The sequence below is a fragment of the Lynx canadensis genome, chromosome X, assembly GCF_007474595.2.
Source record: "Lynx canadensis isolate LIC74 chromosome X, mLynCan4.pri.v2, whole genome shotgun sequence".
In the NCBI taxonomy this organism is placed as follows: Eukaryota; Metazoa; Chordata; class Mammalia; order Carnivora; family Felidae; genus Lynx; species Lynx canadensis.
In genome coordinates, this window is record NC_044321.2 from 51,385,333 (window position 1) to 51,516,282 (window position 130,950).

At 39.8% G+C, this 130,950-nt stretch overlaps 1 pseudogene; it reads left to right on the forward strand.

The window, feature by feature from the left end:
• The first annotated feature begins 59,819 nt into the window (after positions 1-59,819).
• LOC115506784 lies at positions 59,820-111,913 on the forward strand (annotated as a pseudogene).
• Positions 111,914-130,950: the final 19,037 nt, after the last annotated feature.

Here is a 130,950-nt window from a genome sequence, read left to right on the forward strand (position 1 = left end):
AAGAGAATGAATTTGGTTAGATATCCATAATCAAAATCGGAATATCACTGAATGGTTGGAAAAAGGGGGGACTTCCAAAGGGAACATGACACCTTTAAGCATTTGGTTGCAGCTAGGGGTTGACGAAAAATGTGTGGCCTATACTTTGAGCTGGTCAAGCCTGTCTCAGTGACAATGCTGGTTTCTCTCACTTGTTTGTAGCATGTGGCCAGTTATAAGCCATTCTCCAATCTATCATTTTATTTGTCCTTCACAACAATGTTTTTAAATAGTGCATATAGACATTCTACCCACTTCACAAGGAGGGTATAGTGACTCAAAGACATAAAGTGACTTGCCCAAGACTGTATAATTAGTAGGTGGCAGAACAGGAATTTTAATCCAAGCCTTCTGACTTGGCTTTCTGTGTTCGAGGTGGGTTCCTCTTCAGCATTTCCCTTTTCCGTCCCCCAGATGACCTGAGGAGAAGCATATGAAAGTATAGGGAATGGTGGTAGGAAGATATGAAGGCTACAAGAATAGGAACCAGGTTTGGGAGCACTCATTATGGGGAATGGAGGTCTAGATCTAGACAATACTCCAAAGAATCTTCCCAGTTGTTGTTGTTGTTGTTGTTGTTGTTGTTTTTAAGCTGAGTGTTGCCTCCCCTGCTGGGCCCCCACTAATGCTTCCTGTCATGATGACATGACTCCTCATCCCTTTCCCACATCACTCCTCTTCATCTGGTGGCTCTAGGATGAATGTCTGAAGAAAGGTCTTTTTTACATTTAATCTGATGCTACTCATAGCCATTAATAGCAATGAGGAAGCTGAGAGCTACTGGTTACTCCAGTACCACAGCTCACCCAGTGTTTCAAGGTGAAGAACAATGATGACCTTGGCATTCAAGGTCCCCTTAACCTATATTTATTAATAACTCTTTCTCTGTCATACCTGCTCAGCCACTTTAATTAATTAATTAATTAATTAATTTTTAATTTTATTTTCGTAGGGGGCACCCGGATAGAATGAGCTACTTTTAATTTAATTTAATTTTTTCTTTTCAAATTTTTATTTAAAGTTTAGTTAGCATGCAATACAATATTGGTTTCGGATTAAAATTCAGTGATGCATCACTGAATTTTATGTACTGTTGGTATATACAACACCCAATGCTCATCACAACAAATGCCATCCTTACTATCCATTACCCATCTAGTCCATCCCCTACCCACCTCCCTCCATCAGCCCTCAGTTTGCTCCCTATCTTTAAGAATCTCTTGTGGTTTGTTTCCCTCTCTTTTTCTCCCTCCCATGTATTCATCTGTTTCGTTTCTTAAATTCCACATTATGATTCTCAGGCCCTTTATAGCCTGCAGTGTTTTTATAATGTAGTAACTTAGATCATCTAAACAACTCTTAAGGGTTGAGAGAGAAAGTTTTATTTTTGTCAGTATTTCATACTTGAGATACCATGTGATAAACCAATTTGTCTGAGGCTACACAACAAATAAATAGTAGACTTGGAACTGACTGGCAATAGTCTGATTGTCCATCAGAGAGCTCTTTCCAGAGCAACATATCCCCTGTGGCTCCACCTTACTCCATCCTGATGCTGGTGGGACAGTGTGAGAAGGATTAATGCTTCTGAATGGTCAATCTTTTATGACCCAAGACTCCATTGTTTATTATATATTTCCCTTAAGGACTAAGGGAAGGGGAAAGGGGGCATTTAGACCCTAGGACAGAAGGCTGGAGAGTGGAGACTTCCTTTTCACCTTCCTGCTTTTATCTGAGTCCAGAACTGGACATATGGACATCTCTTCTGTATTTAAAAACTCTTGAGAATTTCTGTCTGTCTGACACTTCTTCCAGGATCTAGAGCCAGACAAAGAAATTCTCTTCTGAATTTGAACTTCAGTTCTAGCTATTTGCTAGTTCTGCTTTCCTAATATCTAAACTAGGGATAATTGTAATGTATAATATTTTGCAGGCCTATCATGGGGATTTAATGTTCATAAAATGTTTTTAGCTACAGACAGATAAGTGGGGAATATCAATTCATTCAGTCATTTCACAAATATTTATCAAGTTCTAAGTGACAGGCACCATGTTTGGCCCTGGGAACACACAGTATGGAACAAGCAGACAAAGTATGAGAGTTTGAAGGGTTCTTTTGTGGCAAGCCCTAGGTTCCTTAACACATCTTGTTTTAGCTTAAAGATTAATAAAACTTCTTCTACTCTAAAATATACTGTTTAAGATTAAAATAATGTTTTCATTACTTACCAGGGAAGAAAATAAATCTTCCAGGAAGATGTACCATGTGTATTGTTCGATTTCATAGAATGCTATTTGACACACGATATGTGAAAATAACAACTATTCTTTACTAGGTGATTATTGTGTGCCAGGCACTTTTCTAAATTTTGAATACATGTTAACTTATTTAAGTTTTACAACACCTTTTGAGGTATAGGTTATTGCCATCACTTTACAGATGAAGGGAGTAAGGAACTGAAAGGGCAAGTCAGTTGCCAAAAGTCACTCAACTATCAATTGACAGAGCTTAGATTTGAACCCAGTCAGTTTGACTCCAAGGGATACCCTTTAACCCTCTAATCACATGCTTGGTTTTGCTAGGAACCAGCCCCATTCTTAAGGACTTTCCAAAAATCATCTCATTAACATAAACTCAGGTATAGTTGAAAGGGGTTTGTTACAAATATTAAAGTACATTTATCACTCTTAACACATAGGAAATTCCAAACGCTTTAGGAGCTCTGTGCCAGAAATGGGGAGGAAGACCAAATATATTTTTTGTTGTTTTGTAAAAAATTGTATTAGTATTTTTTAGAGAAAGCATGAGCAGGAGAGAGACAGAGGGAGAGAGAGAATCTTAAACAGGCTCCACGCTTAGCATGGAGTCTGTTGTGGGGCTCAATCCCATGACCCTGGGATCATGATATGAACTGAAATCAAGATTCAGATGCTCAACCAACTGAGCCACCCTGTGGCCCCTATACATTTCTTATTATAAATCACAGAATCATGCTGCCCAATACACATAAAAGCAATCACAGCTATTCAAACAGTTGGCTCATTGAATAGTGACTCATAATCTCAGTGACTCACAACTCAATTTACTTATTTGAAGAACCCTTTGGATTGACCCTCTGAATGATGAACCCCTCATCCTGATGGCCTGATTGAATAAATAACATTAACAAATTTAACTGACCATTATTGACTGGCTAACTTGGACTAATTTGGACTGCTTATTGGTGACTGGGAATTGAGCAATTAACTAACTTTAACCAAATGATAGAATATACAGGAAATATAGGGGAGGTAAAAGTTTCCCATTTCTTTTAAGTTTTGTGGTTGGTCTAATAATTAAATTTATATTGATTAACGGGAGAAAAACAAAAAAAAAATTACATATGCACAGGGCACATGCAACACACACAAGTCACTCCCTGAAATGCCCATTTCTGGGTAACAGGGTATACTTCACTGCTGGGCTTTTTAGGACCCCTTTTTCATAAGGCCATTATCTTCAAGAGCAGGAGACATAGTTGACTTTTCTGACACACAGACACAGAGAGTTAGATAAAATGAGGAGACAGAGACATATGTCCCAAATGAAAGAACAGGACCAAATGATAGCAAGACACCTGAGTGAAATGGATATAAGTAATATGCCTGATAGAGAATTTAAAGTAATGATCATAAAGATATTCAGTGCACTTGAGAAGAGTAGAGGACATCAGTGAGATCCTTAAAAAAGAGATAAAAAAGAACCAATCAGAGATTAAGAACATAATAAATGAAATTAAAATTCCATATGCTTGATGGAATAAAGATCATGATGGATGAAGCAGATGAATGAATTAATTACCTGAAAGATAGAGTAATGGAGAATAATGAAGCTCAACAAATGAGAGGGAAAAAGTATGCAAATTGAGAATTGTTTTAGAAACCTTATGACTTCATCAAGTGTAATATTCACATTATATGGATCCCAGAAGAAGAGAAAGAAAATGGGGCAGAAAATGTACTTGAAGAAGTAATAGCTGAAAACTTCCCTAATTTGGGAAGTAAACAGAGGTCCAGGAGGCACAGAGATTTCCCCCAACAAAATCAACTCAGGGAAGTACACACCAAGAAACACAGTAATTAAAATGGCAAAAAGTAGTGCTAAAGATACAAATTTTAAAGCAGCAAGATAAAGAAGACAGCTTAAAAAAGGGAAATCCATAAGGCTAATAGTGGACTTTTCAGCAGAAACATTGCCAGCCGGAACGGAGTGGCATAATATATTCAAAGTGCTGAAAGGGAAAAATCTGCAGCCAAGAAAACTCTATCTAGCAAGGCTATCATTCAGAATAGAAGAATAGATAAAGAGTTTCTGAGATAAACAAAAACTAAAGGAGTTCATGACTACTAAACCAGTCCTATAAGAAATATTAAAGGTGATCTTTTAAGTGGAAAGTTAAGATCATAAATAAGAGTATGATAAATAAGTACACCTATAAAAATTGGACAAGGGATTCACAAAATAAAAAGATGTAAAATATAACACAATAACCTAAAATGTATGTGTGGGGTGGAGGGATAGTAAATAATGGTTCAAACCTAAGAGACCATCAGCTTAATATAAATTGCTATATGCAGATGTTATATACAAACCCAATGTAACCACAAATCAAAAACCAGTAAAATATAGGAAAAGCATAAAGAGAAAGGAATCCAAGTATATCACTAAAGAAAACCAGCAAACCATGAAAGAGAACAAGAGAAGGATCACAGAAAAACTATAGAAACAACCACAAAACAAGTAATAAATACAAGCATATATCTATCAATAATTATAAATGAATTAAATGCCCCAGTAAAAAGACATAGGATAACAGAGTGCATTAAAAAATTAGATCCATCTGTATGCTGCCTACAAGAGACTCATTTCAGACCCAAAGTCACCTACAGATTGAAAGTAAGAGGATAGAGACACATTTGTTATGCAAATGGATGTCAAAAGAAAGCCAGGGTAACAATACTTAAATCAGACAAAATAGACTTAAAAAAAAAAAAAAGCTGTGGATATGGAGTTAGGATGGTGGAGTAGTATGGGGACCCAGAGCTTGTCCCGTCCCTGAAACACAGCTAGATCAGCATGAAACCATTTTGATAGGGTTTTTTATCTGAGGAAATTGATCTGAGGCTTAACACAACAATCTGTATAATTTGAGCCAGAGAACTTGGTAGATGGAGGAATTCACCCCAGAAGAAAAAACAGGAAGAAAGAATGCCCAGGGATTTAATCAACACAGATATAAGTAAGATGTCTGAACTAGAATTTTAAAACCATGATTATAAGAATACTAGCTGGAGTTGAAAAAAAAATCATAGAAGACACCAGAGAATACCTTCTGCAGAGGTAAAGGAACTAAAATCAAGTCAGGCTGAAATTAAAAATGCTGTAACTGAGATGCAATTTCGAATAGATGTCATGACGACAAGGATGGATGAAGCAGAGCAGTGAATCAGTGATACAGAAGATAAAGTTATGGAAAATAATAAACTGGAAATAAGAGGGAAACAAACACACAGATCATGATACAAGACTTAGAGAATGCAACGACTTATTAAAGAGAAATAACATTCATTTCACAGGAGTCCCAGAAGATGAAGAGAGAGAAAAGGGGGCGAAGGTATATGTGAGCAAATTATAGATGAAAACTTTCCTAATCTGGGAAAAGACAAGACATCAAAATCAAAGAAGTGCAGATAACTTCCACTAGACTCAACAAAACCAATCATCACCAAGGCATATCATAGTCAAATTCACAAAGTACACAGACAAGGAAAGAATCATGAAAGCAACAAGGGGGGGAAAAGCCCTTAACCTACAAGGGAAGGCAGGTCAGATTTGCAGCAAATCTGCCTAGAGAAATTTGGCAGGCCAGAAAGGCAGGGAAGGATCTCAACGTGCTGAATTGGGAAAATATGCAGCCAACAATTCTTTATCCAGCAAGGCTGTCATTCTGAATAGAAGGAGCAAGAAAGAGGTACCCAGACAAAAACAAAAAAAAAAAAAACAAAAAAAAAAACAAAAAAAAAAAAACAAAAAAAAACTAAAGGAGTTTGTGACCACTGAACCAGGCCTGCAAGAAGTTTTAAGGTGGATTCTTGAGTGGAGAAAAAACAAAATAAAACAAAAAAGACCAAAAGCAGCAAAGACTAGAAAGGACCAGAGAACATCATCAGAAACACCATCTCTACAGGCAACGCAATGGCACTAAATTTATATCTTTCAATAATCACTCTAAATGTAAATGGACTAAATGCTCCAAAAGATACATAGTGTATCAGAATTGATAAAAAAAAAAGACAAGACCCATTTGTATGTTGCCTACAAGAGACTAATTTTAGATCCAAAGACACCTGCACATCGAAAGTAAGGGGATGGAGAACAATCTATCATGCTAATGGACATCAAAAGAAAGCCAGAGGAGCCATACTTATATCAGACAAGATAGATTTTAAAACAAAGACTGTAACAAGAAATGAAGAAGGGCATTATATCATAATTAAGGGGTCTATCCACCATGTAGAAATAACAATTGTGAATATTTATGCCCTCAAAGTGGAAAACCCAAATTTATAAATCAATTTCTCACTGATAATAATACAATAATAGTAGGGGACTTTCAAAACCTCCACATATAGCAATGGACAGATCATCTAAACAGAAAAACAACAAGGAAATGATGTCTTTGAATGACACATGGGACCAGATGGACTTAACAGACATACTCAGAACATCACATCCTAAAGCAGTAGAATACACATTCTTCTCGAGTACACTTGGAAGAATCTCCAGAGTAGATCAAATACTGGGTCACAAATCAGCCCTCAACAGGTACAAAAAAGATTGATATCATACCATCCATATTTTCAGAACACAATGCTATGAAACTTGAAATCAACAACAACAAAAATTTTGGAAAGACCACCAATACTAGGAGATCAAAGAACATCCTACTAAAGAATGAATGGGTAACCAAGAAATTAAAAAGTATGTGGAAGCCAATGAAAATGAAAACATGACATTCCAAAACCTCTGGGATGCTGCAAAGGCAGTCATAAGAGGGAAGTGTATAGCAATCCAGGCCTTCCTAAAGAAGGAAGAAAGGTCTCAAATGTACCAACTAACTGCACAACTAAAGGAGCTGGAATAAGAACAACAAATAAAACCCAAAGCCAGCAGAAGAAGGGAAATAAAAAAGATCAGCACAGAAATCAATGATATTGAAATCAAAAACAGGTCAAACAGATCAAAGAAACTAAGAGTTGGTTCTTTGAATGAATTAATAACATTGATAACCCCTTAGCCAGATTTATCAAAAAGATAAAGGAAAGGACCAAAATAAATAAAATCATGAATGAAAGAGGAGAGATCACAACCAAGACTGCAGAGATACAAGAAATAAGAAAAGAATATTATGAGCAATTATATGCCAAAAAAGTGGACAATATGGAAGGAATGGATAAATTCTTAGAAACACATAAACTACCAAAAGTGAAACAGAAAGAAATAGAAAATTTGAACAGACCCATAACCAGTAAAGAAATTAAATTAGTAATCAAAAATATCCCAACAAGTGGGAGTCCAGGACTGGATGGCTTCCCAGGAGAATACTACCAACATTTAAAGAGTTAATACCTATTCTTTTGAAGCTGTTCCAAAAATTAAAAAAAAAAAGAAATGGAAGGAAAATATCCAAACTCATTCTATGACACCAGTATTACATTGATTCCCAAGCAAGATAAAGACCTTACTAAAAAGGAGAATTGTAGACCAGTTTCCCTGATGAACATGGATTCAAAAATTCTCAGTGAGATACTAGCAAATCAAATTAAACAATACATTAAAAAGAATTACCATGATCAAGTGGGATTTATTCCTGGGCTGTAGGACTCGTTCAATATACACAAATCAATTAATGTGACATATCACATTAATAAAAGATAGGATAAGAACTAAATGATCCTCTTAATAAATGTAAAAAATCATTTGACAAAAAACAGCATCCTTTCTTGATAAAAGCCCTCAAGAAAATAGGGATAGAAGGAATATACCTCAACATCATAAAGGTCGTACATGAAATACCCAGAGCTAATCAATTCTCAATAGGGACAAACTGACAGCTTTCCCCTTAAAGTCAGGACCATGACAGGGATGTCCATTCTCACCAATGTTGTTCAACAGAGTACTGGAAGTCCTAGCTTCAGCAATCATACAACAAAAAGAAATAAAAGGCATCCAAATTGGCAAGGAAGAAGTCAAACTTTCACTCTTCATAGAAGACATGATATTCTATGTGGAAAATGGAAAAGGATCAACCAAACACCTGTTAGAACTGATACATGAATTCAGCAAAGTCACAGGATATAAAATCAATGTACAGAAATAAGTTGCATTTGTATACACCAATAATGGAGCAGCTGAAAAGAAATCAAGGAATCTATCCCATTTACAACTGCACTGAAACACATAAAATACCTAGGAATAAACCTAACCAAAAAGGTAAAATATCTCTATGCTGAAAACCTTAGAAATCTTATGAAAGAAATTGAAGAAGACACAAAGAAATTGAAAAAAAAAAACATTTCATGCTCATGGATTGGAAGAAAAAAAGTTGTTAAAATGTCTAGATGACCCAAAGCAATGTACGCATTTAATGCAATGCCTATCAAAATAACACCAGCATTATTTACAGAGCTAGAACAATCCTAAAATGTTTATGGAAACAGAAAAAACCCTGAATAGCCAAAGTAATGTTGAAAAAGAAAACCAAAGTTGGCGGCATCACAATTCCAGACTTCCAGCTGTATCACAAAGCTGTGATCATCAAGATAGTATGGTACTGACACAAAAACAGACACATAGATCAATGGAACAAAATAGAGAACACAGAAATGAACCCAGAAATGTATGGCCAACTAATCTTCATAAAAACAGGAAAGAATATCCAATGGAGAAAATACAGTCTCTTCAGCAAATGGTGTAGGGAAAACTGGACAGCAACATGTATAATAATGACCACTTTCTTACACCATACACAAAAATAAATTCAAAATAGATGAAAGACCTAAATATAAGACAGGAACCCATCAAAATCCTAGAGGAAAACACAGGAAACAACCTCTTTGACCTTGGCCACAGCAACTTATTAGACAGGAAGCCAGAAGCAAGGGAAATAAAAGTGAAAATGAACTAGTGGGACTTAATCAAGATAAAAATTTTCTGCACAGTGAAGGAAAAAAATCAACAAAACTAAAAGGAAACCAATGGAATGGGAGAAGATATTTGCAAATGGCATATCAGATACAGGATTAGTATCCAAAACCTATAAAGAACTTATCAAACTCAACCCTCCCCCAAATAATCTATTGAAGAAATGGGTAAGAAGACATGAGCAGATGCTTTTTCAAAGAAGACACCCAGATGGCTAACAGACACATGGGAAGGTACTCAACATCACTCATCATCAGAGAAATACAAATCAAAACCAAAATGAAATACCACATCACACCTGTCAGAATGGCTAAAATTAACAACTCAGGAAACAACAGATTTTGGCGAGGATGCAGAGAAAGGAGAATACTTTTGTACTGTTGGTGGGAATGCAAAGTGGTGCAGCCACTCCAGAAAAAAGTATGGAGTTTCCTCAAAAAATTAAAAATAGAACTTCTCTATGACCTAGCAATTGCATGACTAGGCATTTATCCAAATGATACAAAAAATGCTGATTTGAAGGAACACATTAACCCCAATGTTTATAATAGCACTATCAACAATAGCCAAATTATGGAAATAGCCCAAATGCCCATCAACTAATGAGTGGATAAAGAAGATGTGGTTTATATACACATTGGCATATTACTAGACAATCAAAACGAATGAAATCTTGCCATTTTGCAACAAGTTGGATGGAACTAGAGTGTATTATGCTAAGCAAAATAAGTCAGTCAGAGAAAGACAAATATTATATCATTTCACACATATGGGGAGTTTAACAAACAAAACAGATGAACACAGGGAAAGGGAAGGAAAAATCAGATAAAAACAGAGAGGGAGGCAAACCATAAGAGACTTTTAAAGACAGAGAAATAACTTAGGGCTACTGGAGGGGTGTTGGGGGTGGGGGTGGGCTAAATGAGTGATGGGCATTAAGGAGGGCACTTGTTCTGATGAGTGCTGGAAGTGATGTATCACTAAATTCTACCCCTGAAACCATTATTACACTATATGTTAACTAATTTAGATTTGAAAGGAAGAAAGAAAGAAAGAACCCAAATTGTAACAGAGGCAATGAAAGACATTATATTAAATAAGGGAACAATCCAACAAGAGCATATAACAATTGTAAACATTTATGTTCCCAATATGGAAGTACCCAAATACATAAAATGGTTATAACAACCATAAAGTGGCTTTTTGATGGTAGTACAATAACATAGGTGATTTTAACTCCCCACTGACATCATTGGACAAATTATCCAAGCAGAATATCAACAAGGAAACAGTGGTTTGAATGACACACTGGAAAAGATAGACTTAACACATATTCAGAACATTTCATCCTAAAACAACAGAATATATATTCTTTTCAAGTACATATGGAACATTCTCTATAATAGATCACATATTATGCTACACATCAAGCCCCAACAAATTCAACAACACTGAAGTCATACCATGCATCTTTTCTGACCACAAAATTATGACACCAGAAAGCTATCACAGGAAAAAATATTGAAAGACCACAAATACATGGAGGTTAAATAACATGCTACTAAACAATGAATTTGTCATCCAATAAATTAAAGAAGAAATAAAAAATTACATGACACAAATGAAAACGAAAACACAAAGCTCCAAAATCTTGGCATGCAGCAAAAGCAGTTCTAAGGGAACTAAGTGTTCTAAGGGAAGTATAGAGAAATACAGGCCTACTGCAAGAAGCAAGAAAAATCTCAAATAAACAACCTGACCTTACACCTAAAGGAGCTAGAAAAGAAAATAAATAAAACTCAAAACCAGCAGAAGGAAGGAAATAATGAAGATTAGAACACAAACAATGATATAGAAACAAAACAAAACAAAACAAAACAAAACAAAAACAATAGAACAGATCAGTGAAACCAGGATCTGGTTTCCTGAAAAGTTTAACAAAATTCATAAACCTCTAGCCAGACACATAAAAAAGGGAAATCAAATAAACAAAATCACAAATGAAAGAGGAGAAATATCATGAAAACAGAAATACAAACAATGGTAAGAGAATATTATTAAAAAATGTATACCAACAAATTACACAACCTGTAAAAATAGATAATTTATAGATTCATGTAACACACTAAGACTGAAGCAGAAAGAAATAGAAAATTCATACTGACCAATTACTAGTAAGGAGATTAAATCATTAATCAAAATCTCCCAACACAAAAGTCCAGGAGCAGACAGTTTCAAAGGCTATTTCTACCAAACATTTAAAGAAATTGATACTTAGTTTACTCAAACTATTCCAAAAAATAGAAGAGGAAGGAAAATTTCCAAATTTATTTAATGAGGGCAGCATTACCATGATACCAAAACAAGATAAAGACACCACAAGAAAAGAGAACTACAGGCCAATAACTTTGATGAACATTGACACATCAATCCTCAATAAATTACCAAACAGAATCCAACAATACATTAAAAAATCATTCACCACAATCAGGTTGGATTTATTCCCTGGATGCAAGGATGCTTCAATATTCACAAATCAATCAACATGATACATCACATCCATAAGAGAAAGGATAAAAACCATATGATCATTTCAATACTTGCAGAAAAAGCATTTGACAAAGTACATCTATTTATGATTTAAAAAAAACACTCAATGAAGTAGGTTTAGAGAGTACATATCTCAACATAATAAAGGCCATATATGAAAAACATACAATGAACATCTTACTCGATGGGGGAACACTGAAAACTTTTCACTGAAGGTCAGGAACAAGATAAAGATGTCCACTCTCACTACTTTATTCAACATAGTCCTGGAAGGCCTAGCCACAGCAATCAGACAACAACCAGAAATAAAAGGCATACAAATTGGTAAGGAAGAAGTAAAATTTTCACTACTTGCAGATGATATGCTAGTCTATATAGAAAACCCTATAGACCACCAAAGAATGTAATAAAACTGATAAATGAATTTAGTAAAGTTTTAGGAAACAAAATTAACCTACAGAAGTCTGTTGCATATCTATATACTAATAATGAAGCAGCAAAAAGAGAAATTAAGGAATCAATCCCATTTACAATTCTACCAAAAATAATAAAATACTTAGGAATTCAACCAAAGACTTGAAAGACCTGTTATCTGAAACTATAAAACACTTATGAAACAAATTGAAGAAGTCGCACTGTGGGAAATGTAGTAGAAAAATATCAAAGGAAAAGACTTCAAAAGGGAAAGGCTGGAGCAAGTGCAAGGCCTTAGGACATGTTTTCACAGCTGAATGCAGCTGCTGCTCTTAAGGAATGCCTTGAGCCATTAGCATTGTCAGGGCCGGATCTTCCTTCCTGCCTGCCCCCTCCTGGCATCATAAAGAACAATTATCTAGAAATTCAACCTTGAAAAACAAAACCATTAAGTTGATTAATACACTTGCTTAGCTGACTTTATGCACGTAGTCTTTAGCAATTTTCCTAATAAAAGGGGGCTTCATTCTGGAGTCAGGGCCTCATTCCGACTTGAGTATGAGGATCTTCACTTAACTGCATTTTGTTTCCAGACTCACCTTTTGCGACTCTGGCCATACTCCCTTCAACATCTGGCCCAGCGAGCAGGGTGCGGTGCGGCAAACAGTCTTGGAGACTGCTTTCGGTTTACAGTCATAAAGGACCAAAGCTGATTGGTAGGACAGGTAAGTCCTGGCTTTGGGATAGTGAAGTTATGGAAATTCCAAGTCTCATGATTATGAGGCTTACTCTAAATTACTTCGTACTTTATTACAAAGTTCCGGAGTAAAAGTAAAAAGGGGAACTTTTGATGAGCTCTGGTACTTGGTTAAAAAACATTGCTTATTGGTTCACCCCTTCTGGAAAAAAAATCTTTTAAATCTTAAACAATGGAGATTGATTAGGAAAATGCTTAGGCACGCTCATCAAAATGGAGATATCATTTCCTTAAAAGTCTGGTCTTTATGCTCCTTAACTGAGATGGCTTTATAGCCTCTAGAGTCTGACTCAGAACAAGATATAGGTTCACCTAAAATTTTTTTTAACGTTTATTTATTTTTGAGACAGAGAGAGACAGAGCATGAACGGGGGAGGGGCAGAGAGAGAGGGAGACACAGAATTGGAAGCAGGCTCCAGGCTCTGAGCCATCAGCCCAGAGCCCGATGCGGGGCTCGAACTCATGGACCGCGAGATGGTGACCTGAGCTGAAGTCGGACGCCCAACCGACTGAGCCACCCAGGCGCCCCATACGTTCACCTAAATTAAAAACTCATCAAGAAGAAGGAGACAAGTCAGATTTTACAACTGATAGTTTTGAGGACGAGCCTCCTTCTGAGGGAATCAAGCCTATAGCACCTGAGGAAAATACTTTACCAAAATGGCCTCCACCGCCATCCACAAATAATTTGGAGGCTACTGCCCCCCCTTATAATAAAGTGTACCCTCCCCCAAAAGGGTGGGACAATATCGAGCCTCTGAAAACCTCACCGACTGGCTCTGATAAAGTCCTCACCTCAATGCAAAAGTAAATTTAAAAATCCCATAAGGCCAGTAAACTCCAGCTGTTTCCTGTTGTCAGGCAAAATGGGCAATGTGGCCATGAAGGCCTGCTCTTTCCAAAAGTAAAAGAATTGCAAAAATCAGTTCGGCTGTATGTCCATCACAGCCCTTTTACAATCTATATTTTAGGAAATATTTGTGGCACTCATTCTATGTGTGCCTGGGACTGGGGCTCTCTTAAGAACATCATTTGGACCCCAGCCCAATATGCTGTCTGTGTCCAAGAGTTTCATGATGCTTGTGTGACTAGTGCTATGCAGAACTTTGCTGCTGCTATCCTAGTGTCTTTTAAACAACTGTCTGACACAGGGCAATATTCCCAACCAAGGCAGCGAGCTCAAATTCCAATCACTGTCAGTAAAACAATGCACTGAAATAGTGTAGTGTATTTTACACAGGCTATCCCTAATATAGAGAACTCTCTCTCTCTCACTGTTTCTCCCTATACACTCTGGCTACTCTATATGTGAGGGCTTCTCCCTCATTCATTGGCCATCTTTGGCATACTTTATTCACTTCTCCAACATAAGGATATTTAGAACTGTTAAAAAACATGCTTCATGCTTAATGGATTCATAAGTCTAACACCTAAAAGAATTTCTAATGTAACAGACAATTCACAATTGGCCACTACCTAGTTTTCACTTGGAGACTAAGGTTTCTAACAGTTAAAATTCTACTAAATTTAGTTAAAACTGATACAAATAACAAAAGCAACTCTATATGTAGAAAAAATAAAATATACAAAAAAGATATAAAAAATGTAAATATGTTTTTGTTAAAGGTAAAAGAAAATTAATTTTGTCCAAAATAAGACTTGTTATTTAGAGAGAAATGGCTTGGGACAAAATCTAAACACAAAGAAAAGTTATGAAAGGTTCATGAGGAAAAATATTTAAAAAGAAATTTTATGTGTAGTCAAGACAAACTGAAGTGAAAATAAATGGACTTTAAAACTATACAAGGTTAAGATTAAAATTCCTCCTCCCTTAATCCAAAAACTGGGAAAATTATGACAATACCCTTGGTGCCAGCCTCCAAATCCTCCACATTTGTGTTATTCCTGTTTAACAGAGAAATGGATACCTATGCCATATGAGGGATGGATAATATATAAAGGGCTTTCACTAAGATACATTGGAGCCATTTTACTAAACTTAGCCCATTGCATGCCTCAAATGGATATCCACATAGCTAAAACATATTTATGTGGACATTACTGAAAAAGACAGGGGAATAGACCTTAACTTTAGCGCTTTAGCCTCCTTCCTCAAATGCCAATGATCAATATGTAAGTTACTGCTGAGCAAAAATAAAATTAGTGCATCCTACAATAACCACAGAAAAAATACATTTTTTATTAATGATAATAAATAAATAAGTAAAGTAAATAAATAAATATAAGTTTAACATAAAGGGTAAAACAACAAAACAACACGCCCTTTTAAGTTGTTTTACTTAAGCCTTGGTTGGAATTACCCATTCCTTAAAATCCACAAGGCCAAACAATTGTAAAATGAGCATATATTACACTCAAAAACATATTAAAAAACAAAAAAGGGGGAGATACCACTGGCTGTCTGCATTACAACCTCAGCTCCTTCTTGATCTTGCTATGATTACTCTTAACTTTTTAAATCTCAATCCTCAAGGACTAACTGCAGCTGAGTAACATTCTTCAAAATAAGATAAACCCTCTCACCCTATGGTGCTATGCAAAACCCCTGAAGGGGGGGGGCACACGGCCTGGGCCCATGAAACTTCTCACCTGGGGTCGAGGATATGCTTGTGTTCTTTCAGATTCAGGACTTCTGTGGATTCCCTCATTTTGGTAAATCCTTACCATGGCATCATAGAGACCCCCAGAATATCTTCCAGTAAACCAGAACATCCGGAGAATGACTCTGAGTGAGTGGCCACTGGCTCCCTTCTTCAAGATGGAAGAAGCCTCTTCATGGACTCCTCATCCTGAAGCCACTCTACAAATGCAAGTCCTTGCCCCTGATATAACATGGGGAAGCCTTAAACACCTGTCTAACCAGGCCAGCATCCTCTTACAACACAATGATATTGCATATACCCTTAATTAGCATCTGATGGCCATGATTTCTGCCATTAACAAAAATTCAATATGTGTAAGCCTGATTATACTCCTTGCCCTCATTTGTCCAGGCCAAGCTCAATATTCATATTGGGCTCATCTCCTTAAACCACCTATATTTGATAGCTTAACACTCCTAGCCTGGGATATTCCTATTAGCAATAATGATAGAGTTCATGGAAGGAGCCAGTCTTAACCCACCCTTCCAAACTGAACAAGAGCAGGAAAGGTAATCCATGAATATTCTGTAGGTACAGATGGGCCACCTATATTCTTGGGAGAAGTGACCACTCTGTTACATTTCATTCACAGGCATGGATAGCAAAAATACCTAATGGGACTAATGTCCCTATATTGTATTTACTACAAGGGGTCTCCATGAGAAGTCAAAAAACTACATATGATTACCCTCCTAAATTGCCTCAATGTCAGTTAAGAAAAACCATAAATCCTGAGGAATGGGTTAATTGGGAGCTCTGTAGGGGAGAAGCTGGCAGAGTTCTTAATACTTCCAAAGAAAGTGTCATTGATTGGGCCCCTGTAGGCTCTGCTCAGACCAAATACTCCAAAAAAGAGCTCCGACGGTGTCGATATCACGACGACATCATTTCAGATATAACATCTGAACCCATTGTATGGTGTGAAGGAGGGATGACCTCCCCCCAACCCATGTTTACCTGATAGGCCAGTTCATTCCAAACTTTAGAAAATTGGTACTGGATTATTAGGAATGGCCACTTGAAAAGGCTACTTAATGAATGTTTCAAATAAATTCTCCCTCTCTTTTAGATTAAATGAGACACATAAAATTCGAGCATGTGTCAGACTTCCTTTTCTGTTTATGCTAGGTATGCCTCATTAGGTATGCCTCATTAGGATAACAATCTTCTTGTCATGATTGTTCCTTTTGTACTTGTCTTAATTATACTATCCCTTTTAACCAGGAAAAGCAAACTTATATATCCTTAAGGCACGAAATGGGGTTTGGATGCCTTTAATCATGGATTGGTCTTGGCAACACTCCCCTGAAATGTTTCTCATAGATGAAATATTGAAATGTGTATTACATTGCACCCGATGGTTTGTAACTTTACTGGTAACTGCTATACTTGGGATTATAGCTATCACAGCTACAGCAGCCACAGCTGGTTTTGCACTGCACCAGACTATACAAACTACTCACTTTGTACAAAACTGGTATCAAAATTCAGAAAGATTATGGAACAGCCAGTGGCTGATTAATAGCCAACTAGAGAGCCAATTATCTGACTTACAACAAGCCGTTCTTTATCTAGGAGATCAATTTATTAGTTTACAACAACAGGTAAAGCTTCAATGTGATTGGAACATAACCACCTTTTCTGTCACTCCCCATGTATATAATCAATCTAAGATATCATGGGACCTTGTGTGTCGACAGCTTCTTAATCAAGATAATATCTTCGCTGATATAGCCCAATTGCAAAGGACATTTATGATATGTTCAAAAATAAACTTGAGATGCTTTCTGGTGTTCCTTCCCTATTTGAGATAACTAATTGAATCTCGGAATTGAATCCAATGAATTATATAAAATCATTAAGATTTTCTGTGATTGGTATTTTTATATTAATCTTTGTCTTACTTTGCATATACCTGTCTGGAGAAGAGGACAATGACGAAGCCAAGAATATGCCTCCATCTCTGCAGTTCAGCTTTGCCAAATGAAAGAAAAAGGAGGAAATGTGGGAGATGTAGGAGAAAAACATTAAGGGAAAATACTTCAAAAGGGAAAGTCTGGAGCAGGTGCAAGGCCTTAAGACATATTTTCACAGCTGAACGCAGCTGCTGCTCTTAAGGAATGCCTTGAGCCATTAGCATTGTCCAGGGCCGGATCCTCCTTCACTCCTGACCCTTCCTGGCATCATAAAGAACAACTATCTAGAAATTCAACCTTGAAAAACAAAACCATTAAGTTGATTAATACACTTGCTTAGTTTACTTTATGCACGTAGTCTTTAGCAACTTCCCTAATAAAAGGGGGCTTCATTCTGGAGTCAGGGCCTCATTCCTACATGAGTATGAGGACCTTCAGTTAATTGCATTTTGTTTCCAGACTCATCTTTTGGGACTCCATCCATACTCCCTGCAACAATAGACAAAAAAATGTGAACACATTCCACGCACATGGATTGGAATAACAATATTGTTAAAATATTTATATTACCCAAGGCAACTTACATATTTAATACAATCCCTATCAAAATATCAACAACATTTTTCACATAACTGAAACCAACAATCCTAACATTTGTAAGGAACTACAAGAGTCCCCAATATCCAAAGCATTCTTGAAGAAGAAAATCAAAGCTGGAAGTATTACAATTCAAGACTTCCAGTTATACTACAAAGCTGTGGTAATCAAAAGTATGGTGGTGGCACAAAATCAAACATATAGATCAATGGAACAGAATAGACAACCTAGAAATAAACACACATTTGTATGGTCAATTAATCTTCAGAAAGGAAGAAGAATATGCAATTGGAAAAAGTGTCTTCAACAAATGATGTTGGGAAAGTTGGACACCTACATGGACCAGTTTCTTTCACCTTACACAAAAATAAACTCAAAATGGATTAAAGACTTAAGTGTAAACCCTTTTTTATGGTTTCATAAAAATCCTAGAAGAGAACAGAGGCAGCAATTTCTCTGATATTGTCCATACCAACATTTCTTCTAGATATATCTCCTGAAACAAGGGAAATAAAAGGAAAAATAAACTTTGGAACTGCATCAAAATAAAGAAGCTTCTGTACAGCAAATGAAGCAATCAACAAAAATAAAATGTAACATACTGAATGAGAGAAGATATTTGCAAATGTCATATCTGGTAAAGGGTTAGTATCCAAAATCTATAAAGAAATGATACAACTCAACACCCAAAAAACAAATAATCTGATTAAAAAATGGGCAGAAAAAATGGATAGAAATTTCTCCAGTGAAGATATCCAGATGGTCAACAAACAAATGAAAAGATGCTCAACATCACTTATCATTAGGGTAATGCAAATAGAAACCCAATGAGATATCATCACATACATATCAGAATGGCTAAAAAAAAAAATATGAGAAAGGTGGTGAGGATGTGGAGATAAAGGAACTCTGTTGTATTGTTGGAGGGAATGCAAACTGGTGCAGCCACTGTGGAAAACAGTGTGGAGTTTCCTTAAGATAAAAATTGAACTACTCTATAATCCATTGATTGCACTACTGGGTGATTACCCCAAAAAAGAAAAAATACAAAAAGACTAATTCAAAGGAATACATGTACCCCTATGTTTATAGCAGCATTATTTACAATAGCCAAATTATGGAAACAGCCCAAGTTTTCATTGACTGATGAATAGATAAAGAAGATGTGGTGAGTATATATATATATTTTTTTTTCACATCATTTCTTGAAGACACTTTTTCCTATTGTATATTATTGCCTCCTTTCTGAAGATTAATTGACCATATAAATGTGTGTTTATTTCTAGGTTGTCTATTCTGTTCCATTGATCTATATGTTTGATTTTTGTGCCATCACCATACTGTTTTGATTATCACAGCTTTGTAGTATAACTGGAAGTCTCAAATTGTAATATCTCCAGCTTTGCTTTTCTTCTTCAAGAATGCTTTGGATATTGGGGACTCTATATAATATGGTGTATATATATATGTGTATATATATATATATATATATATATATATATAGCAAGATTACATCATTGTAATATATATACACAATGAGAGGAATATTATTCAACCATAAGAAAGAATGAAAACTTGCCACTTGCAAAGACATGGATGGAACTACAGAGTATAATGCTAATTGAAATAAGTCAGTCAGAGAAAGACTGATGATGTATGGGGTTGTTGAGTCACTATATTGTACACCTAAAATTAATATTATACTATATGTTAAATACACTGTAATTAATATTAAAACAATAAATGGAGGTTAGGTCTTGGTTTTCTGTGAATCAGGAATTTACAAGAAATCTCTTTCAGTTCTTTTTTTTATTTCAACTTTTTATTTAAATTCTAGATAGATAACATATACAGTAAAATTGGTTTCAGGTGTAGAATTTATTGATGTATCACTTACAAATAGCACGCAGTGCTCATCATAACAATTACCATCCTTACGCATTATTCATTTAGCCCATCACCCTGCCCAACTCTTTCCATCAACCCTCAGTTTGTTTTCTATAGTTAAGAGTCTTATGGTTTGCTTCATTCTCTCTCTTTTGTTACCCCTCCCCCAATGTTCATCTGCTTTGTTTCTTAAATCCCACATATGGGAAATAATAAAGATTAGAACAGAAATAAATAATATAGAAACAACCACAAAAAACAGTAGAACTTACCAACAGAAGTAAGAGCTGGTTCTTTGAAAGAATACGCAAAATTAATAACCCCCTTGCCAGATTTCTCAAAACGAGAGGACCCAAATAGATAAGATCATGAATGAAAGAGATCACAAACAACACCAAAGAAACACAAACAATTATAAGAGAATACTATGAAAAACTAAATGCCCATTGGGCAATCTGGAAGAAATGGACACATTCCTAGACTCTCACACACTACCAAAACTCAGTAGGAGAAAGCAGAAAATTTAAACAGGCCCATAACCAGCAAAGAATTTGAACCAGTAATCAAAAATCTTCAAACAAACATGAGTCCTGGGTCAGATGGCTTCCCAGGGGATTTCTACCAAACATTTTTTTTTATATATATATATGAAATTTATTGACAAATTGGTTTCCATACAACACCCAGTGCTCATCCCAAAAGGTGCCCTCCTCAATACCCATCACCCACCCTCCCCTCCCTCCCACCCCCCATCAACCCTCAGTTTGTTCTCAGTTTTTAACAGTCTCTTATGCTTTGGCTCTCTCCCACTCTAACCTCTTTTTTTTTTTTCCTTCCCCTCCCCCATGGGTTCCTGTTAAGTTTCTCAGGATCCACATATTTAAAGAAGAGTTAATATATATTCTCAAGCTGTTCCATAAAATAGAAATGGAAGGAAAGTTTCCAGTCTTATTCTATAAGTCAGTATTACCTTCATTGCAAAACCAGACAAAGACACCACAAAAAAGAAGAATTACAGGCCAATATCCCTGATGAACCTAAATGCAAAAATTCTCAACAAGGTACTAATCAAATTTAACAGTACAGTAAAATAATTATTCACCATGATCAAGTGAGATTTATTCTTGGGGTATGGGGCTGGTTCGATATTTACAAATCAATCAGTGTAATACACCACATTAATAAAGGATAAGAACCATTTGATTCTCTCAATAGATGCTGAAAAAGTATTTGATCAAAAACATCATCCTTTCTTGATAAAAAAAAAAAACTCAAGAAAGTAGCGATGGAAGAAACACACCTCAACATTATAAAATTTATGTACGAAAGGCCCACAGCTAATACCATCCTCAATGGGGAAAAATTGATACCTTTCCCCCTAAGGTCAAGGACACGACAGGGGTGTCCACTCTCACCACTGTTGTTCAACAGAGTACTGGAAGTCCTAGCCTCAGCATTTATTTTTTATTATTTTTTTCAATATATGAAATTTATTGTCAAATTGGTTTCCATACAACGCCCAGTGCTCGTCCCAAAAGGTGCCCTCCCCAATACCTATCACCCACCCTCCCCTCCCTCCCACCCGCCATCAACCCTCAGTTTGTTCTCAGTTTTTAAGAGTCTCTTATGCTTTGGATCTCTCCCACTCTAACCTCTTTTTTTTTTCCTTCCCCTCCCCCATGGGTTTCTGTTAAGTTTCTCAGGATCCACATAAGAGTGAAACCATATGGTATCTGTCTTTCTCTGTATGGCTTATTTCACTTAGCATCACACTCTCCAGTTCCATCCACGTGGCTACAAAGGGCCATAGTTCGTTCTTTCTCATTGCCACATACTACTCCATTGTGTATATAAACCACAATTTCTTTATCCATTCATCAGTTGATGGACATTGAGGCTCTTTCCATACTTTGGCTATTGTTGAGAGAGCTACTATAAACATTGGGGTACAAGTGCCCCTATGCATCAGTACTCCTGTATCCCTTGGGTAAATTCCTAGCAGTGCCATTGCTGGGTCATAGGGTAGGTCTATTTTTAATTTTCTGAGGAACCTCCACACTGTTTTCCAGAGTGGCTGCACCAATTTGCATTCCCACCAACAGTGCAAGAGGGTTCCCATTTCTCCACATCCTCTCCAGCATCTATAGTCTCCTGATTTGTTCATTTTGGCCACTCTGACTGGCGTGAGGTGATATCTGAGTGTGGTTTTGATTTGTATTTCCCTGATAAGGAGCGATGTTGAGCATCTTTTCATGTGCCTGTTGGCCATCCGGATGTCTTCTTTAGAGAAGTGTCTATTCATGTTTTCTGCCCATTTCTTCACTGGGTTATTTGTTTTTCGGGTGTGGAGTTTGGTGAGCTCTTTATAGATTTTGGATACTAGCCCATTGTCATATTGACTAGCCGATATGTCATTTGCAAATATCTTTTCCCATTCCGTTGGTTGCCTTTTAGTTTTGTTGGTTGTTTCCTTTGCTGTGCAGAAGCTTTTTGTCTTCATAAGGTCCCAGTAATTCACTTTTGCTTTTAATTCCCTTGCCTTTGGGGATGTGTCGAGTAAGAGATTGCTACGGCTGAGGTCAGAGAGGTCTTTTCCTGCTGTCTCCTCTAGGGTTTTGATGGTTTCCTGTCTCACATTCAGGTCCTTTATCTATTTTGAGTTTATTTTTGTGAATGGTGTGAGAAAGTGGTCTAGTTTCAACCTTCTGCATGTTGCTGTCCAGTTCTCCCAGCACCATTTGTTAAAGAGACTGTCTTTTTTCCATTGGATGTTCTTTCCTGCTTTGTCAAAGATGAGTTGGCCATACATTTGTGGGTCTAGTACTGGGATTTCTATTCTATTCTATTGATCTATGCGTCTGTTTTTGTGCCAATCCCATGCTGTCTTGATGATGACAGCTTTGTAGTAGAGGCTAACGTCTGGGATTGTGATGCCTCCTGCTTTGGTCTTCTTCTTCAAAATTCCTTTGGCTATTCGGGGCCTTTTGTGGTTCCATATGAATTTTAGAATTGCTTGTTCTAGTTTCGAGAAGAATGCTGGTGCAATTTTGATTGGGATTGCATTGAATGTGTAGATAGCTTTGGGTAGTATTGACATTTTAACAATATTTATTCTTCCAATCCATGAACAGGGAATGTCTTTCCATTTCTTTATATCTTCTTCAATTTCCTTCATAAGCTTTCTATAGTTTTCAGCATACAGATCTTTGACATCTTTGGTTAGATTTATTCATAAGTATTTTATGCTTCTTGGTGCAATTGTGAATGGGATCAGTTTTTTTATTTGTCTTTCTGTTGCTTCATTGTTAGTGTATAAGAATGCAACTGATTTCTGTACATTGATTTTGTATCCTGCAACTTTGCTGAATTCATGTATCAGTTCTAGCAGACTTTTGGTGGAGTGTATCGGATTTTCCATGTATAATATCATGTCATCTGCAAAAAGTGAAAACTTGACTTCTTCTTTGCCAATTTTGATGCCTTTGATTTCCTTTTGTTGTCTGATTGCTGATGCTAGAACTTCCAACACTATGTTAAACAACAGCGGTGAGAGTGGGCATCCCTGTCGTGTTCCTGATCTCAGGGAAAAAGCTCTCAGTTTTTCCCCATTGAGGATGATGTTAGCTGTGGGCTTTTCATAACTGGCTTTTATGATGTTTAAGTATGTTCCTTCTATCCCGACTTTCTCAAGGGTTTTTATTAAGAAACGGTGCTGGATTTTGTCAAAGGCCTTTTCTGCATCGATTGACAGGATCATATGGTTCTTCTCTTTTCTTTTATTAATGTGAAGTATCACATTGATTGTTTTGCGAATGTTGAACCAGCCCTGCATCCCAGGAATGAATCCCACTTGGTCATGGTGAATCATTCTTTTTATATGCTGTTGAATTCGATTTGCTAGTATCTTATTGAGAATGTTTGCATCCATATTCATCAGGGATATTGGCCTGTAGTTCGCTTTTTTTAGTGGGTCTCTGTCTCGTTTAGGAATCAAAGGAATACTGGCTTCATAGAATGAGTCTGGAAGTTTTCCTTCCCTTTCTATTTCTTGGAATAGCTTGAGAAGGATAGGTATTATCTCTGCTTTACACGTCTGGTAGAACTCCCCTGGGAAGCCATCTGGTCCTGGACTCTTATTTGTTGGGAGATTTTTGATAACCGATTCAATTTCTTCGCTGGTTATGGGTCTGTTCAAGCTTTCTATTTCCTCCTGATTGAGTTTTGGAAGAGTGTGGGTGTTTAGGAATTTGTCCATTTCTTCCAGGTTGTCCAATTTGTTGGCATATAATTTTTCATAGTATTCCCTGATAATTGTTTGTATCTCTGAGGGATTGGTTGTAATAATTCCATTTTCATTCATGATTTTATCTATTTGAGTCATCTCCCTTTTCTTTTTGAGAAGCCTGGCTAGAGGTTTGTCAATTTTGTTTATTTTTTCAAAAAACCAACTCTTGGTTTCTTTGATCTGCTCTACAGTTTTTTTAGATTCTATATTGTTTATTTCTGCTCTGATCTTTATATTTCTCTTCTTCTGCTGGGTTTAGGCTGCCTTTGCTGTTCTGCTTCTCTTTCCTTTAGGTGTGCTGTTAGATTTTGTATTTGGGATTTTTCTTGTTTCTTGAGATAGGCCTGGATTGCGATGTATTTTCCTCTCAGGACTGCCTTCGCTGCGTCCCAAAGCGTTTGGATTGTTGTATTTTCATTTTCATTTGTTTCCATATATTTTTTAATTTCTTCTCTAATTGCCTGGTTGACCCACTCATTCTTTAGTAGGGTGTTCTTTAACCTCCATGCTTTTGGAGGTTTTCCAGACTTTTTCCTGTGGTTGATTTCAAGCTTCATCGCATTGTGGTCTGAAAGTATGCATGGTATAATTTCAATTCTTGTATACTTATGAAAGGCTGTTTTGTGACCCAGTATATGATCTATCTTGGAGAATGTTCCATGTGCACTCGAGAAGAAAGTATATTCTGTTGCTTTGGGATGCAGAGTTCTAAATAGATCTGTCAAGTCCATCTGATCCAATGTCTCATTCAGGGCCCTTGTTTCTTTATTGACCATGTGTCTAGATGATCTATCCATTTCTTTAACTGAAGTGTTAAAGTCTCCTGCAATTACCACATTCTTATCAATAAGGTTGCTTATGTTTATGAGTAATTGTTTTATATATTTGGGGGCTCCTGTATGTGGTGCATAGACATTTATAATTGTTAGCTCTTCCTGATGGATAGATCCTGTAATTATTATATAATGTCCTTCTTCATCTCTTGTTACAGCCTTTATTTTAAGTCTAGTTTGTCTGATATAAGTATGGCTACTCCAGCTTTCTTTTTGCTTCCAGTAGCATGATAAATAGTTCTCCATCCCCTCACTCTCAATCTAAAGGTGTCCTCAGGTCTAAAATGAGTCTCTTGTAGACAGCAAATAGATGGGTCTTGTTTTTTTATCCATTCTGATACCCTATGTCTTTTGGTTGGCGCATTTAATCCGTTTACATTCAGTGTTATTATAGAAAGATACGGGTTTAGAGTCATTGTGATGTCTGTATATTTTATGCTTGTAGTGATGTCTCTGGTACTTTGTCTCACAGGGTCCCCCTTAGAATCTCTTGTAGGGCTGGTTTAGTGGTGACAAATTCCTTCAGTTTTTGTTTGTTTGGGAAGACCTTTATCTCTCCTTCTATTCTAAATGACAGACTTGCTGGATAAAGGATTCTCGGCTGCATATTTTTTCTGTTTAACACATTAAAGATCTCGTGCCAATCCTTTCTGGCCTGCCAAGTTTCAAAAGAGAGATCAGTCACGAGTCTTATAGTTCTCCCTTTGTATGGTAGGGCACGTTTACCCCTTGCTGCTCTCAGAATTTTCTCTTTATCCTTGTATTTTGCCAGTTTCACTATGATATGTCGTGCAGAAGATCGATTCAAGTTACGTCTGAAGGGAGTTCTCTGTGCCTTTTGGATTTCAATGCCTTTTTCCTTCCCCAGTTCAGGGAAGTTCTCAGCTATAATTTCTTCAAGTACCCCTTCAGCACCTTTCCCTCTCTCTTCCTCCTCTGGGATACCAATTATGCATATATTATTTCTTTTTAGTGTATCATTTAGTTCTCTAATTTTCTCCTCATACTCCTGGATTTTTTTATTTCTCTTTTTCTCAGCCTCCTCTTTTTCGATAACTTTATCTTCTAGTTCACCTATTCTCTCCTCTGCCTCTTCAATCTGAGCCATCGTCGTTTCCATTTTGTTTTGCATTTCGTTTAAAGCGTTTTTCAGCTCCTCGTGACTGTTCCTGAGTCCCTTGATCTCTGTACCAAGAGATTCTCTGCTGTCCTCTATACTGTTTTCAAGCCCAGCAATTAATTTTATGACTATTTTTCTAAATTCACTTTCTGTTATATTATTTGAATCCTTTTTGATCACTTCATTAGCTGTTGTTATTTCCTGGAGATTTTTCTGAGGGGAATTCTTCTGCTTGGTCATTTTGGATAGTCCCTGGAGTGGTGTGGACCTGCAGGGCACTTCCCCTGTGCTGTGGTGTATAACTGGAGTTGGTGGGTGGAGCCACAGTCAGACCTGATGTCTGCCCCCAGCCCACCGATGGGGCCACAGTCAGAGACTTGTGTGTGCCTTCTCTTCCCCTCTCCCAGTGGCGGGATTCACTGTGGGGTGGTGTGGCCTGTCTGGGCTACTTGTACACTGCCAGGCTTGTGGTGCTGGGGATCTGGCGTATTAGCTGGGGTGGGTAGGCAAGGTGCACTGGGGAGGAGGGGCAGGCTTAGCTGCTTCTCCTTAGGTGATCCACTTCAGGAGGTGTCCTGTGTCAGCCAGAGGGAGTCAGACCCTCTGCAGGAGGGGTGGCTCCGCAGAAGCACAGCGCTGGGTGTTTGCGTGGAGCAAGCAATTTCCCTGGCAGGAACTGGTTCCCTTTGGGATTTTGGCTGGGGGATGGGCGAGGGAGATGGCACTGGCGAGCGCCTTTGTTCCCCACCAAACTGAGCTCTGTCGTCCCGGGGCTCAGCAAGTCTCCCTCCCTTTGTCCTCCAGCCTTCCCGCTTTCCGAGCAGAGCTGTTAACTTATGACCTCCCAGATGCTAAGTCGTGCTTGCTGTCGGAACACACTCCGGCCGGCCGCTCCGCTTTTGCAAGCCAGATTCGGGGGCTCTGCTTGGCCGGCGGGCCGCCCCTCCGCCCCGGCTCCCTCTGGCCAGTCAGTGCAGCGCGCACCGCCTCTCTGCCCTTCCTACCCTCTTCCGTGGGCGTCTCGTCCGCGCTTGGCTCCGGAGACTCCGTTCTACCAGTCTTCTGGTGGTTTTCTGGGTTATTTAGGCAGGTGTAGGTGGAATCTAAGTGATCAGCAGGACGCGCGGTGAGCCCAGCGTCCTCCTAAGCCACCATCTTCCCGTCTCCCCCCTCACCTCAGCAAGTAGACAACAAAAAGAAATAAATGACATCCAAATCTGCAAGGAAGAAATCAAACTTTCTCTCTTTGCAGAAGACATAATACTCTGTGTGGAAAACCCGAAAGCCCCTACCAAAAAAACCTCCTAGAACTGATATATGAATTCAGCAAAGTAGCACAATATAAAATCAACACGCATAAATCAGTTGCACTTGCATACATCAATAATGAAGCAGCAGAAAGAGATATCAGGCAATTGTTCACATTTACAATTGCATGAAAAATCTTAAGATACCTAGGGATAAACCTAACCAAAGAGGCAAAAGATCAGTATGCTGAAAGCTATAGGAATCTTATGAAATAAATTGAAGACACAAAGAAATGGAAAAACATTCCATGCTCAAAATTGGAAGAACGAATATTGTTAAAATGTCAATACTACCCAAAGCCATCTACATAGTCAAAGCAATCCCTATCAAAATAACAACAGCATTCTTCAGAGAGCTAGAACAAACAATTCTAAAAATTGTACGGTATGAGAAAAGACCCCAAATAGCCAAAGTAATGTTGAAAAAGAAAACCAAAGCTGGAAGCATCACAATTCTGGCCTTTAAGCTATATTCCAAAGCTGTAATCATCAAGACAGTATGATGCTGGCACAAGTACAGACACAATCTATGTGTTCTGTTCAATGGAACAGAATAGAGAACCTAGACATGGACCCACAAATGTATGGGCAAGTAATCTTTGACAAGCAGAAAAGAGTATCTAATGGAATAAAGACAGTCTCTTCAGCAAATGGTGTTAGGAAATCTGGACAGTGACATGCAGCAGAATGGAACTGGACCACTTTCTTACACCATAAACATAAATTCAGAATGAATGGAAGACCTAAACGTACTACAGGAAACCATTAAAATCCTAGAAGAGAAAAAAGGCAGCAACCTCTTTGACCTTGACTACAGCAACTTCATAATAAACATGTGTCTTAAAGCAAAGAAGATAAAAGCCAAAATGAACTATAGGGACCTAATCAACATAAAAAGCTTTTGCATAGTGAAGGAAACAACAAAACTAAAGGGCGACTGACAGAATGGGTGAAGAAATTTGTAAATGATACATCAGATAGAGGGTTGGTATCCAAAATCTTGAAGAACTTAACAAGCTCAACACCCAAAAAGCAATAATCCAGTGAAGAAATGGGCAGAAGACATGAATAGACACTTTTCCAAAGAAGACATCTAGATGGATAACAGACACATGAAAAGATGCTCAATGTCACTCATCATCAGAGAAATACAAATCAAACCACAATGAGATACCAGTTCACACCTGTCAGAATAGCTAAAATTAACAACTCAGGAAACCACAGATATTTGTGAGGATGCAGAGAAGAGGAATCTTTCTTCATTGTTGGTGGGAATGCAAACTGGTGCAGCCACTCTGACAAACAGTATGGAAGTTCCTCAAAAAATTAACAATATAACTACCCTACTACTCAGCAATTGCACTCCTAGGTACTTATCCAAAGGGTAGAAAAATGTGAGTCAAAGGGGAACATGCACCCCTATGTTTATAGCTATGCTATCAACCATTGCCAAATTATGGAAAAACCCCAAATGTCCATCGACTGATGAATGGATAAAGAAGATGTGCCAAAGCATAAGAGACTGTAAAAAACTGAGAACAAACTGAGGGTTGATGGGGGGTGGGAGGGAGGGGAGGGTGGGTGATGGGTATTGAGGAGGGCACCTTTTGGGATGAGCACTGGGTGTTGTATGGAAACCAATTTGTCAATAAATTTCATATATATATAAAAAAAAAGACAGGAAAAAAAAATAAAGCAAAGCTAGTTAAGATCTTAAAAAAAAAAAGAAGATGTGATATACATATGCAATGGAATATTACTTGGCTATTGAAAAGTATTAAATCTTGCCATTTGCAACAACATGGATGGAAATAGAGTGTATCATGCTAAGCAAAATAATTCAGCCAAAGAAAAATATGATTTCACTCATATATGGAAGTTAGAAATGAAACAGATGAGGGGGATGAATGAATGAAACATAGGGGAAGGGAAGGAAAATAAGATAAAAACAGAGAGGGAAGCAAGCCATAAGTGACTCTTGACTATAAAGAACAACCTGAGAGTTGCTGGAGAAGAGGTGAGTTGAGGAGGGGGGTGGTTAAATGGTTGATAGGCATTAAGGAGGGCACTTGTTAGGATGAGTACTAGTTTTGTTTTGTTTTGTTTTTTTTTTTTTTTTTTTTTTTTTTTTTTTTTTTTTTGGAGTACTAGTTGTTTTATATAAGTGATGAATCACTAGGTCTGATGCCTGAAATCAACACTGCACTGTATGTTAAACAAACTTGAATTTAAGTAAATAAATTAAGAAAAAGAAGTGTTCTTAAACACTTCCTTATAAACATTTCAGAGTGGACACTGTGCTGAATGCTTCTTATGTCTAACTTGTTAAATACCACTTGTAAGCAGTGTTGTTAAACAGTACCTTTTAAGCATTGTACAATATATATGTTTTCCACTCAGTAAAAAAACACTACAGAACTGGAATTGTAAGACAATTACTAGACTCATCTTGTAAGAAATGTTCTTAAACCCTTCTGTATAAGCATTATGTGTTACTGCACACTGAAATAACATTGCGCTAAATGCATCTTCCAAGTGGCTTGTTACACTCATCTGGTAAGAAGTGTATTTTTTAATGTGAGGTATCACATGGATTGATTTGTAAATATTGGACCAGCCCTGCAGCCCAGGAATGAATCCCACTTGAATCATAGTGAATAATTCTTTTTATATGCGATTGAATTTTATTTGCTAGTATCTTGTTGAGGATTTTTGCATCCATATTCATCAGGGATATTGGCCTGTAGTTCTTGTTGTGCTGGGTCTCTGTCTGGTTTGGGAAAGTAATGCTGGCTTCATAGAGTGAGTCTGGAAGTTTTCCTTCAATCAATGTGATACATCACATTTAATAAAAGAAAAGATAAGAACCATATGATCCTGTCAATCGATGCAGAAAAACATTTGACAAAATACAGCATCCTTTCTTAATAAAAACCCTCAAGAAAGTCGGGATAGAAGGAACATACTTAAACATCATAAAAGCCAGTTATGAAAAGCTCACAGCTAATATCATCCTCAATGGGGAAAAACTGAGAGCTTTCCCCCTGAGATCAGGAACATGACAGGGATGTCCACTTTCACTGCTGTTGTCTAACATAGTGTTGGAAGTCCTAGCATCAGCAATCAGACAACAAAAGGAAATCAAAGGCATCAAAATTGGCAAAGATGAAGTCAAACTTTCATTTTTGCAGACGACATGATACTCTATATGGAAAATCCTACAGACTCCAGCAAAAGTCTGCCAGAACTAATACATGAATTCAGCAAAGTTGCAGGGTACACGTCCATGTACAGAAATTGGATGCATTTTTATACACCAACAATGAGGCAACAGAAAGAGAAATTAGGAAACTGATCCCATTCACACTTGCACCAAGAATCATAAAATACCTGGGAATAAACCTAACCAAAGGTGTAAAAGATCTGTATGCTAAAAACTATAGAAAGCTTATGAAACAAATTGAAGAAGACACAAAGAAATGGAAAAACATTCCATGCTTATGGATTGGAAGAACAAATACTGCTAAAATTTCAATACTACCCAAATCAATCTACGCATTCAATGCAATACCAATCAAAACGGCACCAGCATTCTTCTCAAAGCTAGAACAAGCAATCCTAAAATTTGCATGGAACCACAAAAGACCCTTGAATAGCCAATGTAATATTGAAGAAGAAAACCAAAGCAGCAGGCATCACAATCCCAGACTTTAGCCTCTACTACAAAGCTGTAGTAATCAAGACAGTATAGTATTGGCACAAAAACAGACACATAGACCAATGGAATAGGATAGAGACTCCAGAATTGGACCCACAAATGTATGGCCAATTAAACTTTGACAAAGCAGTAAAGAATATCCAATGGAAAAAAGACAGTCTCTTTAACAAATGGTGCTGGGAGAACTGGACAGCAACATGCAGAAGAATGAAACTAGACAATTTTCTTACACCATTCACAAAAATAATGGATGAAGGACCTGAATGTGAGACAGGAAACCATCAAAACCCTAGATGAGAAAGCAGGAAACAGCCTTTTTGACCTCAGCTGCAGCAGTATCTTACTCAAAATATCTCCAAAGGCAAGAGAATTAAAAGAAAAAAATTAACTATTAGGACCTCATCAAGATAAAAAGCTTCTGGACTGCAAAAGAAGCAGTCAAGAAAACTAAAAGGCAACCGACAGGTTGGGAAAGTTATTTGCAAATGACATGTCGGAAAAAGGGCTAGTATCCAAAATCTATAAAGAACTCACCAAACTCCACACCCAAAAAACAAATAATCCAGTGAATAAATGGGCAGAAGGCATGAATAGACACTTTTCTAAAGACATCCAGATGGCCAACAGACACATGAAAAGATGCTCAATGTCACTCCTCATCAGGGAAATACAAATCAAAACCACACTGAGATACCACCTTATGCCAGTCAGAGTGGCTAAAATGAACAAATCAGGAGACTATAGATGCTGGCGAGGATGTGGAGAAATGGGAACCCTCTTGCACTATTGGTGGGAATGCAAACTGATGCAGCTGCTCTGGAAAACAGTGTGGAGGTTCCTCAAGAATTTAAAATAGATCTACCCTATGACCCAGCAATAGCACTGCTAGGAATTTACCCAAGGGATACAGGAGTGCTGATGCATCGGGACACTTGTACCACAATGTTTACAGCAGCATTTTCAACAACAGCCAAATTATGGAAGGAGCCTCAATGTCCATCAACTAATGAATGGATAAAGAATATATGGTTTATATATACAATGGAATACTACTTGGCAATGAGAAAGAATGAAATCTGGCTATTTGTAGCAATGTGGATGGAACTGGAGGGTATTAGGCTAAGTGAAATAAGTCAGTCAGAGAAAGACAGACATCATATGTTTTCACTCATATGTGGACCCTGAGAAAGTTAACAGAAGACCATGGTGGGGGGGAAGGGGGGAAATGTTACAGAGAGGGGAGGAGGCAAACCATAAGAGACTCAAATACTGAGAACAAACTGAGGGTTGATGGGGGTCAGGGAGAGGGAAAAGTGGGTGGTGGGTATTGAGGAGGGCACCTGTTGGGATGAGCACTGGGTATTGTATGGAAACCAATTTGACAATAAATTATATTTAATATAAAAAATAAAAAATGTAATTTTTAAAAGTTTATATATTTATTTTGAGAAAATTCGTGGGAAGGAGGGAGAGAGAGAGAGAGAGAGAGAGAGAGAGAGAAAGGGAATACCAAGCAAGTTCTGTGCTGTCAGCTCAGAGACCATCATAGGGCTTGAACTCACGAACAGTGAGATCATGACCTGAGACAAAATCAAAAGTCAGACACTTAACTAACTGAGCCACCCAGGAGCCCTATATGAAGTGTTCTTAAATATTTCTGTATAAGAATTACAGATTTGGTATATCTTCAATTCACTGAGGTTACACTGTGCTGAATGCGACCTTCATATCCCTTGCAGATACCTCCTATAAGTGTTGTAAAACAGTTCCAAATAAGCATTCCAGAATGTGAATAGATAACACACATTATACAAAAAAAACCCTTAGTTGATGATCTATCTTAATTTAATAATTTGTTTAAATTATATTTAAATAGTTTTTTAGAATGAAAGTATAGTTGACATGCAATGTTACATTAGTTTCAGGTGTAAAACATAGTGATCTCGCAGCTTTATATGTTATGCTATGCTCACCACAAGTATAGCTACCATCTGTCATGATTCTATTATAATATTATAATACCACATAGATCTATGTGTCTTTTCTTGGGCAGTAAAACTGGACTTTCTTACCTACATTTACATTGATAGATGAATGTATAAAGAAGAGGTAGTATATATATAAATCAAAATATTAGTCATAAAAAAGAATGAGATCTTGCCCTTTGTGACAACATAAATGGATATAGAGGGTATTATAGTGAGTGAAATAAATCAGAGAAAGACAAATATCATATGATTTCATTTATATATGGATTCTAAAAAATGAAACGAATGAGCAAACAGAAAAGCAGAAACAGTCCCATAAATACAGGGAACAGACTGATGGTTGCCAGAGGTAAGAAGGTAAGGGAATGGGAAAAATAAGTAAAGGGGAGTGGAAAGTACAGGCTTCCTATTAGGAAACGAGTAAGTCACAGAGATAAAAGGTTCAACATATGGAATATAGTCAATGGTATAATAGTATAGTATGGTGACAGATGGTGGCTACATTTGTGATGCACATAACATAGCATATAGAGATGTTGAATCACTATATTGTACAGCTGCAACAAATGTAACATTGTGTCAATTATACTCCAATAAAAAGGTGGTCCAGCTTCATTCTTTTGAATGTAGCTGTTCAGTTTTCCCAGCACCAGTTATTGAAGAGGTTATCTTTTCCCTACTATGTATTCTTGCCTGCTTTGTCATAGATTAATTGACCGTCTTAGTGTGGGTTTATTTCTGAGCTCTCTATTCTGTTACATTCATTTATGTATATATTTTTTTCCAGTATCATACAGTTTTTATTATAGCTTCATAGCATATCTTGAAATTGGGGATTGTGATTCCTCCAGCTTTTCTCTTCTTCCTTGATATTTCTTTGGCTATCTGGGGACTTTTGTGGTTCCATATAGATTTCAGGATTATTCTTTGTAGTTCTGGAAAGAATACTATTGGTATTTTGATAAGAATTTTATTGAATCTGTAGATTGCATTTTTTCTATGTCTTTCTATTTGTTTATGTAATCTTCAGTTTCTTTCATGAATATTTTATAGTTTTCTGAGTATAGGTTTTTACCTCCTGGTTAAGTTTATTCCTAGGTTTTGTAGTCTTTTTGGAACAATTGTAAACAGGATTGTTTTCTTAATTTGTCTTTCTGCTAATTTGTTATTAGTGTATAGAAACAGATTTCTGCATGTTAATTTTGTATCCCATATATACACTGAAAGTTATTACCTCTAATAGTTTTTTGGTGGAGTCTTTGGGATTTTCTATGTATAGTATCATATCATCTGCAAATAGTGACAGTTTTACTTCTTCCTTACTAATTTGAATGCCATTTGTTTGTTTATTTATAAATGTCTGATTGATGTGGCTAGGACTTTCAGTACTATGTTAAATAAGAGTGGTGAGAGTGGACATTCTTTTCTTGTTCCGTATCTTCGAGGAAAAGCTCTTAAATTTTTACCACTATAGTGTTAGTTGTGGGTTTGATATACATGGATTTTATTATGTTGAGGCATGTTCTCTCTAAATCCACTTACTTGACAGTTTTTATCATGAACAAATGTTGTACTCAGATGCTTTTATTGAACCCACTGAGATTATCATATGATTCTTATCCTTTATTTTGTTAATATGTTGTATCAAGTTGATTTATTTGTGGATATTGAACCATCCTTACATCCCCAGAATAAATCCCACTTGATCATGGCGAAAGATGCTTTTAATTTATTGTTGAAATGGTTTGCTAATATTTTGTTAAGGAATTTGCATTTATGTTCATCAGGGATATTAGCCTGCAGTTTTCTTTTTTTGTAATGTTTTTGTCTGACTTCCATATCAGGGTAATGCCACCCTTGTAAAATATATTTGAAAGTTTTTTTTCATAATCCATTTTTTTTTCTATTTCCTTTTATTTTATTTTATTTTATTTTATTTTATTTTATTTTATTTCCAGTATGGTTAACATGCAGTGTTATATTAGTTTCAAGTGTACAATATAGTGATTTAACAATTCCATACATTACCCAATGCTCATCATGACAAGTACACTCCTTAATCCCCATCAATATTTAACCCATTCTTCCACCCACCTCCCTTCTAGTAACCATCAGTTTGCCCTCTATTGTTAGGAGTCTACTTGTTGGTTTGTCTCTCCCTCTTTTTTTCCTTTGTTCCTTTATTCTCTTTCTTAAATTCCACATATGAGGGAAATCACATGGTATGTGTCTTTCTCTGACTGACTTATTTCAGTGATCATTATACTCTTTAGCTCCATCCATGCCATTGCAAATGGCCAGATTTCATTCTTTTTATGGATAAATAATATCCATTGTGTGTGTGTGTGTGTGTGTGTGTGTGTATATATACCACTTCTTTACCTATTCATCAGTCAATGGACACTTGGACACTTGTATAGAAATGCAGGAATTTTCTGCATGTTGATTGTATCCTGTGACTTTCCTGAATTAATTTAACAGTTCTAGTAGTTTGATGGTGGATTCTTTAGGGTTTTCTACATAGAATATCATGTTATCTGCAAATAGTGGAAGTTTTACTTCTTCTTTACCAATTTGTATGCATTTACCAAAACCAGATAAAGACACCACAAAAAAGAGCTGTAGACCAATATCTTTGATAAACATAGATTCAAAAGTCTAGCCCTAGCCACATGGATTATACAACAAAAAGAAATAGAAAAACATCTTTTTTTTTTTTGGAATAGTTTAAGAAGAATAGGTATTGACTCTTTTTTTTCTCCTTTGGATTATTAACTCTTTTTTAAAATGTTTGGTAGAATTAACCTGTGAATTCATCTGGTCTTGGACTGTTGTTTATTGGGAGTTTTTTGATTACCAATTTGACTAATAGTATTTGGTCTGTTCAATTGTAAGTAGAGTTTTTTTAATGTTTGTTTATTCATTCATTCATTCATTCATTTATTCATTCATTCATTCATTCATTTATTTAGAGAATCCCAAGCAGAGCTGTCAGTGCAGAGCCTGACATGGGGCTCAATCCCATGAACTGTGAGGTCACAACCTGAGCCAAAAACAAGAGTCAGATGCTTAACCAACTGAGTCACCTAGGCATCCCATAAGTACAGTTTTTAAACACTTTTGTATAATCATTTCAGAATGAGTATGCATTATAGTCATTTAATGAACAGTGTGATGAATGTTTCTTTTAAGAAGCTTGTTAGAATTACCTTGTAAGAATATATTTTAAACACTTCAGTATAGGCATATAGAATTGGGGTATCTTTCACTCAATGAAATAACACTGTCCTGAAATAATTTTTATTCTAGTTTGTCAGATACTTCTTTTAAGCTGTGTTGTTACCAGTTCTTATAAGAAATACATAATGGTTATGTGTTCCATTTACTTAAATAAAACTGTGCTGAAATGACCTTAGAGAATAAATTGAATATTGCTGGAGGGGAGGTGGGCGAGAGATGGGCTAAATGGTGATGGGTATTAAGGAGGAAACTTGCTGTGATGAGCACTAGGTGTTATATGTAAGTGACGAATAACTAAATTCTACTGCTGAAACCAATATTACACTATATGTTAACTAGAATTTAGATGAAAAATTTGAAACAACAACAACAACAACAACAAAAAGCTTACTAAAACCAAAACAACAACATCTGCCATCCTAAGGCTGAAGAGCTCTTCTTTCTTCTTTAGTACTGTATGGAGTTTAAAAAGATTAGGTAATTGGTGGCTCTTTGGGGAATTCTCTCTGGGGATCCTGCAGAATAAACTCATCTATATGCCCTGGAAAGTGTTTTATGTCTTAGCCATCACAATGGAGCAGAAGGATAAGCTTCCAGTGTGAGCTTAGTTACCTGTTCACCAATCCCTCCCCTTGGTGGACTTCACTTCTCCTTTTGTCATACAACAGGTTGGACTGTCCAATGTTTTGTGAAAGCTTTTGCTTGGAAACAGAAAGGAACGTGAACAGTAGTTATTAAGTTAGGGGAGTCATCCCTCTCCTTCATAGGAGACTCTCTCTTGATCTTGGGATCTGTTCTATTGCACTTTCATAAAGGTGAGAAACGAAGTCACCTTTGGGGAAGGAAGCTAGGATAGGCTGCCTCTAGTCACTTGACTGAGGGATCCACCCCATAGCTTTTTATCTCTTGACCTTTGTTATACCCCATCTCTGACTGGATAGTGTGGTGTAGGGGAAGTGGGGGCAGTGGCTTTCCTTGGGATGGGGGCTTCTTAATGGGAACTAAGTCCAATAAAACATAATATGAGATTTAAGAAGGCTGTTGATCTCGTTTAGCAGGACATGGGTAGAGGATGAAGTCAGATTTAGTACCTTAGCACTCCTAGGGCTATTTATTAAGACTCTTATGAAAAGCTGAGAGAGAGAGAGAGAGAGAGAGAGAGAGAGAGAGAGAGAGAGTTAGAGCCAGTTAAAAGTGGCTTTGGAGATAGAGCAGGGGCAGGAGATCCTAGAACATTCTAGAAAGTTATTTAGAAACAGTTTCCAGATCATTAAGATAGTGGTTATGAGCAAGTGAGGGTTTGGAAAGACCGGAGTGACCCAGTCTCATCTCTCTTTGGTGGAACCATTAAATTTCAGCCATACTTCCTTACGAACGAGTGGGACACTTTCTCTGTCTTCCCTTGAGTTTCTAGGACATCCTGATATTATGAAATGAGCACTGGAATTGGGATCAGAAGTTCTAGGCTCTACCTCCAGCTCTTGCCACTGACTTGCTCTGTGACATGGGCAAGTTACTTCTCTTCTCTGATCTATGTAACATGAAGGAGTGGACTCCATGGTCTCTGAAAGACCCTTGCCCCGTGAACACTCCTGAGTCTCTGAATCAGTGGGGTGAGGTAGAGTAGGGAAATAAAACAGTCTTTGCCTTCCAGCCTTCATTGTGCAGTCTTACTCTTCAGTTGGAACCAATAAGTCTGAAACGGGTCATTATTCCCTTCACCTCTTCCTCCTAAGTTAAGTCTCACTGACCTTCATTCTTACTAAAGCTCAGCTACACAACTTCCTCACACACGACCAAAAATCCTATCTGTCCCAGGCTTTTAGGGAACACTCCATCTGGCTCTAATTGGGGGCTTTATGACAGTCTTGCTTGATAACCTAACAGCTTTCAAGCTCACACAGCTGCTGAGATGTGAACCAGTATTTTTAAGGTATTTGGGGCCCTTGATATTTTCTTCATAGACCCCCTCAGTATAAAAGGTGAAGTCACATAGGGCAAGGTGTTCAGGAGCAACTCTGAATTTGTACCACTATGGGTAAGAGTCCAGAAAAACAGTACTTTCTTGCCTTTTAGAATGCATACATAAAGGATACTAGGTACACAGCTCTGCATCTAGTCTCTGCCAAATTACACCTGTTAGCCTTGGCAAGAAAATTTCCTGTTTGGGTTTGACCAAGGTACATTCACACTTAGATTTCAGCCCTGTCTATATCTGAGTGGAAGTGCCAAAAAATAATCACTGAAACACTATGGTATAACTGTATTATTTAAAATTTTTGCAGTAGATAAAAGCTATTTTAAAATCAACTAGTTTTATTTTTACTTTAAAAGCAATACATGTACATAGTAAAACATTTAACCAGTGTAAACAGCCAGCCTACCAGGTTCACTCCCTAGGGGGTTCCCACTAGTAATAGTTTCTTGTATATTCCTTGTAGAAAATGTTGATGGTTTATACAGAACAACATATTTGTTTATTAGTATTTTTTACACAAAAGTACAGATACACTGTTCTGTACCTTGCTTTGTTTATTTAACTGTATTTGGAAGGATTTTCATAATTTTACAAATGTGTTTACTTCATTCTTTATAATGGAGGTTAGTTGGAGGTAGAATTTATACCTTAGTTTGATTGACCATTCCCCAGATGATGAACATTTAGGGATTTCCCTCTTTAGTCTTTTGCTACTAGAAACAACACTATAGTGACTATCCTTATACACGTGTACATGAACAAGTGTGATCCATCTGTAGGCTAAATCCCTAGGAGTATAACTGTTGAATCAAAGAGTATGCATATCATAATTTTTGAATTTATTGGTGAATATTCCCACCCCCCAAAATATTGCCCAGTTTATACTCCAACTAGCTATGTATGTATGTATGTGTGTATGTATGTAACTGTTTTCCCCACTGTCACCCACACTGGATATTATCAAATCTACTTCTTTGACAGTATGATAGATAAAAAATGGCATCTCACTTTAAATTTCTTTCATTACGATTGAAGATGAGAATTTTTATTAGCCATTGATAGTTTTTATTCTGTTCTCTCCCTGCTCATACCCTTTCCCATTTTGTGTTGCATCCAACTTATTCTTACTGATTTGTAGAATCTCTGTTATTGAAAAAAAAGTAGTCCCTTCCATCTCTGTTTTATGCAAATATATGTTATTAGATTGTGTTTTCATTTCATGTTGTATAAATTATTGTGACTAAGTTTTTTTTTTATTTAAATTCAAGTAAGTTAGCATACAGTGTAGTCTTGGCTTCAGGAGTAGAACCAAGTGATTCAAATCTTACATATGACACTCACTTATAACCAAAAAAAGGGCTCTCCTTAATGCCATCATCCATTTAACCCATCCCCCCCCCCAACAACCCTCAGTTTCTTCTCTTTATTTAAGAGTCTCTTATGGTTTGGCTCCCTCTCAGTTTTCTTTCTTGTCTTTCCCTTCCCATATATTCATCTGTTTTGTTTCTTAAATTATACATATGAGTGCAATCATATATTTGTCTTTCTCTAACTTACTTATTTCACTTAGCATAATATCCTCTAGTTCCATCCACAATGTTGCAAATGACAAGATTTCATTCTTTTTCATTGCTGAATAGTATTCCACTGTATATGTATACCGCATCTTCTTTAACCATTCATCAGTTGATGGAAACTTAGTCTCTTTCCATTATTTGGCTATTGTTGACAGTGCTGATATAAACATTGAGGTGTCTGTGCTCCTTCATATCAGCATTTTTATATCCTTTGGATAAATACATAGTAGTGGATTTGCTGGGTCATAGGGTAGTTCTATTTTTCATTTTTTGAGGAACTTCCATACTGTTTTCCAGAGTGGCTGCATCAGTTTGCATTCCCACCAACAAGGCAAAAGGGTTCCCCTTTCTCCACACCTTCACCAATATCTGTGGTTTCCTGAATTGTTAATTTTAACCATTCTGACAGATGAAATGTGGTATCTAATTGTTGTTTTGATTTGTATTTCCTTGACAATGAGCGATGTTGAGCATTTTTTCATGTGTCTATTAGCCATCTGGATGTCTTCTTTGGAAAAGTGTCTATTCATGTCTCCTACCCAGTTTTTCACTGGATTATTTGCTTTTGGGGTATTGAGTTTGGTAAGTTCTTTATAGATTCTGGATACTAGTCCTTTATCAGATATGTCATTTGCAAATATCTTTTCCCATTCCATCAGTTGCATTTTAGTTTTGTTGATTGTTTTCTTGGCTGTGCAGAAGCTTGTTATCTTGATGAGGTCCCAGTATTCATTTTTGCTTTTGTTTCCCTTGCCTCTGGATACATGTCAAGTAAGAAGTTGCTGTGGCTGAGGTCAAAGAGGTTGCTGCCTGTTTTCTTCAGTAGGATTTTGATGGTTTTCTGTCTCATATTTATGTCTTTCACCCATTTTGAATTTATTTTGTGTATGGTTTAAGAAAGTGGTTCAGGTTCATTCTTCTGCATGTCCTGTCCAGTTTATATCCTTTCCTTCCACTTCTATTTTTTGGAACAGTCTGAGAACAGGTGTTAACTCTGTTTTAAATGTCTGATGGAGCATTCTTTCATGTGCCTGTAGGCCATCTGGATGTCTTCTTTAGAGAAGTGTCTATTCATGTTTTCTGCCCATTTCTTCACTGGATTGTTTGTTTTTTGGGTGTGGAGTTTAGTGAGCTCTTTATAGATTTTGGATACTAGCCCTTTGTCTGATATGTCATTTGCAAATATATTTTCCCATTCCGTTGGTTGCCTTTTAGTTTTGTTGATTGTTTCCTTTGCAGTGTAGAAGCTTTTGATCTTCATGATGTCCCAATAGTTTATTTTTGCTTTGAATTCCCTTGCCTTTGGGATGTGTCAAATAAGAAATTGCTGCGGCTGGGGTCAGAGAGGTTTTTTTTCCTGCTTTCTCCTCTAGGGTTTTGATGGTTTCCTGTCTCACATTCAGGTCCTTTATCCATTTTGAGTTTGCTTTTGTGAGTGGTGTAAGAAAGTGGTCCAGTTTCATGCTTCTGCATGTTGCTGTCTAGTTCTCCCAGCACCATTTGTTAATAGACAGTCTTTTTTCCATTGGATATTCTTTCCTGCTTTGTCAAAGATTAGTTGGCCATACTTTTATGCGTCTAGTCCTGGGGTTTCTGTTCTATTCCATTGGTGTATATGTCTGTTTTTGTGCCAATACCATGCTGTCTTGATGATTACAGCTTTGTAGTAGAGGCTAAAGTCTAGGATTGTGATGCCTCCCATTGTAGTCTTCTTCAAAATTACTTTGGCTATTCGGGGTCTTTTGTGGTTCCATACAAATTTTAAGATTACTTATTCTAGCTTCAAGAAGAATGCTGGTGCAATTTTGATTGGGATTGCATTGAATGTGTAGATAGCTTTGGGTAGTATTGACATTTTAACAATATTTATTCTTCCAATCCATGAGCACAGATTCCACCTCACACCAGTCAATATGGCTAAAATGAACAAATCAGGAGACTATAGATGCTGGCGAGGATGTGGAGAAACGGGAACCCTCTTGCACTTTTGCAGCAAACTGGTGCAGCCGCTCTGGAAAACAGTGTGGAGGTTCCTCAAAAAATGAAAATAGATCTACCCTATGACCCAGCAATAGCACTGTTAGGAATTTACCCAAAGGATACAGGAGTGCTGATGCATAAGGGCACTTGTACCCCAGTGTTTATAACAGCACTTTCAACAATAGCCAAATTATGTAAAGAGCCTAAATGTCTGTCCATCAACTGACGAATGGATAAAGAAATTGTGGTTTATATACACAATGGAATACTACGTGGCAATGAGAAAGAATGAAATATGGCCTTTTGTAGCAACGTGGATGGAACTGGAGAGTGTAATGCTAAGTGAAATAAGCCATACAGAGAAAGACAGATACCATATGGTTTCACTCTTATGTGGATCCTGAGAAACTTAACAGGAACCCATGGGGGAGGGGAAGGAAAAAAAAAAAGAGGTTAGAGTGGGAGAGAGCCAAAGCATAAGAGACTGTTAAAAACTGAGAACAAACTGAGGGTTGATGGGGGGTGGGAGGGAGGGGAGGGTGGGTGATGGGTATTGAGGAGGGCACCTTTTGGGATGAGCACTGGGTGTTGTATGGAAACCAATTTGTCAATAAATTTCATATATATAAAAAAAAAAGAGTAGGAGACTTCAACACCCGACTCACAGCAATGGACAGATCATCTAATCAAAAAATCAACAAGGAAACAATGGCTTTGAATGACACACTGAACCAGATGGACTTAACAGATATATTGAGAACCTTTCTTCCTAAAGCAGCAAAATATACATTCTTCTCCAGTGCACATGGAACGTTCTCCAGAATAGGCCATATACTGGGACACAAATCAGCCCTAAATAAGTACAAAAAGCTTGAGATCATACCGTGCATATTTTCAGATCACAATGCTATGAAACTCAAAATCAACCTCGAGGAAACTTTTGGAAAGGTAACAAATACTTGGAGACTGAAGAACATCTTACTAAAGAATGAATGGGCTAACCAAGAAGTTAAAGAGAAAATTAAAAAGTATATGTAAGCCAATGAAAATGATAACACCACAACCCAAAACCTCTGGGGTGCAACAAAGGCAGTCATAAGAGGAAAGTATATAGCAATCCAGGCCTTCCTGAAGAAGGAAGAAAGATCTCAGGTACACAACCTAATCTTATGCCTTAAGGAGCTGGAAAAAGAACAGCAAATATAACCCCAAAACAGCAGAAGACAGGAAATAACAAAGATTAGAGCAGAAATTAATGGTATCGAAGCAAACAAAAAAACTAAACCCAGTAGAACAGATCAATGAAACCAGATGCTGGTTCTTTGGAAGAATTAACAAAATTGAGAAACCATTAGCCAGTTTGATCAAAAAGAAAAAGGAAAGGACCCAAATAAATAAAATAAAGAATGAAAGAGGAGTGATCACAACCAACACAGCAGAAATAAAAACAATAATAAGAGAATATTATGAGCAGTTATATGCCAATAAAATGGGTAACCTGGAAGAAATGGACAAATGCCTAGAAACATATACACTACCAAAACTGAAAAAGGAAGAAATATAAAATTTGAACAGACTCATAACCAGTAAGGAATTTGAATTAATAATCAAAAATCTTCACCCTCCCCCCCCCCAAAAAAAACAGAGTCCAGGGCCAGATGGCTTTCCAGGGGAATTCTACCAAAATTTAAGGAAGAGTTCACACTTATTGTCTTGAAGCTGTTCCAAAAAAATAGAAATGGAACGAAAACTTCCAAACTGTTTCTATGAGGCCAGCATTACCTTGATTCCAAAACCAGACAGAGACCCCACTAAAAAGGAGAACTATAGACCAATTTTCCTGATGAACATGGATGCAAAATCCTCAACAAGATATTAGCCAACTGGCTCCAACAATACATTAAAAAAATTAATCACCACGACCAAGTGGGATTTATACCTGGGATGCAGGGCTAGTTCAATATCTGCAAAACAATTAATGTGATTCATCACATCAATAAAACAAAGGACAAGAACCATATGATCCTCTCAATAGATGCAGAGAAAGCATGTGACAGAATGCAGCATCTTTTCTTGATAAAAACCCTCAAGAAAGTAGGGATGGAAGGAGCATACCTCGAGATCATAAAAGCCATATATGAACAACCCAATGTTAATATCATCCTCAATGGGGAAAAACTGGGAGCTTTTCCCCTAAGGTCAGGAAAAAGACAGGGATATCCACTCTCACCACTGTTATTCAACATAGTATTGGAAGTCTTAGCCTCTGCAATCAGGCAACACAAAGAAATAAAAGGCATCAATATTGGTCAGGAGGAGGTCAAACTTTCACTCTTCACAGATGACATGATACTCTACATGGAAAACACAAATGATTCCACCAAAAAACTGCTGGAACTGATTCATGAATTCACCAAAGTTGCAGGATATAAAAATCAATGCACAGAAATCTGTCGCATTCATATACACCAACAATTAAGCTACAGAAAGAGAAATCAAGGAATTGATGCCATTTACATTTGCACCAAAACCCATAAAATATCTAGGAAGAAATCTAAGCAAAGAGGTGAAAAATCTATACACTGAAAACTATAGAAAGCTTCTGAAAGAAATTGAAGAAGACGCAAAAAATGGAAAAAGATTTCATGCTCCTGGATAGGAAGAACAAATATTGTTAAAATGTTGATACTACCCAAAGCAATCTACATATTCAATGCAATCCCTATCAAAATAACGCCAGCATTCTTCACAGAGCTAGAACAAATCATCCTAAAATTTCTTTGGAAACAGAAAGACCCCGAATAGCCAAAGCAATCTTGAAAAAGAAAATCAAAGCAGGAGGACTCACAATCCCAGGCTTCAAGATATACTACAAAGCTGTACTCATCAAGACAGTATGGTACTGGCACAAGAACAGACACTCAGATCAATGGGACAGAATAGAGAACCCAGAAATGGACCCACAAACGTATGACCAACTAATCTTTGATAAAGCAGGAAAGAATATCCAATGGAATAAAGACAGTCTCTTCAGCAAGTGTTGCTGGGAAAACGGGACAGCGACATGCAGAAGAATGAACCTGGATCACTTTCTTACACCATACACAAAAATATAGTCAAAATGGATAAAAGATCTAAATGTAAGACAGGAAGCCATCAAAATCCTTGAGCAGAAAGCAGGCAAAAACCTCTTTGGTCTTGGCCACGGCAACTTCTTAACATGTCTCCGGAGGCAAGAAAACAAAAACAAAAATGGACTACTGGGACCTCATCAAAATAAAAAGCTTCTGCATAGCAAAGGAAACAATCAGCAAAACTAAAAGGCAACCGACAGAATGCGAGAAGATATTTGCAAACGACATATCAGATAAAGGGTTAGCATCCAAAATCCATAAAGAACTTATCAAACTCAACACCCAAAAAGCACCTAATCCAGTGAAGAAATGGGCAAAAGACATGAATAGACACTTGTCCATAAAAGACATCCAGATGGCCCACAGACACATGAAAAAATGCTCAACTTCACTCATCATCAGGGAAATACAAATCAAAACTGCAATGAGATACCACCTCACACCTGTCAGAATGGCTAACATTAACAACTCAGGCAACAACAGATGTTGGCGAGGATGCAGAGAAAGAGGATCTCTTTTGCATTGTTGGTGGGAATGCAAGCTGGTGCAGCCACTCTGGAAAACAGTATGGAGGTTACTCAAAAAACTAAAAATTGAACTACGCTATGACCCAGCAATTGGACTACTAGGTATTTATCTAAGGGATACAGTTGTGCTGTTTCGAAGGGACACATGCACCCTAATGTTTTTGGCAGCACTATCAACAATAGCCAAAGTATGGAAACAGCCCAAATATCCATCAATGGATGAATGGATGATGTGGATGTGGTATACACACACACACACACACACACACACACACACACAATGGAGTATTACTCGGCAATCAAAAATGAATGAAAACGTGCCATTTGCAACTACGTGGATGGAACTGGAGGGTATTGTGCTAAGTGAAATTAGTCAGAGAAAGACAAAAATCATATAACTTCACTCATATGAGGACTCTAAGAGACAAAACAGATGAACATAAGGGAAGGGAAACAAAAATATAAAAACAAGGAGGGGGGCAAAATATAAGAGACTCATAAATATGGAGAACAAACAGAGGGGTACTGGAGGGGTTGTGGGAGAGTGGATCAGCTAAATGGGTAAGGAGCACTAAAGAATCTACTCCTGAAATCATTGTTGCACTATATACTAATTTGGATGTAAATTTAAAAAAATATTTTTGTGCCAATACCATGCTGTCTTGATGATGACAGCTTTGTAGTAGAGGCTAAAGTCTGGGATTGTGATGCCTCCTGCTTTGGTCTTCTTGTTCAAAATTCCTTTGGCTATTCGGGGCCTTTTGTGGTTCCATATGAATTTTAGGATTGCTTGTTCTAGTTTCGAGAAGAATGCTGGTGCAATTTTGATTGGGATTGCATTGAATGTGTAGATAGCTTTGGGTAGTATTGACATTTGACAATATTTATTTTTCCAATCCATGAGCAGGGAATGTCTTTCCATTTCTTTAAATCTTCTTCAATTGCCTTCATAAGCTTTCTATAGTTTTCAGCATACAGATCCTTTACATCTTTGGTTAGATTTATTCCTAGGTATTTTATGCTTCTTGGTGCAATTGTAAATGGGATCAGTTTCTTTATTTGTCTTTCTGTTGCTTCATTGTTAGTGTATAAGAATGCAACTGATTTCTGGACATTGATTTTGTATCCTGCAACTTTGCTGACAGACACACAGACCAATGGAATAGAATAGAAACCCCAGAACTAGACCCACAAACATATGGCCAACTCATCTTTGACAAAGCAGGAAAGAACATCCAATGGAAAAAAGACAGCCTCTTTAACAAATGGTGCTGGGAGAACTGGACAGCAACATGCAGAAGGTTGAAACTAGACCACTTTCTCACACCATTTACAAAAATAAACTCAAAATGGATAAAGGACCTAAATGTGAGACAGGAAACCATCAGAACCTTAGAGGAGAAAGCAGGAAAAGACCTCTCTGACCTCAGCCGTAGCAATCTCTTACTCGACACATCCCCAAAGGCAAGGGAATTAAAAGCAAAAGTGAATTACTGGGACCTTATGAAGATAAAAAGCTTCTGCACAGCAAAGGAAACAACCAACAAAACTAAAAGGCAACCAACGGAATGGGAAAAGATATTTGCAAATGACATATCGGACAAAGGGCTAGTATCTAAAATCTATAAAGAGCTCACCAAACTCCACACCCGAAAAACAAATAACCCAGTGAAGAAATGGGCAGAAAACATGAATAGACACTTCTCTAAAGAAGACATCCAGATGGCCAACAGGCACATGAAAAGATGTTCAGCGTCGCTCCTTATCAGGGAAATACAAATCAAAACCACACTCAGGTATCACCTCACGCCAGTCAGAGTGGCCAAAATGAACAAATCAGGAGACTATAGATGCTGGAGAGGATGTGGAGAAACGGGAACCCTCTTGCACTGTTGGTGGGAATGCAAATTGGTGCAGCCGCTCTGGAAAGCAGTGTGGAGGTTCCTCAGAAAATTAAAAATAGACCTACCCTATGACCCAGCAATAGCACTGCTAGGAATCTACCCAAGGGATACAGGAGTACTGATGCATAGGGGCACTTGTACCCCAATGTTCATAGCAGCACTCTCAACAATAGCCAAATTATGGAAAGAGCCTAAATGTCCATCAACTGATGAATGGATAAAGAAATTGTGGTTTATATACACAATGGAATACTACGTGGCAATGAGAAAAAATGAAATATGGCCTTTTGTAGCAACGTGGATGGAACTGGAGAGTGTGATGCTAAGTGAAATAAGCCATACAGAGAAAGACAGATACCATATGGTTTCACTCTTATGTGGATCCTGAAAAACTTAACAGGAACCCATGGGGGAGGGGAAGGAAAAAAAAAAAAAAAAAAAAAAAGGACGTTAGAGTGGGAGAGAGCCAAAGCATAAGAGACTGTTAAAAACTGAGAACAAACTGAGGGTTGATGGGGGGTGGGAGGGAGGGGCGGGTGGGTGATGGGTATTGAGGAGGGCACCTTTTGGGATGAGCACTGGGTGTTGTATGGAAACCAATTTGTCAATAAACTTCATATAAAAAAAAAATAAAAAAAAAAATAAAAAAATTAAAAATAAATAAAATTAAAAATACGTAAAGAAATAAAAGTTGCTTCTGACAACACGCATAGAATTCTACTAATCTGTTTATATTGGAAGGTTTTCTAAAAGAATTTCCCTTCTGGGGAAAAGAATACCTTTTTCACAGAAAGCACTTTAAAGAAAATTTTTTTAATGTTTGTTTTTGAGACAGAGAGAGACAGAATATGAGCGGAGAAGAGGGTCAGAGAGAGTGGGAGAAATAGAATCTGAAGCAGGCTCCAGGCTCCAACCTCTCAGCACAGAGCCTGACATGGGTCTCAAACCCATGAACCGTGAAATCATGACCTGAGGTGAAGTCGGATGCTCAACCGACTAAGCCATCCAGGTCCCCCCACAGAAAGCACTTTTTAAAAGACTATTTTTAGAGCAGCTTTACATTCAAAGCAAAATTGAGACAAAGGAACAGAGATTTCCCGTATACCTCATCCTCACACATGAATAGCCTCTGCCATATCAATATCACTCATCAACATAATACCTTTTTCCCCAAGGATGATCCAACATTGACATATCATAATCATCCAAAGCCCACAGTTTGCCTTAGGGTTCACTCTTGGTGTTGTACATTTCATGGGTTTGGACGAATGTATAATGATCTATATCTATCATTACAGTGGTTATCATACAAAGCAATTTCACTGTCCTATAAGTCCTCTGTACTCTGCCTATTTATCCTCTCCCCCTCCCCACAAAGAACTTAAAAAAAACCCAATTCATGTGTTTTTTTCTCAGGTGACTGTAAGGCTGAGAGTGGATGCTGATGAGCATCTCCCTTAAGCCCAACCCATTCCCAGTCCATGTTCCCCCTTCCAGGTTACTGGAATTGGCAAGTAGTTTTACCAACAGTTATCCCTCATCCACATCACCAAAGTTAAGGATACTGTGCTGAAGGCCATCTCCCACCTGGCTTGGTACCATGTGCAGGAACTTTTCCTACCTTTCTGGAATTTTCTGCCACCATGACCATGTAATGATCTTGGGACATGACTGGTCAGAGCTTGTAGGGTAGGTTTCCCAGAAAGAGTTAAGTCAGAGATGACTGGGAATGAAAGAGATGGTCCTCTAAGGATTTGGTTTAGAATTCCTCGTATCTTAGAGCATAGGTTTCTAGGGTTATGGTTTTCAAGCTTTTTGGCTGAGGCTCACAATAATAAATACATTTTAAATACCATATACTTCTCATAGCCACACACACACACACACACACACACACACCTTAAACATACGTTTCATGAAATAGTACCTACCCTCACCATGTGTGATGTACTCTGAACTTGTCCTTTTCTATTTCATAAAAAAATGATGTTATAAAAGTGTATTACAAAAATTACTATAGTTTGAGATAAATCACTCTAAAGAGGGATTAAGAATTCAGTCCTGATTAAAGACCCTGGAACCCCTTTGCTTAAGGATTTTTTGCTTTAAAAAATAAACTAAAAAAAAAATCAGTGGATTCTTTGTTATCATCAGAAAAACATCTCAAATTTAACACAGCATCAAAGGACCTTCACAATTAAGCCTTTACCAACCTTTCAACCTTAGCCCTTACTTCTTATCTCTCTACTCTCCTCATATTTTAGCTCCATAGATTCCTTCATGGAAATCAGCTTTCATGCCCCTCTGCTTGATCTTGTGCATGGCATTTACTCCACTTGGATTTCTTTTCATTCCATTTTCCTGTAAAAATGCTCTAATTTAAGATCCAGTTCAAATGTTCCCTTGTCTCAGATCTTATCTGCTTTCCTTCTTCTGAAGTCCACTAGCACTTTGAACTCCTATAACATATAGTATGTATTAAACACTGCCACATTCCCAAAAGCATGTGTGACAATGATATAGTGGGTACTGTGATTATTTGCTCATGTGCTACAGTGTTTTTAAGGTGGGGGCTCGGTCTTAGTTCCCACCGTGTTTCTGATGCTGAGAACAGTGTCTGGTTCAGACACAATAGATGAATGAGTTTGGATATTATGGATAAATGGATAAGTGAGAGACTAAACTTTTGTTCTATAGCCTGTGTGTTCCTACGTGCTCACTGGAGTTCACTGGAGGGTGCTGTTGACCCCTGTGACTACTGTAGGCACAGCCAGGAAAGGCTGTGTGTAACAATTCTTGGATCTTCTCCAAAATCGTCCAACAACTGCTGGAGAAACTGTAGAGGAGGGTACCCATGGAGGAGATCTAGGAGACCAACAATCACTACACAGAGTCTCTGGCTATGGGTTGCTACAACTGGTCTCTTCTCCAAGTTAATGAGGGACTTGGGCAAAAATGGTTAAGTCCTGGGGAATAAAAATTGATGCAGAAGAAATATATTTGAGCTCTGACAGAAGCCATGGAGTCTCTGGTGGAGATGTCATTTCACTACTCACAAAAATCTGGAGAGCTAAGGCAGGATAGGCAGCAATTACCCTTCTTGATCACAGAGAAGACCAGAAAGATTAGGTGTCTTGCCCAAAGTCACACAGTCCACAGAGATACCACCTATCCTTTTGTTTCCAAGCCCAGGAAGTCCTCATTCCACCTGGTCAGGGGGACTACCTTACCCTTCTTATCATTTGTTTCTTATAGGCCATGAACAACAATTTTGAGGTGCTTTTTGTCCAAAGAAGAAACTATGAAGGCTGTGTACACCCACAATATCTTTACTCTGATTATCCAAATCCATTGAATCTTTGAACTTAGCATGCTGGATAACTTCCTACCTCTGAAGAACTTCATTGATTTCCCAGAACTGTGTGCCTGGCTTGACAGATAAGATGACAGACTTAATGTCCAACTGACAAGTCAGTGGATACCACAAGAAGGATGAAGATGGAGAGGGAGAGAGATGTGTCTTGCAAGTCAGGATTAAGCCCTACAGAGATAAAGCGGCTTCCACAGATCACTGAGGGACTGGTCGGCAGATTCTGGACAAGAACTCACATTCCCTGACTCCAAGACTAGTTCTTTTTATTTGTTTCCAAGGCCCTCTACTCAGAAGAGAACTTCACTGCATACTTGTATATTCCCACGCTGCATTACTACATTTTTTTCCAGTCTAATTAGCAGCTCATGTCTCCTGGTCATAAATTTAAAAAAAAAGAGGCAGGAGCAAAGGTCCATGTGAGGGGAACCAGCAGGAGTGGCACTGGGGCCAAGGACCTCAGAGACTAAGTCTTAGAGCTTTTTGGAACCTCTCTGGTGTCCAAACTGTTGCCTTGAGACTTGGAATTGAACTACCTGTATAAAAGCATCTCTAACAGGAGTATGATGGTGAGAGTGATGGGCTTGATGAAGATGAGCTTCAGCAACATCTTCCACACACTTGAGAAGATTAGTGCATAGGGCCAAAATGTGGAGTGGGGAACAAAGCATAGAGAAGGGGGGGAATGCTCTAGCACCATTACCACAGATCCCCCTTGACATATGCCATCCTATGGGAATAGGGAGGCTGAGAGAGGCAGATTTATTATCACTTCCCTCCCCTTGATAAGGAGTTTTGCTTTATGGAAAGACCTATGGCTTTTCCATTAAGACTTGGGGGGATCTTAGGCCTCTTTCTGAGCACTTGGCTTAGATGCTTAATACAGTTTTGAAAGAACCATGGTCTGAAATTCAGCCACCCTGGACTCTTGTCCCAGATATGTCCTTAGCATGCAGTATGATTGACCAAACTTCCCATCCCTGGAACTTAATTTCCCCTTCTGTAAAGGGTTTGCACTAGACATCTAGAACTTTGCTTCAAGAGTCAGGACACCTGAATTCTGGTCCCAGTTAGTCACTGATTTTTTGTGAAACTTTGGGAAAATATCTACCTCTCATTTGGCCTCACTTTTCCAATATGTAAATGAGAGGTATGCATTTGGATCCAGGGAACACTCTGAGGGGCCTTCTTGATCTGGGTCTGTGCTATGTGACCTAGAGTAATCTCTTTCAAGTCCAAGTGCTAGCCTTCCTGAATGCATTATTTGAAGTCATTGATAAGGTAAGGGTCAACATGAATGCCCTGTCTCTACTGGTTGGATAAGTATGGCAAGGGCACCTGGTCCTTGACATCCCTCTCTGTGTCATATCCTTTTTATGCAAAAACATGTGGGAAAGTAATGACTGTACATTTATTTAGGGGTTCAGGGAGCTCTGTGAATGTGTTCTGTGGAGGTTGTAGATGGGTGAGCCAGTTCCTGCCCAAAAGACCAAGTGTGCAGAGCATGGGCATAGTGTAGAGATGGTGACTCACATTCTGCCTCTTAGAACCAGGCCCTCGTGCCACTCTGGGCAGCTTAATCTGATTCCCTCTACTACCACCTCTCCTCCAAATCAGAACAAAATTAGCTCCCAGAGTCTTTTACCCAGCCCTCTAGTAGAAGGGTTGTCTAAAATTTTCTGGAAAAAGTACAGATAGTAAATATTTTAGTCTTTGTGGGCTATATTGTCTTCACCACAACTACTCATCTTTGCTGTTTTGGCCCCCAAACAGCCACAGACAATAAGTGAATAAACATGCATAGTTCTGTGCCAATAAAACTTTATTCCCAAAAACAGGTGATCAGCTAGACTTGGGCCCTGTCTTGTAGTTTGCCAACCCCTGTTCTAACGTAAAGTTGAACCCTACAAATTATGAGCATTTTGTGTTCATGTTTGTCTTTTCTACCAACCCAAGGGCAGAGACAATGACTTATTCATCTTTTTTTAACCCAAAGAGGAAGGTCAAGACCAGGAAATTTTAACTAAAAAATATTTATTAAACACATACTATGCCTTTGGCCCCCTACTATGTCTCAATAGTATACACATGCAGAGTACTGGCACATGGTAAATATCTGTTATTGTTCAACTTAAATATATATAAATAATTATTGAAGCTAGGCAATAGATTCATAGGGCTCATTTTTCTATTTTCACTATTTTCTTATACTTTTGAAAATTTCCATGTAGAAAATTTTTAAAAAGAACAAGAAAGAGCAGGAAGCAGGAAAATAGATGTCACACAAAAGACCTAGGAGTCCTTAGAAAACAATATTAGGCATTAGCACCTGCAAAACAATATGCTGGGTATGTGTGAAGGTAGTATTGAGATATGTGTTGGCAGCACAGAGGGTAGGAACATGTGTGAATGAGCATGGTTGTGTGTCTTTCTATCTATATATCATCCTGTATGTAGAGCGATATGATTGTGTGTGCACACAAAGGAATGCATGTGTGCAAAGGAGTATATGAGTGTGACAGATTTTAGACAGATTTTATGCCTAAGTGGATGAATGTAAACATTGTTAATATGTCTAATGTGCACGTGCAGGTTTAGTTGAGTGTATGCATATGTAGTTGTAGGAAAATTTGTATGTCCAGGAGTGTGTAATTGTGGATATTTTGTGATTGTGTGTGTATACACATAGTACACACACACACACAAATCTGCGATGCATGTTTGTAATCAAGGAATTGAGTATGTAATGGTGTGAATATGTAATAGTAAATTTGGATGATTTAATATGTGTGCATTCCAAGAGAGTGGTGACTCACTCAGGGCTGTGAGTGTAAGGGTATGTTCTGTTCCTTTGGACTAGTGAGCAGAAAGCATGCAGCAAAGCAGCACTGAATGTCTGTGTTGGGGCTGAGGAACACAAATCTACTGGACATATAACTGCCACCTCCCTCAGGAGTGAGACTGTGTCTGTACAAGAGCCATTACTGTGTTTAGAAACTTGGCAGCTAGTTTTGAGGACAAGAAGGACATTACCTTCTTTCACAGTCAGGTTTGCTGCAGCCTCATTCCCTTGCTCTTCTACTTCATGAACAAATAGAGGAGGCAATGAAGGTGAGCTCACAGTCCTCAACTAGCTTCCCCTATGCTCCCCTCTACATGCCCCTTTCTCCTCCTAGCAGCACCCCTAGTGTTTATTAACAGCAAGTTCCAAGTTGGTCTCTAGAATAATTGGATGCTTTGTTCCCTGCGGTGGCCTGAGGCCTGTTTCTCCAAGCAAGGAAGGCTAGTGGAGTGCAGGGAGGAGGCCTGGGAAGATCCTGCCCCTCCTCTTGAGACAGCCTGTTAGATCAACTTCTCAATGAAAAGCTGTCATCTGAGGCCTACCTAATTGCCTCATCATTCCTCTCCTCCAGTACCCAAAGTTCTTCTGTCCTATCCTATCCTATCCCTCTCTCTTCTTTTCACTTCCCCTAGTTAAGCCTGGACCAGAGGTCTACTTTACCACTTCTCCCAGAAAATGGGGGAGGATGTCAATGTGTGTCTAGGGAGAAACAGATTGTTGGGGGAGTCGCATAGCCTGGAGCCAAGATAGCTGTCTGGCTCCTTTACTTTGGCCACCTTTTCTTGCTCTACAGAATGCCAAAGTCACCTTCCACTGTGCCAATTTCTTCTAGTTGTCAGAGCTCCAGAAGCTCTTTCACCAAATGGCTTAGGATGCCGGCCTATGGGCTCTGCAAAATGTCTGGAAGTTCTTTGTAAGGATTCATTTAATGGTTGATATTAGACAAAGCTTTGGGTAAGCTCTTGGGCTTTGGATTTCTTTACATCTTTCGGGTTCCCTTGGGCCCTTGCCAGGGTTCATGGCATAGCTGATGACACCCTGGTTTGGCTCAAGGTAGCTGAGCTTTAGTTCTGGGTCCAGCTTATCTTGTCTCCTTTCTGTATAGTGAGAACATGTTCTTCAAAGTGAATGTCTTCCTCTCTCATCAAATACATCCATTACAAATGGCTAAATTTACATATATCTGCAACCTTGTATATTAGTACACAGGCCCAACCAAAACCCTCCTCCTATTTCTTGAGTTGGGCCCAAGTTCTGGGTGGTCTCATATTCCCCAGCCTGTACACTAGGAGTGAAAGTATAGGGGATAGAGCACTGATCTGGGAGTTTGGAAAATTTAGGTTTGGTCCTTCTCAATTCTGCCACCTTGACAAGTCTCTTTACCCCTCTGGCCTCAGTTTTCTGCACCTATAAAATCGATTTATTGTAACTTTCCCTGTCCTCTTCCCAAGGCAGTTGGAAAGAGAGGGTCTTTGAAGGTTGCATATAGGCATGTCTACATGCAAAATAAACTAGATGATGCATAGGCCTGATCAGAGCCCTAAGCAATGTATTTGGATGGTGGATATTCTTGCAGAACAATATGCAAATGATTTCTTTTGTCTTTAACTGACAACATAATTGATTTTTGAAACATCCCATAGAACACACTGCCTCTTTAGAGAAATTGCCAGTTCTAACCCTAAGCGCCTAAAATAGTTACTATATTCTTTTGGGCTTTTATGGCTGGCTCTGGATGCTCAAGCAACATCTAGGAACCTCTGGATTGGAGTAAAATGACTAACCAAGATTCTCCCTAAATGTTTTCCTTCCCTTTTTGTTTGTTGTTTTTCTTCCTTTCCAGAACATATTGTCAACTTACTGTCCTATGCTGTTTCCAGGGTTCTGGATTAAAAGGGGTGGCCCTTCTCTTTGGATTAAAGCCCAAGAAGTAGTTGATTTGGATTTCTGGGATGGGAACAAGGAGGCTTGATTTTTCAGGGCCACTTTGAAAATACTGGGACTCTGTGCCCTAAAGCTTTCTAGTCCATCATCTTCTGATGTGGCTAAGGGGACACTAGAGGTGCTTTTATCCCCAATCTTCCCTAGTAGCCTATCAGAGTGCTTGAAAATCTACTCTTAGGAAGTGTTCTTTTGTGTTAAGGATTCATGCTTATAGAAAGCTCCTGGTAGCTTTTTTTCTCCCTTCCTCCTCCAAGTCAGGGGAATATAGCATTGGCTAACTTGCTGATGTAACTTCCCTTTATATTTCTTCATCTCCATGATGATGGTGGTAAAGAGAAGAGAGAGGTGGTGACTTAGAAGGGCTGTTCGAGCTATAAGAGTCTACTTCACTAATTCATATTTTAGCAGTGCCATATTTATTAGGTACCATCTTGGTAGAACATTTTCATGGAAATTTGAAAAAAAGTCTTCACATGTTGGCTTTCTACTCACTGAGGAGGCAGGCACTATCTAATTGCTGAGATGCCATACTCTAGTTAGACAAGATGGCAGCCCACAAGGGAAGGGGATGCCCAGCTATGGGTTTAGTTCCATGCTTTTCTTTAAGCTTTCTCTGCACAAACTCTTTTTCTTTCTTTCTTTCCCTTAACTTCTTTTGCCCCTATATTGTTATTCACTCCTCTTGTCCCAACAGTCCTCCCTACCATTCTTTCATTGTTTAGCTTCCGCTTGTTACTCCCTGACCACAAGCATACAAAATGAGTGCTCACAAATGCATTCAGTTACATTAACTGTATAAAAGATGCCTCTCTAACTCCTGTGGGAAAACCAAGCAAAATGGAGAAGAGGCAGATGTTGTAGAGCAATCCAGTGTTCCCAGGGCCTCCAGAACTCAGCTGAGATTCCAGTGAGACTCTAAGGATTAAGTTAGCCAACCTCATTTGAGAAAGACCCTGACCCCTTTCTTTTATGTACTCTTCCCTCCCCTTCCTTTCATTTCTCTGTCTTTGCTCCTTAGAAAATATCTTGCTTTCCTTTAAATTCAAAAAATACCCTTCACTGGGGGTGCCTTTCAAGAGGAGGGAAGTGTAAGGAATTAGAGAACTACTTTCCTCTGTATGCAAATGGCTCTTCTCTCCCTCAATCATCCTTTAAGTCAAAATAAGGAAAGGAAAAAAGTCCATTCTCACTGTTTCATTGGGTCTCCTTAGAGACAGATGGTTACTGCCAAAACCTATATGGGCATTATAAAAGAGTAGGCTGGATAAAATGGAACCCTCACTAGCAGAGGGGAAGCAGTGCATAGAGGACTGAGCCCTGGGTTAGTGGTCCAGAGACCTTTATGGGCCCATGGGAGAGAGGTAAGGAGGAGGGAAAAGGGAAGGATGGAATGAGAGTCAGATGGAGGAATTGAGAGAGAGAAAAAGTGGGCTCCAATCTATTTTCCACAGGCTCCTGTTCTCATTTGGAGATGGGATTCAGGCCTACCAAGGGTAAAATTGACAGCTAACAACTGTGGGCATGGAATGGGCACAGGAGTGCCTCTGCACTCTGTGCTCTGATCATCCTGATAAGGTGAGGTCACAAGGAATCCAAGTTAGGCTCATACATAGTGTCTACATGAATAAAAAATAAGGGGTGGGAAAGAAAAACTTCAGTCAGAGAAACTTTATTTGGTGAGTTTCATGACTAGAAGCTCTACTGGATGATTTTTTTTCCCACTGAATCAATCAAGTGAATCAACCTTACCAAAACTGACAAAATGGTATGCTTAGTTTTAATGTCATGTAGACAATAACTCTTTACTGGTCCTCAGTTTTCCTATTAATAGTAGTTTTATGTGTGGAGACTATTACTTATATAATAACAACACGGACACAATTATTTCTAAGGCTAGCTTCTCTGGTTATGAATGCCCACCTCTAACTCCAAAAGTAGCTCAGAGCCAGAAGAGAGCTGGATTCCTTTTTTATTTCAGTTTTTGGCATACTTTCAAAGGATGAGGAGATATTTATCTGCAACATGGAAGCTGATGACACAGATGACCTTTATAAATTTCCCCAAATTGGAATCAGATACCCATGCTGCCACCTCTGATCAACACCCAAACTCTGCATCCCAGGCTGACTGAATATCTTTCAAGTTTTCTGGGCTCCATGGAGTTGGCTAGACTTCCCATTTTCCTCCCATGATAGCTTCACTCCACCCCGCTTTTTAAATTATTTTAATGTTTATTTATTTTTGAAAGAGAGATAGAGAGACACAGTGCAAGCACGGGAGGGGCCCAGAGAGAGGGAGACACAAAATCCAAAGTACAGGGCCTGACATGGGGCTTGAACCCATGAATGGTGAGAAAATGACCTGAGCGGAAGTCGGCCACTTAATCAACTGAGCCACCCAGGCGCTCCTCATCTTGGCCCTGATGCTTTTCTAGAATAAAAACTTATTTTCAGCACTCCATGGATTGTTCTTTCTTCTGTCTGCTCAGGTGGTTTTGACCCTCTCCCTCCTTGAATCTTGATTTTGCTACAACATAAGAACATGTCTGGTACAAACCAGGCCCCCAGCTTGGGAAACAGCACACATCTCACAATCACCTCTCGTGTAAATTAAATCAGAACCCTGGGTTCCTACTTCAGGCCCCATATATAATAGGCTGTGGGATTTGGACAAAGCCTGTCTCAGATTATAGTGATTTCCAAGTTTCTGGAGGTGTTCAAGTACTGTTACCCAGCCATGGACATAGGCATTACAGAGTGGACATAATTGGAATTTGAGTACCAAAGGGTGATTTTGAGTAGAGATCTTAGACCCCTTCAGCACTGAGATTCTGAGTCAATTAACTTCACATCTCTCAGCGTCAATTATCTGTAAAATGGAGTTAAATTTTCCTGTCCTGCAACTCAAAGAACTATGGCATGCTAATTATATGGCTATCTGCATGGTAACCTGTCATGGTCAGACTGCCCCTGTGATTCAATTGAGTGTTAAGATGTTTAAAAGTAGGTGAAGTATATGTACTACTGCATAGTTGTAAAGGGCTTAGACAATGAGTGTTAGAATCATCCAAACTCCAGAATCAGCACTCCTTTAGGGTGGAGAGACAACTCCAGAGGAAAATGACATCATGTATTCTGGGCTTGAGGGAGAAAGAAGAAATTGTGGTGTGAGACCTTGGCTTGGGAAAGGTGTCTTGTTCTGTTCTTAGGAGTTCTAAACCAACTAAGAAATTGATTTTCAGGATTATTTCATTTAAACATAATTTGGCTGCATAATTTCCATCCCAGCCCACAAAATATGCTTCAGCCCTATGCCTAAACCCCTGTAACCCCCAAGTGCTCTCAATATTCCATCCCATGATTATCTTTTCTTCCCCTCACAGGGTTTTCTAAATACCCCTTTCCTCCCCAGCCTACTGGCAACCAACTCAGGGCTCCATCCTTTGGACAGATTCCTGGAACTTAAAACCCAAATTAGAGAGAAATGAAGAAATATTAATTTATCCTAGAACCTCTGCTGATTTATTTATGGGCCTCTGCCTGATTTACAGTCATCTGCCTCTATTTTTATTCCAGAACTGGCTAGGGCCAACCTCATTTTCTTAGCAGCCCAACTCCTCTCCACCTTTTCTTCTACCCAGGCATCCAGCCATGGGATAGCTGGGGGTCAAAAGTGATGGTTCATTGGAGGGGCCAAGCAGGTGATCTTGGCCTAGCTTCAGACGTAGAGAGCTTCTTGTTTTCTAAACTTCTATGAATCTCCATTCCCAGATGAGGCATGTTGTCAGTTCTTGGCAGTTTCTTGGACAAAGTCTATCCCCATTTCCCTATTCTTCCTAGATATAAATCTTCCTTTCCTTGGACTAACAACATAGAAATTTCCTACTAGCAGCTAAACCAAGAAGGTTTAGGGAGGTCAACTAGAGTCCATCATTTGTTCAAATGGGGAAAGGCCCAGCTTTTTAACCTCCAAATAGCTTAAAACCCCTATTGGAAGAATATGGAAATGAATATCCACCTCTCTAGCCCTGAGTCCAGGGTCTTCATATCTGGTGCAGAAAGGCCTGTGCCAGGATGTGAAGCCAGTTCTTCGCAGTCCAGATGTGACAATCAAACATTTGGTAAACAGCCATCCCAGCTGCACAGGTCCAAGGAACAGCTTTTCAGAAGTGGTTCAGGGAATGAAGGTATGAATCAACCTCTTCCAAATCCCTTTAAGAAGCCTGACTCTTTGGCTTCCAAGCTGTCTGCTGTCTTCACTCCCCAACATTTCCTCATGAAGGTAAGGGAAAACACATAGTTTGGTTATGTTTCCTTCGAGCAGCAGGTAGTCTATGTGGACATCTTGTGGATTATTCCTAGAGATGACCTTCCTGTCCCTTCATTCTTCATGGGAAAAAGTGAGAGCAAGGTATGACTGGGAATTCCAGTTTCCAAGCACAAGACCAGTAAGTAAAGCTAAGACTCTCAGTCACTATGTGGCACCATTTACCCACTTTTATGTGCAAGGTTAATGGGTGGTGGCTGTATGAAAGCAAACTGAACTTAAAAATCTGAAAACATTTTAGGGATTTAGTTCTTACCTGGTTGCTAATATGATGAGGGATGCTGGGAAAATCCCTTGCCCTCTGTTTCTCAGTTTTTAATTTTGTGAACTGGGAAGCAGATGGGTTTCCCTAAAATCTCTTCCAGCATCGTTATTCTGCAAATATATGAGTGTACTCTCTAGCCATCTGAGTGATAGAATTTTGGGCCCTGGGGCCATACAGAGGATAAGTATAGAAAAAATCACAAGGGCCAAGTTATGTGTATGAACTTGGGAGTAAGGAGGACATGGGTCATGGAAGAAGCAGGACTTTCCAACACATGGACCATGTTTTTTTGTGAGTCTTCCATGTTATCAGGGAAAAGATGAGGGAGCCATTCATCTGCTGAGCAAACACTGACTGACCACAAAATTGGGGCCTGGTATGTGGGAGTAGAGTGGGTGTTGTGTGGGACACCAAGATGAATAAACCCAAAAGGTATTTACCAGCCAGTGGGGAAGTAAATAAGTAAACAAACAACAAGGGTGAGGGGAATCCTTGCTAATTAGAACTACAAACTGCTGGCAGGGTGCCTGGGTGGCTCAGTCAGTTAAGCCTCTGACTTTTGGTTTCAGCTCGGGGTCATGATCTCATGGTTCATGGGTTCAAGCCCCGCTGACAGTGCAGAACGTGCTTGGGATTTTCTCTCTCTCCCTTTCTCCATGCCCCTCCCTCTTGCTTGCTCTCTCTCAAAATAAATAAATAAACTTAAAAAAAAAGAACTACAAACTGCTGGGGTGGGGAAGAAGGAAGGATAAATTCTGGCAGGATGGTAAGGAAGGTCTCACAGAGAAGGAATCATTTTAGCTGGGCTTTAAAAGATGAACAGATGTGGTGTGGTGTGGGGTGTGTGTGTGTGTGTGTGTGTGGTTTGTAGAAAGAGAGAACAGGAGGAGGAAGAAAAGGCTGGCATTCTAGGCATAAGGAATAGCTTAAAGAAAGGGGGATAGGTTCATTTATGCTGTTTGGGGGAAATAAGAAGTTGTTTCAGATGGCAGGAGAAATGGAGTAGAAGAGTTTTCAAAAATGGTTTGGGGCCAGATTATGGGTTTAGGGAGCCCTTTTCACATGTCCAGTTCTGTACAGCATATAGGGAATGCTCTTCAGATATGGATAGGGTTCTAGTTCTCCAGGTTGGGGAGGCAAAACCCACTCCCTCACACATATAGAAGGCTAACAAAGAACAGTTAAGGTGAATGGGGCAAGCATTCCTGACTAGATCAAAGGAAGAGGATTTTGGAGGGCACCCTGAGGGAGGGTGGTCTTCCTGCAAGGGATATTCACTCTTCTACTTTCTCCAGCAATCCAGGTGGTAAAGGCCTTAAAAATATGACCTATGAAGAGCAGGAAGAAGCCCTGTCTCAAGAATGGGACAACCATCCTAGGAAAATTGGCTAACTGCCCTGCTATGGCTATATTGCCAGGGCTGATTTTCAGTTTGTTTCCAGTTAGACCTCACTAGACGGAGGCAAATAACAAAAGGGTTGAGGCACCATAGTACTTGGTAATAAAGCAGGTGAGATTTAGGTTAGCTTTACAGAAAGAAGTATGTTATCTGAGAATTGAAAGACCTGGTAACTATGAGAGGTAATAACATGTATTTGTTCAATCACTGATGAGTGACCACTTAGTGCCAGATACATGGCTGGAGGGGAGAAGTGCAGGGTGGGAGGTTGGAAAGATAAATTAGACATGCCTTGGCCTTTGGGGAATTCACATTTGAGATAGGCACTGTAGGTAGAATAATGCCATCACCAAAGATTTTCATATCCTAAACTCCAGGATCTACAAATATGTTATATCACATGGAAAAGGGAAATAAATGTTTCTAATCAGATGATCCTAAAATAGGAAGGTTTTCCTCGATTATCCAGATGGGCCCAATTCATCATAAGAGTTTTTATAAGTGGAAGAGGAAGATAGAAGAGGAGGTTGGAGTGATGAGGTATGAAAAGGACTCAACTCACTGTCACTAGCCTTGAAGATGAGGAACAGAGCTAAGAACCAAAGAATATAATTGGCCTTTAGAAGGTGAAAAACTCAAGGAAACAGAATCTCCCTTAGAACCTCCAGAAAAGAATGGAGTCCTGCCAACACTTTGAGTTTAGCCCAGTGAGACCCATGTCAAACTTCCGACCTACAGAACTAAAAGATAATACATTTATATTGTTTTAAGCCACTAAGTGTGTGACAATTTGTTACAGAAACTCATACAATGGATCAATGAAAACAAACACAATAATGTTCTGGCATGAAGAGTACTCTAGAAAAAATCCCAAAACATATTGTGAAAATTCAGATGGCAGGACTTTGTCTTGGAGAGAAGGATTCAGGGATGTCTCCCCAAAAACGGTGTGGCATTGGATATGGATGTGGAAGGGTTGATAGGTTGCTGAAGGGGATAGGACAGTCATAAAAGAGACTGGCTTGTTTAGGCAATAATGAAACAAATGGGATATTGTGGATGAGAGGTTGGACATGTGAGGGAATGAGGAGTGAGAGAAGCTGCTACCTCTATCCTTCTCACTGGGAAAATGCTGAAGTGCCCAAGTTATTGTCTGCCCAACTTGGCTGAGGCAAGAATATGGCTTTGTAGAGCTACAGCCTGCTACATCTGTGTTTGTCACTATGCCTCCTCCCCCCATTCTCACCATGAAGTCTACTGAGGGGACCATCCCTAGCACCAGCCCTATAGCAAGGCAGTAATGAAGAGTAAAGAGAGGAGCCAGGAGCGAGATTGCATGCCTTGGGACTCTTAATTCAACTTGGCCCTGGATGTGAGGGTTGGGCTAAAAAGAAAGAGCTGGGGAGGGTGTTGAATTGTGGTAGTAATCTTTGTTCCTCCTATAAATTTGTGGCCTGGTAATGGGAGAGAGGCATTGGGCCTGGACCAAGGGATGAGGGTGGGGGCTATTTTGGAATTTAGGACCATCTGGGTGCTCCACTGGCAAACTCTCATCAGTAACAGAATAGAAGACTAGCTCAATACCCAGGAGGAGTACTAGGGGCAGAGGTTTTGGAAAAAAGGGAAAGAAGGGATGTGGCTCGTCTCAATGGGCTAGGGTCTCTGCCAATCCTGGCACAGGCCACAAGGAAGAAGGCTTCTCCCTGAGGTGGCTTGTTCCCCTGCTCCTCCCCTTTCCCATTCCTACCCCTATCCTTGGCACCAGGGACTCTGGAAAAAAGGAAAGAAAAAAAGTGGGGAGAAAGCAGCTGGATACAGTCAGGAGCACATCTGGCTTCTTAGGCTGTCTTATGTTTCTCATTTCCACCTCCCTGTACATCCCTTACTCTTTTTCAGTCTTCTGATAGGAGGACTGTAATGGAACGGGGGGGAGGGTGGGGAATCAGAGTTGAGGCTGGTTGGGGTAGGGTGCAGGAAGAAAGTTGTTCAAAATACTAACTGGTCTTGTGAGGTGGCCTCTTGGCTGGAACTTGACCACTTAACTTCTTGTTTTTCCTCCAACTGCCTCTTCCCCTCCCTCTGCTCTGGACTGGAACTGAGCCCGGGGAAGGAAAGAGGAGCAGCAAAGTTGGCCAGGGACTTTGGTCTGGTTCCCTGTAGGCTTGGGGCCAGGACAGCCTTCCTAGGGGGAATGCATATAGTTTTGAGTCAAAGTGTTGCCTCTCAGCACTTCCTCCTCTGGCCACAGCTGGAATAAGACACTCTTAGAAAACCCAAGCTTCTTGCCAGCTGTTCCATGAGCACACCTTGGTCCTGGGGCCTGAGATCTCTCTATGCAGGAGCAATCATGAACTCTGTAGGTGGTGGCAATGCTGGATGCACCACCTGCCCTGCTGCCCAGCCATCTGTTGCTCCCTTCACTGCCAATGTTTGTGGACCATGCAAAACAATCAAGTGAGTGAGCAAAAGCTGACCAAAAAGTGGGGGTTTTGGGGGGTAGAGGATGTGAGTTTTCCAGATTGGAGCTGGCTGGTTGTGCCCTCATCCTTTTCTGCCCTCAAAGACAAACATGGAAGGTACCTCCAGCAAGCTGTCAGGGAGTAGAGGACATTGAAATGTTGATCTGGATAGGTATTTTGACCCACGAATTTGCCTTTCTGTGTTCCTCCCACCTTCTCTCTCCTCTGTATACCTACTCTGTTCTTGCCCCTTTCTGTTCCCAGGCAAGGAACTAATTAAACCCAAAGCGATTTTAGGACACTAAATAGAGACACCCACAGAGGCAGCACCAATAGCTGCTCATGCTGCAGCTGGTGATCTTGGTACTGCTGATGAGTGCCCGGGACCTAATGTCAGGGGAGTTGGAGTAAAAAACCGTCACCATCAGGTCTGCCAACCCTCCAGTTGGTTTCTCAAGTTAGGCACCTTCTACTCCCTATGGAGGCCTAGGGATCTATAAAGTCCTACAGCTTCTCCTGTCACCACCATATTCACTTGTCGTCCCCTGAACTTAGCTTCTTTTGGTGGCTCTTCTTTTACCCCATTCCCCAGCCTATTCCACTTCTGCCTCAAGTTTTCTACGTGATAACAGAAAATTAATAAATGTCCCCATCTTGACCATTTAGTCTTCAGTTGCCTATCTGTGACTTCCCCTGCTGTATAATGTGGCACAGTTGTTCTCTCAGAGTCTCCAAGCATCTCCCAAGAGCCCCTGAAAGATACCTGTTTCCAAGCTAGGCTGTTTTTTTTTTGTCCTGCAATTTCTGCCCCCAGAGAGACTCTGGCTAGTCATTGTGACCACATCGGAGATCTGGCTGTTGTCCTGATTCACAAAGATCCGGGGTGGGGGAATATATTCAGTTTCTTTCCTGGGGTATTGTCCTTTTGGTGTGCCTGGGCTTCCACATCACTTTTGTGGTCCTCAGCCCCCTCCCTGACCTGGCCAAGCCTGGGAGGGGAGAAGAAGGCAAGAGGACCCAATCCTAGGCCCTGTCATCCCTCTTCTTGCCAGTGGGTCAAAGCCAGCTGAGAAGCAGGCTCACTGTTTTCCATGGAGGGCCTAGATGATAAACTTATCCTGAATCTGGGGGACGTGTGTCATGAGACCTACATCAGCACCATGCACGCCTCTCCAGGAACCTGCCTCTACAAGCTGATGAAACCATCCCAACCAGGCATCACAGTTTTTCAGTGTCCACCAGCTGAAGAGTTTTTCTTTGACTTTAATCCCAAATAATTTGGCTATATGCTGCTACTGCACTTGGAAGCTACATTGCCCTGACAATATTTGTCAGGATGTCCTAGAAGAGGAATTGACTTTTGGGACCTGGAGGAAGCACAGTGACACCTTGTTAATGGCTCAAACTGAGTGGCAAGGAGACCGAAACTCAGAGCTTTCTGTCTTAGGAGACCTGTAAGAATGCCCACATGGATGAGCACCTTATGCTGAACCCCATCAAGGACCAGGGACTGCTGAATGCTTGGAAACCAAGGACCTGGGTGCTTCTTGACCAACCCTGATCTTCTGTAGGGGCCAAGGGAATAGTGTGTGGCACCATGCTAGACATTCTTATTTCCAAAGGGCCCTGCCAAGTTGTCACAGTAACCACATATTTGGTATGGTGCTTGGTTCCTAAATCTATACACATCCAGGACAATTTGAGTGGATCCCCCCAAAAAGGAGGCAAGAATGGTGGGATTCTAGTTTAGACAGTTTGGGATGGCTGGTAAATGGGGATACTTCTGACATGCCTCTTTGCCCCCTCACCCCCACCCCATTGTCCTTCCCTGATCTCCACACTTTTTGTTGTGTGTGCTATGGTCATATTCTTCCAGGAGATGAAGGTCAAACTAGATTACTTGTTTGCCAACCTCACTCCTATGGGACATGAGGGTTTGGGGGGGAAGCCAGTAGCAGCAGCAGCAGCAGCAGCCAAACAGTAGTCTCATTTACCACAGTGCTTCCCACCTGTTCTACCTGGAATGCTCTGTGCCCTTTGGTTTAGAACTGAGCTCTTGGGGCTCCTTGGAGGCTAAGTCAGTTGAGCATGCAACTTTGGCTCAGATCATGGTCTCATGGTCTGTGGGTTTGAGCCCCGCATCAGGCTCTGTGCTGACAGCTCAGAGCCTGAAGCTTGCTTCAGATTCTGTGCCTCCCTCTCTCTCTCTCTCTGCCCTTCCCTTGCTCACTCTCTGTCTCTGTCTCTGTCTCTCTCAAAAATAAATAAACATTAAAAAAATAAAGAATAGAACTCTTTGGGCCATTTCCTGCTCTAATTAGCTGTACTTCCTGTGTAGCCTTCTCAACCTAGTCAGTATGTATTTATTCCCTGCGCTGGTGGAATTGGTTGTGGGTGATTCGTTGAATGACAACCTTGTCCCAGCCTAATGCTTTGGACCATTTGTTCCCTTTATATCCTCAAGCTGGTTCATATCCTAGGCTTCCTTGAAAAGTCCTGACCATAAGAATCCTGGTTCATACCTTCCATTCCTCCTGGAAGGAAGTATGTCCCTTTCTCATGATTTGGGTGGCTGAGATCTTATTCTTTGGCTTGCCCTTCATCTATGGGGAACTATTGGGTATGTCCATCCCAGGTCAGGATGAGTCTCACTTTGGAGACATCTTTACATATCTCTGGTAGACTGTCATAACTCACTACTGTTGGCTATGAAGATTACTACCCCATCTCTGCTCTGGGCCATCTTACTGCTGTTGTCACAGCCACTGTGGGCATAGGCACCAGTGTCTTTTTGGTGCCCGTTCTCCTGGTCCACTTCCAGCACTATTATGCTATAGCCCTGGCTTGCCAGAAACTAAGGCCCAGTGGGATCTTTTAGTGAGTCAAGAAGGTAAGAATGTAGACTCTAGCCTTGTTTCTTTCCTTTTGTCAGTTTTTGGTTACAGATAAGGATTTCTGGGTTTGGATTTCACAAATATTCTTCCAAGAGTAGTCCCAGGTGATGGCAATCCCTGCTAGTCAGGATCAGCTAACCATGGTCTGAAGGTTAGACTCTTCCCCATCATTGAGGGGACACCTGAAGAAGGGGCTTAGTGGGAAGGCTAGCTAAACCTCAGATTCCCCTTGCCATATTATAGGCCCTTCTCTTAATCCTCTAGTGACCAAAAAGGATAGAGGGTAGTTCTTCCTGGATGGTGTTATATCTCCCTCTCAACAAGTTCTCCCTTCTCATTCTCTCATTCCTGTTTCCTAATAAGACCGTGGCCTAGGGGGAGGACTTTAGAGTGATGGTAGCAACAGGGTACCAATATCAATCACCTATAGATATCAATAGTGATTGGCTGTGGATATCAATAGCAATTATTTGTGTATGTATGACAGAAATTTTTTATGGGTATTGGTGACATTTGGTACCAGCAGTGCCCAGGGATAACCAGATTTATCTGGTTATCAGCATTGCTCTTCATACTGCTTCTGGGACAAATGCTTCTTAGAGCCATAAGGAGGTCTTTGAAGATGCTATGATAATCCAAACAGGGGCTGGTCAGCCAGTTCTGAACCCAGAGAAGCATTTCTAACTCCATGACCTCCTCCTCATCCCATTTTTTTTCATTCACTTCTCCCCCTTACTTCCCATCTCTGATTTTTCTCTAATATTTTAGATGTAGTACTAACCATCATCACAATATATTAGTCAATATTAGCCACACCATCCAGCTACAATAAGAATACATAGTCACTAATAGTCATGAAATGTTATCATCACACATTGCATAGACAGGAATGAGGAAATTGTATTTGTTGGCAAGAATAAGCAAGTGACTTCCTCTTCTAGAATTTTTAAAACATATATTTTTTAAATTTTACTCATTTATAATTATTATTTTTTTAATTTGCCCAACATTTTTCAGTACCTACAATGGGTCTACTGCTTACCCTTGTTGCTGTTGAATATTCCCACCTTCTCACATCCTTTTCTTCTTTTTCTCCTCTTCTTCCTCCTTCTCCTTCTACTAGTTCCATGCTCTTCCATCCTGGCTTTTTCTGTGATGCCCACCACCATGCACCTCTCTTGGAACTGGCTCCTTGGAAGGAAAAAAGGTGTGACTTCAAGTCAAGCCACTGAGGTATTTGAAGAAGTGCCCTGAAACCAATACTACACTGTATATTAACCAACCTGAATTTAAATAAACAAATTGAAAATGAAAAAGGGCAGAATTTTCAAAAATACATTGTTTTAAAAGAAGACATCCAGATGGCCAATAGACACATTAAAAAATGCTCAAAATCATCACCAAGTAAATATAAATCAAAGCTACAATGAGATATCACCTCACACTTGTCAGAATGGCTAAAATTAACAACATATGCAACCACAGGTGTTTGTAAGATTGTGGAGAAAGGGGAACAGTCTTGCATTGAAAGGGGAATCCAAACTGGTGCAGCTACTTTAGAAAAAACTATGGACATTCCTCAAAAAGTTAAAAATAGAATTTCCTATGATCCAGCATTTCAACTACTAGGTATTTACCCAAAGGTTAAAAAATATTGATTCAAATGAATACATGCACCCCTATGTTTATAGAAGCATTACCAAAAATAGCCAAAGTATGTAAAGAGCCCAAATGTCAATCAACTGATGAATGGATAAAGAAGAGTTGGTATATACATACAGTGGAATATTACTCATCCATAAAAAGAATGAAATCTTGTCATTTGCAATGACGTGGATGTAACTAGAGAATGTTATGGTAAGCCACACGAGTCACTCAGAGAAAGACAAATACCATGATTTCACTCATACATGGAATTTAAGAAACAAAACAAATGAACTTAGGGGGAAAAAAGAGAAAAGCCAAGAAACAAACTTTTAACTACAGAGAACAGATGGTTACCAGAGGGGAGGTAGGAGGGGGGATCTGTTTAACAGGTAATGGAGATTAAAGAGTGCATTGGTAATAAGCACTGGGTGTTGTAAAAAAGTGTTGGATCACTATCATGTCCATCTGAAACTAAGATTATGGTGTATGTTAACTAACTGGAATTTAAATAAAAGCTTTTAAGAAAGGGGTGCCTGGGTGGCTCAGTCGGTTAAGTGTCCGACTTCAGTTCAGGTCATGATCTCACGGTCTGTGAGTTTGAGCCCCGCGTCAGGCTCTAACAGCTCAGAGCCTGGAGCCTGCTTCAAATTCTGTGTCTCCCTCTCTCTATGCACTGCCTGCCCCCATTCTCTGTCTCTCAAAAATGAACAAATGTTAAAAAAAAACTTTTAAGAAAGACAAAAAAAAAAAAGAGGAAGAAGTGCCTGGGACACTGAGACTGCGCTGGGAAGTTGAACTGAACTGTGAGCATAATTCTGTTTACAAAACTTTTAAATAAAATAAACTTTGAAGTCCATTCTAGGGTCTGTGTTTTTTTCCGGGAGAGGTTAATGGGCATAAGCAAGGATGGGGTGATATATTAAACTAATGGCAAGATGTGTGGGCAAATAATTTGATAAAGTAAAAAGTAATTTGATATATTTATTGTATATGCTCATCACAATAAACTATTATCATTCACAAACACCTTGACTAGTAAAGAACTTTTGTTTGTGGTGGGGATATGGTGGTGAGGGGAAGGAGACAAGTCCAAGAGTTGAAGAGGAATTGAAGGTTGGCTCTCCTGTTTAGGGCATAGTGATGGAACTCCTGGACCCTTCTCAGGGATGGCAGGTTGAAGGGAAAGAGGTTTCCATTTAAATGGAAGCACTGAAAGAAGATCAAGATTATGGCAAAACACCAAAGACAATCTCTACCTTCTCATGCCTAGAAGATACTGGAACAATTTAGTGCTTTCAGAGACTGATCTAGTCCACTACTTTTATGTTAAAAATGGGAAAAATAAGTTGTAGCAAATGGAGGGGATTTTCCTAAGGTCATGCTGAAGTAGTGGAAGAGCTGGGAGTTCTGTGACTTCAGAGGAATACTGTATAAATCTTTGTTAACTCAGCAGCATCAGAAATAGATTATTAGAATTTCCAACCAAAATTCAAGAAGACCGTCCCTCATTGCAAGCAACAGTGGTGGTGGCAGTGGAATGAAGGGATGGTTGGTGGGGCTGTGACACTTTAGAGAGTCTTGGAAGCTTGAATGACTAGGGTAGGACCTTAGAGTTGAAAGAACCTTAGGGAATGGCTGGGCTCTATTTGTGTAAGTGAAGAATGTCACAGAACATTATAAAAAGAATAATGTAGAATGTTAGGGCTAGGATAAGCCTGGGAACTCACTAAGTCCAACACCCTTCCATTTCAGGTGGGAAAACTGAGGCCCAGAGAGAGGCTGGGACTTGACCTGAGTTATATAGTAAGTCAGGAGCAGGAGTAGAGCTACAACCATGTGTATCACACAAGAAGAAACACTACCTTCCTATGTCTCACTCCTTGTATCTTGGGTTGGATGGGCAAACCTTTTAACCGAAAATAAGAGAAGGGGGAGGAGAGTATAGAGTTTCATGACCTGCCTAGTATTTAATAATAGTATTTAATGATAAAACATTATAGAATGACAGTGATGAAATGGTTAGTATGTGTCCTTTTTTTGTAGCAGAGCCCTATATCTGAATCTGTCCTCATCCTCCAGCACAGGATGCCCTGCAAGAATGAGTCCACAGAGGGGCGCCTGGGTGGCTCAGTTGGTTAAGTGCCCACTTCAGCTCAGGTCATGATCTGGCAGTTTGTGGGTTCGCGTCCAGCTCTGTGCTGACAGCTCAGAGCCTGGAGCCTGCTTCTGATTCTGTGTCTCCTCTTTCTTCCCCTCCCCTTCACAGGCCCGGTCTCTCAAAAATAAATAAATGTTTAAAAAATAATTTAGAAAAAGAATGAGTCCACGGACAGTCCCAAATTTAGTGATACCACAAGACTGAGCCTACAAATTCTCTAGACATTCAGGGTCTTTCCTGAATAGAGAGCACTCCCCAGTACTTATTATCCTTTTCTTGATTTGGGTTCTTCCACACTAAGGTCATACTGGGTCATCTACCCAGGCATGAATTTCTCTACTCTGAGGAGGTCAGGGGGTACACATGGACGCCGGAAAACACTTTAATTTGAGAAGTTCTTTCCATATTTAAGAACAATTCTTTTCCTCACATGTGAAAATTCTCAGCCATGGAACTAACTCATTCTCACACGCACCCTCACAGCACAGCCATACTGTACTCTCAAAACTTCATCCACATCTCCCCAAGTATACCTACTTTACCCATGACAGATACCCCACTGACCATGCTCTCTGTGCAGACCTGGAAATCCTCTTGTTATTAGTGGCTGGTAAGGAAGGTGTACTCTCCCAGAACATACTTCTCTCTGTATCCCTCTTATTAAGAAGTGGCCAGGAGGTTTGTAGGCCAACCTTAGTTTATGTATTTGACCATATCTCGTGAAGCACCCAGTTGTCTTCTGCTTTCCACTCCTGCCTCAGCAAATCAAGCCTAGTTGGTCCTGCAGTTTCAGGTCAGATCTATAGAGGGCAGCCACTGCTAATTTATGAGAAATTCTGGACATGGCCTCCTACCCTCTTCACTTAATTTTCAGTGCTTGTAACACGTTAGAACTACAGGCTATTAGAATCAGAGGATGTGTGTAAATATTTGAACTCCCTCATGATACAAATGGGGAAATTGAAGCCCAGAGAATTTACAAGACCAGTCTAAACTGAGAAAATGATTCACTCTATGCCAATTAGAGCTAGAACTCAGATTTCCTGAATCTCAGAATTCTTGAAATCCAAATACTTCATTTTATGGTTGCCAAAACTGAGGCCCAGTGAAGAACTTGTCTGAGGTCATGCAGTTATTGTGACAAAGCTAGGATTTGAATCCAGATAGTCTAAATCCTAGTCCAGGACTCTTGAAAGATAATTTTATACATCTAAATCATTCTGTATATTACAAACAGGAAAGGCTCATAGAGGGAATGCAATTTGACTGAAATCACAGAGTAAATTAGTTACAGTCAAAGCTAGAGCCCATATCTGGCTATAAAACTGAGACTGAACAGAAATTGGGGATTCTGACTTCTAGTCCCTCAGAAATCTCAGTGGCTTGAGGACTTGGTATCTCAGAATTAAATACGAGAGTAGGGGAATGCTGTCCTTGCTTAAGCTGACCAGTGTCTAGGAAGCTAGAATCTAGACACAGTGTATATTTGGGGTTTCTGTTCACCCCTGTTCTGGTGCCCCTTCACAGAAAAATCACATAACAAAAGGTTCAACTCATTTCTCCCCTTTCAAGGTCCCCAGTTTGGAGAGTGAGAATATGACTCATAGTTGCTGCTGAGAACATAATTGCTAGCTGGAACATCACTATAACAACCCACCATCACATTTGCAGAGCACTGTCTTGTTTTGTCAAAGCTCTTTCTTATCTTTTCTTTTTTAAAAAATTACTACTGCTCCAAGCCCCAGGGAGCCAGATGAGAAAGATACTGTTACTTACTCCTTTTATAAAGAAGAAACTTATTTATGGGAGTTGGTAAAGGGGGAGTTTTGACTGGGCAATCAGTGTCTTGACCCATTTATTTTCAAGTTTCTAGAGTGTTCTACATATATATCCAGAGCCCCAGAGGAGTCAGCAGTGACCCTTAAGTACCCTGATGTCAGCTCCCTCCCTCATTTATTTTTCACTGACTTTGGGACAGACACTGTATTAGGCTTTCATTGGAGACAAAAGAGACCTGGACCCTCTCCTCAAATGTTCACAATCTGGATATCTATTGAGTTTCCACCCACCTATTACTATACTCAACATTCTTTCTCTCAGAAAAATACTCTGAAAAGTGTCTTTAAACTGATAGTGTTGAATCACTCTTATAATTTTCTTTTCAGAGCACTTGATTAGGAATCAGGACACCTGAGTGTGGTTTTGATTTGTATTTCCCTGATAAGGAGCGACGCTGAACATCTTTCATGTGCCTGTTGGCCATCTGGATGTCTTCTTTAGAGAAGTGTCTATTCATGTTTCTGCCCATTTCTTCACTGGGTTATTTGTTTTTCGGGTGTGGAGTTTGGTGAGCTCTTTATAGATTTTAGATACTAGCCCTTTGTCCGATATGTCATTTGCAAATATCTTTTCCATTCCGTTGGTTGCCTTTAGTTTTGTTGGTTGTTTCCTTTGCTGTGCAGAAGCTTTTTATCTTCATAAGGTCCCGTAATTCACTTTTGCTTTTAATTCCCTTGCCTGTGGGATGTGTCGAGTAAGAGATTGCTACGGCTGAGGTCAGAGAGGTCTTTTCCTGCTTTCTCCTCTAAGGTTCTGATGGTTTCCTGTCTCACATTTAGGTCCTTTATCCATTTTGAGTTTATTTTTGTAAATGGTGTGAGAAAGTGGTCTAGTTTCAACCTTCTGCATGTTGCTGTCCAGTTCTCCCAGCACCATTTGTTAAAGAGGCTGTCTTTTTTCCATTGGATGTTCTTTCCTGCTTTGTCAAAGATGAGTTGGCCATACGTTTGTGGGTCTAGTTCTGGGGTTTCTATTCTATTCCATTGGTCTGTGTGTCTGTTTTTGTGCCAATACCATGCTGTCTTGATGATGACAGCTTTGTAGTAGAGGCTAAAGTCTGGGATTGTGATGCCTCCTGCTTTGGTCTTCTTCTTCAAAATTCCTTTGGCTATTCGGGGCCTTTTGTGATTCCATATGAATTTTAGGATTGCTTGTTCTAGTTTCGAGAAGAATGCTGGTGCAATTTTGATTGGGATTGCATTGAATGTGTAGATAGCTTTGGTAGTATTGACATTTTGAAAATATTTATTTTTCCAATCCATGAGCAGGGAATGTCTTTCCATTTCTTTAAATCTTCTTCAATTACCTTCATAAGCTTTCTATAGTTTTCAGCATACAGATCCTTTACATCTTTGGTTAGATTTATTCCTAGGTATTTTATGCTTCTTGGTGCAATTGTGAATGGGATCAGTTTCTTTATTTGTCTTTCTGTTGCTTCATTCTTAGTGTATAAGAAGCAACTGATGTCTGTACATTGATTTTGTATCCTTCAACTTGCTGAATTCATGTGTCAGTTCTAGCAGACTTTTGGTGGAGTCTATCGGATTTTCCATGTAAAATATCATGTCATCTGCAAAAAGCGAAAGCTTGACTTCATCTTTTCCAATTTTGATGCCTTTGATTTCCTTTTGTTGTCTGATTGCTGATGCTAGAACTTCCAGCCTATGTAAACAACAGCGGTGAGAGTGGGCATCCCTGTCGTGTTCCTGATCTCAGGGAAAAAGCTCTCAGTTTTTCCCCCGTTGAGGATGATGTTAGCTGTGGGCTTTTCATAAATGGCTTTTATGATCTTTAAGTATGTTCCTTCTATCCCGACTTTCTCAAGGGTTTTTATTAAGAAAGGGTGCTGGATTTTGTCAAAGGCCTTTTCTGCATCGATTGACAGGATCATATGGTTCTTCTCTTTTTTGTTAATGTGATGTATCACGTTGATTGATTTGCGAATGTTGAACCAGCCCTGCATCCCAGGAATGAATCCCACTTGATCATGGTGAATAATTCTTTTTATATGCTGTTGAATTCGATTTGCTAGTATCTTATTGAGAATTTTGCATCCATATTCATCAGGGATATTGGCCTGTAGTTCTCTTTTTTACTGGGTCTCTGTCTGGTTTAGGAATCAAAGGAATGCTGGCTTCATAGAATGAGTCTGGAAGTTTTCCTTCCCTTTCTATTTCTTGGAATAGCTTGAGAAGGATAGGTATTATCTCTGCTTTAAACGTCTGGTAGAACTCCCCTGGGAAGCCATCTGGTCCTGGACTCTCTTATTTGTTGGGAGATTTTTGATAACCGATTCAATTTCTTCGCTGGTTATGGGTCTGTTCAAGCTTTCTCTTCCTCCTGATTGAGTTTTGGAAGAGTGTGGGTGTTCAGGATTTGTCCATTTCTTCCAGGTTGTCCAATTTGTTGGCATATAATTTTTCATAGTATTCCCTGATAATTGTTGTATCTCTGAGGGATTGGTTGTAATAATTCCATTTTCATTCATGATTTTATCTATTGGGTCATCTCCCTTTTCTTTTTGAGAAGCCTGGCTAGAGGTTTGTCAATTTTGTTTATTTTTTCAAAAACCAACTCTTGGTTAGTTGATCTGCTCTATAGTTTTTTTAGATTCTATATTGTTTATTTCTGATCTGATCTTTATTATTTCTCTTCTTCTGCTGGGTTTAGGCTGCCTTTGCTGTTCTGCCTTCTCTTTCCTTTAGGTGTGCTGTTAGATTTGTATTTGGGATTTTTCTTGTTTCTTGAGATAGGCCTGGATTGCAATGTATTGTTCCTCTCAGGACTGCCTTCGCTGCGTCCCAAAGCGTTGGAATTGTTGTATTTTTCATTTTCGTTTGTTTCCATATATTTTTTGTATTTCTTCTCTAATTGCCCTGGTTGACCCACTCATTCTTTAGTAGGGTGTTCTTTAACCTCCATGCTTTTGGAGGTTTTCCAGTCTTTTTCCCGTGGTTGATTTCAAGCTTCATAGCATTGTGGTCTGAAAGTATGCATGGTATAATTTCAATTCTTGTAAACTTATGAAGGGCTGTTTTGTGACCCAGTATATGATCTATCTTGGAGAATGTTCCATGTGCACGCGAGAAGAAAGTATATTCTGTTGCTTTGGGATGCAGAGTTCTAAATATATGTGTCAAGTCCATCTGATCCAATGTCTCATTCAGGGCCCTTGTTTCTTTATTGACCGTGTGTCTCGATGATCTATCCATTTCTGTAAGAGGGGTGTTAAAGTCCCCTGCAATTACCACATTCTTATCAATAAGGTTTGCTTCTGTTTTATGAGTAATTGTTTTATATATTTGGGGGCTCCGGTATTCGGGCGCCTAGACATTTATAATTGTTAGCTCTTCCTGATGGATAGACCCTGTACTATTATATAATGTCCTTCTTCATCTCTTGGTTACAGCCTTTAATTTAAAGTCTAGTTTGGGGCGCCTGGGTGGCGCAGTCGGTTAAGCGTCCGACTTCAGCCAGGTCACTATCTCGCGGTCTGTGAGTTCGAGCCCCGCGTCAGGCTCTGGGCTGATGGCTCAGAGCCTGGAGCCTGTTTCCGATTCTGTGTCTCCTTCTCTCTCTGCCCCTCCCCCGTTCATGCTCTGCTCTCTCTCTCTGTCCCAAAAATAAATAACGTTGAAAAAAAATTTTTTTTTAAAAAAAATAAAAATTAAAAAAAATAAAGGTCTAGTTTGTCTGATATAAGTATGGCTACTCCAGCTTTCTTTTGGCTTCCAGTAGCATGATAAATAGTTCTCCATCCCCCACTCTCAATCTAGAGGTGTCCTCAGGTCTAAAATGAGTCTCTTGTAGACAGCAATAGATGGGTCTTGTTTTTTTATCCATTCTGATACCCTATTTCTTTTGGTTGGCGCATTTATCCGTTTACATTCAGTGTTATTAATAGAAAGATAACGGGTTTAGAGTCATTGTGATGTCTGTATGTTTTATGCTTGTAGTGATGTCTCTGGTACTTTGTCTCACAGGGTCCCCCTTAGATCTCTTGTAGGCTGGTTAGTGGTGGACAAATTCCTTCAGTTTTTGTTTTGTTGGGAAGACCTTTATCTCTCCTTCTATTCTAAATGACAGACTTGCTGGATAAAGGATTCTCGGCTGCATATTTTTTCTGTCTAGCACACTGAAAATCTCGTGCCAATTCTTTCTGGCCTGCCAAGTTTCAAAAGAGAGATCAGTCACGAGTCTTATAGGTCTCCCTTTATATGTGAGGGCACGTTTACCCCATGCTGCTTTCAGAATTTTCTCTTTATCCTTGTATTTTGCCAGTTTCACTATGATATGTCGTGCAGAAGATCGATTCAAGTTACGTCTGAAGGGAGTTCTCTGTGCCTCTTGGATTTCAATGCCTTTTTCCTTCCCCAGTTCAGGGAAGTTCTCAGCTATAATTTCTTCAAGTACCCCTTCAGCACCTTTCCCTCTCTCTTCCTCCTCTGGGATACCAATATGCGTATATTATTCTTTTTAGTGTATCACTTAGTTCTCTAATTTTCCCCTCATACTCCTGGATTTTTTTCTCTCTTTTTCTCAGCTTCCTCTTTTTCCATAACTTTATCTTCTAGTTCACCTATTCTCTCCTCTGCCTCTTCCATCCGAGCCGTGGTGGTTTCCATTTTGTTTTGCATTTCGTTTAAAGCGTTTTTCAGCTCCTCGTGACTGTTCCTTAGTCCCTTGATCTCTGTAGCAAGAGATTCTCTGCTGTCCTGTATACTGTTTTCAAGGCCAGCGATTAATTTTGACTATTATTCTAAATTCACTTTCTGTTATATTATTTAAATCCTTTTTGATCAGCTCATTAGCTGTTGTTATTTCCTGGAGATTCTTCTGAGGGGAATTCTTCTGCTTGGTCATTTTGGATAGTCCCTGGTGTGGTGAGGACCTGCAGGGCACTTCCCCTGTGCTGTGGTGCATAACTGGAGTTGGTGGGCGGGGCTGCAGTCCGACCTGATGTCTGCCCCCAGCCCACCGATGGGGCCACAGTCAGAGACTTGTGTGTGCCTTCTCTTCCCCTCTCCTAGGGGCGGGATTCACTGTGGAGTGGCGTGGCCCATCTGGGCTACTTGCACACTGCCAGGCTTGTGATGCTGGGGATCTGGCGTATTAGCTGGGGTGGGTAGGCAAGGTGCACGGGGGCAGGAGGGGCAGCCTTAGCTCGCTTCTCCTTAGGTGATCCACTTCAGGAGGGGCCCTGTGGCCGTGGGAGGGAGTCAGATCCGCTGCAGGAGGTTTGGCTCCGCAGAAGCACAGAGTTGGGTGTTTGCGCGGAGCGAGCAATTTCCCTGGCAGGAACCGGTTCCCTTTGGGATTTTGGCTGGGTTATGCAGGGGAGATGGCTCTGGCGAGCGCCTTTGTTCCCCACCAAACTGAGCTCTGTCGTCCAGGGGCTCCACAGCTCTCCCTCCCTTTGTCCTCCAGCCTTCCCGCTTTCCGAGCAGAGCTGTTAACTTATGACCTCCCAGACGCTAAGTCGCGCTTGCTGTCGGAACACAGTCCGTCAGGCCCCTCCGCTTTTGCAAGCCAGACTCAGGGACACTGATTGGCCGGCGAGCTGCCCCTCCGCCCCGGCTCCCTCCCCCAGTCTGTGGACGCACGCACCGCCTCGCCGCCCTTCCTACCCTCTTCTGTCGGCCTCTCGTCTGCGCTTGGCTCCGGAGACTCCATTCTGCTAACCCTCTGGCGGTTTTCTGGGTTATTTAGGCCGGTGTAGGTGGAATCTAAGTGATCAGCAGGACGCGCGGTGAGCCCAGCTTCCTCCTACGCCGCCATCTTCCCTCCTCTAAACCACAATTTCTTTATCCATTTGTCAGTTGATGGACATTTAGTGTCTTTCAATAATTTAGCTATTGTTGAGAGTGCTGCTATAAACATTGGAGTAAAAGTTCCCCTATGTATCAGCACTCCTGTATCCCTTGGGTAAGCTCCTAGCAGTGCTACTGTTGGGTCATAGGGTAGGTATATTTTTAATTTTTTGAGGAACCACCACACTGTTTTCCAGAGCGGCTGCACCAGTTTGCATTCCCACCAATAGTACAAGAGGGTTCCTATTGCTCCACATCCTCTCCAGCATCTATAGTCTCCTGATTTGTTCATTTTGGCCACTCTGACTGGCATGAGGTGGTATCTGAGTGTGGTTTTGATTTGTATTTAGCTGATGAGGAGGGATATTGAGCATCTTTTCCTGTGCCTATTGGCCATCTGGATGTCTTCTGTAGAGAAGTGTCTATTCATGTCTTCTGCCCATGTCTTCACTGGATTATTTGTTTTTTGGGTGTGGAGATCGGTGAGCTCTTTATAGATTTTGGATACTAGCCCTTTGTCCAATATGTCATTTGCAAATATCTTTTCCCATTCCGTTGGTTGCCTTTTAGTTTTGTTGATTGTTTCCTTTGCAGTGCAGAAGCTATTTATCTTTATGAGGTCCTAATATTTCATTTTTGCTTTTAATTCCCTTGCCTTTGGGGATATGTCAAGTAAGAAATTGCTGCTGCTGAGGTCAGAGAGGTTTTTGCCTGCTTTCTCCTCTAGGGTTTTGATGGCTTCCTGTCTCACATTCAGGTCCTTTATCCATTTTGAGTTTATTTTTGTGAATGGTGTAAGAAAGTGGCCTAGTTTCATGCTTCTGCATGTTGCTGCCCAGTTCTCCCAGCACCATTTGTTAAAGTGACTTTTTCCATTGGATATTCTTTCCTGCTTTGTCAAAGATTAGTTGGCCATACTTTTGTGGGTCCAGTTCTGGATGCTGTATTCTACCCATTGGTGTATGTGTCTGTTTGTGCCAATACCATGCTGTATTTATGATTACAGATTTGTAGTAGAGGCTAACGTATGGGATTGTGGCCTCCCGCTGTGGTCTTTGTCTTCAAAATTACTTTGGCTATTTGGGGTCTTTTGTGGTTCCATACTAAATTTAGGATTGCTTCTTCTAGCTTTGAGAAGAATGCTGATGCCATTTTGATTGGGATTGCATTGAATGTGTAGATAGCTATGGGTAATATTGAAATTTGAACAATATTTATTTCCAATCCATGAGCATGGAATGTTTTTCCATTTCTTTATGTCTTCTTCAATTTCCTTCATAAGCTTTCTATAGTTTTTAGCATACAGATCTTTTACATCTTTGATTTGGTTTATTCCTAGGTATTTTATGCTTCTTGGTGCAATTGTAAATGTCATCAGTTTCTTTATTTGTCTTTCTGTTACTTCATTATTGTTGTGTAAGAATGCAACTGATTTCTGTACATTGATTTTTTGTCCTTTGCTGAATTCATGTATCAGTTCTAGTAAACATTTGGTGGAGTCTATCGGGTTTTTCATGTATAAATCATATCATCTGCAAAAAATGAAAGCTTGACTTCATCTTTGCCAATTATGATGCCTTGGATTTCCTTTTGTTGTCTGATTGCTGATGCTAGAACTTCCAACACTATGTTAAAAAACAGCTGTGAGAATGGACATCCCTGTCGTGTTCTGGATCTCAGGGGGAAAGCTCTCAGTTTTTCCCCATTGAGGATGATGTTAGCTGTGGGCTTTTTGTAAATGGCTTTTACAATATTTAAGTATGTTCCTTCTATCCTGACTTTCTCAAGAGTGTTTATTAAGAAAGGATGCTGAATTTTTTTCAAATGCTTTTTCTGAATCGATTGGCAGGATCATATGGTTCTTATCTTTTCTTTTATTAATGTGATGTATCACATTGATTGATTTGTGAATGTTGAACCAGCCCTGCATCCCAGGAATGAATCCCACTTGATCATGGTGAATAATTCTTTTTATATGCTGTTGAATTAGATTTGCTAGTATCTTATTGAAAAATTTTGCATCCATATTCATCAGGATATTGGTCTCTAGTTGTCTTTTTTGCTGGGTCTCTGTCTTGTTTAGGAATCAAAGAATTTTTAGCAATCAATATTCTATGCTCGCTTCATCGAATGGTCTGGAAGTTTTCCTTTCATTTCTATTTTTTGGAACAGCTTGGGAAGGATAGCTATTATCTCTGCTTTACATGTCTGGTAGAATTCCCCCAGGAAGCCATCTGGTCCTGGACTCTTACCTGTGGCGAGATTTTTGATAACTGATTCAATTTCTTTGCTGGTTATGGGTCTGTTCAAGCTTTCTATTTCTACCTGTTTGAGTTTTACAAGTGTGTGGGTGCTTAGGAATTTGTCCATTTCTTCCAGGTTTTCCAGTTTGTTGGCATATAATTATTTATTCCCTGATAATTGCTTGTATTTCTGAGGGATTGGTTGTCATAATTCCATTTTCAATCATGATTTTATCTATTTGAATCCTTTCCCTTTTCTTTTTGGAAGCGTAGCTAGAGTTTTTCAATTTTGTTTATTTTTCCAAAAAAAAAAAAAAAAACTCTTGGTTTCATTGATATGCTCTACAGATTTTTTTTTAGATTCTATATTGTTTATTTCTGCTCTGGTCTTTATTATTTCTCTTCTTCTGATGGGTTTGGGATGTCTTTGCTGTTCTGCTTCTATTTCCTTTAGGTGTGCTGTTGGATTTTGTACTTGGGATTATTCCTGTTTCTTGAGATAGTCCTGGATTGCAATGTATTTTCCTCTCAGGACTGCCTTCGCTGCGTCCCAAAGCGTTTGGATTGTTGTATTTTCATTTTAATTTGTTTCCTTATATTTTTTAATTTCTTCTCTAATTGCCTGGTTGACGCATTCATTCTTTAGTAGGGTTTTCTTTAACCTCCATGCTTTTGGAGGTTTTCCAGACTTTTTCCTGTGGGTTGATTTCAGATTCACACCATTGTGGTCTGGAAGTGTGCATCGTATGATCTCATTTCTTGTATATTTATGAAGGGCTGTTTTGTGACCCAGTATGTGATCTATCTTGGAGAACATTCCATGTGCACTCGAGAAGAAAGTATAGTCTGTTTGTGGGATGCAGAGTTCTAAATAGATCTGTCAAGTCCATCTGATCCAATGTATCATTCGGGGCCCTTGTTTCTTTACTTATCCTGTGTCTAGATGATCTATCCATTGTTGTAAGTGGGGTATTAATGTCTCCTGCAAATACCGTATTCTTATCAATAAGGTTGCTTATATTTGTGATTGTTTCATGTATTTGGGGGCTCCCGTATTTGGCACATAGACATATATAACTGTTAGCTCTTCCTGATGGATAGACCCTGTGATTATTATATAATGCCCTTCTTCATCTCTTGTTACAGCCTTTAATTTAAAGTCTAGTTTGTCTGATATAAGTAAGGCTACTCCAGCTTTCTTTTGACTTCCAGTACCAAGATAGATACTTCTCCATCCCCTCACTTTCAATCTGAAGGTGTCCTCAGGTGTAAAATGAGTCTCATGTAGACAGCAAATAGATGGGTCTTGTTTGTTTGTTTTTATCCATTATCATACCCTATGTCTTTTTGTTGGAGCATTTAGTCTATTTACATTCAGTGTTATTATTGAAAGATGGGTTTAGAGTCATTGTGATGTCTGTAGTTTTCATGCTTGTAGTGATGTCTCTGGTACTTTGTGGTCCCTGCAACATTTCACTCACAGAGTCCCCCTTAGGATCTCTTGTAGGGCTGGTTTAGTGGTGATAAATTCCTTCAGGTTTTGTTTGTTTGGGAAAACCTTTATATCTCCTTCTATTCTGAATGACAGACTTGCTGTATAAAGGATTCTCGGCTGCATATTTTTTCTGTTCATCACATTGAAGATTTCCTGCCATTCCTTTCTGGCCTGCCAAGTTTCGGTAGATAGGTCTGCTACTACCCTTATGTGTTTACCTTTGTATGTTAGGGCCCGTTTATCCCTAGCTGCTTTCAGAATTTTCTCTTTATCCTTGTCTTTTGCCAGTCTCACTATGATATGTCATGCAGAATATTGATTCAAGTTACGTCTGAAGGGAGTTCTCTGTGCCTCTTTCATTCCAATGCCTTTTTCCTTCCCCTGATCAGGGAATTTCTCAGCTATGATTTCTTCAAGTACACCTTCAGCCCCTTCTCTCTTTCTCTTCCTCCTCTGGAACCCCAATTATGCATATATTACTACGTTTCATAACATCACTTAGTTCTCTAATTCTCCCCTCACACTCCTGGATTTTTTTACCTGTCTTTTCCTCAGCTTCCTCTTTTTCCATAATTTTATCTTCTAATTCACCTATTCTCTCCTATGTGTCTTCAATCCATGCTATGGCCATGTCCGTTTTATTTTGCACATCATTTATAGCATTTTTTACCTCCTCCTGACTGTTTCTTAGTCCCTTGATCTTTGTAGCAGTAGATTCTCTGCTGTCCTCTATGCTGTTTTCAAGCCCAGCAATTAATTTTTGACTATTATTATAAATTCTTGTTCCATTATATTGCTTAAATCGTTTTTGATCAGTTTGTTAGCTGTCGCTACTTCCTGGAGTTTCTTTTGGGGAGAATTCTTCTGTTTCATCATTTTGGGTAGTCCCTGCGGTGGCTCCTAACTGCAGGGCACTTCCCCTGTGCTGTCCAGAGTAACTTGTGTTGGTGGGCAGAGCCACAGTCAGACCAGATGTCTTCCCCAGCCCACCGCTGGGGCCACAGTCAGATTGGTGTGTACCTTATCTTCCCCTCTCCCAGGCACAGGGCTCACTGTGGAGTGGTGTGGCCCTGTCTGGGCTACTTGCACACTACCAGGTTTGTGGTGCTGCTTCACTGGGATCTGGCATATTAGGTGGGGTGGATCCACAAGGTGCACAGGGGAGGATGGTGCAGGCTTAGCTTGCTTTGTCATTGGTGGTCCCCTGTGGGAGGGGCCCTGCAGCACTGGGAGGGAGGCCGACCCATGGAGGGATGGATCCAAAGAAGCACAGCATTGGGTGTTTGCAGGGTGTAAGCAAGTTCGGTGACAGGAAGTGGTTCCCTTTCGGATTTTTCTGGGGGATGGGAGAGAGATATGGCGCTTGCCAGCACCTTTGTTCCCCACTGAGCTGAGCTCTGTGTTCTGGGGCTCAACAACTCTCCCTCCTGGTGCCCTCTCACCCTCCCCGCTCTCTGAGAGCAGAGCTGTTGACTTATAACTTTCTAGATGTTAAGTCCCCCTGGCTGTCAGAACTCATGCAGTCCGGCCCCTCTGCTTTTGACAGCCAGACTCCAGGGCTCTGCCTTACCTGGCAGGCTGCCCCTCCACCACCGTGGCTCCCTCCTGCAAGTCCATGTAGCATGCACCGCCTCTCTGCCCTTCCTACTTTCTTCTGTGGGCCTCTTGTCTACGCTTGGCTCTGGAGAGTCCGTTCTGCTAGTCTTCTGGTGGTTTTCTGGGTTATTTAGGCAGATGTGGGTGGAATCTAAGTTATCAGCAGGACAAGGTGAGCCCAGCATCCTCCTATGCTGCCATTTCTTAAAGTTCAAACTCCATCAACTGTTCTCTTTAGGTCTTCTAAGTACCACATCCTTCTCTCTCTCTCTCTTCCATAATCCCCAGGCTCCATGTCCACTCATTTGCTCTTCTCTAGACTCTAGTCAGTTCACCAATACATATAGTGCAAGCTTACCCACCATAAGAAAATCACCAAGACACTCTTTTCCTGTGCTGGAGGAATCTGAGCACTGCCTGAGGTCACAGGTAGAGCACCTCGTTTTCTATATTTTGGAATAGTTTGAAAAGAATAGGTATAAACTGTTCTTTAAATGTTTGGTAGATTTCACCTGTGAAGCCATCTGGTTTTTACTTCTGTCTGTGGGAGTTTTCTGATTACTGCTTCAATTTTGTTGCTGGTAATTGGTCTGTTAAATTTTTCTTTCTTCCTGATTCGATTTTGGGAGGTTATATGTTTCCAGGAATTTATTCACTTCTTTGAGTTTGTCCAATTTTTTGGCATGTAATTTTTTTATAATATTCTCTTACAATCCTCTGTTTTTCTGTGGTGTGGTTGTTTTTTCTCTTTAAATTCTGATTTGTTTACTTGAGTCCTCTCTGTCTTTTTTTTTTTTTGATAAGCCTGGCTAAGGATTTATCAATTTGTTGGTCATTTCAAAGAAACAGCTCTTGGTTTCAATGATGTGGTGTATTTTTTTATTTCCTATTTTATTTATTTCTTTTCTAATCTTATTACTTACTTCCTTTTTCTGGTTTTGTGTTTTGTTTGTTCATCTTTTTCTAGCTCATTTAGGTGTAAGGTTAGGTTGTTTATTTGTTGTTTCTTGCAGAGTTAAGTCTCTGTTGTTATAAACCTCCTTCTTAGAACAGCTTTTGCTGCATCTGAAAGATCTTGGATTACTGTGTTTTCATTTTCATTTGTCTCCATGTATTTTTTTTGTTTCCTTTTGATGTCTTTGTTTACCCATTCATTGTTTAGTTACATGTTACTTAACCTCCATGCATTTGTGCTCTTTTCAGATTTTTTCTTGTGGTTGATTTCTAGTTTCAAAGCATTCTGGTCAGAAAAGCTTCATAGTATGACTTCAATATTTTTGAATTTGCTGAGACCTGTTTTGTGACCTAATATGTGATCTCTTCTGGAGAATGCTCCATTTGCACTTTTAAAAACTGTGCTGTTTAGGGTGGAATGTTCTGAATAATCTGTCACATCCATCTGGCTAATGTGTGTAGGATTTTGATAGGTGAAGAAGGGGGCAGTTCTAGCTCAAAGTAATATCACAGAAGAGTTTAAAATAGGTGTATATAGGGAGCTGGGAAGTTGCCTTGTGCTTTCTGAAGGGCAGATGGTATGAACATGGGCAAGGAGCCCCAGGTTTTCATCAATCCATGAATGTCAGGCATCTGAGTTGGCTTGTACTGATGGTGGAAAGGAAAAGAATAATTTTTAGCAGAAATAAGGCAAAAACAGGGCTTCATTCTACAAAGATTCTCAGAGACAGACAGCCTCATGGAAAATGGGTTAGTGGAAATATGACATTAGGGAACCGTAATAGATCTTTGCTGTAGTCCAGGAGACAAACAGGTAGTAAAAGCCTGATGTGGTTGTGGGAGTGGGTATGGATGTGGTAGGGTAGGGGTGACTTTCTAATGCTTTTCTAATGTAGAAAAAAGTACAATATTTATTTGAGTTAGAATGGTTGTAGAGGGAGAAAAGAGAGAAAGATAAGCAGTTGGTCACAAAATGGGCACCCAGTACTCTCAGACAGCTAGTTATCTTTTCCTAATTTCTGGTTGAATTGTGTGTGTCTTTGTGTGTGTGTCTTTGTGTGTGTCTTTGTGTGTGTGTGTGTGCTGCTCTGAGAATGTGTGTATGTGCATTACCTTGTGTCTATGTGTGTTACTTTGTGTCTCCCAATGTGCCTCTGCAGCCTCCTACATCTGTGTAGGCTTTTGCATCCTCTATGTTTCATCTAATCCATGCTGCAGTTAAATTGATCGACTAATGGAATGACTTGGCATTGCCTTGTTAATCTTTGGGTTAAGGAATAGGCATTCTTTCCCTAAAGGTGCCTCTGAATTCCACTTGAAATCTAGGCTGTGATGAATTTGATTGGTTAAAAAGCTGTTTCAATTGTTTGTGCTCCATGGCATAGCTAGGGATTGAAATCCAGTTACTGCTGGATATAGGATTTACCATAAGTCATTTGGCTTCATTTTGGAGACAGTAATTTAGGACTTTGTCACATCTCTATGCAAATCTATCCAGCTGAATTGGACTAGAACTGGTAAACTTTTTTGGAAACAATACTCTGGCCCAGTGAGAGTTCTCTGCTGCCTTATGAAGTGAGGGGAGGGAAATGCAGCCCTAAAAGACACTAGACCCCTGATTATGGTTTGATTCTGCCTAGAAACAGGGCTGTGGAGTCCACATAAGCTTTAGATCTCTTATAAAATTCAGACCGGGGCGCCTGGGTGGCGCAGTCGGTTAAGCGTCCGACTTCGGCCAGGTCACGATCTCGCGGTCCGTGAGTTCGAGCCCCGTGTCAGGCTCTGGGCTGATGGCTCGGAGCCTGGAGCCTGTTTCCGATTCTGTGTCTCCCTCTCTCTCTGCCCCTCCCCCGTTCATGGTCTGTCTCTCGCTGTCCCAAACATAAATAAATGTTGAAAAAAAAATTAAAAAAAAAAATTCAGACCATCTCTTTCATTCTCTTTTCATTCCAACCTTTGAAATGGCAAGTGTTCTCATCTTGTTTTTTTTCTCATTTCCAGGAACTACCAGCTCTACCAAACACAGTAGATTCTCAATAAATATTGTTACCTTGAACTGAATTATAGCTAAGCCAAGGCCCCCCCCCAAAAAAGAGGAATTTATCCAAGCTCCCAAAGAGGAATTAGACCTTCTATCCTGGTTTCTGAATTTCCTGTCAAGAGCTCTTGCAGTTATATAGTCCTGTCTAAAGATAGCTTAGGTTCAGACATCTGGCAGTGGATGGCTTATGCTGCACCGACAAACTTGTGACTGGGACCAGTTTTTTTTTTCCTTTCTTTGGGTCTCAGTGTTTTCATCTGCATTATGGGAAGATTAGACTACAAGGTTTGAAAGAGTCTGTATAGTTTTGTTCCTAGGAATTTGTGACCAACGTTGAGAGAATAAGCCTGTATGCCCTTGGGTAAGATAGAAAGAGGAGGAAGCAGTTATGGCCTATTTTAGAGTCTGTGTGTCACACCCTCATCCCTCTCTTCTGAATCCAAATCTCCACTAAAGAAGGAAAATAACTTTTATGGCTTGGGAAATCTTGCTCTGACCCATAAGCCACTGGGTCTCTGGGAAGTGGGAACGCATGTCCAGCCCAGAGCCTCCAATGCCTTATAGGGCTAGAAAGGCCTATGTGACCAACTGGGAAGGTGGTGAATGGTTGGCTCAGAGAAGTTTTCTAGTTCCAGAGGATCTAACCCTGGTGAGAAAGAGGGGTGACTGCCACTCAGCCTTGGACAGGTAAGCAGGCTTAGCCAAGCCAGTGTATTCTGGAAAGGCCAGGAATGATGTCATGGGACACTTTGGGCTGCAACAACAGGAAACCACCAAGTGTTTACATTGGCTTACAGAGCACATGCAGCCTGTTTTTCTTCACTTCCTCAGTCTATCTGTTTCCTCTAATTCAAATACTATGAAGAAGGACTCACTGCCCAGGGCAGAGAAAGCGGAAGGGAGGCCCCCAAGAGAAACAACCCCCTCCTCAGCCCAAAAGGCTTTACTCTAGCTGGGGCCCTGCCAATAACTGACTTTAGGGTAGGGAAAGCAAGGTAGTTGGGACATACTCTGAGTGTTATACAACTCTATGGAAAGAAATTTCATAATTCTCCCTAAGATTCAATTCAGGTTCTAAACCATCTTGGACTTCTCCTAAGATCAAATCAGTCACCTAGTCTTGTAAACTCAATTTAATCAAATCCATATAATCAATAGTAATTTGTATGTGAAGTGTTGTATTATGCTGTATTTGTGTGTCTGTGTCAGTGTGCCTCACAGGCAGTGGTGGAATACAAAGATAAAACAACAACAACAACAGTTCATACCCTCAATGAATTGACAATAGACTTAATGGCAGTGGGATGTCTTTCATCTATTCCATTCTCTTCATCTCCAAGGTTGCTGCCCCAGTTCATGATCCCCATCATTTCCAACCTACATGTAACAGTCTCTTAATGGGTCTCCCTGGTTACAGTGATTTAAGATCTTGTGATTTAAGCAAAATGAGAGTCTACACCATAATAGTCACAGTCAAGAGGGACAGAAGTACATATTTGAGAGACCATTATCATCACCATTATCATAGATAGTTAACAGGTATTAAGTACTATGTGCTAGGCAACTGATTTAAGTACTCTAGCTAGATTAATTCATTTGATCCTCACAATAATCTTATGAAATTTATCACACATTTTTCAGGTGAGGGCTCTGAGGCACAGAAAGTATAAGTGACTAGTAAGTTGCAGAGCCAGGATACAAACCAGGGAAAGCTGACTTTAGAATCCAATCTTAACCACTACTATATACTTTACAGAAGGTAGCATTTCTGGGACTCAATGTTGGGTTAGATATGGGGACTTGGAGCAGTCAAAGATGACTTATGAGTTTCCTAGTCAGGGAACTCTGGTTATACATTAGGACATTCATGCAAGCAGGGAAAACTGGGGCAGAGGAACAGATGTACAGGGAGCAATATGAAGATTTCAGTTTGGTTTATGGCAGGGTGTTGTTCCTGTGGGATATCCAGAAGATATCAGCTAGATGGTTGGCCATGTGGATTTGAAGTTCTCTTGCCACCTGATCCTTTTTTAGGCTCAGGCATCACTGGCTCTGGGAGACTCCCTTTTACCTCTGAGAATAGCAAATTATTTTTATGTTTCACTCTTACAGCACCCTCCTTTCTTCTTTCACAGCATTCACCCCAGGTTCAATTATTGGTGTAATTATTAGTTTAATGAATAGATTGTTAGCTACGTGTGGACAGGTGTTGTCTATATTAGAATTCTATCCCACATGTCTAACACCATTTCTGGAATATATTATTCACTTAGCTGCTCATTAATTCATTCATTAAAGAATATTTATCATGCACTTAATATTTTCCAGACACTGTTCTAGAAGCTTGTTTCAAAATTTACATAAAGCCCTTGACCTTGTGGAGCTTACATTCCATTGAGACACACAGTGAATGGCAGTGATTTATTTGATATTTTTTGTGTCTGTGATCCTGAGTAGAGCTATATTAGTTTATTTATTGAATAAACACCTATTAAGTATTTTATATGTACCAGTCACTTTTTAATCCTCCCATTTAATCCTCGAAACAATCCTGTAAAAGAGATACCATCATTAACCCCATTTATAGAATAGACCACCTGATGTCAGAGAGATTTAGCAACTCACCTTAGATCACACAACTAGTAAGGAGTCAAGTGCAAGTAGTTTACTCACAATACCTGCCAGCTTACTCATTAGAATACAACACACTGCTTTTGATATGTCCATTCTGTGCTTAAAATGATACATGGGAACCCCTGTAGGGCACCTGATCCAGAAGGAGACCTTGAAAATACAGTCATGCAGAAAACTCCCAGCCTAGACCAGGTCTCATAGGCATCTTCTTGCACTCTCCATTTCTCATAGTGATAGGATAGGCCTATCCTATGTTTAACTCCAGGAATTGGTAGAGCAGCAGTAGCTATAGAACAAATACTTAAAGCCTGGATTCCTGAGGAAGACCCTACCCCCATGCCATTATAGGAAACCTAACCCCCAACTCCTCCTTGGGCCAAGCATCTGGAAGACAAGAGGCAGTGGATATAGTTCCATGGTTTACCCTCTCCAACCATAAGGTAGACATATGGAAAGGTTCGAAAACCAAAAGTGAGGCAAGGTTCAAGGACAGGTGGAAGGGGAAATAGACCCACCAGACTGTCCTTTCCTGAGGTTCAGGGCAGAGCTCTGTCTGCATAGCCACCTTCTGCTAAGTGACTCCAAATGCCACAGTGTGAGGAGAGCCAGGCAAGGAAAGGGTGGGTGAGGAGTTGGCAGTTCCTAGATGTGGCCTGGGCTGGGCCTGTATATTACTATGAAACTATGTATGGGGTCTATATGTGAGTGAAATGAAGATAGCATGGCATGAAGCCTGGGCAGGTCTAGGAGGGGAGGAGGTACTGAAAGGAATGTCGCAGAGTGAGTAAAGAGTCTTTGTCTGGTTTTGTTGCCAAAACATAGTGTGACTGCATATTTCTGAAATAAGTATTTATACTTGCGTGGGAGACATGGCTTATCATATGCATGGCTTGTGCAGGCATATGTGTATGTGTGTAAAGTGTTGGGGAAGAATAGTTGTGACAGTGTCTTTGTAATGTCTGTATGTCTGGTTGTGCATGCCAGTTTCTGTGTGGTATTCAAGAACACTAGATATAGGAAGTATGTCTAAGGAAGATGTTGTATGTGAGGTGTGCAAGTGAAACATGGGCGAAGTGTGTGGTGTATGCTATGGACTGTGGGGAATACAATGAAGTGAGTGTTGGCAGAGGGCATGGTGCTCTGGCTATGTGGTGAATACATGAGCTGTGGAATGGTCAGGTGCATTGGGTCCCCACTAACATTAACCACATCTCTCTGAACCTCAGCTTTTCTGCTGAAAAATGTGGATACACTCTACCTCTACACAAGATTGTATGAAAATTCAGTGAGTTAATCCATGGGAAGTGTCCTACACACAATAGGTGCTCAAGGTATTATTTCTACCATTATTATGACTGTGAAGTAAAGTGGCTGATATCTGGGTCAGAGCAGCGGCTCATTAAAATGTTTGCCAAATTGAAGAATGAATGACTTGCTTGGTTTGTTTTTACCTGTTTGATACTCAGTTGATAACTAAACTGGGTCTTGAATTGGCCCATTATTTTGTCTATGTTGAAAATCCATTCATGATCTCGCGGTCCGTGAGTTCGAGCCCCGTGTCAGGCTCTGTGCTGACAGCTCAGAGCCTGGAGCCTGTTTCAGATTCTGTGTCTCCCTCTCTCTCTGACCCTCCCCCATTCATGCTTTGTCTCTCTCTGTCTCAAAAAAATAAACGTTAAAAAAATTAAAAAAAAGAAAATCCTGAAGTGGGAGCCCTGAAATTTCATATTCCATAGGAGGTAAGGTGGGATGGGAGGGGATGGTGTAAAAGCCAACCAGCCAAGCCTGGACAAAAAGCAGGGGAAGGATAGTACCAGGAGCTCTCTAGGCACTCAAGGAACTGAGTCAAAGAGAGGTGAGGGCAGTGAGGTGCCAGAACCCAAGGAAATATTGTGAAGGATAAGAAACATCTCAATTCTCCATGCCTGGACTGAGCTCTATTCCAAGGCAGTTCTACAACCTAGGTCTCCAGGGCCTGGCACAGGAAGGGACTCATCAAATGGTCATGAATAATAGAAGTCACAGAGTTCCAGGGCCACAAAATCTTGAGTATAAATTAGGTTTCCTGATTATTACTCATTTTTGTATATTGTCTGTCTACTCTGACTAGAGTGTTCTTTACAACCATTTCCCCAGTACCTAAAATAGTACCTGGCACAAAGTAGGTACTTCACAAATGGTTATACTAGAACACAGCAGTAAGAGTAGTATGTATAGCTGTTATTATCACGTTTTCTCTTTTTTATATTTTATTGCGATAAAATGTATGTGACACGAAATTTGACATTTCAACCATTTTTAAGTGTAGAACTCAGTGGCATTATTTACATTCATTGTGTGTGAAATCACCTATTTCTTAAACAATTCTGTCATCCCAAACAGAAAATATGCAGCCATTAAGCAATAACTCTGAATTCTTCCACTCCCCCAACAACTGGTAACCCCTAATCTACTTTCTGTGTCAATGAATTTGCCTATTCTGGATATTTAATCTAAGTGGAAGCATACCATATTTGACCTTTAGTTTCTGGCTTATTTCACCGAGTATAATGTTTTCAAGGTTCATCCATGTTATGCCCATATGAGAATGTCATTTCTTTATTTTTTATGTATTTAAATTCATGTTAGTTAACATACAGTGTAGTCTTGGCAAGTAATTCATCTTTACATATGACACCCAGTGATCATCCCAAAAAGTGTTCTCCTTAGTGCCCATCACCCATTAACCCATTCCTAACCACCCCCCCGTAACCCTCAGTTATTCTTTGTATTTTAAGAATCTCTTATGATTTGCCTCCATCTCTGTTTTTATCTTATTTTCCTTCCCTTAACATATTTCATTGTTGAATTTCTCAAATTCCACATATGAGTGAAATAATGATATCTGTCATTCTCTGACTTATTTCGCTTAGCATAATAACCTCTAGTTCCATCCACATTGTTGCAAATGGCAAGATTTCATTCTTTTTCATCAATGAATAGTATTCCATTACATATATATACCACATCTACTTTATCCACTCATCAGTCAATGGGATTTGTGCTCTGTCCATAATTTGGCAATTGTGGATAGCACCACTATAAACATTAGGAGGCACGTGCCCTTTTGAATTGGCATTTTTGTATCCTTTGGATAAATTCCTAGTAGTGCAATTGCTGGGTTGTAGGGTAGTTCTACTGTTCTTTTAATGAATCTCCATACTGTTTTCTAGAGTGACTACACTAGTTTGCATTCCCACCAAAAGTGAAAACTGGTTCCCCTTTCTCTGCATCATTGCCAACATTTGTTGTTTCCTGAGTTGTTTATTTTAGTCATTCTGACAGATGTGAGGTGGTATCTCATTGTGGTTTTGATTTGTATTTCTCTGATGTTGAGTAATGTTGAGCATCTTTTCATGTATCTGTTAGCCATCTAGATGTCTTCTATGGAAAATTGTCTATTCATGTCTTCTGCCCATTTCTCCACTGAAACCTTTGTTTATTGGGTGTTGAGTTTGATAAGTTCTTTTTTTTCAATATATGAAATTTATTGTCAAATTGGTTTCCATACAACATCCAGTGCTCATCCGAAAAGGTGCTCTCCTCAATACCCATCACCCACCCTCCCCTCCCTCCCCCATCAACCCTCAGTTTGTTCTCAGTTGTTAACAGTCTCTTAAGCTTTGGCTCTCTCCCACTCTAACCTCTTTTTTTTTCCTTCCCCTCCTCCATGGGTTTCTGTTAAGTTACTCAGGATCCACATAAGAGTGAAACCATATGGTATCTGTCTTTCTCTGTATGGCTTATTTCACTTAGCATCACACTCTCCAGTTCCATCCACGTTGCTACAAAAGGCCATATTTCGTTCTTTCTCATTGCCATGTAGTACCCATTGTGTATATAAACCACAATTTCTTTAACCATTCATCAGTTGATGGACATTTACGCTCTTTCCATAATTTGGCTATTGTTGAGAGTGCTGCTATAAACATTGGGGTACAAGTGGCCCTATGCATCAGTACTCCTGTATCCCTTGGATAAATTCCTAGCAGTGCAATTGCTGGGTCAAAGGGGAGGTCTATTTAATTTTCTGAGGAACCTCCACACTGTTTTCCAGAGCGGCTGCACCAATTTGCATTCCCACCAACAGTGCATGAGGGTTCCGTTTCCACATCCACTCCAGCATCTATAGTCTCCTCATTTGTTCATTTTGGCCACTCTGACTGGCGTGAGGTGATATCTGAGTGTGGTTTTGATTTGTATTTCCCTGATACGGAGCGACGTTGAGCATCTTTTCATGTGCCTGTTGGCCATCTGGATGTCTTCTTTAGAGAAGTGTCTATTCATGTTTTCTGCCATTTCTTCACTGGGTTATTTGTTTTTCGGGTGTGGAGTTTGGTGAGCTCTTGTAGATTTTGGATACTAGCCCTTAGTCCAATATGTCATTTGCAAATATCTTTCCCATTCCGTTGGTTGCCTTTTAGTTTTGTTGGTTGTTTCCTTTGCTGTGCAGAAGCTTTTTATCTTCATAAGGTCCCAGTAATTCACTTTTGCTTTTAATTCCCTTGCCTTTGGGGATGTGTCGAGTAAGAGATTGCTACGGCTGAGGTCAGAGAGGTCTTTTCCTGCTTTCTCCTCTAAGGTTTTGATGGTTTCCTGTCTCACATTCAGGTCCTTTATCCATTTTGAGTTTATTTTTGTGAATGGTGTGAGAAAGTGGTCTAGTTTCAACCTTCTGCATGTTGCTGTCCAATTCTCCCAGCACCATTTGTTAAAGAGACTGTCTTTTTCCATTGGAAGTTCTTTCCTGCTTTGTCAAAGATGAGTTGGCCATACGTTTGTGGGTCTAGTTCTGGGGTTTCTATTCTATTCCATTGGTCTATGTGTCTGTTTCTGTGCCAATCCATGCTGTCTTGAGGATTACACCTTTGTAGTAGAGGCTAAAGTCTGGGATTCTGATGCCTCCAGCTTTGGTCTCTTCTTCAAAATTACTTTGGCTTTTGTGGTTCCATATGAATTTTAGAATTGCTTGTATAGTTTCGAGAAGAATGCTGTTGCAATTTTGATTGGGATTGCATTGAAGGTGTAGATAGCTTTGGGTAGTATTGACATTTTGACAATATTATTCTTCCAATCCATGAGCAGGGAATGTCTTTCCATTTCTTTATATCTTCTTCAATTTCCTTCATAAGCTTTCTTTGGTTTTCAGCATACAGATCTTTGACATCTTTGGTTAGATTTATTCCTAGGTATTTTATGCTTCTTGGTGCAATTGTGAATGGGATCAGTTTCTTTATTTGTCTTTCTGTTGCTTCATTGTTAGGTATAAGAATGCAACTGATGTCTGTACATTGATTTTGTATCCTTCAACTTTGCTGAATTCATGTGTCAGTTCTAGCAGACTTTTGGTGGAGTCTATCGGATTTTCCATGTATAGTATCATGTCATCTGCAAAAAGTGAAAGATTTTGTCATTGGCAAAATCTTTGCCAATTTTGATGCCTTTGATATCCTTTTGTTGTCTGATTGCTGATGCTAGAACTTCCAACACTATGTTAAACAACAGTGGTGAGAGTGGACATCCCTGTCGTGTTCCTGATCTCAGGGAAAAGCTCTCGGTTTTTCCTCATTGAGGATGATGTTAGCTGTGGGCTTTTCATAATGGCTTTTATGATGTTTAAGTATGCCTTCTATCCCGACTTTGTCAAGGGTTTTTATTAAGAAAAGGTGCTGGATTTTGTCAAAGGCCTTTTCTGCATTGATTGACAGGATCATATGGTTCTTATCTCTTCTTTATTAATGTGAAGTATCACATTGATTGATTTGCGAATGTTGAACCAGCCCTGCATCCCAGGAATGAATCCCACTTGATCATGGTGAATCATTCTTTTTATATGCTGTTGAATTCGATTTGCTAGTATCTTATTGAGATTTTTTGCATCCATATTCAACAGGGATATTGGCCTGTAGTTCTCTTTTTTTACTGGGTCTCTGTCTGGTTTAGGAAACAAAGGAATATGGCTTCATAGAAAGAGTCTGGACATTTTCCTTCCCTCTCTATTTTGGAATAGCTTGAGAAGGATAGGTATTATCTCTGCTTTAAACGTCTGGTGGAACTCCCCTAGGAAGCCATCTGGTCCTGGACTCTTATTTGTTGGGAGATTTTTGATAACCGATTCAATTTCTTCGCTGGTTATGGGTCTGTTCAAGCTTTCTATTTCCTCCTGATTGAGTTTGGGAGAGTGTGGGCGTTTAGGAATTTGTCCATTTCTTCCAGGTTGTCCAGTTTGTTGGCATATAATCTTTCATAGTATTCCCTGATAATTGTTTGTATCTTGAGGGATTGGTTGTAATAATTCCATTTTCATTCATGATTTTATCTATTTGGATCATCTCCCTTTTCTTTTTGAGAAGCCTGGCTAGAGGTTTGTCAATTTTGTTAATTTTTTCAAAAAACCAACTCTTGGTTTCGTTGATCTGCTCTACAGTTTTTATAGATTTTATATTGTTTATTTCTGCTCTGATCTTTATTATTTCTCTTCTTCTGCTGGGTTTAGGCTGCCTTTGCTGTTCTGCTTCTATTTCCTTTAGGTGTGCTGTTAGATTTTGTATTTGGGATTTTTTTTTGTTTCTTGAGATAAACCTGGGTTGCAATGTATTTTCCTCTCAGGACTGCCTTCGCTGCGTCCCAAAGCATTTGGATTGTTGTATTTTCATTTTCATTTGTTTCCATATATTTTTTAATTTCTTCTCTAATTGCCTGGTTGACCCATTCATTCTTTAGTAGGGTGTTCTTTAACCTCCATGCTTTTGGAGGTTTTCCAGACTTTTCTGTGGTTGATTTCAAGCTTCATCGCATTGTGGTCTGAAAGTATGCATGGTATGGTTTCAATTCTTGTATACTTATGAAAGGCTGTTTTGTGACCCAGTATGCGATCTATCTTGGAGAATGTTCCATGTGCACTAGAGAAGAAAGTATATTCTGTTGCTTTGGGATGCAGAGTTCTAAATAGATCTGTCAAGTCCATCTGATCCAATGTCTCATTCAGGGCCCTTGTTTCTTTATTGACCGTGTGTCTAGATGATCTATCCATTTCTGTAAGTGGAGTGTTAAAGTCCCCTGCAATTACCACGTTCTTATCAATAAGGTTGCTTGTTTATGAGTAATTGTTTTATATTTGGGGGCTCTGGTATTCAGCGCATAGACATTTATAATTGTTAGCTCTTCCTGATGGAGAGACCCTGAAATTAATGTAGAAAGCCCTTCGTCATCTCTTGTTACAGCCTTGCATTTAAAGTCTAGTTTGTCTGATATAAGTATGGCTACTCCAGCTTTCTTTTGGCTTCCAGTAGCATGATAAATAGTTCTCCATCCCCTCACTCTCAATCTAAAGGTGTCCTCAGGTCTAAAATGAGTCTTGTAGACAGCAAATAGATGTGTCTTGTTTTTTATCCATTCTGATACCCTATGTCTTTTGGTTGGCGCATTTAATCCATTTACATTCAGTGTTATTATAGAAAGATACGGGTTTAGAGTCATTGTGATGTCTGTATGTTTATGCTTGTAGTGATGTCTCTGGTACTTTGTCTCACAGGATCCCCTTAGGATCTTTGTAGGGCTGGGTTAGTGGTGACGAATTCCTTCAGTTTTTGTTTGCTTGGGAAGACCTTTATCTCTCCTTCTATTCTAAATGACAGACTAGCTGGATAAAGAATTCTCGGCTGCATATTTTTTTCTGTTCAACATATTGAAGATCTCCTGCCAATCCTTTCTGGCCTGCCAAGTTTCAAAACAGAGATCAGTCATGAGTCTTATAGGTCTCCCTTTATTTGTTAGGGCATGTTTATCCCTTGCTGCTTTCAGAATTTTCTCTTTATCCTTGTATTTTGCCAGTTTGACTATGATATGTCGTGCAGAAGATCGATTCAAGTTACGTCTGAAGGGAGTTCTCTGTGCCTCTTGGATTTCAATGCCTTTTCCTTCCCCAGTTCAGGGAAGTTCTCAGCTATAATTTCTTCAAGTACACCTTCAGCACCTTTCTCTCTCTCTTCCTCCTCTGGGATACCAATTATGCATATATTTTTCTTTTAGTGTATCACTTAGTTCTCTAATTTCCCCTCATACTCCTGGATTTTTTTATCTCTCTTTTCTCAGCTTCCTCTTTTTCCATAATTTTATCTTCTAGTTCACCTATCTCTCCTCTGCCTCTTCAATCCGAGCCGTGGTCATTTCCATTTTATTTTGCATCTCGTTTTAAAGCGGTTTCAGCTCCTCCGGACTGTTCCTTAGTCCCTTGATATCTGTAGCAATAGATTCTCTGCTGTCCTCTATACTGTTTTCAAGTCCAGCGATTAATTTTATGACTATTATTTTTTTTAATTTTTTAAATGTTTATTTATTTTTGAGACAGAGAGAGAGCATGAACAGGGGAGGGTCAGAGAGAGAGGGAGACACAGAATCTGAAGCAGGCTCCAGGCTCTGAGCTGTCAGCACAGAGCCCGATTCAGGGCTCGATCTCACGGACCTTGAGATCATGACCTGAGCCCAAGTCGGATGCTTAACCGACTGAGCCACCCAGGTACCCCTATGACTATTATCCTAAGTTCACTTTCTGTTATATTATTTAAATCCTTTTTGATTATTTCATTAGCTGTTGTTATTTCCTGGGGATTCTTTTGAGTGGAATTTCTGTTTGGTCATTTTGGATAGTCCCTGAAGTGGTGGGGACCTGCAGGGCACTTCCCCTGTGCTGTGGTGTATAACTGGAGTTGGTGGGTGGGGCCGCAGTCAGACCTGATGTCTGCCCACCCCACCGCTGGGGCCACAGTCAGAGACTGGTGTGTGCCTTCTCTTCCCCCTCCTAGGAGCGGGATTCACTGTGGGGTGGCATGGCCCATCAGGGCTACTTGCACACTGCCAGGCTTGTGGTGCTGGGGATCTGGCGTATTAGCTGGGGTAGGTAGGCAAGGTGCACGGGGGCAGGAGGGACAGGCTTCTCCTTAGGTGATCCACTTCAGGAGGGGCCCTGTGGCAGGGGAGGGAGTCAGACCCGCTGCCAGAGGGATGGATCCGCAGAAGCACAGCGTTGGGTGTTTGCAAGGAGGAAGCAAGTTCCCTGGCAGGAACTGGTTCCCTTTGAGATTTTGGCTGGGGGATGGGCGAGGGAGATGGCACTGGTGAGCGTCTTTGTTCCCTGGCAAACTGAGCTCTGTCATCCCGGGGCTCAGCACCTCCCTCCCTTTGTCCTCCAGCCTTCCTGCTTTCTGAGCAGAGCTGTTAACTTAAAACCTCCAGATGCTAAGTCACACTTGCTGTGGGAACACACTCCGTCTGGCCCCTCCGCTTTTGCAAGCCAGACTTGGGGGCTCTGCTTGGCGCAGGCTGCCCCTCTGCCCTGGCTCCCTCCCACCAGTCCGTGCAGGGCGCATTGCCTCTCCGCCCTTCCTACCCTCTTCCGTAAGTGTCTCATCTGCGCTTGGCTCTGGAGACACCGTTCTGCTAGTCTTCTGGTGGTTTTCTGGGTTATTCAGGCAGGTGTACGTGGAATCTAAGTGATCAGCAGGACGCGCGGTGAGCCCTGTGTCCTCCTATGCCACCATCTTTCCAAAAATCCATGGATTCTTTATAGATTGTGGATACTAACCCTTTATCTGATGTCATTTGCAAATATCTTCTCGCATTCTGTCAGTTGCTCTTTAGTCTTATTGATGGTTTCCTTTGCTGTGCAGAAGCTTTTTTTATCTTGATGAGGTCCCAATAGTTCATTTTTGCTTATATTTACCTTGCCTCTGAAGTCGCGTCAAGAAAGAAGTTGCTGTGAACACAACAGTGATGTCCACTCTCACCACTGGTGTTCAATGGAGTGCTGGATGTCCTAGCCTCAGCAATCAGAAACAAAAAGAAATAAAAAGCATCCATATCAGTGAGGAAGCATCCATATCAAGCATCCATTACTTTGCAGATGACATGATACTTTACATGGAAAACCTGAAAGACTCCACCAAAATACTACTAGAGCTGATACAAGAATTCAACAATATCACAGGATATAAAATCAAGTATAGAAATCAGTCGCATTTCTATACACCAATAATAAAGCAGCAGAAAGAGATATCAATAATCGATCCCATTTACAATTGCACCAAAATCCCTAAGACACCTGGGAAAAAACCTAACCAAAGAGGTGAAAAATCTATACATGAAATCTATAGATAGCTTGTGAAAGCAATTGAAGAATGCACCAAAATTGAAAAATCTTCCATCGCTCATGAAGTGGAAGAACAAATATTGTTAAAATGTCAATACTATCCAAAGCAATCTACAATTCAATGCAATCCCTATCAAATAGCACCAGTATTCTTCACAGAGCTAGAAAAAACAATCCTAAAATTTGTATGGGACCACAAAAGACTTGAAATAGCCAAAGTAACATTAAAAAAGAAAACCAAAGCGGGAGGCATCACAATTCCAGGCTTCAAGGTGTATTACAAAGCTGTAATCATCAAGATGGATGGTACTGGCACAAAAACAGACACATGGATCAGTGGAATAGAATAGAACACCCAGAAATGGATTCACAAATATGTGGCCAACTCATCTTTGGCAAAGCAGGGAAGAGTATCTAATGGACAAAAAGTCTCTTTAGCAAATTGTGCTGGGAGAAGTGGAGAGCGACATGCAGAAGAATGAAATTGGACCTCTGTCTTGCATCATACACATAAATAAATTCAAAATGTATCAAAGACCTAAATGTGAAACACGAAAATATCAAAATCCTACAGGAGAAAACAAGCAGAAACCTCTCTTAGAATGTCATTTTTTGGTGGTTGAATAATATTCCATTGTATATATATATATTATATATATATATCCATTTTATTTATCCATTCATTTGTTTACGGACACTTGGGTTGCTTCCCAATTGTGGCCACTGTGCATAATGCTGGAATGAAATTGGGATATAAGTATCAGTTTGAGTCCGTATTTTCAATTCTTTTGGGTATATATAGTGGAATTGCTTAGGTCATATATAATTCCATGTTTGGCTTTTTGAGGAACTGTCAAATTGTTTTCCATAGTAACTGCACTACATTTAACATTTCCATCGGAAGTATATGAGGGTTTGAATTTCTATAACTTTGCCAACACTTTTCATTTTTAAGCTTTTGATATTATTTATTATTTATTTATTTATTATTTAGAATTGTGATAAAATATATAACATAAAATTTACCATCTTGGGGTGCCTGGGTGGCTCAGTCAGTTAAGCATCTGACTTCACCTCAGGTCATGATCTCACAGTTCATGAGTTCAAGCCATACATCAGGCTCTGTGCTGATAGCTCAGAGCCTGGGACCTGCTTCAGATTCTGTGTCTCCTTCTCTCTGCCCCTCTCCTGCTTGTTCTCTCTCTCAAAAATAAATAAACATTTAAAAAAATATTATTATATATGTGTGTGTGTATATATATATATAATTTATTGTCAAATTGGTTTCCATACAACACCCAGTGCTCATCCCAACAAGTGCCCTCCTCAGTGCCCATCACACACTATGCCCTATCCCCCACCCCCCATCAACCTTCAGTTTGTTCTCATGGTTTGCCTCCTTCCCTCTCTGTAACTTTTTTCCCCCTTCCCCTCCCCCCTGGTCCTCTATTAAGTTTCTCAAGATACACATAACGGTGAAAACATATGGTATCTTTCTCTGCCTGACTTATTTCAATAAAAATTCATCATCTTAATTATTTTAAAGTGCACAGTTCAGTAGTGTTAGCACATTCACATTGTAGTGCAAACAATACCCAGAACTCTTTTCATCTTATAAAACTGAAGCTCTATATCCATTACAAACAATTTCCTATTTGCCTTTTTCCTGGCAACTACCATTCTACCTTCTGTCTCAATTTTACTCTGGATGCCTCATATACATGGAGTCATACAGGATTTGCCTTTTGGTTACTGGTTTATTTCACTTAGCATAATGCCCTCAAGATTCATCCATGTTGTAGCCTGTGTCAGCATTTCCATTATTTAAAAGGTTAAATAATATTTCATCATGTGCACATACCACATTTTGCTTATCCATTCATCCGATGATGGGCACTTGGGTTGCTTCCACATTTTGGCTATTGTTAACAATGCTGCTGTGAACACGGGTGTCAAGATTCTACTTCATTTTTTTTAAAACTATTTTTTTAATTCAAGTTAGATAACACATAGTGTAGTCTTGATTTCAGGAGTAGAACCCAGTTATTCATCTTACATATGACACCCAGTGTTAATCCCAAAAGTCCTCCTTAATGTCCATCACCCATTTAACCCATAACCTCCCCAGCAACCCTCAGACTTTTCTATTTAAGAGTTTTATGGTTTGCCTACCTCTCTGCTTTTGTCTTATTTTTCCTTCTCTTCCCTATCAAATTCTAAAAATGAGTGAAATCATATGATATCTGTCTTCTCTGACTGATATACCCAGAAGTGGAATTGCTGGATCATATAGTAATTTTATTTTCAATTTTTTGAGGAACTGTCATACTGTTTTCCATAGCAACTATACCATTTTAAATTCCCATCAACAGGGCACAAGTGTATTAATGTCCCCACATCCTCACCACACTCCATTCTTTTCGTATTATAGTTATCTTAATGGCTAAGTGATATCTCATTGTGGTTTTGGTGAACATTTCCCTAATGAATATGATGTTCAGCATATTTTCATGTGTTATTTGACATTTTATATCTTCCTGGAGAAATGGCTATTCAAATCTTTTGCCTATTTTTCCAGTGCCTCAACATTTATTATTTATTCAGGTATTTATGTATGTATGTATGTATGTATTAATTTTAATTCCAGTGAATGAAAATACAGTGTTATATTAGTTTCGGATGTAAAATATAGTAATTCAACACTTCCATACATTGCTTTGCTCATCACAAGTGCACTCTTTAATCTCCGTCACCTATTATTCCATCCCCCCAACCACCTCCCCTTTGGTAACCATCAGTTTGATCTCTATTTAAGAGTCTTTTTTCTTAATTTCAATCTCTCCTTCTTATTTTTACCTTTCTTTTTGTTTCTTAAATTCCACATATGAGTGAAATCATGTCTTACTCTGACTGACTTATTTTGCTATAAGTATATTTGCTATAAGTATAGTGTTATAATTTCTAGCTCCATACATGTCGTCACAAATTCTTTTGCCTAATTTTTTTAATTTTTTTTTTTTTTGTTGGTGAGTTGTAAGAGTTCTTTATATATTCTGAATATTAAACTCATATCACATATGATTTGTAATGTTTTCTGTCATTATGTAGGTTTTCTTTTCAGTTTCTTGATAATGTCCTTCAATACACAAAAGATTTTAATTTTGATAAAGTCCAATTTATCTACTTCAAGTTTTGTTCCTTTGGTGTCATAGCTAAGAATGCCAAATCCAAGATCATGAAGATTCACATCTATTTTTTTTTTTTTCAGCATTGACTTCTTTCTTGTTTATTACACACTGGCAACATTTCAAACATGTTTTAGAAAAAACATGGGAAAGTTAAATTAATAAATAAGCAGCCACATTAGAGACCACTTAAGCTTCTTAATTTATAAAAATATTTGGTGCTAGTTTTTTTTTGTTTTGTTTTGGTTTTGGTCAATGTAAGTATGTGAAATGGTGTCTCCATATTTTATTTTATTTTATTTTTTTTTTTTAACTTTTTTTTTCCAGTTGGTTTTTTTTTTATGAAATTTATTGACAAATTGGTTTCCATACAACACCCAGTGCTCATCCCAAAAGGTGCCCTCCTCAATACCCATCACCCACCCTCCCCTCCCTCCCACCCCCATCAACCCTCAGTTTGTTCTCAGTTTTTAACAGTCTCTTATGCTTTGGCTCTCTCCCACTCTAACCTCTTTTTTTTTTTCCTTCCCCTCCCCCATGGGTTCCTGTTAAGTTTCTCAGGATCCACATAAGAGTGAAACCATATGGTATCTGTCTTTCTCTGTATGGCTTATTTCACTTAGCATCACACTCTCCAGTTCCATCCACGTTGCTACAAAGGGCCATATTTCATTTTTTCTCATTGCCACATAGTATTCCATCGTGTATAAACCACAATTTCTTTATCCATTCATCAGTTGATGGACATTTAGGCTCTTTCCATAATTTGGCTATTGTTGAGAGTGCTGCTATGAACATTGGGGTACAAGTGCCCCTATGCATCAGTACTCCTGTATCCCTTGGATAAATTCCTAGCAGTGCTATTGCTGGGTCATAGGGTAGGTCTATTTTTAATTTTCTGAGGAACCTCCACACTGCTTTCCAGAGCGGCTGCACCAATTTGCATTCCCACCAACAGTGCAAGAGGGTTCCCGTTTCTCCACATCCTCTCCAGCATCTATAGTCTCCTGATTTGCTCATTTTGGCCACTCTGACTGGCGTGAGGTGATACCTGAGTGTGGTTTTGATTTGTATTTCCCTGATAAGGAGCGACGCTGAACATCTTTTCATGTGCCTGTTGGCCATCTGGATGTCTTCTTTAGAGAAGTGTCTATTCATGTTTTTGCCCATTTCTTCACTGGGTTTTTGTTTTTCGGGTGTGGAGTTTGGTGAGCTCTTTATAGATTTTAGATACTAGCCCTTTGTCCGATTTGTCATTTGCAAATATCTTTTCCCATTCCGTTGGTTGCCTTTTAGTTTTGTTGGTTGTTTCCTTTGCTGTGCAGAAGCTTTTTATCTTCATAAGGTCCCAGTAATTCACTTTGCTTTTAATTCCCTTGCCTTTGGGGATGTGTCGAGTAAGAGATTGCTACGGCTGAGGTCAGAGAGGACTTTTCCTGCTTTCTCCTCTAAGGTTTTGATGGTTTCCTGTCTCACATTTAGGTCCTTTATCCATTTTGAGTTTATTTTTGTAAATGGTGTGAGAAAGTGGTCTAGTTTCAACCTTCTGCATGTTGCTGTCCAGTTCTCCCAGCACCATTTGTTAAAGAGGCTGTCTTTTTTCCATTGGATGTTCTTTCCTGCTTTGTCAAAGATGAGTTGGCCATACGTTTGTGGGTCTAGTTCTGGGGTTTCTATTCTATTCCATTGGTCTGTGTGTTGTTTTGTGCCAATCCCATGCTGTCTTGATGATTACAGCTTTGTAGTAGAGGCTAAAGTCTGGGATTGTGATGCCTCCTGCTTTGGTCTTCTTCTTCAAAATTCCTTTGGCTATTCGGGGCCTTTTGTGGTTCCATATGAATTTTAGGATTGCTTGTTCTAATTTCGAGAAGAATGGCTGGTGCAATTTTGATTGGGATTGCATTGAATGTGTAGATAGCTTTGGGTAGTATTGACATTTTGACAATATTTATTTTTCCAATCCATGAGCAGGGAATGTCTTTCCATTTCTTTAAGTCTTCTTCAATTACCTTCATAAGCTTTCTATAGTTTTCAGCATACAGATCCTTTACATCTTTGGTTAGATTTATTCCTAGGTCTTTTATGCTTCTTGGTGCAATTGTGAATGGGATCATGTTCTTTATTTGTCTTTCTGTTGCTTCTTCTTAGTGTATAAGAATGCAACTGATTTCTGGACATTGATTTTGTATCCTGCAACTTTGCTGAATTCATGTATCAGTTCTAGCAGACTTTTGGTGGAGTCTATCGGATTTTCCATGTATAATATCATGTCATCTGCAAAAAGCGAAAGCTTGACTTCATCTTTTCCAATTTTGATGCCTTTGATTTCCTTTTGTTGTCTGATTGCTGATGCTAGAACTTCCAGCACTATGTTAAACAACAGCGGTGAGAGTGGGCATCCCTGTCGTGTTCCTGATCTCAGGGAAAAAGCTCTCAGTTTTTCCCCGTTGAGGATGATGTTAGCTGTGGGCTTTTCATAAATGGCTTTTATGATCTTTAAGTATGTTCCTTCTATCCCGACTTTCTCAAGGGTTTTTATTAAGAAAGGGTGCTGGATTTTGTCAAAGGCCTTTTCTGCATCGATTGACAGGATCATATGGTTCTTCTCTTTTTTTTGTTAATGTGATGTATCACGTTGATTGATTTGCGAATGTTGAAACAGCCCTGCATCCCAGGAATAAATCCCACTTGATCATGGTGAATCATTCTTTTTATATGCTGTTGAATTCGATTTGCTAGTCTTATTGAGAATTTTTGCATCCATATTCATCAGGGATATTGGCCTGTAGTTCTTTTTTTACTGGGTCTCTGTCTGGTTTAGGAATCAAAGTAATACTGCCTTCATAGAATGAGTCTGGAAGTTTTCCTTCCCTTTCTATTTCTTGGAATAGCTTGAGAAGGATAGGTATTATCTCTGCTTTAAATGTCTGGTAGAACTCCCCTGGGAAGCCATCTGGTCCTGGACTCTTATTTGTTGGGAGATTTTTGATAACCGATTCAATTTCTTCGCTGGTTATGGGTCTGTTCAAGCTTTCTATTTCCTCCTGATTGAGTTTTGGAAGAGTGTGGGTGTTTAGGAATTTGTCCATTTCTTCCAGGTTGTCCAATTTGTTGGCATATAATTTTTCATAGTATTCCCTGATAATTGTTTGTATCTCTGAGGGATTGGTTGTAATAATTCCATTTTCATTCATGATTTTATCTATTTGGGTCATCTCCCTTTCTTTTTGAGAAGCCTGGCTAGAGGTTTGTCAATTTTGTTTATTTTTTAAAAAACCAACTCTTGGTTTCGTTGATCTGCTCTACAGTTTTTTTAGATTCTATATTGTTTATTTCTGCTCTGATCTTTATTATTTCTCTTCTTCTGCTGGGTTTAGGCTGCCTTTGCTGTTCTGCTTCTATTTCCTTTAGGTGTGCTGTTCGATTTTGTATTTGGGATTTTTCTTGTTTCTTGAGATAGGCCTGGATTGCAATGTATTTTCCTCTCAGGACTGCCTTCGCTGCGTCCCAAAGCGTTTGGATTGTTGTATTTCATTTTCGTTTGTTTCCATATATTTTTGATTTCTTCTCTAATTGCCTGGTTGACCCACTCATTCGTTAGGAGGGTGTTCTTTAACCTCCATGCTTTTGGAGGTTTTCCAGACTTTTTCCTGTGGTTGATTTCAAGCTTCATAGCATTGTGGTCTGAAAGTATGCATGGTATGATTTCAATTCTTGTAAACTTATGAAGGGCTGTTTGGTGACCCAGTATATGATCTATCTTGGAGAATGTTCCATGTGCACTCGAGAAGAAAGTATATTCTGTTGCTTTGGGATGCAGAGTTCTAAATAGATCTGTCAAGTCCATCTGATCAAATGTCTCATTCAGGGCCCTTGTTCTTTATTGACTGTGTGTCTAGATGATCTATCCATTTCTGTAAGTGGGGTTTTAAAGTCCCCTGCAATTACCACATTCTTATCAATAAGGTTGCTTCTGTTTATGAGTAATTGTTTATATACTTGGGGGCTCCGGTATTCGGCGCATAGACATTTATAATTGTTAGCTCTTCCTGATGGATAGACCCTGTAACTATTATATAATGTCCTTCTTCATCTCTTGTTACAGCCTTTAATTTAAAGTCTAGTTTGTCTGATATAAGTATGGCTACTCCAGCTTTTTTGGCTTCCAGTAGCATGATCCATAGTTCTCCATCCCCTCACTCTGAATCTAAAGGTGTCCTCAGGTCTAAAATGAGTCTCTTGTAGACAGCAAATAGATGGGTCTTGTTTTTTTATCCATTCTGATACCCTATGTCTTTTGGTTGGCGCATTTAATCCGTTTACATTCAGTGTTATTATAGAAAGATACGGGTTTAGAGTCATTGTGATGTCTGTCTGTTTTATGCTTGTAGTGATGTCTCTGGTACTTTGTCTCACAGGGTCCCCCTTAGGATCTCTTGTAGGGCTGGTTTAGTGGTGACAAATTCCTTCAGTTTTGTTTGTTTGGGAAGACCTTTATCTCTCTTCTATTCTAAATGACAGACTTGCTGGATAAAGGATTCTCGGCTGCATATTTTGCTGTCTAGCACCCTGAAAATCTCGTGCCAATTCTTTCTGGCCTGCCAAGTTTCAAAAGAGAGATCAGTCACGAGTCTTATAGGTCTCCCTTTATATGTGAGGGCACGTTTACCCCTTGCTGCTTTCAGAATTTCTCTTTATCCTTGTATTTTGCCAGTTTCACTATGATATGTCGTGCAGAAGATCGATTCAAGTTACGTCTGAAGGGAGTTCTCTGTGCCTCTTGGATTTCAATGCCTTTTTCCTTCCCCAGTTCAGGGAAGTTCTCAGCTATTATTTCTTCAAGTACCCCTTCAGCACCTTTCCCTCTCTCTTCCTCCTCTGGGATACCAATATGCGTATATTATTTCTTTTTAGTGTATCACTTAGTTCTCTAATTTTCCCCTCATACTCCTGGATTTTTTATCTCTCTTTTTCTCAGCTTCCTCTTTTCCATAACTTTATCTTCTAGTTCACCTATTCTCTCTTCTGCCTCTTCCATCCGAGCTGTGGTGGTTTCCATTTTGTTTTGCATTTCCTTTAAAGCGTTTTTCAGCTCGTGACTGTTCCTGCGTCCCTTGATCTCTGTAGCAAGAGATTCTCTGCTGTCCTGTACTGTTTTCAAGGCCAGCGATTAATTTTATGATATTATTCTAATTCACTTTCTGTTATATTATTTAAATCCTTTTTGATCAGCTCATTAGCTGTTGTTATTTCCTGGAGATTCTTCTGAGGGGAATTCTTCCGCTTGGTCATTTTGGATAGTCCCTGGTGTGGTGAGGACCTGCAGGGCACTTCCCCTGTGCTGTGGTGTATAACTGGAGTTGGTGGGCGGGGCCGCAGTCAGTCCTGATGTCTGCCCCCAGCCCACTGGGGCCACAGTCAGACTGGTGTGTGCCTTCTCTTCCCCTCCTGGGGTGGGATTCACTGTGGGGTGGCGTGGCCCGTCTGGGCTACTTGCACACTGCCAGGCTTGTGATGCTGGGGATCTGGCGTATTAGCTGGGGTGGGAAGGCAAGGTGCACGGCGGCAGGGGGGGCAGGCTTAGCTCGCTCTCCTTAGGTGATCCACTTCAGGAGGGGCCCTGTGGCAGCCGGAGGGAGTCAGATCCGCTGCCGGAGGTTTGGCTCCACAGAAGCACAGAGTTGGGTGTTTGCGCGGAGCGAGCAATTTCCCTGGCTGGAACCGGTTCCCTTTGGGATTTTGGCTGGGGGATGGGCGGGGAAGATGGCGCTGGGGAGCGCCTTTGTTCCCCGCCAAACTGAGCTCTGTCCGGGGGCTCCGCAGCTCACCCTCCCTTTGTCCTCCAGCCTTCCCGCTTTCCGAGCAGAGCTGTTAACTTATGACCTCCCAGACGCTAAGTCACGCTTGCTGTGGGAACAGAGTCCGTCAGGCCCCTCCGCTTTTGCAAGCTGGACTCGGGGGCTCTGCTTGGCTGGCGAGCCGCCCCTCCGCCCCGGCTCCCTCCCGCCAGTCCAGTCCGTGGAGCGCACACCGCCTCGCCGCCCTTCCTACCCTCTTCCGTGGGCCTCTCGTCTGCACTTGGGTCCGGTGACTCCGTTCTCACATCTATGTTTTTTATAAAGGTTTTATAGTTTTAGCTTTTTTATTTATTTTTGAGAGAGCACAAGGGGGTAGGAACAAAGAAAGAGTGGGACAGAGGATGAAGTGAGCTCTGAGCTGACAGCAGAGAGCATGATGTGGCGCCCAAACTCATAAACCATGAGATCATGACCTGAGCTTAAGTCGGACACTTAACTGAGTGAGCCACCCAGATGTCCCTATGGTTTTAGCTTTTATATTTAGGCCCTGATGCATTTTGACTTGATTTTTTAAAATATAATTTATTGTCAAATTGGTTTCCATACAACACCCAGTGCTCATCCAAACAAGTGCCCTCCTCAGTGCCCATCACCCACTTTCCCCTCTCTCTACTCCCCATCAACCCTGTTTGTTCTCAGTATTCAAGAGTCTCTTATGGTTTGCCTCTCTTCCTCTCTGTAACTTTTTTTCCCTTCCCTCCCCCATGGCCTTCTGTTAAGTCTCTCGAGATCCACACATGAGTGAAAACATATGGTATCGGTCTTTCTCTGACTGACATTTCACTTAGCATAATACCCTCCAGTTCCATCCACATTGCTGAAAATGGCCATATTTCATTCTTTATCATTGCTATGACTTTATTTTTGTATATGGTATGAGGCCAGAGTCCAATTTCATTCTTTTTCATGTGGAAGTCCAATTGTTCCAGCATCATGCATTGAAAAAAACTATTTTCCCTTCATTGAATGGTCTTGGTACCCTTGTCAAAAATCAATTGGAAATAGGTGTATGTATTTATTTCTGGGCTTTCAATTCTATTCCATTGGTCTATATGTCTGTACTTATGCTGTCACCACACTTTTTTGATGACTGTATCTTTGCAGTAATTTTAAAATTGGGGAAAGATCCCTCCAGAATTCTGGCTTTCTACTTTTTTTCAAGAATGTTTGGCTTACAACTCTATATGAATTTAAGGGTTGGCTTTTCCATTTTTCAAAAGACTGCTGGAATATGGTAGGGATTACATTGAATCTGTAGATTGCTAGGATAGTAATATTGATACTTTAACAATAGTAAGTCTTCATACCACTAGCATAGGGTGTTTCATTTACTTAAATCTTATTAATTTCTTCAGCATGTCTTATAGTTTCAGTGTACACTTATTTCACCTTGTTGGTTAAATTTATTCCTAGGTATTGAATTCTTTTACATGTGATTTTAAGTGTAATTGCTTTCTTAATTTCTTTTTACTTTTTGGATTGCTCATTGTTGGTGAATACAAATACAAATGATTTTGTATGCTGATATTGCATTCTGAAACTTGGCTGAATTTGTTTATTAGCTCTACTACTAGATATTTTTAGTGAATTCTTTGGGATTTTTCTATATATGGGATTATGTTATTTGTGAATAAAGATAATTCTACTTTTTTTCTTTACAATTGGGTGCTTTTTATTTCTTTCTTTGTGTGTCTTATTGCTCTAGCTAGAACTTCCAGTAAAATGTTAATAGCAATGGTAAAAGTAGGCATTTTTGTCTTGGTCCAGATTTTAAGAATAAAGCTTTCAAGTCTCTTACAACTGAGTATGGTATTAGCTGGGTTTTTCATAAATGTAATTGTCCATGTTGAAGACATTCACTTTGATTCCTTGCTTTCTGACTTTTTTTTTTATCATTAAAGGGTGTGCATTTGTGAAATGCCTTTTCTGCCTCATTTGAAATGATTATGTGATTTTTACCTTCATTCTTTATTGTGATATGTTACATTGATAGATTTTCTTATTCTTTGATCCATTTAATTTTTAAGATTATGCTGTTTAGGGGACCAGCTGCCACCAAGTCTGGACCCAACCTTGTGCACTGTCAATGCCTGTGCACCCACCTGACGTGCACTCCCAATTCTTTTTGGTTCTAAGTCAAATACAGCAGCTCTCAAGGATCAGTTGATTCAGAATATTCTTAAGACTATACCCCCCAGATAAGATTACGGTTGTTAGGGTTGCTGTTGTTAGCATGGCTTGTGGCCATCTGTATTTTAATGAAGGACTTGTCAAATGAACTTGCTCTTGTTGATGTCGTGGAAGACAAATTGAAACGAGAGATGACGAATCTCCAGCATGGAAGGCTTTTCCTTAGAACACCAAAATTGTCTCTGGCAAAGACTATAATGTGACTACAAACTCCAAGCTGGTTATTTTCACAGAGAGAAAACCTTCTTAATTTGGTCCAGCATAACGTGAACATTTTAAATTAATCATTCTTAATATCGTAAAATACAGCCTAAACTGCAAGTTGTTTGTTGTTTCCAATCCAGTGGGTATCTTGACCTATGTGGCTTGGAAGATAAGTGGCTTTCCCAAAAACCGTGTTACTGGAAGTGGTTGTAATCTGGGTTCATTCTAGTTCCATTACTTAATTGGGGAAAGGCTGGGAGTTCACCCATTAAGCTGGCATAAGGTGGGTCCCTGGGGAGCATGGAGATTCTAGTGTGCCTCTATGCAGTGGAGTAAATGTTGCTGGTGTCTTCCTTAAGAATCTTCACCCTGACTTAGGCACTGATGCAGATAAGGAACAATGGAAAGAGGTTCACAAATAGGTGGTTGACAGTGCCTATGAGGTGATCAAACTGAAAAGGCTACACTTCCTGGGCCATTGGGCTATTTGTGGAAGATTTGGAAGAAAGTATAATGAAGAATCATAGGCAAGTGCATCAATTTCCATCATGACTAAGGGTCTCTATGGAATAAAAGATGCTGTTTACCTTAGTGTTCTTTGCATCTTGGGACAGAATGGAATCTCAGATGTTGTGAAGGTTACTCTGACTACTGAGGAAGAGGCCCATTTGAAGAATAGTGCAGATGCACTTTGGGGGATCCAAAAAGAACAGTAGTTTTAAAGTTTTCTTATGTTGTACAAGTTCACTGTCTAGACTATAACAGGATTTTAGCTGGAGGTTGTATATATCATCCTTATTATCTGATCTATTACTCAAGTAGTATTAAAATGGCTTAGGAGGAGGGGAAGATGGCGGTGTAGGAGGACACTGGGCTCACCGCGCGTCCTGCTGATCACTTAGATTCCACCTACACCGGCCTAAATAACCCAGAAAATCGCCAGAGGATTAGCAGAACGGAGTCGCCAGACCCAAGCGCAGACGAGAGGCCCACAGAAGAGGGTAGGAAGGGCGGCGAGGCGGTGCGTGCTCCACGGATTGGCGGGAGGGAGCCGGGCGGAGGGGCAGCTCGCCGGCCAAGCAGTGTCCCTGAGTCTGGCTTGCAAAAGCGGAGGGGCCTGACGGACTCTGTTCCCACAGCAAGCGCGACTTAGCATCTGGGAGGTCATAAGTTAACAGCTCTGCTCGGAAAGCGGGAAGGCTGGAGGACAAAGGGAGGGTGAGCTGCGGAGCCCCGGACGACAGAGCTCAGTTTGGTGGGGAACAAAGGCACTCGCCAGCGCCATCTCCCTGCCCATAACCCAGCCAAAATCCCAAAGGGAACCAGTTCCTGCCAGGGAAATTGCTCGCTCCGCGCAAACACCCAACTCTGTGCTTCTGTGGAGCCAAACCTCCGGCAGCGGATCTGACTCCCTCCGGCTGCCACAGGGCCCCTCCTGAAGTGGATCACCTAAGGAGAAGCGAGCTAAGCCTGCCCCTCCTGCCGACTTGCACCTTGCCTTCCCACCCCAGCTAATACGCCAGATCCCCAGCATCACAAGCCTGGCAGTGTGCAAGTAGCCCAGACGGGCCACGCCACCCCACAGTGAATCCTGCCCCTAGGAGAGGGGAAGAGAAGGCACACACCAGTCTGACTGTGGCCCCAGAGGTCGGCTGGGGGCACACATCAGGTCGGACTGCAGACCTGCCCACCAACTCCAGTTATACACCACAGCACAGGGGAAGTGCCCTGCAGGTCCTCACCACACCAGGGACTATCCAAAATGACCAAGCGGAAGAATTCTGGGAAGATGGCGGGGTAGGAGGACGCTGGGCTCACCGCGCGTCCTGCTGATCACTTAGATTCCACCTACACCTGCCTAAATAACCCAGAAAACCGCCAGAGGATTAGCAGAATGGAGTCACCGGACCCAAGTGCAGACGAGAGGCCCACGGAAGAGGGTAGGAAGGGCGGCTGAGGCGGTGCGCGCTCCACGGACTGGCGGGAGGGAGCCGGGGCGGAGGGGCGGCTCGCCAGCCAAGCAGAGCCCTCGAGTCCGGCTTGCAAAAGCGGAGGGGCCTGACGGACTGTGTTCCAACAGCAAGCGCGACTTAGCCTCTGGGAGGTCCTAAGTTAACAGCTCTGCTCGGAAAGCGGGAAGGCTGGAGGACAAAGGGAGGGAGAGCTGCGGAGCCCCCGGTCGACAGAGCTCACTTTGGCGGGGAACAAAGGCGCTTGCCAGCGCCATCTCCCCCGCCCATCCCCCAGCCAAAATCCCAAAGGGAACCGGTTCCTGCCAGGGAAATTGCTCGCTCCGCGCAAACACCCAACTCTGTGCTTCTGCGGAGCCAAACCTCCTGCAGCGGATCTGACTCCCTCCGGCTGCCACAGGGCCCCTCCTGAAGTGGATCACCTAAGGAGAAGCGAGCTAAGCCTGCCCCCCCTGCCGCCGTGCACCTTGCCTTCCTACCCCAGCTAATACGCCAGATCCCCAGCATCACAAGCCTGGCAGTGTGCAAGTAGCCCAGACGGGCCACGCCACCCCACAGTGAATCCTGCCCCTAGGAGAGGGGAAGAGAAGGCACACACCAGTCTGACTGTGGCCCCAGCGGTGGGCTGGGGGCAGACATCAGGACTGACTGCAGCCCCGCCCACCAACTCCAGTTATACACCACAGCACAGGGAAAGTGCCCTGCAGGCCCTCACCACACCAGGGATTATCCAAAATGACCAAGCGGAAGAATTCCCCTCAGAAGAATCTCCAGGAAATAACAACAGCTAATGAGCTGATCAAAAAGGATTTAAATAATATAACAGAAAGTGAATTTAGAATAATAGTCATAAAATTAATCGCTGGGCTGGAAAACAGTATACAGGACAGCAGAGAATCTCTTGCTACAGAGATCAAGGGACTAAGGAACAGTCACGAGGAGCTGAAAAACGCTTTAAATGAAATGCAAAACAAAATGCAAACCACCACAGCTCGGATGGAAGAGGCAGAGGAGAGAATAGGTGAACTAGAAGATAAAGTTATGGAAAAAGAGGAAGCTGAGAAAAAGAGAGATAAAAAAAATCCAGGAGTAGGAGGGGAAAATTAGAGAACTAAGTGATACACTAAAAAGAAATAATATATGCATAATTGGTATCCCAGAGGAGGAAGAGAGAGGGAAAGGTGCTGAAGGGGTACTTGAAGAAATCATAGCTGAGAACTTCCCTGAACTGGGGAAGGAAAAAGGCATTGAAATCCAAGAGGCACAGAGAACTCCCTTCAGACGTAACTTGAATCCATCTTCTGCACGACATATCATAGTGAAACTGGCAAAATACAAGGATAAAGAGAAAATTCTGAAAGCAGCAAGGGGTAAACGTGCCCTCACATATAAAGGGAGACCTATAAGACTCGTGACTGATCTCTCTTTTGAAACTTGGCAGGCCAGAAAGAATTGGCACGAGATTTTCAGTGTGCTAGACAGAAAAAATATGCAGCCGAGAATCCTTTATCCAGCAAGTCTGTCATTTAGAATAGAAGGAGAGATAAAGGTCTTCCCAAACAAACAAAAACTGAAGGAATTCGTCACCACTAAATCAGCCCTACAAGAGATCCTAAGGGGGACCCTGTGAGACAAAGTACCAGAGACATCACTACAAGCATAAAACATACAGACATCACAATGACTCTAAACCCGTATCTTTCTATAATAACACTGAATGTAAATGGATTAAATGCGCCAACCAAAAGACATAGGGTATCAGAATGGATAAAAAAACAAGACCCATCTATTTGCTGTCTACAAGAGACTCATTTTAGACCTGAGGACACCTTTAGATTCAGAGTGAGGGGATGGAGAACTATTTATCATGCTACTGGAAGCCAAAAGAAAGCTGGAGTAGCCATACTTATATCAGACAAACTAGACTTTAAATTAAAGGCTGTAACAAGAGATGAAGAAGGACATTATATAATAGTTACAGGGTCTATCCATCAGGAAGAGCTAACAATTATAAATGTCTATGCGCCGAATACAGGAGCCCTCAAATATATAAAACAATTACTCATAAACATAAGCAACCTTTTTGATAAGAATGTGGGAATTGCAGGGGACTTTGACACCCCACTTACAGAAATGGATAGATCATCTAGACACATGGTCAATAAAGAAACAAGGGCCCTGAATGAGACATTGGATCAGATGGACTTGACATATCTATTTAGAACTCTGCATCCCAAAGCAACAGAATATACTTTCTTCTCGAGTGCACATGGAACATTCTCCAAGATAGATCATATACTGGGTCAGAAAACAGCCCTTCATAAGTTAACAAGAATTGAAATTATACCATGCATACTTTCAGACCACAATGCTATGAAGCTTGAAATCAACCACAGAAAAAAGTCTGGAAAACCTCCAAAAGCATGGAGGTTAAAGAACACCCTACTAACGAATGAGTGGGTCAACCAGGCAATTAGAGAAGAAATCAAAAAATATATGGAAACAAACGAAAATGAAAATACAACAATCCAAACGCTTTGGGACGCAGCGAAGGCAGTCCTGAGAGGAAAATACATTGCAATCCAGGCCTATCTCAAGAAACAAGAAAAATCCCAAATACAAAATCTAACAGCACACCTAAAGGAAATAGAAGCAGAACAGCAAAGGCAGCCTAACCCAGCAGAAGAAGAGAAATAATAAAGATCAGAGCAGAAATAAACAATATAGAATCTAAAAAAACTGTAGAGCAGATCAACGAAACCAAGAGTTGGTTTTTTGAAAAAATAAACAAAATTGACAAACCGCTAGCCAGGCTTCTCAAAAAGAAAAGGGAGATGACCCAAATAGATAAAATCATGAATGAAAATGGAATTATGACAACCAATCCCTCAGAGATACAAACAATTATCAGGGAATACTATGAAAAATTATATGCCAACAAATTGGACAACCTGGAAGAAATGGACACATTCCTGAACACCCACACTCTTCCAAAACTCAATCAGGAGGAAATAGAAAGCTTGAACAGACCCATAACCAGCGAAGAAATGGAATCGGTTATCAAAAATCTCCCAACAAATAAGAGTCCAGGACCAGATGGCTTCCCAGGGGAGTTCTACCAGACGTTTAAAGCAGAGATAATACCTATCCTTCTCAAGCTATTCCAAGAAATAGAAAGGGAAGGAAAACTTCCAGACTCATTCTATGAAGCCAGTATTCCTTTGATTCCTAAACCAGACAGAGACCCAGTAAAAAAAGAGAACTACAGGCCAATATCCCTGATGAATATGGATGCAAAAATTCTCAATAGGATACTAGCAAATCGAATTCAACAGCATATAAAAAGAATGATTCACCGTGATCAAGTGGGATTCATTCCTGGGATGCAGGGCTGGTTCAACATTCGCAAATCAATCAACGTGATACATCACATTAACAAAAAAAAAGAGAAGAACCATATGATCCTGTCAATCGATGCAGAAAAGGCCTTTGACAAAATCCAGCACCCTTTCTTAATAAAAACCCTTGAGAAAGTCGGGATAGAAGGAACATACTTAAAGATCATAAAAGCCATTTATGAAAAGCCCACAGCTAACATCATCCTCAACGGGGAAAAACTGAGAGCTTTTTCCCTGAGATCAGGAACACGACAGGGATGCCCACTCTCACCGCTGGTGTTTAACATAGTGTTGGAAGTTCTAGCATCAGCAATCAGACAACAAAAGGAAATCAAAGGCATCAAAATTGGCAAAGATGAAGTCAAGCTTTCGCTTTTTGCAGATGACATGATATTATACATGGAAAATCCGATAGACTCCACCAAAAGTCTGCTAGAACCGATACATGAATTCAGCAAAGTTGCAGGATACAAAATCAATGTCCAGAAATCAGTTGCATTCTTATACACTAACAATGAAGCCACAGAAAGACAAATAAAGAAACTGATCCCATTCACAATTGCACCAAGAAGCATAAAATACCTAGGAATAAATCTAACCAAAGATGTAAAGGATCTGTATGCTGAAAACTATAGAAAGCTTATGAAGGTAATTGAAGAAGATTTAAAGAAATGGAAAGACATTCCCTGCTCATGGATTGGAAAAATAAATATTGTCAAAATGTCAATACTACCCAAAGCTATCTACACATTCAATGCAATCCCAATCAAAATTGCACCAGCATTCTTCTCGAAACTAGAACAAGCAATCCTAAAATTCATATGGAACCACAAAAGGCCCCGAATAGCCAAAGTAATTTTGAAGAAGAAGACCAAAGCAGGAGGTATCACAATCCCAGACTTTAGCCTCTACTACAAAGCTGTACTCATCAAGACAGCATGGTGTTGGCACAAAAACAGACACACAGACCAATGGAATAGAATAGAAACCCCAGAACTAGACCCACAAACGTATGGCCAACTCATCTTTGACAAAGCAGGAAAGAACATCCAATGGAAAAACAACAGCCTCGTTAACAAATGGTGCTGGGAGAACTGGACAGCAACATGCAGAAGGTTGAAACTAGACCACTTTCTCACACCATTTACAAAAATAAACTCAAAATGGATAAAGGACCTGAATGTGAGACAGGAAACCATCCAAACCTTAGAGGAGAAAGCAGGAAAAGACCTCTCTGACCTCAGCCGTAGCAATCTCTTACTCGACACATCCCCAAAGGCAAGGGAATTAAAAGCAAAAGTGAATTACTGGGACCTTATGAAGATAAAAAGCTTCTGCACAGCAAAGGAAACAACCAACAAAACTAAAAGGCAACCAACGGAATGGGAAAAGATATTTGCAAATGACATATCGGACAAAGGGCTAGTATCTAAAATCTATAAAGAGCTCACCAAACTCCACACCCGAAAAACAAATAACCCAGTGAAGAAATGGGCAGAAAACATGAATAGACACTTTTCTAAAGAAGACATCCAGATGGCCAACAGGCACATGAAAAGATGTTCAGCGTCGCTCCTTATCAGGGAAATACAAATCAAAACCACACTCAGGTATCACCTCACGCCAGTCAGAGTGGCCAAAATGAACAAATCAGGAGACTATAGATGCTGGAGAGGATGTGGAGAAACGGGAACCCTCTTGCACTGTTGGTGGGAATGCAAATTGGTGCAGCCGCTCTGGAAAGCAGTGTGGAGGTTCCTCAGAAAATTAAAAATAGACCTACCCTATGACCCAGCAATAGCACTGCTAGGAATTTATCCAAGGGATACAGGAGTACTGATGCATAGGGGCACTTGTACCCCAATGTTCATAGCAGCACTCTCCACAATACCCAAATTATGGAAAGAGCCTAAATGTCCATCAACTGATGAATGGATAAAGAAATTGTGGTATATATACACAATGGAGTACTATGTGGCAATGAGAAAAAATGAAATATGGCCCTTTGTAGCAACGTGGATGGAACTGGAGAGTGTAATGCTAAGTGAAATAAGCCATACAGAGAAAGACAGATACCATATGGTTTCACTCTTATGTGGATCCTGAGAAACTTAACAGGAACCCATGGGGGAGGGGAAGGAAAAAAAAAAGAGGTTAGAGTGGGAGAGAGCCAAAGCATAAGAGACTGTTAAAAACTGAGAACAAACTGAGGGTTGATGGGGGGTGGGAGGGAGGGGAGGGTGGGTGATGGGTATTGAGGAGGGCACCTTTTGGGATGAGCACTGGGTGTTGTATGGAAACCAGTTTGTCAATAAATTTCATATATATAAAAAAAATAAAAAATAAAAATGCAACTACCTCACCCAAGAGGTCAAGAAAAAAAAAAAAAAAAAAACAAAATGACCAAGCGGAAGAATTCCCCTCAGAAGAATCTCCAGGAAATACAACAGCTAATGAGCTGATCAAAAAGGATTTAAATATATAACAGAAAGTGAATTTAGAATAATAGTCATAAAATTAATCGCTGGCCTTGAAAACAGTATACAGGGCAGCAGAGAATCTCTTGCTACAGAGATCAAGGGACTAAGGAACAGTCACGAGGAGCTGAAAAACGCTTTAAATGAAATGCAAAACAAAATGGAAACCACCACGGCTCGGATGGAAGAGGCAGAGGAGAGAATAGGTGAACTAGAAGAAAGTTATGGAAAAAGAGGAAGCTGAGAAAAAGAGAGATAAAAAATCCAGGAGTATGAGGGGAAAATTAGAGAACTAAGTGATACACTAAAAAGAAATAATATATGCATAATTCGTATCCCAGAGGAAGAGAGAGGGAAAGGTGCTGAAGGGGTACTTGAAGAAATTATAGCTGAGAACTTCCCTGAACTGGGGAAGGAAAAAGGCATTGAAATCCAAGAGGCACAGAGAACTCCCTTCAGATGTAACTTGAATCGATCTTCTGCATGACATATCATAGTGAAACTGGCAAAATACAAGGATAAAGAGAAAATTCTGAAAGCAGCAAGGGGTAAACGTGCCCTCACATATAAAGGGAGACCTATAAGACTCGTGACTGATCTCTCTTTTGAAACTTGGCAGGCCAGAAAGAATTGGCACGAGATTTTCAGTGTGCTAGACAGAAAAATATGCAGCCGAGAATCCTTTATCCAGCAAGTCTGTCATTTAGAATAGAAGGAGAGATAAAGGTCTTCCCAAACAAACAAAACTGAAGGAATTGTCACCACTAAACCAGCCCTACAAGAGATCCTAAGGGGGACCCTGTGAGACAAAGTACCAGAAACATCACTACAAGCATAAAACAGACAGACATCACAATGACTCTAAACCCATATCTTTCTATATAACACTGAATGTAAATGGATAATTGCGCCAACCAAAAGACATAGGGTATCAGAATGGAAAAAAACAAGACCCATCTATTTGCTGTCTACAAGAGACTCATTTTAGACCTGAGGACACCTTTAGATTGAGAGTGAGGGGATGGAGAACTATTTATCATGCTACTGGAAGCCAAAAGAAAGCTGGAGTAGCCATACTTATATCAGACAAACTAGACTTTAAGTTAAAGGCTGTAACAAGAGATGAGAAGGACATTATATAATAGTTACAGGGTCTATCCATCAGGAAGAGCTAACAATATAAATGTCTATGCGCCGAATACCGGAGCCCCCAATATATAAAACAATTACTCATAAACAGAAGCAACCTATTGATAAGAATGTGGTAATTGCAGGGGACTTTAACACCCCTCTTACAGAAATGGATAGATCATCTAGACACACGGTCAATAAAGAAACAAGGGCCCTGAATGAGACATTGGATCAGATGGACTTGACAGATCTATTTAGAACTCTGCATCCCAAAGCAACAGAATATACTTTCTTCTCGAGTGCACATGGAACATTCTCCAAGATAGATCATATACTGGGTCACAAAACAGCCCTTCATAAGTTTACAAGAATTGAAATTATACCATGCATACTTTCAGACCACAATGCTATGAAGCTTGAAATCAACCACAGGAAAAAGACTGGAAAACCTCCAAAAGCATGGAGGTTAAAGAACACCCTACTAAAGAATGAGTGGGTCAACCAGGCAATTAGAGAAGAAATTAAAAATATATGGAAACAAACGAAAATGAAAATACAACAATCCAAACGCTTTGGGACGCAGCGAAGGCAGTCCTGAGAGGAAAATACATTGCAATCCAGGCCTATCTCAAGAAACAAGAAAAATCCCAAATACAAAATCTAACAGCACACCTAAAGGAAAGAGAAGCAGAACAGCAAAGGCAGCCTAAACCCAGCAGCAGAAGAGAAATAATAAAGATCAGAGCAGAAATAAACAATATAAAATCTATAAAAACTGTAGAGCAAATCAACGAAACCAAGAGTTGGTTTTTTGAAAAAATTAACAAAATTGACAAACCTCTAGCCAGGTTTCTCAAAAAGAAAAGGAGATGACCCAAATGGTAAAATCATGATAAATGGAATTATTACAACCAATCCCTCAGAGATACAAACAATTATCAGGGAATACTATGAAAAATTATATGCCAACAAATTGGACAACCTGGAAGAAATGGACAAATTCCTAAACACCCACACTCTTCCAAAACTCAATCAGGAGGAAATAGAAAGCTTGAACAGACCCATAACCAGTGAAGAAATTGAATCGGTTATCAAAAATCTCCCAACAAATAAGAGTCCAGGACCAGATGGCTTCCCAGGGGAGTTCTACCAGACGTTTAAAGCAGAGATAATACCTATCCTTCTCAAGCTATTCCAAGAAATAGAAAGGGAAGGAAAACTTCCAGACTTATTCTATGAAGCCAGTATTCCTTTGATTCCTAAACCAGACAGAGGCCCAGTAAAAAAAGAGTACTACAGGCCAATATCCCTGATGAATATGGATGCAAAAATTCTCAATAAGATACTAGCAAATCGAATTCAACAGCCTACAAAAAGAATTATTCACGATGACCAAGTGGGATTTATTCCTGGGATGCAGGGCTGGTTCAACATTCGCAAATCAATCAATGTGATACATCACATTAACAAAAAAAAAGAGAAGAACCATATGATCCTGTCAATCGATGCAGAAAAGGCCTTTGACAAAATCCAGCACCCTTTCTTAATAAAAACCCTTGAGAAAGTCGGGATAGAAGGAACATACTTAAAGATCATAAAAGCCATTATGAAAAGCCCACAGCTAACATCATCCTCAACAGGGAAAAACTGAGAGCGTTTTCCCTGAGATCAGGAACACGACAGGGATGCCCACTCTCACCGCTGTTGTTTAACATAGTGCTGGAAGTTCTAGCATCAGCAATCAGACAACAAAAGGAAATCAAAGGCATCAAAATTGGAAAAGATGAAGTCAAGCTTTCGCTTTTTGCAGATGACATGATATTATACATGGAAAATCCGATAGACTCCACCAAAAGTCTGCTAGAACTGATACATGAATTCAGCAAAGTGGCAGGATACAAAATCAATGTACAGAAATCAGTTGCATTCTTATACTAAGAATGAAGCAACAGAAAGACAAATAAAGAAACTGATCCCATTCACAATTGCACCAAGAAGCATTAAAAGACCTAGGAATAAATCTAACCAAAGATGTAAAGGATCTGTATGCTGAAAACTATAGAAAGCTTATGAAGGTAATTGAAGAAGATTTAAAGAAATGGAACGACTATTCCCTGCTCATGGATTGGAAGAATAAAATATTGTCAAAATGTCAATACTACCCAAAGCTATCTACACATTCAATGCAATCCCAATCAAAATTGCACCAGCATTCTTCTCGAAATTAGAACAAGCAATCCTAAAATTCATATGGAACCACAAAAGGCCCGAATAGCCAAAGGAATTTTGAGAGGAAGACCAAATCGGAGGCATCACAATCCCAGACTTTAGCCTCTACTACAAAGCTGTAATCATCAAGACAGCATGGGATTGGCACAAAAAACAGACACACACATCAGTGGAATAGAATAGAAACCCCAGAACTAGACCCACAAACGTATGGGCCAACTCATCTTTGACAAAGCAGGCAAGTACATCCAATGGAAAAAAGACAGTCTCTTTAACAAATGGTGCTCGGAGAACTGGACAGCAACATGCAGAAGGTTGAAACTAGACCACTTTCTCACACCATTCACAAAATAAACTCAAATGGATAAAGGACCTGAATGTGAGACAGGAAACCATCAAAACCCTAGAGGAGAAAGCAGGAAAAGGCCTCTCTGACCTCAGCCGTAGCAATCTCTTACTCAACACATCCCCAAAGGCAAGGGAATTAAAAGCAAAAGTGAATTACTGGGACCTTATGAAGATAAAAGCTTCTGCACAGCAAAGGAAACAACCAACAAAACTAAAAGGCAACCAACGGAATGGGAAAAGATATTGCAAATGACATATCGGACAAAGGGCTAGTATCTAAAATCTATAAAGAGCTCACCAAACTCCACACCCGAAAAACAAATAACCCAGTGAAGAATGGGCAGAAAACATTGAATAGACACTTCTCTAAAGAAGACATCCAGATGGCCAACAGGCACATGAAAGCATGTTCAGCGTCGCTCCTTATCAGGAAATACAAATCAAAACCACACTCAGGTATCACCTCACGCCAGTCAGAGTGGCCAAATGACAAATCAGGAGACTATAGATGCTGGAGAGGATGTGGGAGAAACGGGAACCCTCTTGCACTGTTGGTGGGAATGCAAATTGGTGCAGCCGCTCTGGAAAAGCAGTGTGGAGGTTCCTCAGAAAATTAAAATAGACCTACCCTATGACCAGCAATAGCACTGCTAGGAATTTATCCAAGGGATACAGGAGTACTGATGCATAGGGGCACTTGTACCCCAATGTTCATAGCAGCACTCTCAACAATAGCCAAATTATGGAAAAGAGCCTAAATGTCCATCAACTGATGAATGGATAAGAAATTGTGGTATATATACACAATGGAATACTACTGTGGCAATGAGAAAAAATGAAATATGGCCTTTTGTAGCAACGTGGATGGAACTGGAGAGTGTGATTGCTAAGTGAAATAAGCCATACAGAGAAAGACAGATACCATATGGTTTCAGTCTTATGTGGATCCTGAGAAACCTTACAGGAACCCATGGGGGAGGGGAAGGAAAAAAAAGAGGTTAGAGGTGGAAGAGAGACAAAGCATAAGAGAGTGTTAAAACTGAGAACAAACTGAGGGTTGATGGGGGGGTGGGAGGGAGGGGAGGGTGGGTGATGGGTATTGAGGAGGGCACGTTTTGGGATGAGACACGGGTGTTGTATGAAACCAATTTGTCAATAAATTTCATATATATATATATAAAAAAAAGAGACTGTTAAAAACTGAGAACAAACTGGGGGTTGATGGGGGGGGGGGGGGGGGGGGGGGGGGTGATGGGTATTGAGGAGGGCATCTTTTGGGATGAGCACTGGGTGTTGTATGGAAACCAATTTTTCAATAAATTACATATATTAAAAAAATAGAATGGCTTAGGAAAAGCATCAGTTTCCTAAAGTTACAAATAGGAATTGTTCACAAAACCCTGCAGCTATATCCTGATGCTGGATGGTACTTGTGTAGTCCTAAATTGGTTAATGTAAATAGTTCCACCACTTGAGAGGCATATTACATATGCTGAAGTTGCTCTCCAAACCAGATGTATATTTACCGTGTGATATATAACATCTGGTTCCTTCACCCAACATGCCTAGTCCAACTTTTTTTCTCCAGTCAATCACATCCTGTGATTCAATGTATAAACGTAATATTGCATGTATTGTGCATAAAACTGTTCTAAAGGATCTTATTTTGTGTACTGTATATGTTAGAATATAGTGTACATTGCCATATAATGCAAAAAGAAATATCTATATATAAACAAGTGTCATGCCAACCAACTAAAATACCAAATAAACTTTGAACAGTGAGGGAAAAAAAAAGATTATGTGTTTCATTTCCACAAAATGTCAACATTTACATTTTTTTTTGTTATTGATTTCTAGCTTCATTTCATTGTGGTTGGAAAAAACATTTGGTATGTTTCAATCTTTTCAATATTTATTGGGATTTGTTTTGTGACCTAACATATGGCCTCTTCTGGAGAATGCTCCATGTGCACTTGAGAAGAATGTGCATTCTGCTGTTGTTGGTTGGAGTAAATTATTAATTTATTAATTAATGTTTTTAATGTTTATTTTTGACAGAGACAGAGAGAGACACAGGAGAGAGAGACAGTGCAAGTGGGGAAGGTCAGAGGGAGATGGGAACACAGAATCCAAAGCAGGCTCCAGGCCCTGGGCTGTCAGTGCAGATCCTGATGCAGGCTTCAAAGCCACAGACTCTGGGATCATGATCTAAGCCAAAGTCGGATGCTTAACTGACTGAGCCACCCAGACACCCATTGGGAGGAGTAATTTATATTTTTTAAGTTTAGTTAGTTTGCAGTGTTGTGCAAGTCTTTTATTTTTTTATTTATCTTCTGTCTAAATGTTCTATTTATGATTGAAATGGGATATTAAGTTTCTCACTCTTGTACAATTTTTTATTTCTCACTTTAATTTTGTCAATATTTGCTTCATATTTAGGTGGCTCAATTGTTTGATGCATATATGTTTATAATTATTATGTTCTGATAAATTGACTACCCTATCATTCCCTTCAGTGTCCCTTGTAAAAGGTTTTAGCTTGAAGTCTATTTTATCTGATACTCATACCTAGCTATCTTTTGGTTGCTATTTTCAAGAAAAATATTTTCCCATATTTTCAATTTCAACTTATCTGTGTCTTTGGATATAAAGTTAATCTTTTGGGGGCACCTGGGTGGCTCAGTTAGTTAAGGTTCCGACTTTGGTTGGGGTCATGATCTCACAGTTCGTGTATAGAGTCCCATGTTGGGCTCTGTGCCCAACAGCTCAGAGCCTGGAGCTTGTTTTGGACTCTCTGTCTCCTCTCTCTGCCCCTCCCCTGCTCAAGCTCTGTTTATTTCTCTGTCTCTGTCTCTATCTCTGTCTCTCTCTCTCTCTAAAATAAACATTAAAAATTAAAAAAAAATAAAGTGAATCTTTTGTGAACAGCATATAGTTGGGTCATGTTCAGAAACAATTTCATTAATCGCTGCCTTTTGATTGGGTAGTTTGATACATTTACGTTTAATATAATTATTGTATTTTTATTTGTCCCTCATTTTCTCTGTTACTTGCTACTTGTATGTTCAGTGGTTTTTGAGAATTGTCTTCAGTCTCTTCTTTTTTTGCTTCTGTGTATATGCATTAGATGTTATTTTATGGTTGCCATGGGGATTAGATTTCACAATCTAACTTAAATTGTTACCAACTTAACTTCAATATTATTCAAAGACTCTGCTAAGATACAGCTCTGTCTCTTTATGTTATGGTTTTCACAAATCACAGCTTTATATGTTTTATGCTCAATAATATAGTTATAATTATTTTTATACGTTTGTCTTTAAATAATGTAAGAAATAAAAACTAGTTTAAAACTAAAAGCACAATAATATTGGCTTTTATGTTTGCCCATTTATGGACCTTTATCATAGAAGTTTATTTCTACACATGATTTATAGTTACTGCATATATCCTTTTATTTCAACCTAAAAGACTCCCTTTAACTTTCTTGTAGACCAGGTCTAGTGTTAACATATTCCCTAAGCTATTGTTTATCTGGAAATGTCCCAATTTTCCCATTTTGAAGAAGAGTTTTGCCATATACAAAATTCTTCACTGCAGTTATTTTTCCAGTACTCTAAATATAATGTTCCTTTTTTTAATCTTACTTTTTTTGTTGTTGGAAAACTGGACATTTGAATATTATAATGTGGTAACTCTGGAAATCAAATTCTTTTACTCTTCCAAGATTTGCTGTTCTATTGATTGCTGAAGGTTATAGTATGTATGTTTAATGAGTATTCCAAACTATTTTTGGAAAGACTGAATTCCTTGTCATGTATGGTCTCTGAAGTATCTATTTCTTAAGCTCAGTTTGGCTAGTGTTTTGATGAATTTCTTTGAATGCCAGGAGCTGGAAACAAAAACAAACAATAACAAACAACAATAACAAAAGAAAAACATCCTCCATCAAGAAAAAATACAAAATACGAAGCATGTCTCCCAGTCTTTGCAGATAGGCTCTGTGATGGCCAATCCAACAACTTATCCAGGATTGCACGAGCCTGAGGTGAAACTTTAGAGTGGTCTGAGTTGTAAGTGAAGTAAAATAGAAGTTATGCATTTGTCCTTCACGGAGCCCTCAGAGAACTTACAGCAGACATATACAGGGTGTGGACACTTGCAGGGGATGAGCTCTGCAGCTTCTTCCTCCTGGTGATCCACTGTAGTTCTTAAAAGAAGTTTGGTTATTGAGAGAAGATGGCAGTGGAGTATGAGGAACTTAGGCTTGCCTGGTCCCCCATGAACACAACTGGATAATGAAAAATTATCCTAACACACCAGAAATCAATCTGAAGATGACAGAACAAACTCCACAATTAAAGGGAGAGAAGAAGCTCCATCAAAGAAAGTAGGAAGTGTGCAGTTGGGGTTTAGGGGAGAAACAGATCATGGGTACTGTGGAGAGGAGGGAGCCATTGTCATGGAGAAGAGAGAGAGAAGTCATGGTGTGAGAGAGAGAAGCACACAGAGAAATGTACAAGGAGAATGTTTCCACAAAAGTATTGGCTTGGAAAATGAGAGGGGCAGAATCTTGTGAGTTCTTGCAACCAGTGGGGCTTAAAGCCTGGAGTTGTAAAGGTCAGTGGGTTTGGCTGGGTTAGAGTCTGGAAGACACTGTGCTGCTTGTGGAGAGAAGGCAGGAAAACAAGCCAGGAACCGACAGTATGGAAACAGCAATTTTAAGTTCCTGGATCACAGAGTGGAGAGGATTATTTGCTCTCCTCAGAGCATGTCACTGAGAGGCAGCATTCATGGAGACACTTCTCTGGGAACAAAGGAGCTGGCTGGAAACATTTCCCTCCCATGACCTTCAGCATAAACACAGAACAACTTGTGGGAAGGATTGCAGCACCTGACACTGACTGCCTAACTTCCTTACACATATTCCATTCCCCAGTGCTCTGGCAGGACTGCTTCTCAGTTAAGCTTGCCTCAGTCCCAGTGCAGAAAGCCTATCCCCTAAGAGATCAACACAAACCCATGGACACATCACATCTCTGAAACAGAGAGTTTTATAGTTATGCTGGAGTTGGTGTCAGGTCTAATTTCACAAGCCAACCAGAGCACACCTAGTTAAAACTCACCACATTCAGGGGGCACCTAGGTGGCTCAGTCAGTTAAGCATCCGACTTCAGCTTGGGTTATGATCTCACTGTTCATGAGATCGAGCCCCGCATTGGGCCTCTGTGCTGACAGCTCAGAGCCTGGATCCTGCTTTGGATTCTGTGTCTCCCTCTCTCACTGCTCCTCCCCCACTCGTGCTCTGTCTCTGTATCTCTCTCAAAAATAAATAGACATTAAAATTAAAAAAAAAACAACACATTCAGGCCTGGGACCACACACTGCCCACAAAAAACCAAGGAGAGCCTCTGCGAGTGAGTGGTCTGAAGGATAGAGCAGCCAAAACACAATAGCAGATCATACACAGCACATACCAGAGACACACCATGAAATGTCAGGCCTGGATACCACATGATCTCTTCTTTATAATGCCATTGCTTTTTTTTTTATTATTTAAATTCAAGTTAGTTAACATAAAGTGTAGTCTTGGCTTCTGGAGTAGAAACCAGTGATCATTTCTTACCTATGACACCCAGTGCTCATCCCCCAAAATGTCCTCCTTAAATCCCTTCAAATATTTAAACCACCCCCCACCCACACCTCCTCCAAACACCCTTAGTTTATTCTTGTATTTAAGAGTCTGATATGGTTTGCCTCTCTCTCTTTTATCTTATTTTTTCTTCCTTCCCCTATGTTCATCTGTTTTGTTTCTTAAATTCTACATAGAAAAACATGATATTTACCTTTCTCTGACTTGTTTCGCTTAGGATAATACCCTCTAGTTCCATCCACATTGTTGCAAATGGCTAGATTATATTCCTTTATATGGCTGAGTAATATTCCACTGTATATATGTACCACATCTTCTTTATCCATTTCTCAGTCAATGGACATTGGGCTCTTTCCATTATTGGCAATTGTTGATGGCACTGCTATAAACATTGAAGTGCATGTGCTCCTTCGAATCAGCACTTTTGTATCCTTTGGATAAATACCTAGCGGTGCAATTCCTGGATTGTAGGGTAGTTTCTATTTTTTACCTTTTTGAGGACCCTCCATATTGTTTTCAAGAGTGTTCACACTAGTTTGCATTCTGACCGACAGTGCAAAAGGGTTCCCCTTTCTCGTATCCTCACTAACGTCTGTTGTTTTCCTGTAGTTGTTAATTTTAGCTATTCTGACAGGTGTGTGGTGATTTCTCATTGTGGTTTTGATCTGTATTTCCCTGATGATGAGTGATATTGAGCATCTTTTCATGTGTCTCTTAGCATAAGGCCATTACTTTTAGAAGCAAGAGACATAACTGGCTTTTCTAATACAGAGAAAAAACGTTGAGACTTAGACAAATGTGAAGATGGAGGAATTTATCTGAAATGAAAGAACAAGATAAAGTCCAGGCCAAAGATCTAAGTGAAACAAATATAAGTAACACACTTGATGGAGAATATAAAGGAACAATCCTAAGGATACTCAATGGGATTGAGAAAAGAATAGAAGACATCAGTGAAACCCTTACTACATAGATTAAAAGAATTAAAAAAGAATCAATTACACATGAAGAGTGCAATAATCAAGATTAGAAACAGGCTTATGCAATGAACATCAGGCTGGAAGAAGCAGAGGGAAAAATTAGTGGCTCAGAAGACAAAGTAATGGGAAAAATGCAGCTGAATAAAGAGAGAAAAAAGAATTATGCACAGGAGAATATACTTAGGGAACTCAGTGACAATCAACTGTAGTAACATTTGGATTATAGGAGTCTCAAGAAGAACAGAGAAAAGGGGGAAGAAAATTTACTTGAGGAAATAATAGCTGGAAACTTCCCAAATCTGGGGAAGAAAACAGACATCCAGATCCAGGAGGCACAGAGAACTCCCATCAAAATCAACAAAGTCAGGCCAAGTCATATTCTAATTAAATTTCCAAGATATAGTGACAAAGAAAAAAACCTTAAAGGCAGCAAGAAAAAGAGGTCCCTAACTTATGAGGGAAGACTCAAAGGAGAAACTTGGCAAACCAGAAGGGAGTATCATAATATATACAAAGTGCTGAATGAGAAAATCTGCAGCCAAGAATATTCTATACAGCATGGCCATCATTCAGAATAGAAGGAGAGATAAAGAGTTTCCCAGACAAACAAAAAGTAAAGGATCTTGTAACCACCAAACCAGCCCATCAAGACATAAATATGTCCCCCTTTAATATAAAGAGGACTCTTTGAATGCAAAAGAGACACCCAAAGTGACAAAAACAAGAAAAGATCAGAGAAAATCTCCAGAAGCAATGGCAAAACAGGTAATAAATAGCAATAAATACATATCTATCAATAATTACTTTGAATGTAAATGGGCAAAATGCTCCAATCAAAAGACATAGGGTGTCAGAATGGATTAAAAAAAAAAACAAGACCCATGTATATGCTGTCTATAAGAGACTCATTTGAGACCTAAATCCTAAAGTGATGGGATGGTGTAACATTTATCATGCAAATGGATGTCATAAGAAAGCCAGAGTAGCAATACTTACATCTGACAAAATAGACCTTAAAACGAAGACTAACAGAAGACAAAGAAGGACACTATATAATCATAAAAAGAACAATCCAACAAAAGATTAACAATTGTAACTATTTAATCACTCAACATGGTAGCACCCAAATACATAAAGCAATTAATAATAAATATAAAAGAACTAATTAATAATGTTAGAACTTTAAATCCCCACTTACATCAATAGATCATCTAAACAGAAATAATCAAGGAAATAATAGCTCTGAATGACACACTGGACCAAATTTACTTAACAAATACATTAAGAACATTCCATCCTTAAACAGCAAAATAAACATTATTTTCAAGTGCACATGGTCACAAAACGGGACTCAACAAATACAAGATTGAAATCATACCAGGCACCTTTTCTGACTAAACACTATGAAGCTAGAAGTCAACCACAAGAAAAACTCTGGAAAGACCACAAATATATGAAGGGAAAACAACATGCTACTGAACAATTAATAGGTCAATCAGTAAATCAAATAAGAATATGGGGCTCCTGGGTGGCTCAGTCAGTTGAGCGTCTGACTTCAGCTCAG